Below are 109,424 nucleotides of genomic sequence, written 5' to 3'. Positions count from 1 at the left end.
ACAATCGGCATGCAGGCAAATCTGCCTCAAAATTCCAAACGGAATTGCAGATTTTCCGCCTGGAAAAAACTCAGTGTGAACCCAGAGTTCCTACGCATACCTGTGTGTCTCCATAGTAACAGACTACAAATAAACCCTGTGTAGGGTCATATTCCCTTCCGTCTGCTTCCTACTAAGAGCCGTAAAATTGGTTCTATTTTTAAATGCATTGGGATAATAAAAATAAATTCTGCAAAAGTGGACTTAAGCTTTACCCTCAAGGAGTCATGTTAAAAAAAAATACCCAACAAAAATAACTAATTAAAATCTACCTACATTATACAGAATTGCCTTGAGCCAGTGTTTTAAGATGGAAAGAAAATAGAGGGGTTGCCCGGGCATCATAACTGCAATCCCAGGCACAGCCACTACAGAACTGTACGGCGCTGTGCCTGTAAACTGGGAAAAGGCCACGGCGAGGGACGTCACGGCCCCATCAATCAACTGATCGTGGATTCGGACCCCCACCGATCTGATATTGATGACCTATCCTAATGATAGGCCATCAATATAAAACGCCCAGATAACCCCTTTAAAAGGGTATTCCCATCACTTAACGTTATGGCATTTCGCTATACAGATGAGTGACACCAGTGGAATATATTGTTGCCAAGATGACCATATATTTTGCAGCTAAACATGCATCTTTCTCGGGTACATTTATAGAAATTGACACACGTTATTTTATAGCATAGCTAAAACTGTTTGCAGTGTTGTATTGATTGTTGTATTGTATTGTAGTCTGGCAATGATTGTTAGATAGGATAAAATATTCAATGTGCTAATAGAGAACAATAAAGCAGCAATGTAAAGAGCCATGTAGCCATTTGTTTTATCCAGGCTTGGAGAGATTCATTCTTCCTTCCAACCTAACGTGATAGAAAATCAAACACAAATTTTGACAACCTGGAACATTGACCCTGTAGTCAATTTTTAGCCAGGCACTGACGAGGAGCGCAACAGAATTATAAATGAATCCCGGAAAGAGGGACAAAAATAAATATTTCCAAAACCTCCCTTTATTTTTCCTTGTTCCCTTTTCTTGAATCAATTCACATTTTAGGTTAATAAATAAATGAAAGGCGAGTACATGTTTTTGAAGCTGTTCAGAATATAGCATCGATTAGTGTTGTGAATACTGGGAATAAAATGCCAGCTGAATTGGACAGTAGATCACCAGAAGCCACATAAATGCATTCAGATGTTCTAGATCAGGGGTCTCAAACTCAGCCGAGTAAGTGGGCCACGTATAGAAAAAATGGGAAGTTGACAGCGGCATTACTTTCAAATTTGATACAATACAAAATGATTGTTAATCAATTAGTTATTTGAACTACTATTACACTATATTACTATAATAATAATACTACATTACTATAATAATAGCGCTAGGTTTAAAATTTGAGAGAATTCTCCACGTGCTTATTTCAACAATCCAGTTTTCCAGTTTAAGTGTCGCTAAATGCAGTCCGGCGGCTCAGTTGGCAGTGTTAGGCAGACACACATGTCAAGATTGGGCAGCCCCTTTTTAGATAATGCCACAGTGCCCTCTGCAGATAATGCCACAGTGCCCTCTGTAGATAATGCAACACACCCCTAGATAATGCCACAGTATCCTCTGTAGATACTGCCACACACCCACTTGTAGATGATGCCACTGTGCCCTCTGTAGATGCTGCCATAGTACCCTCTGTAGATGCTTCCACAGTGCCCTCTGTAGATGCTGCCACAGTGCCCTCTGTAGATGCTGCCAGTGCCCTCCGTAGATGCTTCCACAGTGCCCTCCGTAGATGCTGCCACAGTGCCCTCCGTAGATGCTACCACAGTGCCCTCCGTAGATGCTGCCACAGTGCCCTCCGTAGATGCTGCCACATTACCCTCCGCAGATGCTGCCACATTGCCCCCCGCAGATGCTGCCACATTGCCCTCCGCAGATGCTGCCACAGTGCCCTCCGCAGATGCTGCCACAGTGCACTCCGCAGATGCTGCCACAGTGCCCACTGCAGATGCTGTCACAGTGCCCTCTGAAAATGCTGCCACAGTGCCCTCTGCAGATAATGCCACACACACCCCAAGTAGATAGCCCCATTGGGGCTCCCTCTAGGAGTGGAATCCCCAGCCAGAGCGTTGCCGACGCTTTGGCTGGGGATTCCTCTACTGTTGGAGCCCCTGACGTCACTGTCCATACACAGTGACATCAGGGGATCCTCTTGGACCGGAATGTCATATCAGGGGCAACCCCAGAGCCGGTGTCCTGGAGCAGAGCACTAGTATAGGCTCTGTGCCGGTTCTCTGGTGAAGCCACTGACATCAGTGTCCATATATGAACAGTGATGTCAGGGGTTTGCCCAGAGCTGGAGTCCTGGAGCAGAGCCGCTTCTAGCACTGGGATTCCAGCTCTGCTCCTGACATCACTGGGACTCCTGCTCTGGGGAAGCCCCTGACATCACTGTCGATGTATGGACAGCGATGTCAGAGGCTTCCCCAGAGTCCAGAAGCAGAGCCGATACTAGCGCTCTGCCTTGGACTCCGCTCTGGGGAAGACCCTGACACTTTCGATATATGGACAGCAATGTCAGGGAATTCCACAGAGTCCCGGAGCAGAGCCGATACTAGCACTCTGCCCGGGACTCCTCTCTGGGGAAGACCCTGACAACACTGTCCATATATGGACAGCGATGTCAGGGGATTCCACAGAGTCCCGGAGCAGAGCCTATACTAGCGCTCTGCCTGGGACTCTGCTCTGGGGAAGAACCTGACAACACTTTCCCTATATGGACAGCGATGTCAGGGAATTCAACAGAGTCCCGGAGCAGAACCGATGCTAGAACTGTACGCGGGACTCCGCTCTGGGGAAGACCCTGACAACACTGTCCATATATGGACAGCGATGTCAGGGAATTCCACAGAGTCCCGGAGCAGAGCCTAAACTAGCGCTCTGCCCGGGACTCCGGCTCTGGGGAAGCCCCAGACATTGCTGTCCATATGTGGACAGCGATGTCAGCGGATTCTACAGTGTCCCGGAGCAGAGCCTATACTAGCGCTCTGCCCGGGACTCCTCTCTGGGGAAGACCCTGACAAAACTGTCCATATACGGACAGCGATGTCAGGGAATTCCGCAGAGTCCCGGAGCAGAGCCGATACTAGCGCTCTGCCCTGGACTCCGCTCTGGGGAAGACCCTGACAACACTGTCCATATATGGACAGCGATGTCAGGGAATTCCACAGAGTCCCGGAGAAGAGCCTGTACTAGCGGCTCTGTGTCCCACGGGCCGTAGATGACAGCCCCAGGGGCCGCATGCGGGCCACGGGCCGTGTGCTTGAAACCTCTGTCCTAGACCTTCTTACAGACTAGACAATTCTGTCCTATTGATTTAGCATGTATTTTTTAAAGGGTAACTGAATGTTTAATGAAATTTTGACATATCATAGTAACATGTCAGAAGTTTTGATGAGTGGGGGTCCGAGCACTGAGATCCCCCACCGATCGCTAAAACAAGGCCGCAGAAGTGCTCAGGTGAACGCTGTGCCGCTTTATTTCTGAGCAGCCTTCCTCGGAAAGCCAAGCGAGCGATGTACGGACTCATAGACTTTCTATTGAGACTGTACACCACTCCAAAGAAAGTTGAGGAAAGGCAATCAGAAACGAACTGGCACAGCGCTCACCTGAGCACTTCTGCTGCTTTGTTTCAGCGATCAGTTTATGACATGCCAAAAGTTTTTGAAAAGTTTAGTTGCTTTTTTAGCCAAAACCAGGAACGGAACCGAAATAGAAGTAGTATACAAATGGATCCAATTCTTGTTTTGCCTAAACAAAAATGCATTCAAAATCTGCAGTAGATCTGCACTGTGTGAACAAGGCCTTAGTGTTCTGTGTTTCTCTATTGTCTGTTTCACAAACAAGGAAGATTATATCAAAGCTAGGGGTGCACAAATATAGTACAATTGTACAGCTTTTGTCCACCCCTGAAACATGATTGCACAGTTTATACATAGAAATCTCAACAGATTTTGATTGATTATTTTGGTACAATGAATCGCGCTATAATTCTCATTACATGAATATTCATCAAGTGAATTGGGCTGTTCTGTAGTTCCCTGTACAGCGGGTGGCAGGGAGTGCCGCTGTGCAGGGAAAAACTTTGAAGGGGCCACAGCACTCAGACCAAATACTTTCTAATAATACTGTATCTAATATGGAAAAAAAATATACATAACTGTTGTTGCAAATCTTGAGAGCTGCGTGCCAAATTTCAGATGAGCAAAGGGTTTGAGGAATAAAATTCTGCTATTGAAGAATTCTTACAACAATAGCCACATTATCTCTTGGGATATTTAGAATGTCTTCATATTCAGAGATTGCATAAAAGGACTTTATTGTGATTTCTGTGTTCCAACACACAATGACCTTGCTGCAGAATCTAGTTGTGAATTCATGCAAAGCTGAAAATTAAATGGGGATCTTAAATAAGAATAGACTAAAACCCTTCAGCAATGTTATGAGAACGAAATTAGTGTTCACCTTTCAATTAGCTTCTCAGTAAAGGCCCTTTTACACCGGTCGATAAGCGGCCGGTGCGGCGAGCGCTAATCAGCGAGACATCGTTGATCGGCACTCTTTTGCTCCTGTCAAATGAACGCGTCTATGAACGCTCGTCTGCCCGATAGTCGCCCAGTGTAATACTCCCTAAAGGCTGTTCATACACGTAGCGGTTGTGCGCGCTAAGCACTCTGCGGCCGAGAACCACACGGCAAAAACTGCACATGGCTTATCACGAATTGCAGTGGTTTCGCTGCAAGTACAGTTAAAGCACATAGAAACCATGTGCTCTGCCTGTAATTTCCCCCGCAACCAGGGCCGCCATCAGGAATTTCAGGGCCCCCTACAGCTAAATTTTCTGGGCCCCCCTACCGTGGCACCGCCTGTTAACGGTACTCCGTCCAGCACTATATGATGGTACCTAGGGCCGCCATCAGGGGGGGTATTAGGGGTACTGATGTGAGAGGCCCGGCCAAACCTAATTGAAAGGGGGGCCCGGCAACTGTCGCGACTTGCCTTTGGTAGAAAAAAAACAGGCCCCTGCAATGGGGCCCGTTTTTTTCACCAAAAGAATGTCGTGAGCTGCGGGCCCCCCTTTCAATTAGGTTTGGCCGGGCCTCTCACATCAGTACCCCTAATACCCCCCCTGATGGCGGCCCTGGGTAGCATGGGGGTCGTCATGGGGGCCGTCAAACACCGCCGCCCGTGCGACCAATCGCGCGCACCCGCAAACTCCCGCGCATGCGCACCCGCGACCCCCTGGAACCGCGCACCGAATTTTGAGGCAGATTTTGACCTGCCCACACTATCTTGCCGCGTTTTTTGCCCGCGGCGATTGAGGACAGCAGACAAAAAACGCAGCGAAAAATGAATTTTCTGCCTCCCATTGATTTCGATGGGAGGTCAGAGGCAGAACAACGGCAAGAAAGGACGTGCTGCTTTTTCTTTTTTCCGCGACTGGCTCCCATTGATTTCAGATTAAATCAATGGGAGGCAGTTTTGGAAGTTGTTTGGTGCTGATTCTGACGCAGTGTCCGAGTCAATATCAAGGCCCAAAAACTCTGTGAACTGGGCCTTATTGTTAGGGCTTATTCAGACAAACGTGTAATACATCCGTGCAACGTGCGTGATTTTCACGCGCCTCGCACGGACCTATGTTACTCTATGGGGCCGTGCAGACTGTCAGTGATTTTCACGCAGCGTGTGTCCGTGTGTGGAGGAGGAGGAGGTGGAGGTGGAGGAGGCGGAGGAGGCGGAGGCGGGCCAGCAGGTAACTAGTCTGTGCGCCGCTCTCCCTGTGTGGCTGTCCTTGCCAGTCTTGTGGTGCGGGCGCACCGCTTCCCTCTTGCTGGCGGGCACGAGCAGGTTGCGCGCCGGCACGCCCGGTCGTTCGCGCCTGCGGTCCTTTGTTTGCGGTCGAGAGTGCGCACAAGCGGGCGGTGTTTCACGGCGGTGTTTTACGAGAGGGGGGCCCGCAGCTCACGGCGGTGTTTGACGAGAGGGGGGCCCGCAGCTTACGACATTGTTTTGGTGAAAAGAACAGGCACCATTGCAGGGGCCTGTTTTTTTCTACCAAAGGCAAGTCACGGCAGTTGCCGGGCCCCCCTTTCAATTAAGTTTGGCCGGGCCCCCTACAGTAGTACCCCTAATACCCCCCTGATGGCGGCCCTGCCCGCAACCACTGTAAAGCGATTGCGGGTTTCCCCACACTGTTCTCGGCTGCGCAGCAATCACCGCAGTGCACGAGCAGCCTAACAAGCAAAAATTTTCTGGTAGTTTACAGAATTCATGGTTCTTCCCGTAATGTAAAGTTTCCAGGTCCTGGCGCAGCATAGCATCCTAGACCATCACTTTGTAACTACTATGCCTGCCAGGTAATGTAATGCTATTATGTTAATCAGGTTCCAGATAGCAGTGGTTTTCCATTAATTCCATTTTTACTAAGGCTGCATTCACACGACAGTGAAAAAAAAACATAGCCATTAAAAACTGATCAACTGTCAGCCCTTATTCACACGACAGGGTTTCATAAATCGTCCGTCACCCGGCTGCATTAGGAACAATAGACCCCTAATGGGGCTATTCACACGACCGATTTTTTGACGGCCCGGGAAACCTGGCCGTCAAAAAATGGGACATGTCCTATTTTCAGCCGTTTACCCGTCCGCTCGGCTCCCATAGAAGTCTATGGGGCCGGGTAATACACGGCCATCACCGGAATGTGTCCCGAGTGATGGCCATGTATTCCGTCGCTCGCGCTCTCTCTCCTCCTCCTCACAGTGCAGAGTGTATGTGAGGAGGAGGAGGGTCTTTTTTTGCTCCCTGTAGAAGTCGGAATCTCCAATCCCCGGCCGGGGATTGGGGATTCCGCTGCAAAAGTGAGTGACTACAGGGTCGGGGATTCCGCTTCAGAAGTGAGTGACGTCGCTGTGTCCATATATGGACAGTGTAGTCACTCACTTCTCCTGTAGCGGAATTCCCTGCCACAGGGAATCGCACCATAAATTTAATCGCACCATACACTGTACCCATGAATATAATAGCGCCATACACTGTGTCCCCAGACACACACATACAGTGCCCCCTGTAAATAGGGCCCCTCTAGCAATACAGGCCTGGTCTCTAATGAGTAGGTCTGCTGGAGCTGAACGACGCAAGCGGAGCGATGACGTCATCACGCCTCCTGCGTCATTGAAAAGTGCTGAATGGCTGGGCAAGAAACTAATGTACAGTACATACATACATTACACGCTACACATACACTATACACATACAGTTCATACATACATTACACACTACACATACAGTACATACATACATTACACACACTTACCTTTTGTGCAGGCTGCTGCCTATATGGATCTTCTCTTGCTATGCAGGGAGACTCCAGAAAACATCAGTAGAAGAGGTGGTGAGTTCATGGCCAGATTTGCCCTCAGCCTCTTCATGCTGGCAGCAGTGCAGTGCAGACATCCTGCTCGCCTCCCTCTCCGTCCCGACACTGAGCAGGAACATATTACATTAGCGACAGCAGAGTGGAGAGCAGGGGGGTTATTAAGGTGGCCCAGGAGAGATGAAGCAGCACATCTTGCAGCTGATAAGTGGAGGGAACCTCGGCCAGCAGCTCTGTAATGCTGCCCCATCTGAAACTCTGCAGGGTGCCGCCTGAGGCCAGAGGCTCAACTCGTCTCATGGTAGATGCGACCCTGGAGCCAGGGTTTCCCCTTTCTCCAAGGGCACCATAACAGCTGCATAGGCTGCCTCTATGGTATGTATACCCTTGGGACAGATACCTTCTAGTGACATTGTATATGCTATGAAAAATAATTATACATAACTGTTGTTGCAAATCCTGAGAGCTGTGTGTCAAATTTCAGATGAGCAAAGAGTTTGAGGAGTAAAATTCTGCTATTGAAGAATTCTTCCAACAATAGCCTCATTATCTCTTGGGACATTTAAAATGTCTTCATTTTCAGAGATTGCATAAAAGGACTTTATTGTGATTTCTGTGTTCCAACACACAATGACCTTGCTGCAGAATCTAGTTGTGAATTCATGCAAAGCTGAAATTTAAATGGGGATCTGAAAGCTCACAAGGTAAAATACTTGCTATAGTTTATGTAATACTTGAAGATGTAAAGAAGGTTATTTATTCTGTAAATATGCTTTTAAAATTAGATGTTAAGGTTGTATTAACAGGAACCTTTAAAGGGGTTGTCCAGGAAAAAAAAAAATTCTAAAAAATGTCCCCCAGCCTTGATTTGCCTTCCCTAATACCCCCTATTAAACTTCTAACCAGTTTCTGTTTGATTTCCATCGTCACTGCTGCTTTTTCTGTTTGTTTACATCCCTTGCTGTTTGTTTACATCCCTTACTGGCTGTTTCCTGTCTTGTAACCCACTATACCCATGATCCCCGGCTGCATCTGAGGAGACAGTTGCATCCTCCCCCTTCCTCCAAAGCACCTCAGCTATTTGCATACTGCCACTCCCCTCTATGGTCACATGGTCCTTCCCTGCTCTAATTACAGATTACAGGCAGACGCTCCTCCCTCCCTGCACACAGTCTGAGGCCGGATTACACCAGCGTGTGCCTTTTGCTTGCGCAAAAAACACATCGTTTTGTGCGCGCAAAAGGTACATAACAGCTCCGTGTGTCAGCAGCGTATGATGCGTGGCTGCGTGATTTTCGCGCAGCCGCCATCATTATGACACTGTTTATATGTTTGTAAACAGAAAAGCACGTGGTGCTTTTCTGTTTTCATTCATACTTTTTACTGCTGTTGCGCGAATCACGCGCGTACCACGGAAGTGCTTCCGTGTGCTGCGATTGATTTTCACGCACCCATTGACTTCAATGGGTGCGTGATGCGCGAAAACACAAATATCGGACATGTCGTGAGTTTTACGCAGCGGACACACGCTGCATGAAACTCACTGACAGTCTGCACGGCCCCATAGACTAATATAGGTCCGTGCGAGGCGCGTGAAAATCACACGCGTTGCACGGACGTATTACACGTTCGTCTGAATAAGCCCTAACACAGTAATAATCATCATTATCCTTTGTGTCTCCATCTATCCCTGATCTAAGTACAGGCACCCGTCTCCCTCACCCGCCCCTTCCACAGCCTGATAAATGTCATGGTATGTTCACGTTCCGGGCCATGCTTTCACTTTTAACCCGTTTTGTACCCATTTTTTTCCTTGTCCGTTTTAAAAACGGATGAATTTCATTTGTCAATTTCCTGCCACACACTGCCCCCTGTAGATAATGCCACACACTACCTTCTATAGATACTGCCACAGCCCCCTGTAGGTAATGCCACACATCCCCGCTGTAGGTAATGCCACACATCCCCGCTGTAGGTAATGCCACACATCCCCGCTGTAGGTAATGCCACACATCCCCGCTGTAGGTAATGCCACACAGCCCCCCTGTAGGTAATGCCACACAGCCCCCCTGTAGGTAATGCCACACAGCCCCCCTGTAGGTAATGCCACACAGCCCCTCTGTAGGCAATGCCACACATCCCCCTTGTAGGCAGTGCCACACAGCCCCCTGTAAGTAATGCCACACAGCCCCCTGTAAGTAATGCCACACAGCCCCCTGTAAGTAATGCCACATAGCCCCCCCTGTAGGTAATGCCACATAGCCCCCCCTGTAGGTAATGCCACATAGCCCCCCCTGTAGGTAATGCCACATAGCCCCCCCTGTAGGTAATGCCACATAGCCCCCCCTGTAGGTAATGCCACATAGCCCCCCCTGTAGGCAATGCCACCCCCCTACTTTCCTGTAGGGGACGGCTCTGGAGAAATCTCTCACTTCACTGTCCATATATGAACAGTGAAGTGAGGTACTTCTCCTGGAGCGGAATCCCCGGCCACATCGGCGGGGATTCCGCTTCAGAAGTCACTGACGTCACTGTCCATATATGGACACAGTGAAGTCAGTGACTTCTCCTGGAGCGGAATCCCCGGCCACATCGGCAGGGATTCCGCTTCATTAGTCCCTGACGTCACTGTCCATATATGGACACAGTGAAGTCTGTGACTTCTCTTGGAGCGGAATCCCCGGCCACATCGTCGGGGATTCCGCTTCATTAGTCTCTGACGTCACTGTCCATATATGGACACAGTGAAGTCTGTGACTTCTCTTGGAGCGGAATCCCCGGCCAATTCGCCGGTGATTACGCTTCAGAAGTCACTGTGTCCATATATGGACACAGTGAAGTCTGTGACTTCTCCTGGAGCGGAATCCTCAAACCCGGGCTTGGGGATTACGCTCCTACAGTGACCAAATAAACACCCTCCTCCTCCTCCTCCTCACATGCGCTTCGGACTGTGAGGAGGAGAAGGAGAGAGCGAGCTACAGTAGACACGGCCATCACAGTGCACACCGATACCACATACTAAAACTTGCGCATGCGCAATGAAACTGCTGCTGAAGACGCAGCCATACCATTTAACAGAGCATGCGTGGTAGACACAACCACGCATGCTCTAAGCAGATGGGGAAAACACGTGGTACAGTTATGACGTACCCGTACACTGAAAACCGGAAACCGCAAACCGGAAGTTAGGCGCGAATGGACGGGTATGCACAGGAAGTGCAAATTTTACATGGACAAGCGGTCACGTGACGGAAGAGGGGATACGACGATACAGCCAGCTAATCAAACGTAAGTACATTACAAAGTTAAATGTTTTTTATTGTTTCGTTTAATTAAAAGTAATTTTTTACTTCTGGAATACCCCTTTAAGTTTGGTATCCAAGCAGAATAGTCAAAGTTATTTTAAAGGGGAGGTTTAACTATTTATGGCAAGACATGAATGTGAACTGGATGATCATATTGCCAATACCCTATGACATAATTGGAAATGGTCAGAGATGTGCAGCAATAAAATGGAGTAAGCAATAAATATTAGCAACTGAGATATCCCTTTAAACTTAAAGGGGTATTCCCATCTCAGACATGAATGGCATATCCACCATAAATATCTTAATGATATAGGTCCCTCCCTAGAATGGGGCTCCCTAAACCCCATCCTGCCTTCTGCCGCTTTCGCTGTGTTCCAGCCACTGTGTTATGAGGTGGCCATGTTTTCCGGAAACAGCTGAGTGTGTTTTGCTACACTGTATCCGGAACTCCCATAGAGGGGAATGGGAGGTACAGAAACAGTGTAGTTTTGCAAGCTTAGGTGTTTTCATTCTCCCAGAGCCCAGCGACAGAAGTGGGGGTCAAGGGGCTCCGTTCTAGAGATAGGCATGGCTCCCAGAAGTAGACATATATCGGACATATATTCCATATCCTGTGGATATGCCATAAATGTCCGAGATTGGAATACCCCTTTAACCTGGCAATAGACAATTTTTTTCACATATACAGTATACAGTATAGCCAGTGTGATAACAATGTAGCTTGCAAACCTAACCCCATTTCAAACAAGTCTCTATGATTCTGTAAGACAGTTCTGGAGGCTAATAATAATCTTTATTTATATGGTGCCAAAATATTCCTGAACGTTTTACAATTGGGGAAGTAACAAACAAACAGGTCCCTGCCCATAAGAACTTACAATCTAAATGGAATAAGGGGAGTGACACAATAGGTAAATGGTGGCAATTTTGACCAGGGCACCAGCCTCTTGTGTCGACAAGGGGATATAAATAAAGCTGCATGAATCCATCACCCAATCCAGTATATGAGCCAACATGGATATAAAGTGCAAAGTGACAAGGATAGCTAGGAGTGGAGTAGAGATATTTGTGACCAGGTCAGGTTGTATACGGGCACAACAATGGGGATAGCTGTAAGGTGCCACGACTGTTTTGTACAATGTTGTCCAATTGTGGGCACAGTCTGCTGAGAATATTATTATTTGGGACAATTTAGTGCATCATTTACATCGTTTTGGTGGTGTGGCCTGGATAATAAAGGGATGGGTTATGTGTGTTCAATTATTCTGCAATTGCTATTCTCATATAAAGCACATCTTTTATCAATACTTATCTGTCCTGAGAACTCGACTTGTTTTATCCCAGTGTACTGTGATTTTTCAGATGTAAGCCATGTACTCTAATGACTCTGACCTCTTCCATATCCTTTCTTAGCAAACACCAGGAGGTAGCTCAGTTGTAACCTTTGGAGCTATTTAGTCTCAGATTCACACAGGCTTTATAGACATGATTGCTCTCTTCTCCCTTCTTCCAACACCAATTCTGTGGCTTCTCCTGTTATATTTTACACCAAATTCGTTGATCGATAGCTGTCTGGAAGTGAAAAGCTAGAATAATCAAGTAAGATGTAAGTGGGTTTTTTTTATGACAAATCGTAATACTGAATCCTGACATGACAGAGAATCGATTAAATTGTTTAGTAATTGTGCACACTGAAACGGTGAAACGTTACTGCATTAGTCCACTGTTCTGCCTGCCTGGTGTCAACTATATAAAAGGTTTTTTTCTGGATGCTTAAAAAAGAAGTCACATTAGGAACATCCACTGTCACGATGCGGGGTGTGGACCCACTGGACCGTACCGCGTAGCGGAACGGCAGCTGACCAAACAGGTAAGTACAGAGTCTATAGTCCAGATAGGATATCCAGTGGCAACTTGGACAGCAGCAAGGCAGGCTTGGCCGGGACCAGGCGGCAGGTGGATGTCAGGCGTGGCGGAACAGAACAGGGTGGGATGCAGCACAACACGACAACAATTCAGCACGGTACTAGACCTGGATAGCACGGGAAACAGGATACAGGAACAGGGAACACTTGGGAAGTGGAAGACACTAGGGGACCATTAGCAAGACAAACTTTGGGTAACGAACAACGCTCAAGCAAAGAACAAGAGGGCAGGGCACTTTTTATAGCCCAGTAGCATTCTGGGCTTGATTGCAGACTTCCTGTAATTATGCGCGCACTGGCCCTTTAAGACCGTGCATGCGCGGTCGGGCGCGCCCTCCGGGAGACAGTCTCAATACCAGGAAGTGAGTGCCGGCGCCTCACTGGGGGACAACGCAGCAGAGAGCACTCATGTCCGTGGCCACGGCTGTCGAGGGGTAAGCCAGGACGACAGGCCGTGGCCATAGACGTAACAGTGTCCCCCCTCTTACTCCCCCTCTTTTTGGGACCAAAGCGGGAGAGAAACTTCCTCACGAGGACAGGGACATCGATGTACTCCTCTGGCTCCAAAGACCTCTCTTCCGGACCGAACCCCCTCCAATCCACTTAAAAAAACGTCCTTCCTCCCCCCTTCTTGGTGGCCAGAATCTCCCTTACTTCGAAAGTCCCGGACAAGCTGCCAGGAGCCACTGCGGAACTAGGAGTCCTGGAGTAGCGGTTCAGAACCAGGGAGACATGGAAGGAGTTAGGGATCTTGAGGGTAGGAGGCAACCACAGCTTGTTAGACACCGGTTTAATCTAGCAGGATTTCGATGGGTCCGAGGAACCTAGGGGCAAATTTTCAGGACGGCACCCTCAGCCGGAAATTCTTAGAAGACAACCAGACCTTCGTACCTGGAAGAAACTGAGGAGCCCGTTTTCTTGTATCTGCCTTTCTCTTCATGCAGTCCATCGCCAGCAGGATAGAAGATCGGGTCTGTTGTCATATTTGCAAAAATTCCCTGAAGGTAGCATCAGCTGCAGGTACCTGGGACATAGTAGAGACAGGAAGAGGTATACGAGGACGTTGGCCGTAGACAATGAAGAATGGACTGGACGTGGTGGACTCACTAGTGTGGTTATTATAGGAGAACTCTGCCCACGGGAGCAGCTGCACCCAGTCATCATGCCATCTGGAAACAAAGTGACGCACATAGTTCTCCATAATCTGGTTAACCCTCTCGACTTGCCCATTGGATTGGGGATGATAGGCCGAAGAGAAGTCTAACTTTACACTGAGGAGACCGCAGAGTGCTCTCCAAAACTGTGAGGTGAATTGGACCGCTCGGTCCGAGACAATATGCCGGGGCAAGCCGTGCAGACGAAAGATGTGTTGAATGAAGAGGTAGGCCTATCACGCAGCAGAAGATAGACCAGTCAAAGGGACACAATGAGCCAAATTAGAAAATCGCTCCACCACCACCCAGATCACACTGCAAACCGCAGAGGGAGGGAGATCCGTGACAAAGTCCATTGTGACATGCTGCCAGGGAGCAACTGGGCACAGGCAGGTGCTAGAGCACCTTTATTTTCTGCGCATATTGTACATGAAGAGACAAAGTCCATGACGTCTTTGGGCAGCGTGGGCCACCAGAACTGGCGGGCGATTAGATCTTGGGTCTTACGAGCACCCGCGTGACCTGCCAGCTTGGAACAGTGACCCCAGCGAAGGATTCTTCCTCTGTCTGCCGGACGCACAAAAGTCTTTCCCGGAGGATTGTCTCTAACTTGCAGAGGGTTCACAGAGAAGATGCAGGAATGATCAATAATATTCTGTGGGGACTCCACAGTGTCCTCTGTTTCAAATGACCTAGACAAGGCATCGGCCCTCACATTCTTGTCGGCAGGTCGGTAGTGGAGTTCGAACTGGAACCGAGCAAAGAACGACCACCTGGCTTGACGAGGATTTGACAGCTGGGCCGTCTGTAGGTAGGTCAGGTTCTTGTGATCCGTGAAGACCAGGATAGGATGGACTGCGGCCTCCAATAGGTGTCTCCACTCCTGCAGAGCCAGTTTGATGGCCAGTAACTCCCGATCCCCAATCGAGTAGTTGCGCTCTGCGGAAGAAAACAGCTTGGAATATTAGCCACATATTACAGTCTTGCCCTTCGAACCTTTTTGGAACAACAGTGCACCAGCACCAACCGAGGAAGTGTCCACCTCTAAAGAAAATTGTAGGGATAAATCAGGGTGGTGAAGAATAGAGGCTGACGTGAAGGCTTTTTTTAAGGATTCAAATGCGGCTTCTGCCTCCGGAGTCCACACTTTGACATTCATGCCCTTCTTAGTGAGGGTAGAGATGGGAGCTGTCAAAGATGAGAAGTTGGGAATGAACAGCCGGTAGAAGTTGGCGAATCCCAGGAAGCGTTGTATGGCCCTTAAGCCTTGGGGGCGTGGCAACTCCAGGACAGTCTTTACCTTCTCAGGGTCCATCTTGAGGCCCTGATCGGAGATGATATAGCCAAGGAAGGGAAGAGACTTTTTTTCAAACACACACTTCTCCAGCTTAGCATAAAGATGATTCTCTCTTAAACGAAGCAGCACCTGGCGGACATGACTCTGATGAGTTACTGGATCTGGGGAAAAAATCTAAATGTCATCGAGATACACCACAACACAAACATAAAGGAGATCACGAAAAATTTCATTGACAAATTCTTGAAACACCACAGGGGCGTTACACAGGCCGAAGGGCATAACTAGATATTCATAGTGCCCATCACGAGTATTAAAAGCAGTCTTCCACTCGTCACCTTGACGAATCTGGATCAGATTGTAGGCCCCCTGCAGGTCCAGTTTAGAAAAAAAATTTGCCCCCCGTATGCGATCAAACAGTTCGGAAATCAAAGGCAGTGGGTACCTGTTCTTCACTGTGATCTGGTTGAGACCTCGGTAGTCAATGCAGGGTCGTAGGGATCCATCTTTCTTCTTGACAAAGAAGAACCCAGCTCCGGCCGGGGGTCGGGGATTTACGAATGAAGCCCCTCTCCAGATTCTCTTTAATGTCGGACGACATAGACTGGGTCTCCGGCAGGGAGAGAGGGTACACTCTACCGCGAGGAGGAGACGACTCAGGAACCAAGTCGATCGGACAATCATATGCTCGATGTGGCGGCAAGGTCTCAGCTTCCTTCTTATCGAAGACATCAGAGAACATAGAATAACAAGAAGGCAACCCTGCCAATGACTAAGGCCTCATTTACACGAGCGTGTGCGTTTTGCGCGCGCAAAAAACGCTGCGTTTTGCGCGCGCAAAAGGCACATGGCAGCTCCGTGTGTCATCCGTGTATGATGCGCGGCTGCGTGATTTTCGCGCAGCCGCCATCATAGAGATGAGGCTAGTCGACGCCCGTCACTGTCCAAGGTGCTGAAAGAGCTAACTGATCGGCAGTAACTCTTTCAGCACCCTCGACAGTGAATGCCGAACACAATATACACCAACCTGTGAATAAAAAAAGACTTTCATACTTACCAAGAACTTCCTGCTTCCCCCAGTCCGGGCTCCCGGCCGTTGCCTTGGTGACGCGTCCCTCTCTTGTCATCCGGCCCCACCTCCCAGGATGACGCCGCAGTCCATGAGACCGCTGCAGCCTGTGATTGGCTGCAGCCTGTGCTTGGCCTGTGATTGGCTGCAGCTGTCACTTGGACTGAACTGTCATCCCGGGAGGTCGGACCGGAGTTATCGGTAAGTCAGAACGTCTTTTTTTTTTTACAGGTTCATGGATTTTCGGAGCGGAAGTCACTGTCCATGGTGCTGAACCAGTTTAACGCTTTCAGCACCGTGGACAGTGACTGTCTCCTGACGTCGCGTACCCGAAATTTTTTTACCGGTTTCGGTCAAAACGAGTTTGGCCGAACCCGGTGAAGTTCGGTGCGCTCATCTCGAATTTGACACTCCGTTTGGATGTTTGTAAACAGAAAAGCATGTGGTGCTTTTCTGTTTACATTCAGGAGTTTGACAGCTCTTGCGCGAATCACGCAGTTCGCACGGAAGTGCTTCCGTGCGGCATGCGTGGTTTTCACGCACCCATTGACTTCAATGGGTGCGTGAGTGCGCGAAAAACGCACGATTATAGAACATGTCGTGAGTTTTTTTCTGCGCACACGCGCTGAGCGCAATTCACGCATCGTCTAAACTGCCCCATTGACTAATATAGGTGCGTACGACATGCGTGCAAAGCACGCGCGTCGCACGCGCGTATATTACGTTCGTGTAAATGAGGCCTAAAACGGAGGAGGCCGTGCTGGCTGGATATGACCCAGTCACTTGGGACCCCACGGGAGAACCTCTCCAGAGTTCCAATCCAGGACTGGGGCGTGCAAACGGAGCCAAGGCAAACCCAGCAGCACTGGGCTGACAGCCTTGGACAGGACAAACAGGGAGATGTGCTCAGAATGAAGAGCTCCCACTTGAAGTCTTAATGACTTGGTCACAGACACAACTGGGTCAGGCAATGGCAGTCCATCTACCGAGGCAACGATCTACGGCCTTTCCAGCAGGACAGTGGGCAACTGAAGAAGATCCACAAGGTCTTGGCAGATGAAATTGTATGCAGAGCCAGAATCCAGGTAGGCAGAGACTGGATGGGGCCTCTCGCCAGCAATGATTGTTACGGGAATGAACAGTTTGGAGGAGAGTTCTCGATTAAATGCAGTAGCGCCCAGGGTTGTCTCTCCAACCAAACCTAGGCGCTGGGATTTTTTGGCTTCTGAGGACACAGACGCACGACATGGCCAGCGAGGCTGCAATACAAACAGAGTCCAGAGGTGCGCCTGCGCTGTTTCTCCTGGACGGACAATTTTAGCCGATCCACTTGCATCGGAACCTCGGGCAAAGCAGTAGAAGGAGGCAAGAGGGGTTGCTGGAAGTTGGGCGCCAGTCTAGGAAGCCGTCTCTCCTGACAAACCTCATGAGATCTCTCCCTCAGCCTTATGTCCACCCGAGTGGCTAGCAGAATCAGGTCGTCCAAGGCAGGTGGCAGATCTCAAGTGGCAAGTTCGTCCTTGATCTCAGGCGAAAGGCCATACCAGAAGGATGCCACCAAGGCCTCATTGTTCCAGGATAGTTCTCCTGCCAGGGTCCAGAACGGGATGGTGTATTCGCCCACGGAGGTGTCCTCCTGGCGAAGGTTAAAGAAAGCAGTAGCTGCCGATGAGACACGTCCTGGCTCCTCGAAAACAGTCTGGAATAACCGCACAAACCCATGGAAGTCTTAGGTCTTGGATCCCTGATGTTCCCAGATACGGTTTGCCCATGCCAGAGCCTTGCCGGCAAGTAGAGACATGATGAAGGCGATCTTTGTTCCGTCCGACGGAAATGCTCGGGCGTGCAGTGTAAAATGGATATATCATTGGTTCATAAACCCCCGGAACGTACTTGCTTCTCCATAGAACCGAGAAGGTAATGGCAGCGAGAACCGAGGATCCGAGCCGGAACTGCCAGGAGGTGTAGCAGGAGTGTCGATCTGAGGAGCTTGCATAGAGGCAGGAAGGGAAGCAGCTGGTGTCCCTAGCTGCTGTGCCATGGAGTCCACTGCCACAAGAAGTAGATCCTGTCTTGCTCGGAGATCCTGCAGGTCCGCCTTCATAGCTTGGGAGGGTGACATGCCCTTGAATTGGCCAGTGGAGTCCATGGCCTGAGCATAATGACACGATGCGGGGTGTGGACCCACTGGACCGTACCGCATAGCGGAAACGGCAGCTGACCAAACAGGTAAGTACAGAGTCTATAGTCCAGAGAGGGTACCTGTGGCAACTTGGACAGCAGCAAGGCAGGCTCGGCTGGGACCAGGCCGCAGGTGGACATCAGGCGTGGCGTAGCAGAACAGGCGTGGTATGCAGCACAACACGACAACAGCTCAGCACGGTACTAGATCTGGATAGCACGGGAAACAGGATACAGGATACAGGAACAGGGAGCACTTGGAAACTGGAAGACACTAGGGGACCATTGGCAAGACAAACTTAAGGTAACGAGCAATGCTCAGGCAAAGAACAAGAGGGCAGGGCCCAATTTATAGCCCAGTAGCATTCTGGGCTTGATTGCAGACTTCCTGCAATTATGTGCGCACTGGCCCTTTAAGACCGTGAGCGCGCTTTCCGGGAGACAGTCTTGATACCAGGAAGTGAGTGCCGGTGCCTCACTGGGGGACGAGGCAGCAGAGAGCACACATGTCCGTGGCCACGGCCGTCGAGGGGTAAGTCAAAACGACGGGCCGTGGCCATAGACGTAACATCCACAATTTTCTTTAGTATTTCTGATTATTTTGAACAAACATTTGTAGTCCACTACGAACTGTAACATATACAGTACATGATAGTAACAAGATAACAAGCAAAAGTCTCGCCCTATTTAGTGAGCCAAAAATGGAGAAAGCCAAGGTGTGCAAGGCCATTGCTCTAGAAGACCTGTTAGAAGCAAACTGACAAACAGGAAAGTAAATGTTTTCTGTGTTTACTTTGTCTCCCGACGTACAGTATGCGCCGAATGTAAAGACCGGATATATGCAACTGTATACCATACAGTTGCATATATCATCCACAGGCCACCATTGTAAAAAAAAAAACACTGGGAAAAAATCCAATGTGACTTTCAGTCTTTTGTCAGTCATCGTATAATTCTAAAATTATGATCAGCTGAAATGGTCAAAATCACTAATTTTGGCCGACTTTCATCTAATGTGTTCGGGCAGCTTTAGTGTTCCTCTAAGGGCTTGTCCACACGTAACGGAATTGTTGCAGAAAACTTCTGCAGCATTTCCTCATAAACTAGCAGACAATCTGCGGACAATCTGCGGATTTTGCTGCATTTGGCTGTGTGATAGTGATATTTCTTCAGAAAAACGGAGGAAATTAGTCCACTTTCTGCAGCGATAATTGACATGCTGCAGAACGAAAATTATGCTCCGCAGGTGAGTTTCTGGACTGAATTTTTCCGGAGCGTGTGGATGACATTTGTTCAATCTCACCAACTTTGCTGCTACTGTATTTCGCTGCATATTTTCCGTCCTCAATTCTGGACAGAAAATACGCAGCAATTCCGTTACGTGTGGACAAGCCCTAAGGCTGGGTTCACACGACCTATTTTCAGACGTAAACGAGGCGTATTATGCCTCGTTTTACGTCTGAAAATAGGTCTACAATACGTCGGCAAACATCTGCCCATTCATTTGAATGGGTTTGCCGACGTACTGTGCAGACGACCTGTTATTTACGCGTCGTCGTTTGACAGCTGTCAAACGACGACGCGTAAAAATACAGCCTCGTCAAAAGAAGTGCAGGACACTTCTTTGGACGTTTTTGGAGCTGTTTTCTCATAGACTCCAATGAAAACAGCTCCAAAAACGGATGTAAAAAACGCCGCGAAAACGGCGCGAAAAACGCCGCGAAAAATGCGAGTTGGTCAAAAAACGTCTGAAAAGCAGGGTCTGTTTTCCCTTGAAAACAGCTCTGGATTTTCAGACGTTTTTGTTGACTACGTGTGAACATACCCTTACACTACATAGGCACTTAGTTGTCTGCTTTGAGTGTTCATGTGCCCACTAGAGCCACAATCTCTTATTTTTTGATGAACAACTATGAAACATCTTATAGTAGTCTAATTTTTAAAGCCCCCTTACATCAAATACCCATGAACTGTCCTCCTAGAGAAGACATTCATCATACCATTGTAGTAGTCAACTGTTAATTGCTGTAATGTGGCCTATCGGGTAACTGCACTATTCTCATCAATCTACTGCAGCTCCTTTTGTCAAGAAGTAATTTTGCTTAAAAGACTGCCACTTGTTGGACAGTTTATGATTCCAGACACAAATGTCTGGCTCCAGTTTGCCTCTAATGCCTTCTTACAACAAGAAGAAGTATTAAGTTACTTTGCAGTTGATCAATGGCCTCAAATTTTTAGGGTCCACACACAGATGTTAAAACATGTGTCATGTCCGTGGCTGCGGGCTGTCAGCACCAATCCTCCCCTTGACAGCCGCAGCCACGAGTCGGCAAGCGCTGGCCCCAGCCTCCTCCTCAGGAGACGCCAGCACTCGCTACCACTCCCATAGGGTGCGCGCGCTCACTCGTGCAAGCTGTTAAAGGGGCAGCGCGCGCACCGGACTTTGATGTACATCAGGCTGTGAGTACCCTGGACTATAAGACCCAGCCCCCTGCTTTGATGCCTGAGCGTTGTTGTTGTTTCCTAAGTTTGTCTATGTGATGGCCTCCTAGTATGTTCCTGTTCCTCTTTCCTGCATTCCGTACTATCCTGGTCAAGTACTGTGCTGAGCCAAAGTCGTGCCGTGCTGTATACCACGCCTGTCCTGCTTCACCACGCATGACGTCTGACTGCTGCCTAGTTCCAGCCGAGCCTGTCTTGCTACTGTCCGAGCTGCCACAGGTACCCTATACGAACTGTAGACATTGACCTGTGCCCTGTTGGCCAGCTGCCATACCGTCAAGGCGGTACGGCCCAGTGGATCCACAGACCCTTCGCGACAACATGTAGGTAACATGTGAGAATTGGAAAGCATTGGTTCAGCATAGGGAAGCATAAGAAACACATTTTAAGGTTTTTTAGAAGCACTGAAGATGGTCCGGAGATTACCTGTGTTGGACTTCCATGTAGGGTGTGATCCATTACTGCATAAAATTCACTAGCCTTGCCCCTTGATAGCATGTACACACACTTTTAAAAGGTGTTGTTTTTTTTAATGGTCCGGTATGTCTTTGTTCAATTACATTTTTGACAGTTATATGAGGTTAGGAGTGCACAGAAATAAACTGCTTGGCCACTTTTCTGGAAACTCCAAGAGAAAGTTGCAGTTCTCCATGTAAGGAAGTACTTCTGGGCATAGTACACAGTCTGAGATCTGTGTGTTTTTTATCTAAACTGATGATTTATAGTGATATTAAGACAAATAATGCTATTTTAAGTAAATAATTAGAAATTGTAATTGAGGAATCCATCCATCATAGGGATTTGTCAGAACAGGCAATCTTATCGTGTAAGTCTTATCATAAGACTGTAGACTATAAAGATTTGTGCATGTTTTTTAACCACATTTTACGATAGTATCAGACTTAATATTATTAATAATATTGTATAAGGTTTCAGAGGTAGATAGTGTGCTGGGTAGGAAAATGGAAAATTCTTGTTTTGTGACAAATACTAGTAAGATAGAATGTGTAGACCTGATAAGGTGAGACATATGTAAGAAAAATACATGGCATGGACAAGTGGACAGAACATGTAGAAGAAAAAGGTGGAACCATATGAAATCATGAAGGAAACCAAGTTGACATAAGTTCAGATAAACCGCTGCCCATGGACATTAGATTTTTTTGGTAGAATCTGCAAACAATCTAATGTCTGGTATTTGCCAGACAGTCCCCAGAAGACTGCTGTTGGGGGGAATGTGAATTGTGCAAGTTGATTTTCACCTTCCCTGAATGTCAGACACTCACCTCTCCCCCGCCCCAATTTATTGATATGGCATTCATTTTCGGCCAACCCAAACTTACTTATCACAAGGGATTTTGAGATTTTGTGATAACAGGATACCTGTAAGGTAAACCATCAGTCCCAATTCCCCTATTTTGTGTTGAAGCCTTTAGACACAAGCAACATAGTATACAATACAGTGGAAATTGTTTAGTGGAAGAAACATCTGGAGGCAATGTAAGGATTTTTTATAAAATTTCCATGCAAAATGAAAAATATTGTTTTGGGCTTGAGTTCAATAATAAAGTAAAAAACGGATTATCCTTGTTTTACATAGAGTAACAACTGCATGTCATGTTACTATTTCATTATGTGTTGTAACATGCTAGGTCTTCTTGCTACCAGGATCAAATCCCTGTGATAATTGAGCAGGAAATAAGAAACTAAGCCGCCTAATTTTTATTTCTCCCACGATGACAATTGTAGAACAGGGCAATATATATTTGCAATGTTGAGGATAGGATTGAGACAGCGAGTGTTATCTGCATTTATGCTCTACTAGATGTTGCACTCCCTCCGGTCTGCACTTCAGGATACCATTTAAAGGGGGATTTCCCACAAATCATATTGATCGGATAGGTAAAAAATATATCGGACCACATGGGAGAGGGGATTCATTGTGTTAGTCTGTTTCCATATAACCTATAGTCTTGCATGGAGTTGTCATGTAGCCACTCACCACCCACCTGTTCGATTGAATATACTCTATACACAGGGCCACCATCAGAAATTTCTTGGCCTCATACAGTCAAGGCATCTGCCCTCCCCCTCGTTACCGTTGGATGACTACGGAAAGTTGTGGGAAGGGGGCGACATGGGACCCGTGGATAGTGAGACTGTATAGTGTGAACCCACTGTTTCAAAAAGGGATTTGATGTGGGGCTAAATCGGGATGCAGAGTCTAAGGGAACCCCAGGTATTCAACCTTTAACCCCTATATAAAGATCTGAACTTCTAGGGAACCCCACGTCACTACCCCGGAAGTAGTCTCCCATGGCGACGGCTGCCGTAAACAGGTCTGGTACAAAAACAGCCGACGGTATGCAATGTCAGGTATAGAAAAAGTAAGGGCAGGTGGCAGACGGGCACTCACGGTTGGTCGAGCAAAAGGTCATTGCAGGCAGCAGTGGTTTGTCACGGGTCACAAGCAAAAGGTCAGGGCAGGCGGCAGGCAAGGCGAGGTCAATCAAAGGAAATTCATCAAAGTATAACGCACAGTATCACTAGTAAACTAGGATGGTCACCTGTGTGGAAGCCGTTTATAGCCTGAAAAAGCTGGGTAATTTGTCGTGTGCTGGCCCTTTAAGGGAGAAAGAGAAAGGGTCAGCATGCACGAGCACTAGGGAGAGGCCGATATGCAGGTGGAGAGAGTTGCTATGATGGAGACTGCAACCAGACTGGAGAAAGGGAGGGACGCGGCAACGACCAGGAGCTAGAAGTCGCAGTGGAGAGGTAACTATGTGGTGGTGTATATGCAAACTGGCGGTTCTGTAGATAGAGACAGTAGGTAGGCAGTGGCTCTGTCAGGGGACATGGGGAAAGACTAGGTGGGCAGGGGCTCTGCGAGGGGAGGTTAGAACTAAATACCACTGGGGATAACTTTTATGGGATGCAGCGGTAGACAGGCCCATGTTTTTTATTTTTGTGGCTGGGCCCCTGAAAAACCAGCAGTACTGCCCTGATGGCAACCCTGTCTATATATGTTTGGACAACATACAGTATATGCTAATGGAGGATTAAAGAGGACCTGTCACCTCTCCTGACATGGCTGTTTTGGTAAATTATTGTAATCCCCATAAAATAAAAATTCTGGAGCATCTTTACTTAGAACGCTGCGTTGTACCGTTCCCGTTAATCTGCTCCTAATTATGAATAAATTGACAACTGAATATTACCAGTTGGGGGGTGGCCCTACACAGACTGCCAATGTCCAACCAGTGCTGACAAAGGGAGACTTTGTAAGGGTACGCCCTTTTGACAAGTGGAATGGTAACACCCAGTTGTCAATTTATTTATACATTTCTAGGAACAGCACAACACAGAGTTCTAAGAAAAGATGCTCCATAATTGAGATTTTATGGGGAATACAATTATTTACGAAAACAGACATGTCAGGAGAGCTGACAGGTCCTTTAACCCCTTAAGGACACAGCCTATTTTGGCCTTGTGGACACAGCCTATTTTTGCAAATCTGACATGTGTCACTTTATGTGGTAATAACTCCAGAATGCTTTTGCCTATCCAAGCGATTCTGAGACTGTTTTCTCGTGACATGTTGTACTTTATGATACTGAAAAAATTTCGTCGTTAAATTCAATATTTATTTGTAAAAAACACCAAAATTTAGAGAAAATTTGCAAAAATCTGCATTTTTCTAAATTGTAATGTATCTGCTTGTAAAACAGATCGTAATACCACACAAAATATTTACTAGTTAACATTTCCCATATGTCTACTTTATGTTTGCATCGTTTTTTCAACGTGCTTTTATTTTTCTATGACCTCACAAGGCTTAGAACTTTAGCTGCAATTTCTCGCATTTTCAAGAAAATTTCAAAAGGCTATTTTTTCAGGGACCAGTTCAGTTCTGAAGTGGCTTTGAGGGCCTTATATATTAGAAACCCCCTATAAAACACCCCATTTTAAAAACTGCACCCCTCAAATTATTCAAAACCACATTCAGAAATTATTTTAACCCTTTAGGCATTTCACAGGAAATAAAGCAAAGTAGAGGTGAAATTTACAAATTTCAATTTTTTTTACGAAATTCATTTGTAATACAGTTTTTTCTGTAACACAGAAGGTTTTACCAGAGAAATGCAACTCAATATTTATTGCCCAGGTTCTGCAGTTTTTAGAAATATCCGATATGTGGCCCTAGTGTGGTAATGGACTGAAATACCGGCCTCAGAAGCAAAGGAGCACCTGGTGGATTTTGGGGCCTCTATTTTATTAGAATATATTTTAGGCACCATGTCAGGTTTGAAGAGGTCTTGTGTGCCAAAACAGTGGAAACCCCCCAAAAGTGACCCCATTTTGGAAACTACACCCCTCAAGGAATTTTTTAAGAGGTATAGTTAGCATTTTTAGCCCACAGGTTTTTTGCTAAATTTATTGGAACTGGTCTGTGAAAAGGAAAATCTACTTTTTTTCTGAAAAAACATACGATGTTTTAGATTTTACAAGGAATAAAGGAGAAAAAGCACCCCAACATTTGTAAAGCAATGCCTCCCGATTACGGCAATACTCCATATGTGGTAATAAACTGCTGTTTGGACCCACGGCAGGACTCAGAAGGGAACGAGGGCCATTTGGATTTTGGAGCGCAGATTTTGCTGCATTGGTTTTCGGTGCCATGTCGTGTTTGCAAAGCCCTGGAGGGACCATAACAATGGAAACTCCCCAAAAGTGACCCCATTTTGGAAACTACACCCCTCAAGGAATTTTTCTAGGGGTATAGTGTGCATTTTGACCCTACACGGTTTTTGCTGAGTTTATGGGAATTATGCCGTGAAATTGAAAATCTAAATTTTTTCTAATAAAATTTAGTTTTAGCTCTGATTTTTTCATTTTTACAACAGATAAAGGAGAAAAAACACCCCAATATTTGTAAAGCAAACTCTTCTGAGCATAGCAATACCCCATATGTGGTAATAAACTGCTGTTTGGACACATGGCGGAAGTTAGAAAGGACAGAGCGCCATTTGACGTTTGGAGCTCAAGTTTTGCTGGAATGGTTTGCGGCCCCATGTGACATTTGCAAAGCCACTGAGGGCCAAAATAGTGTAAACCCGGCAAAAGTGACCCCATTTGGGAAACTATACCCCTCGTGGAATTTATCTAGCGGTATAGTGAGCATTTTGACCCCACAATTTTTTTGCTGAATTATTGGGATTATGCAGTGAAAATGAAAATCTACATTCTTTCCACTAAAATGTTGAATTGTTTTCATTTTCACAAGGAATAAAGGAGAAAAAGCGCCCCAACAATTAGAAAGCAATTTCTCCCGAGTAAGGTAATACCCCACATGTGGTCATAAACTGCTGCTTGGATACACCGCAGGGCTCAGAATGGCAGGAGTGCTACTTGGCATGTAGATTTTGGTTGATTGTTTTTTGGGCGCCATGTCGCATTTGCAGAGCCCCTGAGGTACCCGTAAAGTAGAAAACCCTGAGAAGTGACTCCATTTTGGAAACTTTACCCCTCAGGGTAATCATCTAGGGGTGTACTGAGCATTTTGATCCCACAGGTGTTTCATAGATTGTATTAGAATGAGGCAGTGAAAATGAAAAATAATTTTTTTTCCCAAAAATATGTAGTTTTGCAACAAATTTTTTTCCCACAGGGAGTAATAGGAGAAAAAACAACACATAATTTGTTACCCAATTTCTCCCGAGTACGGCAATACCCCATGTGTGGCCCTAAACTGCTGTTTGGGTACATGGCAGAGCTCAAAATGGAAGGAGTGCCATGTGGCTTTTAGAGCACAGATTTTGCTGGACTGGTGTACGGGCGCCATGTCGCATTTGCAGAGTGTTCTTAGATACCAGAGTAGAGTGTAAAACCATGAGAAGTGACCCCATTTGGTAAACTACACCCCTCAAGGCATTTATCATTTGCCTGGACATATTACAGGGCTTAGGAGTGAAAGGCGCATGTGAGACCTATTTTGGTGATTTTCGCAGCATTAGCCCACAACGGCAGGGCTCTGAGGTCAAATAGTAAAACAAACCCCCAAGTAGTGACCCCCATTTTGGAAACTGCACCCCTCAAGGCATTTTGACCACACAGGTTGTTTTTTTTCTATTAGAAATGAATGCTCAGTGAATGGTGCAAAGTGAAAATTGCAAATTTCCACAGGTATGTGCCCTTTTAGTGCACAATATTTTGTGCCCAGTTCGTGCCACTAAAGACAAATACCTCAAACTGTTAAGCGGGTTCTCCCGGGTATGGTGATGCCATATATGTGGACGTACACTGCTGCTTGGGCACGCTGCAGGGCGCACCATTTGGCTTTTGGAGCGTGGATTTTGCTCGCTAGTTGTTTTGTTTGGGGTTTTGCTGGTATTTCAGTTATGATGTGGGGGCGTATGTAAGCTGTGCGGAGAACATCAGGGGTATAATAAGAGAGTATAATAATTGGGTAAATAAATAATTATCCACAGATGTGTGGCCAGTGTCGCACTGATAAATGGTGCCCGATCTTATCCGCTTTTGGACACTTTGCACATTTTGCATCGCCATATTCTGAAAGCCAAAACATCTTTATTTTTTCTCCACCGGAGCTGGGTGAGGGCTTATTTGTTGCGGGACAATCTGTAGATTTCATTGGTACCATTTTGGGGTACATGCGATTTTTTGATCACTTTGTTTTTCATTTTTTTGCCAAGAAAGGTGACCAAAAACCTGCAATTCTGATGTTTTTTATTATTTATTTTTTTACGCCGTTCGCCATGCGCTATGAATGACAATTTTACGTTATTCTGCGGGTCGGTACGATTACGGTGATACCAGATGTATATAGTTTTTCTTATGCTTTGAAGCGTCTGCACGATAAAATCACTTTTGTTTCAAATAATTTATTTTTGGTGTCACCGTATTCTGAGAGCCATAACTTTTTTATTTTTCCGTCAAAAAAGCGGTGGGAGAGCTTGTTTTTTGCGGGACAGGCTGCGTTTTTTAATGGTATAATTTTGGGGTACATTCAACTTTTAGATCCCTTTTTTTATTCTGTTTTGCGAGGGGTAGTGACTAACAAACAGCGATTCTGGAATAGTTTTTTATTAAAAATTTTTATGGTGTTCACCGTACGGGTAAAATAGCGTGATATTTTTATAGTTTGGGTCGTTACGGACGCGGGGATACCACATATGTGTACTTTTTTTTATGTTTTTTGGTTTTTCCTATAATAAAAGACTTATTATAGGAAAAAAGGCTGTTATAGTGTTTTTTAACATGAAACTTATTTTTTTTAACTTTTTTACAACGTTTTTATTAACTTGTTTTAACTTTTTTTTTTGTCCCACTAGGGAACTTGAAGGCATGAAGCCCTGATCGCTATTCTAATACACTGCACTACCTACATAGTGCAGTGTATTAGAGCTGTCAGCTATTCACTGACAGCAAGCCTATTAGGCTTCACCTCCCGGCGGGGCCTAATAGGCGTCCGTACTAGGAAGCAATTGTTAGGCTATGGTTTCCATAGCAACCATCGGAACACCCGCGGGTGCCGATTGTTGTCATTAGCAACCATAGGGTACGATCTAATCACTTAGATGCAGCGATAGCTTCATCCAAGGGGTTAATCGGCCGGATCGGAGCCTTGCTCCAGTCCTGGCCGTTAGGGCACGATGTCAGCTGTGACAAACAGCTGACACCCGCGCCCGTGGCAACCATCGTGGTTGCCGACAGGCTACAAGACACTTCGATGCATCGATCACGTTGATCGATGCATCAAAGGGGTTAATCGGCCGGATCGGAGCCTAGCTCCAGTCCTGGCCATTGCAGAGGGGCGTCGGACAGCTGATTCCCGGCGGTGATAGCGCTGGCTCAGCTTCTGAGCCAGCACCATCACATACACACGTCATGGAGCTGTGATTGGTCCGTCTGCTTTGACTGACCAATCACAGCGATCGCCGGCAGGAGACCGCTGTGAATGGTCCCCTGCCGTCTTACTGTGCCGGTCAACTGTCATAAACAGTTGACGGCACAGTTCTGTCACCTTGTCCTTTGACAGGGTGACAGTTTTTAGCCAGGACGCGCCGGTACGTCCCTGTGCCTTAAAGCACTTCAATGCAGGACGTACCGGTGCGTCCTGGTGCGCTAAGGGGTTAAAGGCCTCATGCACACGACCGTAGCCATGTGCACGGCCGTGATTTTCCGGTCATCCGGCAGCAGACTGTCAGCCGCTAGCCGCCCGCAAATCGCAGGCCATGAATATGGTCGCGCCCATTATTTTCAATGAGCCCGACCCGCAGAACACGGCCGTAATAAGGCATGTCCGTTCTTTCTGCGGTGCGGGCTCCCGGGCCATGCACGGACCGTAAAAACTACGGTCGTGTGCATGGCCCCATAGGAATGAATGGGGCCGCAATTCTCCCGTGGATTTTCGGGGGAATTGCAGCCGCAAAAGCACGTTCGTGTGCATGAGGCCTAAGTCATGGTCAAATCATCGTTTGGACAGTTATGCCTATCTGTCAAAACTTTTAGATATAAGCAAAGAGAGTCAGAAGGTCATAAGGACTTGTGGTATGTGACTTCTTTTTCCTGATGAGGACAACAGGATTTTTCCGGTTTTATGTAAATAAAGTTAAATTAGTAATCGATAAAAATGTATGCAACTTTCTAATATACTATGTATTTCAGTTCTTTTAAGTTCTCTCCATTTGTAAGATCTGAGTTTGCTGTTCATGGATGAATACATGCTTGTTTGCATCCAGAAGTTAAAAACCTGTGCAAACTCTAAACAGCCTGGACTCCCGATGTTATGATTTTCACTGGAAAGCAGATTCTTTAACAGTAATTTGTTTGATGATAGCAAAACTAAGGTGCGGAGTCTAAGGAATCTCTCCGTTCTTCACCCTAGAACCCCCACAAGGGGGTATGGTGTGTCCCAGTTTTATTCCCAAGTCAAGCCAAGGGTTGCCACCATGAAAGAAATCAGGATGGGACAACCCAGAGAAGCAGACGAACATGTAACCAGACGATGCGCCAAGAGTCAAAATCAGGAGTTCATACAAGTACCCGGCGACAAATCCAAAGGAGTAAAACCTATCGCAGCCTGATTGAACGATTAAAATGTGTTCCTTTATTAAATTGATTATTATTAAAACATAACAGGCTCATTAGCCAATAATAATGCTCTGAGCACCTGCCGCAAAAGTGATATCCCTATGCGTTCCAAATGTATTGGCTGCCAACACATTAGAATCGTGCACATGCGAGGAGACTATTAAGCACGAAAATAGTGCTGACCAGCTAAATGGTGATTGAATATTGTGACCCCCAATGATGTATCCCATAGTACAGGGGGCGCTGAAACGCGTAGGGATATCAATTTTGCGGCAGGTGCTCAAAGCATTATTATATAAAAAAGAAGAGACTGTATGTCTGCGGGTGGATGTTTACATAATATACCCTAAGACTTACCTCCCCTATCTGATCTCCTGCCAAAGCCTGTTTAGGTTTTTGGCTAATGAGCCTGTTATGTTTTATTAATAATCAATTTAATAAAGGAACAAATTGTAATTGTTCAATCAGGCTGTGATGGGTTCTGTTACATCATAATTATGAAAGAAACAGATGTGAAATCGATTCATTTTATCCAACTTGGGAACATACTTGAAACACTATATCAATATGTCCTAAACAATCGATGTACATTAAATAAGTGTCTTAATACATTAAACTATGCACAGGTGTAATTTAAGTGTGACCATTATAAAAATTAATAACATATTTAATCAATCTCACCCCCCTGGTTATTGGCGTCCACACCATTGTATAAATCATATAATGCCAAAACTTATCGGCGCATTCGCAGATCCACACGGGCAGACAATAGCTGCCATATTAGTTAAGGGCAACTAGCCTACCTGTCAAACTTGCACCAAACATAGTTGCTTTTTGGAATAGAAATAGCGTGGATGAATTGTCAAAATAGCACTCTGAGAGAATGCCTTTACACCAAATTGGATATATTAGTTGTATGGTGTAAGTTTCTTAAAGTTTGTACTGGCTCTATATTAAGTGGCGCAGAGTTATAAGAGCATTAATGGTAAACAGATAGGAGACAAAATGCCAAATATATATAGGGTGTCTACTACAAGGGATATTTTTATAGACAGTCAAGAGTATTATACACACAAAATTAGCTTTTATCCCCAATCCCACAACCCAATCCCCCAGGAGTTATACATCTTACCAACGTATATAATAAAGAAGTAAATGTCCCCATGGAAGTATCTCAGCTGAAAGACCCATTAACCCAGGACTGGTCATGCTTGATAACGGGGTGGTTCTTTGACGATTCACAGGGGAGGCGCAAATTCATTCAGACAGCGCTCAGCCATGACTGTAACCTGGCTGTCTCCATGTACGTAATTGAAAAAGATTATCAAGAGCTCCACATATAAACATTATTCAGAGGTACAGAATAACATTCAACGCATTTATTACTATATAATGCAGCGCTGAAGCAGTGGTATATAACTACCGTATTTTTCGGACTATAAGACGCACCTGACTATGACGCACCCAGGTTTTAGACAACAGAAAATAGAAAAAAATGTCATATTCTACTACTTTTACAAAGAAAAAACTATTGGTTAAAAAATAATAATTTGTTCGATTTCACATTATTCTGAGAGCCGTAACTTTTATATTTTTTTCATCACTTGAGCGGTGTGAGCGCTTATTCTTTGCGGGACAAGCTGTAGCTTTTATTAGCACCATGTTTTGGTACATACGATTTTTTTATCGCTTCTTATTTCATTCTTTTTAGCTTTATGGTGACCAAAAAAGAAGGATCTTTGGCGTCATTTTTTTTTATGCCGTTCACAGTGCAAATCAAATAATGCTATATTGTCATAGTTTCAGACTTATATGGACGCAGCGATGTACATTTTTTTTATCTTTATATTGTGCTTGGGGAATAATAGGAAAAGTAACACTTTTAATATTTTTTTACATATTTTGTTAGTTCCCCTAGGGGACTTGAACCAGCGGTCATTAGATCGCTGGTACGATACACTGCAATACATAGATGAGTTACAAAAACAGCGTAACTCGCTAAGCTACGTTGTTTCCGTAACTCCCATAGTAGTGAATGGCAGTTACAGAAGCAGCGTAGCATGCTTCGCTGTTTCCGTAACTACTATTCAGTTCTATGGGAGTTACGGAAACAGCGTAGCTCAGCGAATTACACTGTTTCCGTAACTCGAGAATGTACGCTGTTTTCGTAGTAACCGAGTTCCGGAAACAGCGTAGCTCAGTGAGAACTCGGCTGTTTCCGTAACTCCCGGCCATCTAACCAGGAAGTGGCCGGGAGACAGCGGAACCGGGTAAGATAGAATGGGCATTAGGGGGCCCCGTTCTAGAGATAGGTGCGGGTCCCAGAGGTGGGACCCGCATCTATCTGACATTTGTGACATATCCTGTTGATATGTCATAAATGTTCTTCATGGGAAGACCCCTATAAATGCAGAGGTCGCCATTGACCGCGGCATTCAACTAGTTAAACGGCCAGGAACAGCGCCATCGCTGTTCCTGGCCGTTAGAGCAGAGTGTCAGCCGTAAAACACAGCTGACACCTGCAGTGTATGGACCGGGACTCAACGCGTGAGCCCGCTCCAAGCATCATCCCCTGCCCCCTCCATGATGTGCCGGCACATCATGGGTCGGGAAGGGGTTAAGTAAGAAGCGGTGGGGGGGGCCGACACTGCCAGATCCCTTGACTGCCGACTATAAGAAGCAGGGACTTTTTAGCAAGATTTATTCTTATAGTCTGAAAAATACGGTATATAGCAAAAACAGGCAACAAAATTTAGGAGGAAGGCCAACAAATCAGGTGGGGAAGGAAGATCTTGTATGATCCATGTATGGAATATCTGTAGAAAGTGAAAAAATAAATGTATATAATAAATTAGAATATGCTTAAAGTTATATCAACCTATAGAAAGCAGTGATGCATTGTAAGTGTCATCATACTAGCCAAAAAATAATGGAATAGAATCAAGCAGGGACTGGCAAGTGTCAAATCCGAATTAATACTCTGGGACACAACTATCTACTGATCGTAGGCTCAATTTTAAAGTCAATATTCAAAAGTGTGTTTAGCTTAAATATCCATTCAAGTTCCCTAAATACAAGATACACCTGTCTAGATAAATATATATTGGTGCTCAATAATTGGCATGCTACCCCTGTCTTAATTGTGGTCATTTTAACAACCTTGTGAAAGGGGATTATTTTTTACATCCACAGACTGGTGAAAGATTTAAAATAAAACATTACTTGACGTGTCAGTCAGATCATTTGATATATATACTATATAACACTATGTCCCTGTAAAATATTATATGTAGGTGAAACTACATTAGAATGTCGTACTCCAATAAATAAACATAAATCGACAATTTGTGCTCAGAGACCTCATCCCAACACATAGACGTGGTGGAGACCGAAGTGGCAAACTAAAACATAGGGAACTTGAATGAATATTTAAGTTACACACGCTTTTGTTGAACGGTTTGAATATTGACGTTAAAATTGGGCCCACCATCAGTAAATAGTTATGTCTCAGAGGGTTATTATTAAAGAGGATCTGTCACTAGTTTATTAATGCCCTATCTCCTAACTAATCTAATAGGCGCTATGATGCTGATAACTACAGTGTCATTTTTTTTTCAAAACCGTTTATTATTTGCAAAGTTATGAGCATTTTTCTAAATATACTAATTTGGCTATACTTGCCAAATAGGAGGCAACTCTTTCTTTTCATTCTGGGCGGTGTCACGATCTATGGGTATGTGGACCCACACGGCCGTACCGGGATAGCAGCTGGCCAAACAGTGTACCAAGTGTACCAAGTAAAGTCTATATTCCAAGCAAGGGTACCTGTGGTAGTACGGTGGCTAGGCTCAGATGGGACCTTGGAAGCAGACACCAAGCGTGGTGTAACACACCATGACTCTAACTCTTTTAAGACACAGGAACAAGGTAGCACGGGATACAGGATACAAGTAGCAGGAACAGGAAAACACTAAGGGACCATTTGCACGGTAAAACACAACAACACTCAGGCAATGAGTGAAGGGGCAGGGCCAGGGCCGGCTCCAGGTTTATTTGGGCCCTTGGGCGACACAGACTTAGTGGGCCTCTTTGCGGGGGAACTCACGGCGGCAGTAAAATGCCATATAGACGTTAGGCCCTGTTTATGTCCCCATATAGAAGATAAGCCCCCAGTTTGTACCCCCACAAATTTAGTACCCTCTCTAGATAGTGCCACACAGTCCCCCCTCCCAGGTAGTGCCACAAAGCCCCCTCCTCCCAGGTAGTGCCACACAGCCCCTGACGTCACTGTCTTTATATGGACAGTGTTGTCAGGGGCAACCCCAGAGCCATAGTCCTGGGCAGAGCACTAGTAGCACTCTGCCTGGGAGTGGTGTAGCTAAAGGCTCATGGGCCCTGGTGCAAGAATACAGCTTAGGCCCCCTGCCCCTCCCCAACACCACCAGAACCCTGCGCACGCCTATGCCCAGCTGCCTTGCACGACACACCCCATGATTGCCCCCACAGTATAATGCCCCCATAGCTGCCCCCACAGTATAATGACCCCCCCCCATAGCTGCCCCATACACAGTATAATGCCCTCCATAGCTGCCCCCCACACAGTATAATGCCCCCCATGGCTGATCACCACAGTATAATGCTCCCCAGAGCTGCCCCCACACAGTATAATGCCCCCATAGCTGCCCCAATACAGTATAATGCCCTCCATAGCTCACCAACACAGAATAACGCCCCCCATAGCTGCTCCCACAGTATAAATCTGCCACAGTATAATTCCCCCATAGCTGCCCCCACAGGTTAATGCCCCTATAGCTGCCACACACAGTATAATGCCCCCACACAGTATAATGCCCCTATAGCTGCCCCCACAGTACAATGCCCTCCATAGCTGCCCCCACAGTATAATGCCCCCATAGCTGCCCCATACAGTATAATGCCCTCATAGCTGCCCCATACAGTATAATGCTCCCCATAGCTGCCACATACAGTATAATGCCCCCATAGCTGCCTCCCTCACAGTATATTGCCCCCATAGCTGCTCCCACACAGTATAATGCCCGCATAGCTGCCCCCCACAGTATAATGCCCCCATAGCTGCCCCCCACAGTATAATGCCCCTATAGCTGCCACAAACAGTATAATGCCCCACGCAGTATAATGCCCCCATAGCTGCCCCATACAGTATAATGCCCCCCATAGATGTCCCATACAGTATAATGCCCCCCATACAGTATAATGCCTCCTCAGCAGCAAGAATATGACCCCCCTCCCATACCTAGTATAATCCCCCCATATGTATTTCTTACCTACCCACATTCCCACAACGAGGGGAGGATCCTTTTCCTCCTCTGCACTGTCCCGTCAGTGACTCATCGCAGACAGGCGCGATGTCTGGGTGCTGACGCCGGCCCTGGGCAGGGCCCTTCTTATAGTCCAGGGTGATTAGACAATTCTAAACATGTGTGTGCGCTGGCCCATTAAGGCTGGGACTGAGCTCGCGCGAGTGCACCCTAGTTGTCACTGCAGGCCAGGCATGTGCTGGAATCTCCGGGAAGGAAATCGTCGGCAGGATGAGAGGAGTCTGCGGACATTACAAGCGGTGTAATGTTTTCTGTATGACGCTGTCCAACCAGAGTAATACAGTTCTCCTCTTCCCAGCCCAGCAACACAGTGTGATCATTTAGTATACAGCTTCCATTCCAGACTGTGTTTTCAACTGGTGATATCTCCGATTTTCCACAGTTAGAAATGCGATTCTGGTGGTATACACAAGATCAGACTCCCCCTTCCCTCCAGCGTCAGTCTCTTAGGGCTCATTCAGACAAGCGTATATGTAGTCAGTGTGACAGCCGTTAAAACAACGGCCGTCACACGGACTCATGTACTTCAATGGGGCCGTTCACACGACCGTTGTTTCACCAGAGCGTGTAAAGGGTCCGTGAAAAAATTTCCTATTTTACTGCGTCACGCATCCCTCCATAGACTCTAGTCTATGGGGGATCCGTGACAACGCGCCCCGCACGGGTGCACCTCGGACGTGAAATACTGCAGTTTTTCACGTCCGAGGTTAGCTACGCTCGTCTGATTGTAGCTTTAGACTGTGTGTGAAGCAGCTTCATGCTGATAGGACAGCGTCAGAGGCTGTGGGGTAGCTCCACCTCAGGAGAATCGCTGGTGTTGACGCCCATTTGTCAAGTATAGTCTAATTTGCATATTTAGAAAAAAGATCATAACTTTTAAAATAATAAAGATTTTGGGGCACAATTTTCACTAGCATTATCAGTGTGACAGCGCCTATTAGACTAGCTAGGAGATCCGGGCACGACTAAACTAGTGAGAGATCCCCTTTAATTCTTCACCATACCAAGACATTTTGGAAAATTGTGGGAACAGTTTGGGGAAGGCCCTTTTCTGTTCCAGGATGACTGTGCCCCAGTGCACAAAGCAAAGTCCATAAAGGCATGGTTGGGTGAGTATGATGTGGAAGAACTTGACTGGCACACACAGAGCTCTGAAACCCAATCGAACACCCATATGAACTAGAATAGAGATTGTGAGCCAGGTCCCCTGATCCAACATCCGTCTGACCACACAAATGCTCTTCTGGATAAATGGGCAAAAATTCCCACAGGTACACTCCAAAATATTATAGAAAGCCTTCCCAGAAGATTGGAAGCTGTTTTAGCTGAAGAGGAGGGACCAACCCCATATTAATGCCGATGGATTTAGATTGAGATGTCATGAAAGCTTCAGTAGGTTTTGCTTAGGTGTCTCAATACCTTTGTCCATAAAGTGTATGGTAGATATGTGTCCACATTGCACACTTACCTATTGGCCAGAGCACAAAGTAGGTCTCTGTGGTGGACCCAGTATGTCTGTACATTAGGCTGTATTCACACTGCTGTCAGAGGCTCCGTTTTAAACCTGCTGACAGCCCTATTCCACCTGTGAAAACAACAGAAACTTCACCACCATGTAAGTCAATGGGGTCTGTAAGGTGCCGATGGTATCCGTCGTACAATGGATCCGGGAGAACGTTGTGGCTTCTGTTATGAACGAAAGCCACAATGCAGATGTAAACATAGTCTTAGGCCTCACGCACACGAACGTAAAAACGCCCGTAATTACGGTCCCATAGACTTCTATTGGCTACGGGTACCTCCCCGTATGCTTACGGGAAGGTGTCCGTGCCGTTGAAAAATATAGAACATGTCCTATTTGAGGTCGTAATAACGGCACGGGCAGGCCCATAGAAGTCTATAGGGCTCCCGTAATTACGGGTGTCTACGTGTGTGCACCCGTAATTACGGGAGCGTTGCTAGGCGATGTCAGGGGATAATCACTGTCCAGGGTGCTGAAAGAGCTAAATGATCGGCAGTAACTCAGCACCCGGGACAGTGACTACCGATCACAATATAGATCAACCTGTAAAAAAAAAAAAAAGACATTCATACTTACCCAGAACTCCCTGCTTCTTCCTCCAGTTTGGCCTCCTGGGATGACGTTACAGTCCATGTGACCGCTGCAGCCAATCACAGGCTGCAGCGGTCACATAGACTGACACATCATCCAGGGAGGTCGGGCTGGATGTCGAAAGAGGGACGCGTCACCAAGACAACGGCTGGTAAGTATGAATTTCTTTTACTGCGGAAAGGGCTTCCCCTTCTCTCTATCCTGCCCTGCTGGAGAGAAGGGGCTGCCGATTAGTGCAGTGCAATTTTGCAGCGAAAACTTGACCGTAAATACGGGTGGAATACTGGTGACACCGGACCCGTATTTACGGTCACGGGTCCGTAAATACTGGTGCAATACGGGTCGAATACGTGTGACAAAGGACCCGTATTTACGCCAGTATTTACCGGAGGAAAAAAAAAGGTTTGTGTGCATGAGGCCTAAGGCTGGGTTCACACGAGCACATTAACGTCCGTAATGGACGGATGTATTTCGGCCGGAAGTCCCGGACCGAACACAGTGCAGGGAGCCGGGCTCCTAGCATCATAGTTATGTACGATGCTAGGAGTCCCTGCCTCTCTGCAGGACAACTGTTCCATACTATAATCATGTTTTCAGTACGGGACAGTTGTCCTGCAGAGAGGCAGGGACTCCTAGCATAGTACATAACTATGATGCTAGGAGCCCGGCTCCCTGCACTGAGTTCGGTCCGGGACTTCCGGCCGAAATACGTCCGTCCATTACGGACGTTAATGTGCTCGTGTGAACCCAGCCTTACACAGACAGCACTGTTTACTGCTACAACAGCCCTGCGGAGGCACTGCAGTTCCCCCCACAGATTACCGCTAAAAGCCGGGGGTTCCAGATATAGGATATCCTGTGATCAGCTTATCATAGAGGGACTTTTCAAATAAAAAGGGACTATTCAAAATGGAAACCCTCTAAGGCTCTGTTAGGCATTGACTGCGCTATTAATTCCTTCAAAACAATGGAACCCTTACACAACGGTGACAAACGGAAACCATCTGCACCGCATCCATCACCACTGAAATCAATGACGGAAAGGCCCGACGGACCCATGAACGGAGTCCCGACGCAGATTTGAATGAAGCCTTAACAATAAAGGAGTAGTTGTGTTTTGATAATGTTTTATAACAGATCCTAATGGATCTCCTCGTCCTATGATAGGGTCGTCAGGTTTGTTTTTTTACAGTATAAAACAACAGAAAATGATTCCATGAAACTTTGCATTGTTTTTTTTCTTGCAGCAAGGTATTATGCAAGCCTGTTAACCCTTTGTGCTACTGAACCTGACTTTCTGATAAAGGTGTACCCATTATTATCTAATAGTTTGAGCAGTGTGGTAATGTAATACGAGACACTAGTATCAATAGACTGGGCGCAATCCTCTGTCCTCAGAGCTTTTTGCTGCCAACTAGCGGCCACAGGCATAAACGTCAGTTCAGTACGTGTCGCTGAGCTCCAGAAGGAAGGGCTGTTAATTGAATCCAGCTAAATAATTCAGTACCAGGCTTGTGGAGGACAACATGCCCGCTGTGGATAAACTGCTGTTGGAGGAGGCTTTGCTAGACAGCCCCCAGGTAAGAGCGCCTTGCTTCCTGGTGTGGGGGCAGCGAGTGGCACAGATTGCAGGGTGACGCTTTGTGCGCATATTCGTTCGTCACGCAGCTCCTTATAGTACTCCGGTGTCAGGAGACAAAGTCCGTCAGATGTAGTAATAAGGGGCATGAGGGCGGGATGACGGGAGTATAGGCTGCGGGTCTGTAGAGCAGAAAGGAGCACTCACACCCGGAGACTTTGCTTTGTGAGCTTGTCATACCAGTGCGGTCCCCTATAGACACATGAGGGGGGTCACATGACTGCCATGTCTGTGGGGTGTCGGCGAGTTAATAATGAAGTGCTGCTGTGTAATGTTAACCCTGGCGCTGCTGGAGTGCACAGTGTGGCAGGCTGCTGTGAGGCCTGTGGGGAGGAGGCGATACCGGGTGAGCTTGCTGTGGGAGGAGGTGTGTGACTAGAAGACAAATACACTGTAATGGAAGAAAAGTCCAGTATCAGTCACTGAACTAAGTACTCTCTCCCTAAAGACGTGCCACCAGTTTTTTCCAGTATTACGGAAGCCACCTTGAATACCTCAAATCCCGTATAAATACCTCTTCACGACGCGTTTTGGTTTTCCGTTGGAAGTATACGTCGGGAGGATCCCAGAAGTATACGTATGCCGGAAGACTGCAACGTATGGAATACATTGCCTGGGGACTCTGGGCTTGGGGAAGCTCCTGATGTTACTTTCCATATATGAACTGTGACGTCAGGCACTTCCCCAGGGCCGGAGTCCCCGGGCAGAGCTGGAGTCCCCGGGCAGAGCTGGAGTCCCCGGGCAGAGCTGGAGTCCCCGGGCAGAGCTGCTGTGCAGGAAGCTCCAATGACATTACATATATGGACCGTTATGTCACTGGCACATCCCGACTTATGTGTTTAACATATACCTGTGAGGAATGCCTAACAGTGGTATCCATCACCCATAGGCTCCCATGTTAAAAAAAACAAAAAGTATACCGTGTGGTATAAAAAAAAGTGGGATCCCTCAGGCTGGAATAGTGTAATCTACTGCGCTATTCCATCCTTAAAAAAAACAAAAAAAAACACCTGACATATACCAGACCGGCGGAGGTGAAAAGGTTATTCTTTCGGTCTCTGTCAGGCTAATAGAGCCCTTTGGACATGTTTATTGGGTACATCTGGAGCTTTTCTGATGTACACAATAAATGTAGTTCATAAATGCAATGTGAAGAGGGCCTAATAATAATGTGACAGGCATCTAGCGGGTTATAATATCCTCAGTAGCCAGTACCCAAGGTATCTAGTGGGTTAATAATAGAACTGTGTCTATTGCTAATAATACCTCTGGGGTCAAAGTGCGCTGTGTTTTGTCGGAAAAAACAAACAAACGCATTTTGACCACACCAGGTGAACCCAGTCTTATAGTATCTCTGCTATCCAGTGTGTTATGGGTCTGTTCACACCTGAATCGGTGTTTCCGTTCTACTCCATCAAAGGAGAAGAATAAGGAAAATTCTGGAAGCGCCAGTTTTGCATAACAGACACGATCGGCACCCAATGCAACCCATTGACTTTAATGGGTTCCATTGGGTTTCCGTCATGGTGTCAGTGGTTTTACCGGATACAATAGCGCAGAATGCTGTGGTATTATTTTCGGGCGGAGCTGTGTGACGGAGGCCCCAACCAGAGGCGTATCTAGGCTCTCCAGCATCCGGGGCAAAGATTCAGTTTGGTGCCCCCCCCCCCCCCCAACCTCTTTCCCGACATCTCCTTCCCCCTCGCCATGTTTGTTTTCTCTACCAATCGATGTGTCATTTCTTTTCCACATTTCTTTTGATGTAACTCGAGCATAAAAACATTAGTACATTTTACAAGCAATATAGTTCTATACACAACACCAGAATAGTGCTCAGTACATAAATACACCAGAACCAAGCTCAGTACATATATACAGCGAAAAAATAGAACAAATATTACTTCATGTTCGCTCACCGCGTTTCCCCTGCGTTAATTCGTGCAGTTGATTGTTTCCACGTCCAAATGTTGAAGGTGCTTGGAGATACTCCCAAGATAATCTTAACTCGACAGCAGGTATACAAGGTAATTTAAGTGAACAATAAATGGTGTATCCAGCACTCAGTATAAAATATTTTGGCTTTATTCGGTCATTTTAAAACAGAAAGATTAAAATAAAAATCCAGAGACCACGCGGTCCCTGGATTTTTATTTAATCTTTCTGTTTTAAAATGACCGAATAAAGCCAAAATATTTTATACTGAGTGCTGGATACACCATTTATTGTTCACATATATACAGCACCAGCACAAATACAGCTCAATTTAGTGCAACCCCTGCCGTATAGGTTTGCACTAAATTGTTTCCAGCTCCCAGCATGGCCCGAACAATGGTAAAGATATGCTGGGAGTTGCTGTTTCACAAAAAAAATCATCATAATCACACCACCCATCATCTCGCTGCAGATCATACAGTGACTACAGTACTGATTAGAGGCAGAATAAACATGTACATTAAGTGACTCACTGGTGACGTCTCAGATTCTAGTTCTTTTTCTCCATCCAGACCTCTATGATGACTTCTCCCGGTCATAGCCTATTTCTGCAGTTTGCCACTCAGATGTCTTCAGCTTCTCACATTTCCAACATTTCTACACCTATAAATAAAGATAAAGCTCTCATTATACCACACACTACGCCCCTAAATATAATAGCGCCATACACTGCACCTCTAATTATAATAGCACCATACACTGTGTCACACACACACACACACACACACACACCGTGCCCCCTGTAGATGGTGCCTGCCATAGAGCCCCCTGTAGATAGTGCCTGACATAGAGCCCCCTGTAGATAGTTCCTGCCATAGAGCCCCCTGTAGATAGTTCCTGTCATAGAGCCCCCTGTAGATAGAGCCCCCTGTAGATAGTGCCCCCATACAGCCCACACCTGTATATAGTGTCCCACATATAGCATCCCCTACAGTGCTCCACAGATAGCCCCCTGTAGATATAGCCCACCCCTGTATATAGTGCCCACATATAGCCTAATCCTGTATATAGACACCCTGTAGATATAGCCCACCCCTGTATATAGTGCTCCACAGATAGCCCACCCCTGTATATAGTCCCCCTGTAGATGTAGCCCACCCCTGTATATAGTACTCCACATATAGTCCCCCTGTAGATAAAGCCCCCCTGTATATAAATCCTCCGCCCTGTAGATAAAGCCCCCCCTGTAGATAATGCCACACACTTTTTTTATTATAATAAAATAACAAACTATTTAAACTCACCTTAATCCTGTTCCCACGCCGCCCGGCAGCAATGGAGACCTGCTCTATTCTGCGGCGGTCTCCTGGGGTTGAACTGGGAATGACTTTCCCTGTCAATCAGCGCCTTTCAACGATGCAAGCGGCGCAAAGTATCGCACCTCTTCACTCGTAGAAAGGCGCTGAATGGCCGGACACGGAACGTACCCGACCAATCATTGCTTATAATTGTACCTGTCTCCTATAGACGCAGGTACAATTATAGTGCAGGAGGGGGTGGCGCTGGCGCCCCCCTCTAAGTTGCACCCGGGGCACATGCTCTGGCTGCCCCCCCTAGCTACGGCCTTGGCCCCAACGCAGATGTGAACAGTCCCTAATAGTATCCTCCGTATCTTAATATCACTGGTATCTAATAAAAACATTGTCTTTAGTGGAATGGGGATGAGCTGCAATGTCAGACACAACCCATAGACAAGAGTGGTACTGTTTGCGGAAAAAACAGACCTTTTTTTTTTAATCCCCCAAAAGACCCTACAGCCAGGTTCAACGCATTTCTTCACACTGATTTCAAAGCTCTTTCAGCATCGGTATCAGCTTGGAAAATGCCTCTCGTTCGGTTCCCATTGCTTTGAACTACAGCGCTGATTTTTCAGCTTGCTGAAACTAAATCAGTGGTGCTGGGAAAAAAAAAAGAAACCAGCTGACCTATCTTGGTGCTAAAACTACAAATTACCATTGAAAAATAATGGGAAGTTGAAAAAACAGCGCTGAATTCCTTAGGGTATGTGCACACACAAAATGAAAACATCTGAAAATACGGAGCTGTTTTCAAGGGAAAACAGCAAATGTTTTTTAGAAGTTTTTTTTAAGCAACTCGCGATTTTCGCTGCGTTTTTTTACTGTGTTTTTTACGGCCGCTTTTGGACGTGTTTTTCTATAGTGTCTATGAAAAACGGCTCCAAAAACGGCTAAAGAAGTGACATGCACTTCTTTACGCGGCCGTTTTTCAAAACGGCCCGTCGGAACAGAACGCCGTTTTCCCATTGAAATCAATGGGCAGATGTTTGAAGGTGTTCTGCTTCCGATTTTTCGGCCGTTTACGCCCTGAAAATAAGCCGTGTGAACATACCCTTAAACTTTTTTTCAGTGCGCAGAAAAGCACCAAAAACAGCGTACAAAACAGCTTGCATTCTAAAATCTGCATCCAAAATTATTTTGTGATCAGACTGATTTCGGAGTCAGATTCAGCGACTCCAAAAACTGAACGCCTGAAAATCAGAGGCTGTTTTCTCGTATTTAACGTATTTTCAGACGTTTTTTATTAAGGGTGTGAACATACCCTAACACCTGTTGCAGACCGAGTTCGGCCGGTGAAAAATGGTCCGTGTGTCGGCCACATTTCCCAGTCCGACCACGGTACAGGTTTATGGGACTCCTGGCATCATAGACATTTTATTATGCTAGGAGTCTCTACCAACCCACGGAACTGCTGTTCCGTACTGAACAAAATTATGCCGACTGACCTGTTAACAAAGCAGCGGTTACAGGTCCGTAAACAGGTGTCCCCTACATTGCACAGAAAGTGGATGCCGAGGATAAGCATGTACAGACCTGAGTGCCACTGCAATGTTTACATGCAGCGGCTCTCTGGCCATGGGATGCCTTAAAGAGGCTCTGTCACCAGATTTTCAAACCCCTATCTCCTATTGCAGCAGATCGGCGCTGCAATGTAGATAACAATAACGTGTTTTTATTTTTCAAAAACGAGCATTTTTGGCCAAGTTATGACCATTTTTATATTTATGCAAATGAGCCTTTCTTAAGTATAACTGGGCGTGTTTAAAGTTAAGTACAACTGGGCGTGTATTGTGTGTATGTACATCTGGGTGTTTTTACTTCTTTTACTAGCTGGGCGTTGTGAATAGAAGTGTATGATGCTGACGAATCAGCATCATCCACTTCTCTTCGTTAACACCCAGCTTCTGGCAGTGCACAGACACACAGCGTGTTCTCGAGAGATCACGCTGTGACGTCACTTCCTGCCCCAGGTCCTGCATCGTGTCGGACGAGCGAGGACACATCGGCACCAGGCGACAGAGGCTACATCGACTTACCTGCAAACGCCGATGCTGCTGCATAATCAACTGTAGCCTCTGTCGCCTGGTGCCGATGTGTCCTCGCTCGTCCGACACGATGCAGGACCTGGGGCAGGAAGTGAGTGACGTCACAGCGTGATCTCTCGAGAACACGCTGTGTCTGCACTGCCAGAAGCTGGGTGGTAACGAAGAGAAGTGGATGATTCTGATTCGTCAACATCATACACTTCTATTCACAACGCCCAGCTAGTAAAAGAAGTAAAAACGCCCCGATGTACGCACATAATACACGCCCACTTGTAAATATAAAAATGGTCATAACTTGGCCAAAAATGCTCGTTTTTGAAAAAAAAAAAACGTTACTGTAATCAACATTGCAGCGCCAATCTGCTGCAATACGAGATAGGGGTTTGAAAATCTGGTGACAGAGCGTCTTTAAAGAGGAAAGGGGGGAGATTTTTTAAAAACATGTATTTGCTCTATAACGTTTTTATCTTCCCTACCAATACCCCCATAGTTCAATATATTGTAAACTGGGAGGGAAACCTGCACAGTTTTTGCTCAAACAGTTTTACAGGATATATCTTTTTGCTCATGGATCCTCAGTTTCGTGCAGAACAGAAAAGGCAGATTTCAAGCTTCTTTCCTGGTGGTACAGTATGTTTTCTAGATTTCACACTTATGCCATCCAAGGCCCCTACTACGAATCTAATGGGAATGTCCCATGTCATTCTGGGCAAGAGTTAGATGCATTTACCTCTAAATTCACAAACTATCCAATACCAGCCTCACCAGCCCTGCGTCTCCTTCACCGCTGTGATATACCGATCTCCTTTTACAAAAAAAATCTGTGGTGCTGCATTTCTTTAATGTGGCGCGTGCTTTCATCCCTGTTTTATGGTGTCAGATAGAAGTACTGACCATAGGACAATGGTTCACCAGAATACAAGAAGTGATGTGGAAGTAGGATCTTATGCAACCAAACACAACACACAGAATAGGCTCAATAGAACCTTGTACTACTAGATATACTGTCAAGTCTCCGCAGAATATAACGAGATCATGGAGATAGCGCACTACTTAGTTGACTCCATTTGCTCATCCTGCACCCTCCGACTGCGCTAGTGATTCCATCCAAACAACGGAACCATTACTTAACGGAGACAAACGGAAACCATTAGCAACGGAAGCATTACCATTGAAATCAATGGTAATGCAAACGGAAGCTATGGTTTCTGTTTGCCTTTCCATTGATGGGTTCCCCCGACAGAAAGCTCCGACTGAACCCATCAACGGAAAGCGAACGCTGATGTGAACACACTCTTAGTAGCATGATGCAACTCTATCTTATGTCGGACAGCTTACGGGGAACAAAAAATAAGATTTGCCTTCAAGGTTTTATGTGTCATTCTGACAGATTTCTATTTGCTAGAGTGCCTTACAGTTAGACGTAGTTCACACAGTGAAGATTTTGCATGTATTTTTTAAGCAAAAACCAGTAACGAATCCTAAACAGAAGAAATATATAAAGCAAGGCCTTATAGTTTTGCTCTTTTGGATCAAATTCTGGTTTGGGCTTAAAAAATGCATGAAAATCTGCACTATGTGGACAAAGCCTTAAAGAGGCTCTGTCACCAGATTATAAGTGCCCTATCTCTTACATAATCTGATAGGCGCTGTAATGTACAGGGTGGGCCATTTATATGGATACACCTAAATAAAATGGGAATGGTTGGTGATATTAACTTCCTGTTTGTGGCACATTAGTATATGGGAGGGGGGAAACTTTTCAAGCTGTGTGTTGACCATGGCGGCCATTTTGAAGTCGGCCATTTTGTATCCAACTTTAGTTTTTTCAATGGGAAGAGGGTCTTTTGACACATCAAACTTATCGAGAATTTCACAAGAAAAACAATGGTGTGCTTGGTTTTAACGTTACTTTATTCTTTCATGAGTTATTTACAAGTTTCTGACCACTTATAAAATGCGTTCAAAGTGCTGCCCATTGTGTTGGATTGTCAATGCAACCCTCTTCTCCCACTCTTCACACACTGATAACACTGATAACAACACCGCAGAAGAAATTCTAGCACAGGCTTCCAGTATCCGTAGTTTCAGTTGCTGCACATCTCGTATCTTCACAGCATAGACAATTGCCTTCAGATGACCCCAAAGATAAAAGTCTAAGGGGGTCAGATCGGGAGATCTAGGGGGCCATTCAACTGGCCCACGACGACCAATCCACTTTCCAGGAAACTGTTCATCTAGGAATGCTCGGACCTGACACCCATAATGTGGTGGTGCACCATCTTGCTGGAAAAACTCCGGGAACGTGCCAGCTTCAGTGCTTAGAGAGGGAAACACATCATCATGTAGCAATTTCAGATATCCCGTGGCCTTGAGGTTTCCATTGATGAAGAATGGCCCCACTATCTTTCTACCCCATATACCACACCATACCATCAATTTTTGTGTTCCAACAGTCTTGGAGGGATCTATCCAATGTGGGTTAGTGTCAGACCAATAGCGGTGGTTTTGTTTGTTAACTTCACCATTCACATAAAAGTTTGCCTCATCACTGAACAAAATGTTCTGTGTAAACTGAGGGTCCTGTTCCAAATTTTGTTTTGCAAATTCGGTGCGCCGATCTGGGTCATCCTCGTTGAGATGCTGCAGCAGCTGGAGTTTGTAAGGGTGCCATTTGTGAGTAGCTAATATCCGCCGAAGGGATGTTCGACTGATGCCACTCTCCAGTGACATACGGCGAGTGCTACGCTATGGGCTCTTGCTGAATGAAGCTAGGACAGCCACTGATGTTTCTTCATTAGTGACAGTTTTCATGCGTCCACATTTGGGCAAATCCAACACTGAACCAGTTTCACGAAACTTGGCAAGCAGTTTGCAAACTGTAGCATGGGAGATGGGTGGTCTCGTAGGGTGTCTTGCATTGAAATCTGCTGCAATGACCCGGGTACTGCGTTCACCAGACATCAACACAATTTCTATCCGCTCCTCACGTGTTAACCTCTGCGACATGTCAATGGCTGTAAACAAAGAGAAGCTTGTAAATAACTCATGAAAGAATAAAGTAACGTTAAAACCAAGCACACCATTGTTTTTCTTGTGAAATTCTCGATAAGTTTGATGTGTCACATGACCCTCTTCCCATTGAAAAAACTAAAGTTGGATACAAAATGGCCGACTTCAAAATGGCTGCCATGGTCAACACCCAGCTTGAAAAGTTTCCCCCCTCCCATATACTAATGTGCCACAAACAGGAAGTTAATATCACCAACCATTCTCATTTTATTTAGGTGTATCCATATAAATGGCCCACCCTGTAGATAACAACAGTGGTTTTTATTTTGAAAAACGATCAATTTTGAGCAAGTTATGAACAATTTTAGATTGATGTTAATTAGTTTCTTAATCGACAACTGGATGTTTTTGGCGTTGTAAAGAGGAGCGTATGACGCTGACCAATCAGTGACCAATCCGCGTCATACACTTCTCTTCATTCATGTTTAGCTGTATTGACAGCACAGCGTGATCTCCAGCCAGGATGCGATGTCTATTCACACTCCCGACACTTTGGTAAAGTTTCTGTGGGACTTACTCACATTACAGCGAGATCACGCTGTGCAGTGGAACAAGCTGGGCTGGAATGAAGAGAAGTGTATGAAGCTGATTGGTCACTGATTGGTCAGCCTCATACACTTCTCTTTACAACGCCCACTTGGTAAAAAGTAAAAAAACGCCCAGTTGGTCATTAAGAAAATCATTAGAATAAATCTGAAATTGTTCATAACTTAATAAAAAATGATCGTTTTTCAAAATAAAAACCACCGCTGTTATCTACATTACAGCGCCGATCAGATTATGTAGGAGATAGGGCACTTATAATCTGGTGACAGAGCCTCTTTAAGGTGGTGTTTACACGTGCAGATTTCTGCCCAGTGACGAGCGCCATTCGTCAAAAACAGCATGTTTGCTTAATATAAACGGAGCAATGAACGGAATGTATTAGGACGAGCGAACTTTATTACAATAGTTCTTTCCCGCATATTTTGCATCTTGTCGCCAGCACATCCTCTTTACACGGAAAGCAGGAAAGGGTGCCCGATCATTGGCCCCTGTTCATAACTTAGATGTGATTGATTACAGATGGATCCTGTGTACACTGAACCCGTCACGTCCGCGGGGCTGACGGATTCAGGTCTTAGCGAATGATACAGCTGCTCTGTACACAGAATACAGAGCAGCTGTATTTAAAAAACTAAAACTAGTTTAATAAAGCTAACTTTTTTTTTTTTTTTAATAAACTATTTATAAAGTTTCACCAAACACACTGATTGACCCTTTTATTAAAAAACAAATAAATACCTTTTAAAGGTGTACATAGACTTTAACTCCCTCTCTTACCCCATCGGGTGTTCGATCGTGGGTATGGTCAAAGGCCACCAGGTCTGCCTTTAGTGAATGCCTGTTAGGCCATGCCAGAGGCATGGCCTAACAGATGCCTGTCAGTTTTGCACTGACATTCAATAATACACTTCAATACAAAAGTATTGCATTGTATTATGAAGTGATCAAATGATCGCCTAGTGAAGTCCCCTAGTGGAATTTAAAAAAAAAAAAGTTTAATAAAGTTAATAAATAAATAAAAATCCCAAGTAAAAAAAAAAACGAAATGTAGAAAAGTTTCACATATTTGGTATCGCTGCGTCTGTAACAACCCCAACTATAAAACGATTACATTATTTAACCTACACGGTGAACCCTGTAAATAAAATGAAAAATATGCCAGAATTGCTGATTTCTGTTCATCCTGCCTTCAAACAAATTTGATAAAAAGCGATCATGAAGTCGTATGTACTCCAAAATGGTACGAATAAAGACTAAAAGTCATCCCGCATAAAAAAACAAAACCCTCATGCAGCAATGCCAGCAGAAAAATAAAAAAGGCTCTTAAAATATGGCGGCACAAAAATAAATAATTTTGAGAAAGAAAAAAGTGTTTTTACTGTGTAAAAGCAGTAAAACCCCCCCCCAAAAAAACAACTATATAAATTTGGTATCGCCGCAATCGTAAAGATCCGCTGAATAAAGTTATGTTATTTATACCACACGGTAAACAGCATAAATTTAGGATGTAAAAAGGAATGGTGAAATTTCGTTGTTTTTTTCCCATTAACCCCCCGAAAAAAATTAGTTCATAAAAGTTAAACAATAAATTATATGTACCCCAAAATGTTGCTATTAAAAAAAACTTGTCCCCCAAAAAACAAGTTTTCATACAACTGTGTAGACGGAAAAATAAAAACGTTATAGCTCTTTGAATGCGACGTTGGAAAAACATACAAAAATTGGTTGGTCATTAAGGTTTAAAATACCTTCCGTATTAAGGGGTTAATGTTAAAATAATGAATGTTTTTTTTTATGACTAATGTTCAAGGGGTTTTGAGTCATGTGATGAAACAGCCATCATTGAAAGTAGTTCTGGCCAAGTTTTCTGGCCCCCAAAGTGAACTTGGTGTTCTAGTTTCAAAGACTCTTCCTTTCCTTTTTTTTAACTATACTTAAAAAAATAAACTTTATTTCTAAGCATACATTTATTAGATCATGCATGCAGAAAAATACTTATTTAGCATAAAATATATTTTATTGCCCATACATTAATTAAAAACAAAAAGTCTACAAATATTAGATATCTACACAAACGTAATAAGCTTAAAACTTTATTTAACAGTTTATTTAGCGTGAATTGTAAACATCATAAAAATTAACAAACAAAATTCACTTTTCTATTACACAGCAATTTATATGTACCCCCAAACTGCGCAGGACAAAAATAAAATTTATCCTTCATAAATCAAGGCCTCATGTAGCCAATGAAAAAAGTTATGGCGGCTGAAAGGCAGAAAGGCAAAAAGTAAAAAATTGAGCTGGTCTTTTCAGGCTCAAAACCAACAATGCCTATAATGGAAATTATGAGACTTCTATACCTGTTGAATATGATTATATGTGTTTGAATGTGAATTTAATTTTGTTTTGAGTAATTTTATTTTCATAACTTTTTATAGAAAATACAGCTTTTCCTTTTGAAAAGATAAATTGATAAATTGATTTTGTGTACAGTGCAGGAATTGCTTGCGATAAAATAACGTGTCTGCATTGTATTTGAGGTGGCTGGTGCTCTATTACAAAATGTAGATAACCTCTAATGCCATTATCCCCTAGGCGCACCACGACGCAACTGTACGTCCTGGTGGCCAGTGTCTTAGCGCACGAGGACGTACAATTACTGCGCGGTTCCCGATGCACACTGACAGCTGACATTCCACTATTGCCGCTGATTTAGGCAATTAACCCCTTAAAGAGGCTCTGTCACCAGATTTTGCAACCCCTATCTCCTATTGCAGCAGGTCGGCGCTGCAATGTAGATAAGAGTAACGTTTTTTTTTTTTAAAAATGAGAATTTTTGGCCAAGTTATGAGCATTTTTATATTTATGCAAATGAGGCTTTCTAAAGTACAACTGGGCGTTTTTACTACTTTTACTAGCTGGGCGTTCTGACGAGAAGTATCATCCATTTCTCTTCAGAACGCCCAGCTTCTGGCAGTGCAGACACAGCCGTGTTCTCGAGAGATCACGCTGTGTCGTCACTCACAGGTCCTGCATCGTGTCGGACGAGCGAGGACACATCGGCACCAGAGGCTACAGTTGATTCTGCAGCAGCATCGGCGTTTGCAGGTAAGTCGATGTAGCTACTTACCTGCAAACGCTGATGCTGCTGCAGAATCATCTGTAGCCTCTGGTGCCGATGTGTCCTCGCTCGTCCGACACGATGCAGGACCTGGGGCAGGAAGTGAGTGACGTCACAGCGTGATCTCTCGAGAACACGCTGTGTCTGTGCACTGCCAGAAGCTGGGTGTTAACGAAGAGAAGTGGATGATGCTGATTCGTCAGCATCATACACTCCCATTCACAACGCCCAGCTAGTAAAAGAAGTAAAAACGCCCAGATGTACGCACATAATACACGCCCACTTGTACTTTTACTTTAAACACGCCCAGTTGTACTTTAGAAAGCCTCATTTGCATAAATATAAAAATGCTCATAACTTGGCCAAAAATGCTCGTTTTTAAAAAAAACAAAACGTTACTCTTATCTACATTGCAGCGCCGATCTGCTGCAATAGGAGATAGGGCTTGCAAAATCTGGTGACAGAGCCTCTTTAAATGCGGCGATCGATTGCAATCGCAGCATTTTAGGGGTTTCTAGCACATCGGCAGACCTAACAATTAAATAACAAGGTTTGCCGATGGTTAGCATGGTGACCGGAGGCCAAACAATGGTCTCCGTGTCTGCCATGTACGGAAGCCTATCAGGACCAGCCTCCTGATAGACTTCCAGTCAGAGTGACAGGAAGTCACTGTGTCGTTCCCGATGCACACTGTCGGTGACAGTGTGCATCGGAAACCCGAAGGTCAGCTGTCCACGCCAGCTGACATTCCACTGTTGCCTATCAGCGGCTCATCGCCGCTGATTTAGTCAATTAACCCCTTAAATGCGGCGATCGATTGCGATCGCCGCATTTAGGGGGATTGTAGCACATCGGCAGCCCCCAAGCAATTTTGGGGGTTGCCAATGGTTGTGATGGCATCCGGAGGCCAGACAACGGCCTCCGAGTCTGCCATGTATGGAAGCCTATGAGTCCTCATAGACTTACTGTCAGAGTGACTGTGACATCACACTGACAATTGGAATACATTAGACTACCTAGGTAGTGTAATGTATTCTGCAGCGATCAGTGTTGCAGGTAAAAAAATAAAGAAATGTAAAAAGAAAAAAAAAAAAAGTTAAAACAAGTTAATAAAAAAGTTTTACAAAAGTGTAAAAATAAAAGTTTTTTTCCCTATAATAAGACTTTTATTATAGCAAAAAAATAAAAACGTTAAAAAACAGTACACATATTTGGTATCACCGCGTTCGTAACGACCCAAACTATAATGTTATTTTTCCCGCACGTTGAACACCGAAAAAAAATAAACGAAAAACATTGCCAGAATCACTATTTTTTTGTCACCACCCCTCCCAAAATATAGAATAAAAAGTGATCAAAAAGTCGAATGTACCCCAAAATAGTACCAATAGAAACTACAACCCGTACCGCAAAAAACAAGCCCTTACACAGCTTTTTTGAGTGAAAAATAAAAAGTTATGGCTCTCAGAATATGGTGACACAGAAAATAACTTATTTTATAAACAAGTGATTTTATTGTGCAAACGCTGCAAAACATAAAAAAAAGATATACATATGTTATCGCCGTAATCGTACCGACCCGTAAAATGTCATTTATAGCACGTAATGAACGCCATAAGAAATAAAGAACTTTAACCCCTTAATGACCGGGCCATTTTGCACGTTAATGACCAAGGATTATTTTTTGCTTTTTCATGGTTGCATTCCAAGAGTCGTAACTTTTTTTTTATTCCGTCGACATAGCCGTATAAGGGCTTGTTGTTTTTTGCGGGACGAGTTGTATTTTGTAATTGCACCATTTTTAGATGCTTATAATATATTGATTAACTTTTATTAACTTTATTTTAGGAGAGTATTGAAAATAAGCAGCTATTCCAGCATTGATTTTCACGTTATAAATTTACGCCGTTTACTATGCAGCGTAAATAACATGTTCACTTTATTCTATGGGTCGGCACGATTACGGGGATACCAAATATGTAAGGGTTTTATATGTTTTTTCTACGTTTGCACAATAAAAAGCCTTTTAGAAAAAAATTACTTGTTTTTCCATCGCCGCATTCCAAGAGCCGTAACGTTTTTATTTTTCCGTCGATGTGGCCGTATGGGGGCTGATTTTTGCGGGCCAATATGTAGTTTTCATTAGTACTATTTTGGGGTACATAGGACTTATAGATTAATTTTTATTTTATTTTTTATGGGAGGAATGGGAGAAAAGAGAATTTTGCCGTTGTTTTTTGCGGTTTTTTTGGACGCCGTTCATCCGGCGGTTTAATTAATGTGTTCATTTTATTGTTCAAGTTGTTACGATCGCGGGGATACCATATATGTGTATGTGTGATTTGTTTTGACACTTTTACTAAATAGAACCACATTCTGGGCAAAAAAAGTCGTTTTATTTGATTTTCACTGTAATTTTTTTTTTTTTTTTCACCAACTTTATTTAACTGATTGACATTTTTTTTTTAGTCCCACCAGGGGACTTCACTATGCGATCTGCTGATCGCATATATAATGCTTTGGTATACTTAGTATACCAAAGCATTATTGCCTGTCAGTGTAAAACTGACAGGCAACCTGTTAGGTCATGCCTCCGACATCGCCTAACAGGCAGATGCTGAAGGCAGACCTGGGGGTCTTTGTTAGACCCCCCGCTGCCATGGAAACCCGACGGCGACCCGCGATTTCTTTGCGGGGGCGCCGATGGGGTGACAGAGGGAGCTTCCTTCCTCTGTCAAACACATTAGATGCCGCTGTCACTATTGACAGCGGCATTTAATGGGTTAAACTGCCGGAATCTGAGCGCGCTTCGATTCCGGCAGTTGCAGCAGGAGCCAGGCTGTGTATAACAGCCGTGCTCCTGCCGCTGATCACGTGGGTACAGTGACAGTACCCGCGCCATCACAGGACGGATATATCCGTTCTCCTGCGCGAACTAGCAGCTGCTGAGGACGGATATATCCGTCCTTCGGCGTTAAGAGGTTAAACACCAAAATCACTGTTTTTTGGTCACCTTCACTCTAAATAAAAAGTTGTAAGTACCAAAAAATGGTACCAATAAAATCTACAGCTCGTCCCACCAAAAATAAGCCCTCACACCGCTCAATCAACCAAAAAATAAATAAGTTATGGCTCTCAGAATGTGTTGATACAAAACAATTTTTTTTTAACAAATAGTTTTTTCTTTGTAAAAGTAGTAAAATATTTAAAAAAGATATACATTTAAGTAAAGTTGTCTAAACGACACCCAAAAAACAATGGAGGAATCACAGTTTTTCCCAATTTCACCCTGCAAGAATTTTATTTTCGGTTTGGAAAAATAAAAAAGTGATGGGGTTTGGAAGACAGGGAGTGAAAAACTAAAATGGAAAAGCAAGAAAGGATCAGTGCTGCAAAGGTTAATTAATTTCGAATAAAAAAAACAATTGTTACCACATGTGGGATATTGTCGTACCCGGGAGAGATTGCGTTACAAATGTTGGGTGGCTTTTTCTCCTTTATCCCTTGTGAAAATGAAAAAATTCAACGTTTTAATGGACAAAAATGTTGATATTCATTTTCACGGCCTAATTCCACTAAATTCTGCAAAAAAAACCTGTGGGGTCAAAATGCTAACTATACCCCTAGAAAAATTCCTTGAGGGGTGTAGTTTCCCAAATGGGGTACCTCCAGTGCATTGCAAGCGCGACATGGCACTGAAAACCAATCCAGCAAAATCTGCGCTTCAAAATCCAAATGGTGTTCCTTCCCTTCTGAGCCTTGCTGTGGGTCCAAACAGCAGTTTATTACCACATATGGGGTATTTCCATAATCGGGAGAAGATGCTTCACAAATGTTGGGGTGTATTTTCTTCTTTATTCCTTGTAAATTTTACACATTTCTATATTTTTTTCAGAAAAAAAGTAGATTTTCATTTTCACAGACTAAGGCCTCATGCACACGACCGTATTTTTGTTAAATACTGGCGTAAAAACGGGTCCTTGGTCACACGTATTCCACCCGTATTCCACCCGTATTTACGGGCACGTTTTTGGCTGCAAAATTGCACTGCACTAATCGGCAGCCCCTTCTCTCTATCAGTGCAGGATAGAGAGAAGGGAGAGCCCTTTCCGTAATAAAAGTAAAAGACATTCATACTTACCCGGCCGTCGTCTTAGTGACTTGTCCCTCTCTTGACATCCAGTCCGACCTCCCTGGATGACGCTGCAGTCCATGTGAACGCTGCAGCCTGTGATTGATCTGTGATTGGCTGCAGCGGTCACATGGGCTGTAACATCATCCCAGGAGGCCGGACTGGAGGAAGAAGCAGGGAGTTCTGAGTAAGTATGAACGTCTTTTTTTTTTTTACAGCTTTATCTATATTGTGATCGGTAGCCACTGTCCAGGGTGCTGAAACAGTTACTGCCGATCGTTTAACTCTTTCAGCACCCTGGACAGTGACTATTTACTGAGGTCGCCTAGCAATGCTCCCGTAATTACGGGTGCACACACGTAGTCACCCGTAATTATGGGAGCCCCATAGACTTCTATGGGCTGCCCGTGCCGTAATTACGGCCTGAAATAGGACATGTTCTATCTTTTTCAACGGCACGGGCACCTTCCCGTAAGCATACGGGTAGGTACCCGTGGCCAATAGAAGTCTATGGGCCCGTAATTACGGGACGTAAGTACGGCCCATAGTTATGGGAGTTTTTACGGTCGTGTGCATGGGGTCTAACTCCAATAAATATAGCAAAATACCTGTGGGGTGAAAATGCTAACTATACCCCTAGATAAATTACTTGAGGGGTGTAGTTTCCAAAATGGAATCACTTTTGGGGGTTTCCACTGTTTTGGCACCACAAGACCTCTTCAAACCTGATGTGGTGCCTAAAATATCTAAAAAAAAAGTAGGCCCCAAAATCCTGTAGGTGCTCCGTTGCTTCTGAGGTCTGTGTTTCGGTCCATTAGGACACTAGGACCGCATATGGGATATTTCTTAAAAACTGCAGAATCTGGGCAATAAATATTGATTGCGTTTCTCTGGTAAAACCTTCTGTGTTACAGAAAAAATGTATTACAAATGAATTTCGGCAAAAAAAAAATTTATTTTGTAAATTTCCCCTCTACTTTGCTGTATTTCCTGTGAAACGCCTAATGGGTTAATAAACTTTCTGAATGCTGTTTTGAATACTTTGAGGGGTGCTGTTTTTAAATTTGGGTGATAAATTGGGGGATTCTAATATATAAGGCCCTCAAAGCCACTTCAGAAATAAACTGGTATCTGTAAAAATAGTCTTTTGAAATTTTCTTGAAAATGTGAGAAATTGCTGCTAAAGTTCTAAACCTTGTAACGTCCTAGAAAAAGAAAAGGACGTTCAAAAAACAATGCAAATATAAAGTACACATATGGGAAATGGTAACTAGTGATTATATTGTGTGGTATTACTATTTGTTTTACAAGCAGATCCATTTATATTTAGAAAAATGCAAATTTGTGAAAAATTTTGGTGTTTTTCACTAATAAATATTGAATTTATCGACCAAATTTTTCCACTAACATATAGTACAATATGTCACGAGAAAACAGTCTCAGAATCGCTTGGCTAGGTAAAAGCATTCCCAAGTTATTACCACATAAAGTGACACGTCAGATTTGTAAAAATCGGCTGTGCCACAGGCCAAAACAGGCTGTGTCCTAAAGGGATTAAAGCCACAGACGTTTTTTTTGTTATTGTATTCTTAGATGTCTTTCCAATGTTAGGCGGGTGAGGAAACGTGTACATATGACCAGTTTTTTTTTTTGGGAAAAACATTTTTTTTTTATTATTTCAAACACAAACAAATACATTTATCAAACAGACATTTTTCAGAAAAGATTCTCTCAGGAGCATACATTGGTTAGCATTGAGTAAAAACAGAAGCAAAGTCCTTTTTAATACAGATCATATCAATAATCCAATGTGCGGTTTCCCTTCTGCCCGAAGCTTTACCTCATCGCTGTGAAACTCTACCTTTCTGGACCAGATTCCTTTGCCTTGTTACCTCTAATTTTCCTCTTTCAAGTGCCAAAACTTAACTTTGCTAAGCCCTTTTTAATTTACCCAAAGTTCCTTTTACTTCTTCAGTGAGATACCACTTTGTGTATTTGAAGCTATTCACTACCGCACCAATATCTGCATCTGGTAGTTGCTCAAGAAAGGGTTTCCATTTCTTAAAAAACCCAGCTGTCTTTTCCCCTTTATGTTTTGCCGCTTCTATCTTATCTGAAAACAGATAAATTCTCATTTGATGTGTTAGCTGCGCTAGAGCCGGTATGTCGGGATCCAGGCAATGCCTCAACAGACTCCTTTTAGCTATGATGAGTATGACATGTACCGGGGGGGGGGGGGGGGTGTGTCAAAAATCCCTCCCCCACCTCGTCAGTCGAGCTCGCTGAGTGAAAGAGAAGTATCATAGGATCTATTGGGAGTGTGGCCCCCCCCATAGCTTCTGTACGTAATCTAACACTATTTTCCAGTATCTCTGGGTCTCCGGGCATGACCATATGCTATGATATAAATCAGTGCGCGGTTGTTTACATTTCGGACATGCCTGCAGTCTGTTGAGATTATCTACGGTAGGTGGTATATTAAAAGCGTAGATGGCCGCATACATGAGTTTAAATTGTGACTCCCTCCACACCTCATTCACCACATGTTTTCGGACTATTTCCCACCCTTTCAAGATGGAAGTATTAATGTCTGGTGTGTTCAGTATGCGTCTCCAGTTAGGAAAATGGTTCCCCGGTCTCATCTTTGTATATAAATCTTTCATTGTTTTATAGAGTTCAGACAACGACTTTCTATGTGTTCCTTCTCCAACGATCACATCAAAAGAATTATCTATAATTTCTGGTTCCAGATTTCTTACTAATTTGGTGCAGAAGTACTTGACTTGCAAATATTGCAAGAAGTGACTCGGTAATATCCCAAACTCTCCCACCAACTCAGGCAAAGTTTTTAATCTAGGTTCTGTGGTATGTAAAACGTGGCCCACTGTCTGTATCCCCTGTTGTTTCCACATGGTAAAGAGGGAGCTAGAGCCCCCGGCCGCAAAATCTATATGGGACCACAGTGGCAGATACTTGGATAGCTGGAATGATAACCCTAACTTTTTTCTCACTTCCTTCCAGCACATGATAGTGTCCCTCAATAGTAAAGAGCCCTTCACATGCCTTGGGAGAGATGCTAATTTGGTGTGTAATAATGCAGTGAGATCATATTTTCCTGCTAGCGCACTTTCCAGTGCCCAATTGGAATAATGATCGGAGTGATGCATCCAGTCCACGACGTGCCGAAAGAGACTGGCCACATTATATCCCCTCAGGTGCGGAATGTTCAAACCCCCCTGCCAATGGTAGCCGTGTAACTTAGCTAAGGAGATTCGAGGACGTTTATTCCGCCATATAAACTTTGAGATAGCGGTATTAAAATTTTTGACATCTTTATGCTTCAAAAGAATGGGTAAAGTCTGTAGTGGGTATAATAACCTTGCAAAAGATATCATTTTAACCAAATGACATCTACCAAACATTGAGAGCGGTAATTTCGCCCATCTTTCCAGTTCTCATTTTATTTTATAAAACAACGGTTCAAAATGTAATTTATACAGGGATCCCGGTGATTTCCCTATCTGAATCCCTAAGTATGTGATGTGAGTCTTCGCAACCTTAATGCCCATTTCCTGTATTTCCAAGTCCTTAGAGAGATTATATGCCGATAAACTCAGTACTTCACATTTATTCGGGTTTATCTTGAATCCCGTAAAGGATCTGTAGTGTTGAAACAATTCAAAGACTCTGTAGATGTTGTGTTGGATGCGAGAGAAAGAGTAGAATGTCATCCGCGAAAACTGCAGTTTTCACTTCTTTTTTCCCTACTGCTATATCAGTAAACAAATCATCACGTTCTAACTCATGTATCAACGGTTCCAACGCCAAATCAAAAAACAAGGATGACAAAGGGCATCCCTGACGCGTTCCCTTGTGTAGTGTGAAAGTCTGGGATCGAAATCCCGGAGTGCACACCGCTGCTGTGGGAGTATTATACAGTGCTTTTAAATACATTCGAAAACTACCTTTTACATTAAATTTATCTAGTACCTTGTTCAGCCATCGCCACTCAACATTATCAAATGCCTTTTCTGCGTCTAGCAGCACTAATGCTGGATGGTTGGATGGCGATGGCCAAGCCTTAATCTCGTCCATGACCCCCAAAACTTTCCTAATGTTTGTCAACGCAGCTCTTCACTTGATGAATCCCACCTGGGATGGTCCCACCAACTGGGGCATCAAAACTGCCATGATCTTCGATACCAGCTTCAGATCTTGATTTATTAGCGAAATTGGCCTATACGATCCTGGCTGTGAGAGATCTTTCTCTACCTTGGGCAAGACTTTTATGTACGCAGTGTTCGCCGCTATTGGTATGTCAGTACCCTGTAATAGTGAATTGAAGTAGGCCAATAGTGTTGGGGTTAATTGCTCTAATAATATCTTATAAAATTCTGCCGGGTATCCATCAGGCCCCGGGGCCTTCCCATTTGATAAGCCTTTTATAGTACTTTGCAGCTCTTCTAACGTTATCAGAGCGTTTAGACTTTCCAATTGTTCTGATGTCACAGTGGGCAATTCTAAATTTAAGAGGAACTGGCTCCCCCCTGTGTCATCCGTTGACAGATCTGTTTCGTATAATTTCTGATAAAAAGATTTTAAAGTGTCATTTATTTTTCTAGGGTCAGTGTGTGATTGCCCTGTGTGGTCTGTCAACTTTGTTATATGTGTCCTTGGGCGATATCCTCTGGAGAGCCCTGCCAGCAGCCTCCCTGCCTTATTTCCAAAGCGGAACAATTCGGCCTCATAAATTGATCTACCAAATCTTTCTTTCTTGTCTAACCATTCTTCGAAATTTCGTTTGGCTTCTACCCATTTATGTTTGTTGTCCAACTACGGATCTGTCAGGAAGAGAGAGTACGCCCTTCTAAGCCCATCGCCATATTCCCGGTATTTCTGATGTGTCTGTTTTTTTTTAAATGAAACATAACCGATGAGCCTCCCCCGCAGGACCGCTTTAGCTGTTTCCCAATACAAGACCTGGTCTGTTTTGTGGGCCGCATTTTCACTTTCATACTCTAGCCACCAACCTTTTAAGATGTCTTTAAAACCATCATCAGTTGTTAGAAAGGTCGGAAATCTCCAGATAAAATCTCCTCCTTTTGGGTACGTATCTGCCAACAGTAGACACACAGGGGCATGATCAGATATGATCAAGTCCGCAATGTCAGCCTGTTCCAGATTTTGCAATAAATGCGAGCTTAGAAAGATATAATCCAGTCTGGACCAAGATTTGTGACATGCTGAATAATATGTATATTCCCTGCCATCAGGATGTGTATGCCTCCAGCTATCTCGCAGTTGCGTGGCCCGTAACAGGTCAGATAAAATTCCGTCTGTGGCCAGTGTTTGTGTAGGTATATTACGCAGCCTATCTTCATCTACTTGTACGACCGAGTTGAAATCTCCCCCCACTATTTTCTTCGCATTTGTGTCCGCCAAAATGGTACATTGAAGAGCTTGGAAAAACTGACGATTGCTTGAATTTGGCGCATAGATATTGTAAATACTCAGTTCTCCCATCTGTGTGTCTAATAAGATCTGTATAAGGCGTCCCTCAGAGTCCACCTGTTTTGAGCGTAGCGTGGATGCCAAATTCTTATGTATCAGAATCATTACCCCATTTTTCCTGTGACTAGCTGATGATCCATATATCTCTCCCACCCAATATTTCCGCATGCGAAAGAAATCTGTTTCTTCCAGGTGCGTTTCCTGAAGTAAGGCTATATCTGCCCTCAACTTTGTTAGATGTCTCAGTACCATAGATCTCTTGTGAGGGGACAGTAGCCCTTTAACATTCCAAGACACTATTTTCATAAAAGACTCATGTGTAGGAAATTATGATAGTTTGCTTTGTTTCCAATCTTGTACCTTAATAATATATTGATATATTTCTGCTGCCCCAATGACTCAATGTTAGGTTTCCTTATATGTCTGTTTTTTAACATTAAACCAAAACTGTTAACAACAGTGTAACCATCCCTTATGTCTTCCAGGGATCCCACCTCATCGTATTCCTGTACTTCACTTTCTTCTGACATGTGACTTTCACTAGTCTACCTTAAGATATAAGTCGCCAAACACACATGACCTCACACAAGTCGATATGTTGTTTCAGTATCCCTCAATACCTGCCCCCTCCACAAAATGCACGTATTCAGGATATATTATCCTATTAAGTCTCAGGAAGTCCCGCATACCATGCTATTAAGTATTGCAAACATGCATAAACAGAGTAAAATTGTTATTCTTCCCCTTTTTTTTTTTTTCTTACCCGTTACCCTTGCATATGGTAGAATAAAGATTTTCAGCTTGCAATAGTCCCACTGTTTCTTGGTCTTGTCACACGCGTTGTGCTGTTGACCGTGGAGTTTGCATTTGTCTCTTTTCCTTTGGTGCTTGATCCCCTGCCGAGAGTGTCTTCAACCTTTGATCTTTGTCTGCGTTTCCTCCTGTATCGACTTGGGCATTCTCCCGAAACAGGTCCCGAAACACCTCTTCTGCTTCTTGATGGTCACTATAGGTCTGTAGGGTTCCCCCCGGGGTAGTGACTCGCAATATCGCCGGGTATTGTAGCTGGAATTTCAGTCCCTTTTTATGAAACTTGACCTGTTTTCTAGATCATCAATTTTAATAGCCAGCCTTTGTTTCTCATTTAGCAGCTCTTGTAATTTCCCATGTGTGTCTGCCGCCTCATCTTCCAGCATGGACACGCGCTGCTCCACCTCATCTAGCCTTGTGCCATGCTGGGCAATATCCGCTTGTAATTTTTGCAGGGAAGTCGCTATCGCGGTTGCCAGGGTGTCCTGAATGTCCGGCGTTATGCGCTTCGCCACCTCGGTTGCCAGTTTTTTGTAATCTATCAGCGTCGCCATGCCTGATGTTGGTTCTGATTCTACCCCCTCCTCATACGATGGTTGATCCTCCAGGTCTGATGAAGGACGACTTAACGTCTGCTTCTCTTTACGGGTTACCGGCGGCATATTCGGCCGTAGAGACTCGGCTGGTTTATATCTCCCTTGTATATGATTTTGTGTTGGTTGAAAAGAAAAACCTCCGCCGACCAGTGCAGTAACAATGTAGGATTTACCGCGTGTACAAGATGGCGCCCGTCGCTAGCAGGAGGGGGGGAGAACACGTGGTAATGGTGCCGTGAGGAAGGGTGTCGGCGTCACCGTTTGGGTTATATGTGGTGAGCTGTATCTCTCTTGTCTTGTTTGTTTGTTTTTCCTAAGGGTCTGTTCTCCCTCTCGAAGGTCTGCTTGTCTCGTGTAGTCTCCCCTAACCGCTTCCGTTCTGCAGTGCGAGCCGAAAATGTTACTCACTGCGCTCTTGTTTATGGGGTGTTCTTCCCCTCGAGACCGCTCTGTATTCCCTCTCGGTGTGTTCTCAGCCACCTCCGTTAATGATGGTGTGTCCTCTCGGTCCTGTGAGATACTGTAGTCGGTCAGTCTTGACGGGTAGATCAGGAGAGCTCTCCGCTGCGTCCTCACATCAGCACCGGAACCGGAAGTTCAATATGACCAGTTTTAATAAATAGATGTAGTCCTGCATCAAAATAGGCCCTCAGGCTTAATATGAGGTTGTCGCTACCTTTGTATGAGGTCTCTGAGGAAGCTGGGATATAATTTGCCATTTCCACCATTGGTAATTTCCACTACAAACTATAACCCTACAGTATGTTTACCTACATTTGTGTCGCCCCCCTGCTGGGTTCACAGGCAGGCGGAAAATCTACCTCAAAATTCTGTTTGGAAGTTTGAGGCAGATTTTCCTCTGCCTGCACGCCGATTTTCGCTGCGTTTTTCGCCCGTGGCCATTGAGGCCGCGGGCATAAAACGCCACGAAATGCGCTTTTTTTTGCCTCCCACTGATGTCAATGGGAGGTCAGAGGCGTAGACGTCCGAAGATAGGGCATGTCCCTTCTTTCTCCCGCGAGACGGTTTTACCGCTCGCGGGATAAAGACGCCTCCCATTGAAATCAATGGGAGGCATTTTCGGCTGTTTTTTGACAAGTTTTGCGTCACGGTTTCCGCGTCAAAAAACTAGTCAAAAAACTCAATGTGAACATACCCTTTTACAATTTTTTTGTTTTTTTTACAATGGTAATTGTTTGTTTGTTTTTGTTGTTTCTTTTAATAAACATCACCTACCTGAAACATTGATTAAATTTGAGCATTTACAGAGCAAAGCTACAGTCACAATTCTTCCATTTTTTGTGCTTTTTTTTATTGCAATCGCTCAACAGACTTATCCCCTAGCAGTAGGGGTGGCATGGCTTAAAAACACAGTTTCATAAATAGACATGATATTTGAAAAAATGTTATTCACATTTTACATTTCCAAAGTTATAGGTTTTTAGAGTTTGCTGTCTTGTGTGTTTTGTTTTTTTAACCACTGCATGCCCTAAACTTTCCTAGAACTGCTTGTTCTGCTGCCGATCATAGTAAAACCACATATATGCTTTCTGTTCATAAAATAATGCCTCATTTTTATTATATGTAAAACATTTAACATTTTTATATGTATATATATTTTTCCTGGATATTTTAATAGACCCGCTCCCTCCTGAGTGTTTTTGAGGAAGATGCCGGAACGCTAACAGAGTATACAAATCAGCTACTTCAGGCTATGCAGAGAGTCTATGGGGCCCAGGTGAGTCTCCTAGAAAATAATATGCTTTTTACCTGCAAAAATCCTACAGACATTAACAATCATTTGAAAACCACAATGATTTGTGGTAAAACCGCATGTTGGCACCGTTATCAGACACGTCACGGCCTGTCAATATTACCTCTAGAATAAGTTTCATGGTATGCACTATGATGATGCCAGCTACTATAATTCTACATGTTGCTCCACTTTGGGGAAGGTGCCCACATAAAAAAAACAGGTCATGGGAGGTGACTTAAAATGGACATCACGTCATTGCTTACAGTTTCTGAACTATAAACTTGTAAAGGGCCAAATCGAGAAGGTAAGTATATTACAATTTTTGGGGGGTTTCACATTTCAAGCATAATAAGTCTTATTTATAACTTCTGGAAAACTGTTTTAACCCCTTGGCTGCATTTGCCATACATTTACAATGCTGGCTCTATGTAGTTAGGACAAATTGCTGTAAATCTGATTTGCCCGCAACATCCCCATACATTTACCCCATGTGGCAGTGCACATAAATACCGTTATTCTCCTTTTCACTATCAATACATATATATGCATGTTGCCAATGCATATAACCACTTCTATTATTTTTTAAACTATTTTCCATGTATTTTTTTTCTTATTTTATTAATTATACATTTTTATCAGTATTCATTACAAATTTCACCCTTTCTCGTTTTATCATAACCATGAGGAACATAATATGTGATCTTGCCAAAGTAAGGCTTTTTTCACAAATTGATTTGACTATTTACTTATAAAAACCTTTACAACAAGTTTTTACCACACCTCGTTTTATTCCAACCACTAGGAACGAATTATGTGCTTTTTACTTAGAGGCTCTGTCACCACATTATAAGTGCCGTATCTCCTACATAAGGAAATCGGCGCTATAATGTAGGTGACAGCAGTGCTTTTTATTTTAAAAAACGATCTGTTTTCACCACTTTATTAGCGATTTTAGATTTATGCTAATGAGTTGCTTAATGCCCAAGTGGGCGTGTTTTACTTTAGATCAAGTGGGCGTTGTACAGAGGAGTGTATGATGCTGACCAATCAGCGTCATTAATATATTTTGGAAGTAGGGAGAAAGGAAAAGAGTTGTGGTTCCTATTGAAAATTGAAAAAAATAATAAATTTTATTAATATATTTAATTTAAAATATTCCTAAAATGTTTATTTCTCAATGTAGGTCAATTATTCAGCAGTGCAGAGGACCCCTTGTCCTGCACTTAAAGAACAGAATTTGTCTTTTATGCTACTATCATACAACAATATAGTTAGACTTGGTTAATAGCTGAGGTAAGTATAAATTCGATCCCATAGGCATATTGTATGCTCTGTGTGAATCAGTGTTAGCTGTCAATCATTAAACATTGTATCAGTTTTGTATGCACTGACATTTGTAATGTTTTCTATTTGTAAATAGACTTTGTATCAATTCAATTGCTGTGCAACACGTACTTTATCTATTTCTTTTGTGCTTTGCACTGATTGTTATAAACCTGCTATTGCTGTCTGCTTTTTGTAAACCAGCAAACAGCAGCAGATTGCAATTTGTTGCATATATCAGTGTTAGCTGTTGATTCGTATTTTTTAGGATAATTTGCAACAGTCAATGTTGGTATTGAATTTTAATTGTAATATTTATTTTAAAGGTATTGTTGTCTATCATACAATTTTTCAGCAGTCCACATTTTGTTATAACACGCTGGCTTCCTCTGACAGAAGTAGTATCAGTGCGGTAGCTTGTATGAGTGAGCACTATAGAGAATGCTATGATTGTAGTGTGCTCTAATTTAGTTCCCTCCTTGAATTTGTAAGAGGCTATTCACAGTGGCACTATGCAGTATTTGAGCTGGTTAGCTTGTGTGTTATATAGAGCTTGCAACAACGATCCTCTGTATTGGGATCAGCAGCAAATTTAGCCGCTTGTTTCTCTTTTATTATGGACTGATTGCTGTCTGTTTTCTGTGAAAAGCAGCAAATAGCAGCAGATTACAATTATATAACAGGCTGCTTGTATATATCGACGTGCTATGTTCTGACCAGGCCACTTTTATATATCCTCATGTTTTATAAGCATTGTATTTTCAGTTAGGATTACGCTTAATAGTGTGCTTTCTTAGAAAGCTATTTGCTTCTTTATTTCCTTATATCTCAGTTTTTACAGAAAAGGCCGTCAGTGGCAGCATTACTGGTGGTCTGATTAACTTGCTCTGCAAGTCAGCTGTCTTTGTACGCGCTGTCAGGGATTCAACCTGCAGCGCTTGTCAAAATTCAAAAATTCTTAATTCACGTCCCGCTCTCCTACAGGGAGCAGTGCTTTTATAAGTGAGTCTTTGCAGACTTATAGTTCTTGAATTGTTGTTGGTAGCAGCATTGAATTAGGCTTAGACCTTATGCATTGAGTTCATTAATATGACTGGACACCCGACGCGCGTTTCGCCGGCATTCCAAGAGGAAGCCGGAATGCCGGCGAAACGCGCGTCGGGTGTCCAGTCATATTAATGAACTCAATGCATAAGGTCTTAGCCTAATTCAATGCTGCTACCAACAACAATTCAAGAACTATAAGTCTGCAAAGACTCACTTATAAAAGCACTGCTCCCTGTAGGAGAGCGGGACGTGAATTAAGAATTTTTGAATTTTGACAAGCGCTGCAGGTTGAATCCCTGACAGCGCGTACAAAGACAGCTGACTTGCAGAGCAAGTTAATCAGACCACCAGTAATGCTGCCACTGACGGCCTTTTCTGTAAAAACTGAGATATAAGGAAATAAAGAAGCAAATAGCTTTCTAAGAAAGCACACTATTAAGCGTAATCCTAACTGAAAATACAATGCTTATAAAACATGAGGATATATAAAAGTGGCCTGGTCAGAACATAGCACGTCGATATATACAAGCAGCCTGTTATATAATTGTAATCTGCTGCTATTTGCTGCTTTTCACAGAAAACAGACAGCAATCAGTCCATAATAAAAGAGAAACAAGCGGCTAAATTTGCTGCTGATCCCAATACAGAGGATCGTTGTTGCAAGCTCTATATAACACACAAGCTAACCAGCTCAAATACTGCATAGTGCCACTGTGAATAGCCTCTTACAAATTCAAGGAGGGAACTAAATTAGAGCACACTACAATCATAGCATTCTCTATAGTGCTCACTCATACAAGCTACCGCACTGATACTACTTCTGTCAGAGGAAGCCAGCGTGTTATAACAAAATGTGGACTGCTGAAAAATTGTATGATAGACAACAATACCTTTAAAATAAATATTACAATTAAAATTCAATACCAACATTGACTGTTGCAAATTATCCTAAAAAATACGAATCAACAGCTAACACTGATATATGCAACAAATTGCAATCTGCTGCTGTTTGCTGGTTTACAAAAAGCAGACAGCAATAGCAGGTTTATAACAATCAGTGCAAAGCACAAAAGAAATAGATAAAGTACGTGTTGCACAGCAATTGAATTGATACAAAGTCTATTTACAAATAGAAAACATTACAAATGTCAGTGCATACAAAACTGATACAATGTTTAATGATTGACAGCTAACACTGATTCACACAGAGCATACAATATGCCTATGGGATCGAATTTATACTTACCTCAGCTATTAACCAAGTCTAACTATATTGTTGTATGATAGTAGCATAAAAGACAAATTCTGTTCTTTAAGTGCAGGACAAGGGGTCCTCTGCACTGCTGAATAATTGACCTACATTGAGAAATAAACATTTTAGGAATATTTTAAATTAAATATATTAATAAAATTTATTATTTTTTTCAATTTTCAATAGGAACCACAACTCTTTTCCTTTCTCCCTACTTCCAAAATATATTAATTACATTATTTGGTGGTGTACACCTTGTGGTTCCCCATAACTCACTTTGTATATATATAAATAAGTGAGGGTATCAGCAAAATCTATATTTTGCCAATCAGCGTCATGCACTCCTCTCCATTAATTTAGTCAGCGCATAGGGATCTTTTTGGATCAGTATGTGCTGTCTTATATGAACACATTAACGATACTGAAGTGTTTAGACAGTGAATAGACATTCCACGGGATGTCTATTCACAATCTCTGCACTTCGTTACTGTTTCTGTGGTAGTTACAGCAGAGGAAGCGTAATCTCGCGAGATTACGCTGTAGATGACAGGTTACAACGAGATTACGCTTGCTCTGCTGTAACTACCATAGAAACAGTAACGAAGTGCACAGATTGTGAATAGACATCCCGTGGAATGTCTATTCACTGTCTAAACACTTCAGTATCGTTAATGTGTTCGTATAAGACAGCACATACTGATATAAAAGGATCCCTATGTGCTGAGGAAATGAATGCAGAGATTGGTCAGCGTCACACACTCCTCTGTACAACGCCCACTTGGTCTAAAGTAAAAACACGCCCACTTGGGAATTAAGCAACTCATTAGCATAAATCTAAAATCGCTAATAAAGTCGTGAAAACGGATCGTTTTTTTTAAATAAAAAGCACTGCTGTCACCTACATTATAGTGCCGATCTCCTTATATAGGAGATAGGGCACTTATAATGTGGTGACAGAGCCTCTTTAAAAAAATACACTACACAAAAAATCCTGACAATTCAAAAGAGCCTTGTTTGACAGCCGGCAATTCTCTAATAATTAATGTGCCGACATTAGCTAAATATGAGCTATAACTAATATGCTATAATATAAACATACTTGATGTCGATCCCCACTGTCTACAATATATGTATATATAAAATATATCAATATAATTTACTACTTCATGCATTCGAATTGCTATGCCGTTATCTATTTACTATTACGTTTCTCCATTGAACCACAAAGCATAATTTTTTAAATATACTTCAATATGTCTAATCTAGAGGAAACAAAAAAACATGATTTTACTGCAAAGAAACAAGAAAGAAGTTGTAATTTAACATAAGCTGCTTTTATGATAGTCGGCAAATCTTTATTTATGTATCATCATCCTACTTATGAGTATGTATTTTTTTCTAATGCTTACTGTTTTAATCAAATAGGTGAAAACTGTAATTTTCAATCACCAGATCGTATAGAATAAGTGTTAAACATATGTTCCCCCTCCCTCCTCCCTTCCCGTATTTTTTCAAAATATGTGGAACTAAGCTTTTTCCCGGTCTTTTCCATTATATAACTTAGCAATGTACACGTGCAAACATCTATAACAGACCTGATGAAGGGACCGGTACGATCCAGAAACGTGTCGTCCACTGAATAAAGAAAAAAATTCCTTTTAAAGATAAAACCATCTGTCATCATCATTATTTCCTACCTGCCCGGCCCCGATACCGTAAATACTGAAACTTTTTCTTCTACCTTTCATACCTAGCTGACACTCACCAATCCTAGGCCGTTTATCCCCTCAGATTCTACGGTCAAAAGCAACCGTGGCATCTAAGTGGTTAGACCGAGGGAGAGGGCTCTATGTATCAACCCATCAGACAGGGCCTAATAGGGTGCCTTACAGTTTTTCACTATACACCATACAATATGATACACAATATAATATGTGTTAAGGATCTGCCAGGCACAGCTTCTGTATCCACGCCCATAGGTAATCAGTCTGCACCTGCTTCTATGTCTGTGAGACTGACTCCATCTTCCACCACTCAGGATGGCAGGCTTAGGAGTGGGAGAGCCTATCACAGCCTGGCCAGACGGAGCTAGCTCCCGCCCTCTGTCTATTTATACCTGCCTTTCCTGTTCCTCCTTGCTTGTGATTCTTCTCTGTTAGTTTCCTGGCCCTGCTGCAGCTTCTGAACTATTTGACCCTGCTTCGTATTGACCCTGGCTTACTGACTACTCTTCTGCTCTGCGTTTGGTCCCTCGTACACTCCTGGTTTGACTCGGCTTGTTCACTACTCTCCTGCTCTACGTTTGGCACCTCGTACTCTCCTGGTTTGACTCGGCTCGTTTACTACTCTCGTTGCTCACGGTGTTGCCGTGGGCAACTGCCCCGTTTCCCTTTGTTCTGTGTTTCCTTGTCTGTTGTCTGTCGTGCACTTATTGAGTGTAGGGACCGTCGCCCAGTTGTACCCTGTCGCCTAGGGCGAGTCGTTGCAAGTAGGCAGGGACTGAGTGGCGGGTAGATTAGGGCTCACTTGTCTGTTTCCCTATCCCTGTCATTACATAATCACAAGCCCATATACCTACTCTACCCTGGTCCCTCACACCACTATGGACCCCCTTGAGACCCTGGTTCAGCAAATGCAGGGTCTCTCCCTACAGGTCCAGGCCCTGGCTCAGAGGGTCAACCAGCCTGATGCTACCATGGTAGTACCCCTCACCTCTTGAACCCCACCTCAAGTTGCCTGACCGGTTCTCAGGGGACCGGAAGACTTTTCTCTCCTTTCGGGAGAGTTTTAGGCTCTATTTTCGTTTAAAGCCCCACTCCTCGGGTTCTGAGAGCCAGCGGGTAGGTATAATTATGTCCCGGCTCCAGGAAGGGCCCCAAGAATGGGCCTTCTCCTTGGCTCCTGACGTCCCTGAACTTTCCTCCGTTGATCTTTTCTTTTTTGCTCTCGGACTCATTTATGACGAGACTGATAGGGCTGCCTTTGCCGAGAGTCAGCTGGTGACCTTACGTCAGGGTAAGAGACCTGTTGAGGAGTATTGCTCTGACTTTAGGAAGTGGTGCGTAGCTTCTCGGTGGAATGACCCTGCCTTAAGTTGCCAGTTTAGGTTGGGTCTGTCGAACGCCCTGAAAGACCTGCTAGTTAGCTATCCCTCTTCTGACTCCCTAGACCAGGTTATGGCTTTAGCGATACGACTTGACCGACGTCTCAGGGAACGACAACGTGAACGTTTATGTGTTTTCTCCTCTGACTCCCCCATGATGCCTCCCGAGGTTCCGTTGCTTCGTTCTTCCACGGAAGACTCTGAGGTACCTATGCAACTCAGGGCCTCCGTGTCCCCCCAACAACGTAGAGAGTTCCGCAGGAAGAATGGTCTCTGCTTCTATTGTGGGGATGACAAGCATCAAGTGAACACCTGTCCTAGGCGTAAGAATAAGCAGCCGGAAAACTTCCGCGCCTAAGTGATCATCGGGGAGGTCACTTGGGCGCACAGGTATTTCCCGTAAATATGAAACGTAATAAAATCTTGCTTCCCTTTCAGGTCTCTTTTGGTGGTAGGTCTGCTACCGGCAGTGCCTTCGTCTGCTAATATCATGTCTGTGGAATTTGCTATGTCTCTAGCTATGCCTTTGATTGATTTGCCTAAACCTGTCCCGGTAGTGGGTATCGACTCCACTCCTCTTGCTAATGGTTATTTTACACAGCATAGTCACACAACAATGAAAAACGGGTGTCACACGAGCGATGTCCGAACTATAAAGTTCTATAGGTGTATACGCACGTCTGTTTGTTTTTTTGTTTTTTTAAACGGCACATAAATACTGGCCATTAATAAATAGAACATGTTCTATTTTTGGCTGTTTTCACGGCCCAATGACCCCCTTAGAAGTCAATGGATCAGTTTGGTTTTTTAACGGACGTTCTTCATAAATCAATTCTTGTGACGGGCATTAAAAACTGATCCTGGCCCTCACGGGGACTCCCAGGGCACAGCACTACTTGAAAGTGTAGCTAAACGTTCAACAAACTTCTGATATGTCATAGAAACATGTCAGAAGTTTGGATTGGTGGGGGTCCGAGCACTGAGACCCCCACCAATCGCTAGAACGGAGCAGCTGAAGTGCTCGTGTTAGCGCTCAGCTGCTTCGTTTCTGTTCGGCTTTTTCCGGAAAGCCGATGTATCGGTGTATGGGCTCATAGACTTTCTATTGAGTCCGTACACCGATACATTTATTTCCGGAAATAACCAAACAGACACGAAGCAGCTGAGCCCTAACACGAGCACTTCAGCTGCTTCGTTCTAGAGATTGGTGGGGGTCTCCGTGCTCGGTTCCCCACCAATCCAAAGTTTGTCGAACGTTTAGCTACACTTTAAGCGCTGAGCCCGGGGAAGCTTCTGTCGTCACTGTCCATATATGGACCGTGATGTCAGGGCTTTCAACTATGGAGTAGAGCCAGATCATCGCAAGCTTTCTTGGGAAATGCCTAGACGTCACTGTCCACATATGGACAGTGATATTATTGGCTTTGTAATGCGAGAATCCCCGGTCAGAGTGTCCGCAATGCTTTGACCGGCGATTCCGCTTCTAGAAGGAGCCCCTGACAACACTTAATATGTGGGCACTATGGCACTTTATATGTGGGCACTATCTACAGTGGGCATTGCGGCACTAACTACATGGGCACTGGTCTTTTCAGAAGGTTTGTTTGTTTTTGTAACGGTCATAAAAAAACGGATGGCAAATGAATGACAAACAACCGTTAAAAAGGGTCAGACGGCTGTGAAACAGATGAAAATTTGGAGTCTCACTGATGCAAAATCGCCATCAAAAACGAACAATTGACCCGTATTTATTTATTTTTTTCTCAATGTCGTGTGAATATAGCCTTAAAGGGGTTGACTGGGACATTTAAAAAACAGGCTACAGGCAGGGGTTGTGCTAAAATAAGAAAATAAGTAATACGGCATTATTTCACTACACTATTTCTTCTCGCTCGACTATTTACTTTTACAGGAAGTGATGACGTCTCGTTCCATCCATTTGACCACTCCAGCCATCACTACGCTGTTCTTGCCAGCTTCACCACTGAAGCAAGTGATTGGCTGCGGCGGTCACATGGATGAAATGGGACGTCATCACGGGGGATTTACCAGGGGAGTATTACTTTTTTTTTAGTTATTATTGCACATCCCTTGCTTGCAACCAACCTCTCAAAATGTCCCATGAAAGCCTCTTTAGGCCTCCTTCACACAGAATTTTTCTGGAAAATATGTTTTTGAAGTCGTTTTTAGTAGCCTTTTTCATTTTGTGCATGCTTTTTTTTCTGGAGTTTTTGAAGTCATATAGTGAAGCCTATGTGAAAAACGTCATACCCAGAGCACACTGTGTTTGGATAAAAACACCATTAACCACAAAATTGCCTCAAAAACGCCACAAAGCAAACACAATTCTATGTAGTGCATTTTATATTTTACTATAGACTTTTTAACGTAACATCTTGCAGTACTAAAAAAATGCTGCAAAAAAAATGCAGCAAACCGCTTTGTCTAAATCCAGCCGTAAGGGGTTAAAAGAAATATAGTTGGTCGCTGTTTGTTTGGTCAGTGGTAGGTGTCGTGGTTTGGGGAACTTCATAACGTGTTAAAATAATATTCAATACATAGATATTGTAGAACAAGAAATAGGACTTATCCCGTTTACTGTTATTAGAATTGTTTTAATTGCAGGTATAAGTGGTTGAATAAATGGAAGACACTCGGGTAGTGCCTTTCTTTTAGATCCAAAGTATGCTTCCTCAATAATTAATTTCCTCTTATCTAATACTCTGACTACTATAAAGACCATAATATTAGTGGAGGTGAGATGTATGGTTAAAAAAAACAACATAACTACGTGTTATTTTAGCTTACGTTTATGGAAATCTTGTTAGATGTCTATAAGGCCAGGATCTTACATGCACAGTTTTTTTTATGCAGTTTTAGGCTTTGTTTTTTAGCCAAATATGAGTGGACACAAAAGAAAGGGAGATGCATCAGTCTTTGCTTTCTTCCTTTCGTTCCTTTTGGATCCACTTCTGGCTTTGGCTCAAAGAAATTGGGGTGTTTTGCGCCTTAATGCCCAGAGCAAAATCTGCCCCCTGTAGATAGTGACTCCCATAGAGCCCCCTGTAGATAGTGCCCTACATAGATCCCCCTGTAGATAGTGGAACGTGTAGATAGTGCACCACATATAGCCCCCCTTGTAGATAATGAGACTTTATAAGAGAAAAAAAAACCTTTACATACTCACCTGATCCTATTCCCGCACTGTTCTGTGGCAATGCAGGCCTGTTCTCTTCTGAACAGGTCTGCTGGGCTGAACAACGTCCGAGCCTGCCAATCAGCGCCTTTCAACGGCGCAAGCGGCGCGTTGACGTCATGCATGTAATTGTAACTGCGTTCTTTAGACACAGGTACAATTAGAGTGCAGGAGGGGGTGGCTGGTTTCGGTGTCGCCGCCAACCCTCAGGGAGGCAGCAGGCCGCCGCCTGAGGCGAGAAGCTCATCTCGCCTCATGGATGGTGCGGCCCTGTGTGTTACAGCAGCGTATTAATGTCTGAGCACCACACAAATGCATTTGTTTCACGCAGGATGTCTGATATTGGGGTTTGTGGATTCAGAGAGCTGTGTGTTTTTTTGAGGGAGGGGAGCTATTTAATATGCACTCAATTTTTATTGATTTTCAGACAATCACAGACAATCACCGCAACGACCAATAAGGTTGCCCAGTTTGGCAATAGAAACCAAACAAAAAAAAAATTATACAATGATACAGTGTTGATGCATCATTTTAGAGTCCATAAATTGGTCACGTTTCATACAGATTAATAATGGGGCTTTTTTTCCTTATTAATTAATTTTTTACATGCCTCCCAACACCCTCTGCATAGGGGTTAATTAATGATGTCTTGGGGTCTTGTAGCTAACGCTTAAGTGCCAAAGCAGCATTTGGGGACACCGTTCCAATATGGGAGCTGCAGCGCTGTGTTTACAGGTTTTTATTGACATGGAAATGGTTATTTAGTTTCCCTGTCACGGCATAGGATCGAGCTGCCAGTATGACAGACAGATCCTGCCGATGGTACTGCAGACTAGTGTCGTAAAAGCCAGAAAGTAAATTAACAGGCTTTTGGCACCGGGACCTTGCCGTTAGCCCACTAATTATGTGGTGAGGGCGGGGAGGGGTTAATATTGACATCATGAGATAATGTAAAATGAATGTATTTGTTCTTAAAAATGTTCAGTGTGTTAACACAAGTTTTTTTCCTTTTTTTGTTTGAAGAATGAAATGTGTTTGGCAACCCAGCAACTGTCCAGCCAACTGTTTGCATATGAAAAACAGGTACTGTACAGATTCCTAATGCAGTCATTTGATAATACTGATTGAAATAAAAATAACTTTACTTTGAATACCCCTTTAAATGTACGTTTAGTGCTCCAATAACCATGTACCTACAAGGCAAAGGTCCATTAATCTATATGTAGTATTTCATATCCCTGTCTTTCTTGTGCTACCCATCACATTCCTGGCTTCAGATGTTTGTTGTCTGCTTTTACTTCTAGAATTTTGCCCTTGGGAAAGGAGATGAAGAAGTCGTATCAACTCTACAATATTTTGCGAATGTAGTAAATGAGGTTAGTGCTTTTTTCTTTCCTTCTGTGATTATTTCATGATTTTTAAGAGGGAGTTTTACACTGATTTACAAAATACACACGGAGTAAACGTCCATACTAGGGCTAGAGCTGCTGCAACACACCTTTTATTTGCACGTCACCACTTCATGCTTCATCTCATCAGCAAATAACTTCTTTCCGTAATTTATAAATGTTCTTTTTGGCCGGTTCACCTAGTGGGCAGGGGTATCTACTTCATCACTACTTCAACCCATTATTTGAAGTTGTATTGCGATTCCAGACATGAAACCCCTTTTGATTCTAGAAGGGTCATCCTAGACCCCTAAAGTTTATGAACCCCCTAACAAGCCGAGCTATAGTGGTAAAGGACGAATAGTGGGATAGCAGTTGTCAAGCTATTGATAGGCTTTTATATCACATCATTGTTGAGCATATCCATAATATATTGCCTGTTGTCATACTTTGTGTTTCATTTTATTAACTGATAATTGTGGTTTGTAGGAAAACCGGTATGTTAATAAATGTTTGCAGCAAAACGATTCATGACAAATAGATGTGAAAATGCTTTTTGCACCTCAGCTGGAGATGAAAAGCTCAAAAGTTGCTTGATTCAGATTTTAGTAAGAAGTGTCTGATTTCAAGAAAATCTATGAGTGGAATAAATGAACAGTTTTGTTTGTATAACAGCCAGGTATCATACATGCTAGGATTACTCTAGATACAGTGGCTCAGCAGATAGTATCACACTTGATAGGCTTAGATACAGGGCCTTCAACAGACAGTATTACACTTGGTAGGCTTACATGGAGGGCCCCAGCAGACAGTAGAACACGAGAGGCTTTGATACAGCGGATGAGTAGAGTGTATCTAACGTAACCATGTACTTACCCTCATCGCTCGGGTCCTCTACAGCTCTGGGTGCTGTTAAACCGCCCCTCCCCCCACTTCACACAATAGTCATGTATGTCAAATTGTATTTAATGGCAATTTTCTATCAGTAAATCTTTTCCAGACTAATCAAATCGTTCATAACTGCAACCTTTATTCTTCTGCTAGTTTAGAATCACAGACTATAATAGGGATCTTACTATCATTTGACATGTCTTTTGTCTTTAAACTGTACAACCAATGGATGAGTCTCTGCGCTAGCAAATGTGGTCAATATTATAGGTTAGTAAATTGCATGTATGGTGGGTAGCCCATTTTGCAATTACACTCCCATTGTGTTATGTCACTTGATCAATTATTTCACGCTTACTACACTGAGAATTGTACTTAAGGTGAAAATTGCTGTCAAACCAAGCAAATGCCTTATAATAAACTTTTTGTTTGGTTCTTTTCTTGTAAGTGAAAATGCTGTGACAATAAGGCCAGTTCCTTAGTTGCCCTATAGATATGTCATTGCTTCATATTGAAATTGGTGCAGAAAACATATACAGATTTAGCAAACTTTGTACACCGTGGCAGCTTTGTCTGCTTACACCCATTCTGCCAAAGCACCCATCATGGATTCCCTTAAGACAACATGGTCTCCCTTTGCATTGCAGGGGGCTTTTTAGAGTCCCTCAATGAAATATCCCCTCTATCAACCTGCTTTATAATGAAAGACCACAATGCATTATTTCAGTACTTCTGCTCTAGATTCTGTGACACAGCCTGATGTTACAGGGAGATGAAGATTAAGTTGTGCCACGTATTTACTGTGGCTACGCAAATGCTTAAACTTATACTGGGGCTGCCTAGAAAGCACATTACTTTCAGAAAGTTATGTGTTAAGGGGCCTAACTCCCTAATGGAAAATTGTAATGGCAAGCTATTGTTTTCTCTGGATCATTCATTTAACCCCTTTGCGAACCCAAAGGATATTTGAAAAAGATGGTTATAGAATTAAAAGGGAAAAAATGATTAACACTTTGGTATAATTTCTTACCCATTATGCATTTATGAACACTGTGTCACACATTTTTTTTTCCTGGTGAAAGTATTCTACATTTGAAATTAACTTTACAGATCATTGATAAAGAAGTCCTAAATCTAATGTGGATGCTGGCCTCTTGACTATCCTCCAATGATATGTTTCGATATGGCTGTACGGAGTTCTCTACAAAAAAGTAAATAAATAAATAATGTAGAATGCTAGAATCAGGGAGATTATAAGGAAAATTACAGAACCAGGTGTTAAATGCATAATGGGTAAGGCATAACAAAGTGTTAATCATTTTTATTTTCTCTGTGCACAAGATAAGGCCTAGTTCACACACCGTTTTTATTTTGAGGCAGATTCTGAACAGCCAGCGTTGTTTGCTTGCGGCTTTTGAATCTAATCCTAGAACTGCAGGCAAAAAACACCCAAAAAATGCTCAGAAACGAGTGCTGCAGGTTTTTTCTGCCTCTATTTGATTTCAATAGGAGGTCAGAGGTGGAAACCACTTGAAGAAAGAGAGCATGCCGCTTTTTTTTTTTTATTCTCTGTTTGAAATAAATATGTTTCTTGTTTTTCTAGCTCAATGTACTTCATACAGAGCTAGCAAAGCAGCTGGCAGACAGCATGGTACTGCCCTTGATTCAGTTCCGTGAAAAGGACCTCACGGGTAAGTGATCATTGTTCCTTATCATAGTTTCTATACAACGTAATACAAACTGTTATTAGCCCTTTACTTAATGGTGTTCCTAATAACGCTAAACTAAAGAAAACTCATTCAATTTAGTTTACATACCCTTAAAGGTTTTTTTTGTAGTATTTTATTTTGCTATTAGTGCTTTGGTTGCAAGCTTATATGAATTGGAGCATTAGTACATCTTATTTACATATACCATTTCTGTATTTTGTTCAAACATATCTTTGCCACAGGTTTAAGTGAATAGGACTAAGCTGCAATATCTGACACAGGCCCCTATTTCTAATCCTGGACAAACCCTTTAAGCCAATTGGTTTATTGAATATAACTTGGCAAGTTCATATATTTTCTTGACTGCAATGTTCTCAAAAGGAAAAAATCAATTCTGTCAATGAAAATATTAGTTACATGAGGAATATATGTACACAGTGTGGAAGTGAAGCGCCTTCATTTTATTTATATAGTGTTTACCTAAACCTTCATAAAATACCAATAAATACAATGTGTTTTATCACTTAGGTTTTTTTTAAATTAATTTTTCTTTTGTATTATTTTGTTTTACAGAAGTAAGCACACTAAAAGATCTTTTTCTTCTTGCTAGCAATGGTATGTCTGTTTTCAAATACAGATATTCTTTCATATAATTGTCTCATGACAATCTTATGCTAAACACTACTATTTATTCATTGAATGTTGTACTTGGTTCTTTTTAGAGCACGACTTGTCAATGGCAAAGTACAGCAGGCTGCCCAAAAAGAGAGGGAATGAAAAAGTAAGCAGTAAACTAATAAACTAGACAATGATGATACAATGTATGGAAAAACAAGTGTACTAGTTGTAAAGCCTCACTCACATCAAGAATGACCTTATGTTGTCCAAATGTACGGTCTACACGCTTAGAAAGTGTAGTCATCAAGTTGGAGATGCTGCTATTTTCTAGATTCTTAAAATATATGGCCAAAAGTAGACACCTGACCATCTCAACTATATGAGTGTGTTGTACATCCAATTCTAAAACCGTGGGTGTTAATATGGAGTAGGGCCCCTTTTGAGGCTGTAATAGTCTCCACTCTGCTTGGAAGGCTTTCCAAGAGATTTTGTCTATTTATCAAGCTTGCTTTGTGCACAGGGACACAGTCATTCCGGAACAGGAAAACGACATCCCTAAACTGTTACCACAAGTTTGTAGCATACAATTTGTCTACAATGTCTTTATACTATAGCATTAACAACCCCTAGAACATTATTCCTCCTCCACCAAACTTTACAGTAGGCACTATGCATTCCAGTAGATAGAGTTCTCCTGGTATGCGCCAAACCCTTATTAGTCCATCAAACTGTCAAATAGTGAAATGTGATTGATCACTCCAAAGAACACTTTTCCATAGGTCCAGACTCCAGTGGCACCGTGCATTACAGCACAACAGCCGACGCTAGGCATTGCACATGGTGATCTTAGGTTTGTGTACAGCTACTCATCCATGGAAACCCATTTCGTGAAGCTCCCAATGCATAGTTCTTGTGCTGATGTCTCAGAGGCATTTTGGAACTCTGTAGTGAGTAATGCAACAGAGGATAGGCGATTTTTACATGCTGCACTATTCAGCACTCTGCAGCCAAACTGTAAATTTGCACGGTCTACCTCTTCCTGGCTGAGCTGCAGTTACTTCTGGACATTCCACTTTACAATAATAGCACTTACAGATGCTCGGGGCTGATCTAGCAGATCACAAATTTTACAAACGGACTTGTGGCATCCTATGAAAGTGCCACATTTACAGTCACTGAACTCTTCAGTACGACCCATACTATTACCAATGTTTGTCTATGGAGTTTGCATGGCTGTGTGCTTGATTTTATGCACCTTTTTGCAATGGGTGTGGCTGAAACACCTGAACACAATAATTAGCATTTAGTGTCTCCTTTTGGTCGTATAGTGTTTTGATGCCTAGTAGGTAATTTTTTTGGTTTTTAACCCATAGACAACACTGTAAGCTACATTGTTAGCAATTTCCTTTATGATGTAGTTTATATTACTTTAACCTCCTAACATACTAATGTACTAAACATTCAGCCCTGTTCCAGCATTATAGCGGATAGTCTGAGGCAGCAAAAAAAGGCAATGAGGGAGCCCCAAATTCACATTCCTAGATGACAAATGATGGGACTGTGTTGCTTCCTCCATTTCCTGCAGATGTAGTATCTCCCGAAACCAGTCAGTAATCGTAGGAAGGCTAACTGTCTTCCAAAGACGTGGGATAACAGTACGAGCTGCAATTAATAGGAAACTAATCAAGGTTTTCATATATTTGTTAATCGCACCAGGGAGCATAGAGAGAAGCAAAATCTCTGGAGTATTGGGAAGCACCTGGCCTGTCATCTTGTGAATCAGGTCCACTACTGTAGACCAGAATGTGTGTATTAATGGGCACCCCCACCAAACATGTAACATAGTGCCCTTTGTACGTTTGCACCGCCAACATTCATCCGGGAAAGCTGGATAAAAGGAGTGGAGCAATGTCGGAACCCTATACCACCTAGATAATATCTTATATTTAGTTTCCTGGGCTTTACAAGAAATAGAGAATTTATGACACCAGATAAACGCTTTCGACCAGTCGGCCATTGACGGAAGCGAAGTAAGTTCCCTCTCCCACCCCTTCACAAAGGACGGAAGAGTATCATTACCCAAATCCTGCAACAAATTGTAAATGAGAGAGATAGTTTTAACTGGAGGAATAGATGCATCACACAATTGCTCCAGTGGTGTCAGGGCCCTATGCAGACGCAGCTATGTCTTGTTATCATTATAAAAGTGTTGTACCCGAAGAAAGTCCCAGCGTCTAATTATCGATCTCTCCAATTCTGGGACAAGTACATCAAAAGAGTTAAGACCCTGAGTCGTTAATTACTGACACTTTTGCTTACTTGAGAATATTTCAATATGTTTTATGCATATGGCACACCATGATCATAGCTGGATAATAAGGAGGTCAAAAAGAACATTTGCAAAGAAGCTTCCACCGCACAGTTGTCCACCTCTTCCCGGACTCTCCCTGCTGAAAGACATAGGTGTTTGAAAAGATTACCCCCCCCAACTACATTAAAGTTTTTATATGAAGGGGTGATGACACAGCTCTTACTAATAAATATTATGGTTGGCGCTCCGATGCCCTATCTGCCAGTGCTGCAAAATAGAGGACGTAGAGCTAGAGGGTATAAGCAGCTGAAATACATCTCATGTTAAAATCCAACATGTCAACTTTGTTTTTCCCTATAGTAGGGTCTTGTTGACATTGTCGGATCTGCAGACAGCTATGTTATGTTTAGCTTATTTTAAAAAAACTTTTACTGGGAAATTCTTTGCCCAAGGACCTCCACCAACCTGATAATGACCAACATTTTATTGGGAGTTCCAGCACAAGATAAAGACTGAATGATGACAGTTCCTAACACATTTTATACATTAGCCCCATTCTCCCCCATAAGCCAGTCTATAACAAGCTTTAACATTCATGGCATATAAACCTTTTGGCTGAAGTTGCTCATTGCTTAAATTGCAGTTCACTAATATACACTTATCACATCTGGTTCCTAAGGGTTCACAACTGTTTCTCGCAATACATGTAGCACAGACCAACCCTCCCAGGAAGATTACATATTTATAAGAACTTCTATTTTCTGTAAGGAATGGGAATGACTAAGTAACTTTATAATACAACATTGTAATAACTTTTAATACATTTATTTTATAAAGCTAAAAGCTGAGATCGCAAAGGAAGTTGCTGGAGCTAGAAGAAAGCAGCACCTCTCATCATTGCAGTACTACTGTGCCTTAAATGCCCTTCAGTATAGGAAGAGAACAGCAATGCTGGATCCTATTCTTGGGTACACACAAGGACAGGTGATGATTTGAGCTCTTAACTCTTTAATGAAATATATTATGTTTTAATTCCATGTAACACAATTTTGTTATTTTGCAGATTGCCTTTTTGAAAAAAGGATATGATATGTTTTCCAAAAAAATGGATGGCTTTCTAGCTTCTGTGTCCAGCATGATTCAAAGGTAAGCAGGTACAAGTTTTGTAGCATTGTATTGGTGAACTGGCAAGGTTGAAAGTAGTTTTTTTTTTAAAGCTTTTTGGCAACTTACAACGTAGTAATATGTTGTTGTTGCCAAGGTCTTAAGGCAACACAATGTAACTGTACTCAGAAGCTGAACCCGCACAATCGCCAGCGGGTGTTGGCTGTATATTACAGCCGACACCCTGCTGCATGGCCAGGAGCGGAGCTAGCCTCCGATTTGGCCAATTAACCCCATAAATGCAGCACTCAAATGCGAGCGCTGCATCTATTGGGTTTACTAGCAGATCGGAATCCTGCAATGCTAATAGCGGGGTTCCGATGGCTGCTCTGGCAGAACAGAGGCCTAACAATGGCCTCCTGCCTGTCAAGTACGGAAGGCTATTAGGTCCCGCTCGGAGGCAGGGCCTAAAAGACTTCCGTCCCCAGAAACAAGATGGCGCAGGCTCAGAAGCGGAGCCTGCGACATCAGCCGCAGGTGTCAGCTGTATGTTACAGCTGACACCATGCTTTAACTACCGGGAACGGAGCTAGCTCCGATCCCTGCTATTAACCCCTTAGATGCCACGATCAAAAGTGATAGAGGCATTTTAGTGGTTTGAACCCGATTGGCTTGCTGTCAGTGAATAATGTCGGTAGTGCAATGTATTAGAGTAAAGATCAGAAGTGCAGGCCTTCAAGTCCCCTAGTGGGACGAAATAAAAACTTTATAAAAATGTTGAATAAAAGTGTAAAAATAAAAGCTTCAAGTGAATAAAAACATACACTGCCATTTTACCTATAATATTTGGTATCGCCGCGTCCGTAACTAACCAAATTATAAAACTATAATGTTATATTTAACGCACGGTGAACACCGCAAAAAGAAATAATAAAAAATGATGACAGAATCGCTATTTTTTTGGTCACCACCCCTCACAAAACATAGAATAAAAAGTGATCAAAAAGTCGCATGTATCCCAAAATAGTACCAATAAAAACTACAACCCGTCCCGCAAAAAACAAGCCCTTACACAGCTTTTTTGATGAAAAATAAAATATATGTTTTAAAAAAGTGATTTTATAGTGCAAACGCTTCAAAACATAAAAAAAAAACTATATACTTCTGGTATAGCCGTAATCGTATCGACCCGCAGAATAAAGTAAAATGTCATTTGGAGCCCATGGTGAACACTGTAAAAAGAATAAAAAACATTGTCAGAATTACTTGTTTTTGGTCACCTTGCTTGCCAAAAAATGGATCAAAAAATCGCATGTACCCCAAAATGGTACCAATGAAAACGACAGCTTGTCCCGCAACAAATAAACCCTCACACAGCTCCGGTGGAGAAAAAAGAAGGAAGTTCTGGCTCTCAGAATATGGCGATGCAAAATGTGCAGAGTGTTCCAAAAGCGGATAAGGTCAGTGCGACACCGGCCACATATCTGCGGATTATTATTTATTTACAGCATTATTATACCCTCTTATTTTGCCCTGATGTATTCCGCACAGATTACATATGCCCCCACATTATAAACTGAAATACCAGCAATACCCCAAACAGAAAAACTATCAAGCAAAGTCTACGCTCCAAAAGCCAAATAGCGCTCCCTCCCTTCTGAGCCTTACAGTGTGCCCAAACAGCAGTTTACGTCCAGATATATGGCGTCGCTATACCCAGGAGAACCCGCTTAACATTTTATGAGGTATTTGTCTTCAGTGGCACTAACTGGGCACGACATATTGTGCACTAAACTGGCATAGCAGTGCAAAATTGCAACTTTTACTTTGCATCATCCGCTACGCATTCACTTCTAATGAAAAAACACGTGGGGTCAAAATACTCACTACACCTCTTAATATGCTCTACGGGGTGTAGTTTCTAAGATAGGGGTCACTACTTGGGGGTTTGTTTTACTATTTGACCTCGGAGCCCTGCAACTGTGGGCCAGTGCTGTGAAAATACCAAAATAGACCTCAAATGCGCATGTTGCTCTTCAATTCTGAGCCATGTCATTTGTCCAGGCAAATGATAAATGCCTTGAGGGGTGTAGTTTCTAAAATGGGGTGACTTCTTGGAGGCTTCCACTGTAGTCTGGTACCTCAGGGTTTTGCAAATCGACATGGCGCCCAAAAATCAAATAAGCAAGATCTGCATCCCAAATAGCTCTCCTGCCTTTCTAAGCTCTCCCGTGTGTCCATACAGCAGTTTATGACCACATGTGGGGTATTTCCATACTAGGGAGAAATTGCTTTACAAATGTTGGGGTGCTTTTTCTCCTTTATCCCTTGTGGAAATGAGAAAATGCAACATTTTAGTGTAAAAAATTTTGATATTCATTTTCACTGCCTAATTACACAAAATTCAGCAGAAAACCTGTGGGGTCTAAATGCTCACTATACCCCTCGATAAATTCTTTGAGAGCTTTAGTTTCGAAAATGGGGTCACTTTTGCGGGATTTCCACTGTTTTGGTCCCTCAGGGGCTTTGCAAATGCGACATGACACCCATAAACCATTCCAGCAAAACTTGAGCTTCAAAAGCCAAATAGCACTCCAGGTTTTCTGAGCCTGCCGTGTGTCCAAACAGCAGTTTATTACCACATATGGGGCACTGCCTTACAAGCAGATACATTTAAATTTAGAAAAATGCCAATTTTTCAAAATGTTCTAAAAATTTTGGTGTTTTTCACAAATAAATATTGAATTTATCGATCACATTTTTTCACTAACATAAAGTACAATATGTCACGAGAAAACAATCTCAGAATCGCTTGGATAAGTAAAAACATTCCAAAGTTATTACCACATAAAGTGACACATGCCAGATTTGAAAAAATCATCTCTGTCCACAAGACCAAAACTGGCTGTGTCTCCAAGGGGTTAATCCTCTTGCATCATCTATTTGTACCTGTACTATTCTATTACTGGAATTCTGTCCGCTATCAGCTATTTAGGACTGCCATCTGTACTTTCAGGATACAAGGAGAGTTGGATGCTGAAGCAGAGTCTATGAGGATTACGCAACAGGAGCTACTTTCTGGTAGCGATGACATATATACACCAGATAATGATGTGTCTTCCCCAGTTATTAACCGAAACCTGATTCAAAAGGCTGGCTATCTAAATATGAGAAGGTAAAATATGTGTTGCTTATAGGTAACCATTTAAATCTTTATCCTGTGGTCCTAACCAACACAAGCTTATACTTCGTTCCATGTTTGATGGCAGTTTATACTCTGCATGTGCTGCAAGTGCTAGCCCAGTTTTAGTAGAGTGAAAGGAATCTGATAGAATTAATAACGTTTGAAAGTATTATTGGATCATTGGATTTTTGTATTTGCAAATACAGAACTCTGGCTTCCAAATCTGCAGGTTGCCAGGGTCATGGAAATCTGAGACATCACATCACAAAATCATAGGATTGTCTGTGTCAGTGCCAGTGCCAGGTTTGGTGTGAAGGGAAGACAAGATCTTCCGTAAATATACGGGAAGGTGTCCGTGGGCCATAGAAATGAATGGATTAGTATTTTGATCCACAATTGCAGAATTACGGTTGTGTGCACGCTACCTAATGGCATGGGTACCATATTTAAAACAAACATGGGGGCCTTTATTTTTGGTTATTATACACTATATAAAGTGTGTATGTGTGTATATATATATGTATGTATGTATGTATATATATATTAATATATATATATTTCTTAAGCCATTATTTCTATTCTCTTTAGCAAAACCGGTTTGGTTACCACAGTATGGGAGAGACTGTATTTCTTTACACAAGGGGGTAACCTAATGTGTCAGCACCGTGGTGAAGTGGCTGGCGGTCTTATTCAGGACCTAGACAATTGTTCGGTCATGGCAGTGGACTGTGAGGACAGACGATACTGCTTTCAAATCACCTCTCCCAATGGCAAATCGTAAGTGTTTAAGTTGTTTTATTTACCCATTGGCCGTTTATGTAATTTTTGTGATATGACCTGTATATTAGACATTACAGAATTAACAATATCTGTATCTATTAAGTGAGCATGTACTGCTGACTAAATATGGGCATCATGTTCTTTACTTATATTATCCGTTATTTAGGCTTTTATTCAGCTATATTTTTATCTTTTGTGGACATACATTCAGCATTGATTCCTATTCAGGAGTAATACCTTTAATACAAATAACTGATTTAATATAAGATTTATTTCTGTTGTGCATTGAATTTTCATTACACTGAGAAAAGCATTTTGCTATACTCAGGGTTAAAGTCAGAATTCTACCTTACAACCATGTATATATCTCCACAAAATTTGGGATAACTGCATTTTTGTGTGGCTTAAAAACAATTACAGTAAAATTCTCTCCAAAGCAACACCTCTTTGTGAAGACCACCCTTCATTTAGACTAGATTATCCTGTGATAGATTTTTAGTGCACTTATATCCAATGTATGTTGGCCCTCTTCTTTTAGCGGACCACCCCTCTAGAAGAACATTTTTCACTACAATTTTGAGTGGTCACCTCAAAGAGGTTTCACTGTATGTATTTTAAAGTTACAACTACACTGATGTTATACTGAAAGAACAGATATTTAATGGTCAGGGACAAATGTAAACATGTAAACCAGTAGTCCCCGTTCTCCACTTTTGTTTGTCCTGGCATTGGAACCATTAGCCATCAAAATTTAGAGCTGAGAATAGTATAAAAGGTTTTAGGGTTTTTTTTTATGGAGGAGAAGAAAATATTTCACTTTATGCGGCATACATGCTTCTATTTTTAAGGGACTTTGGATCAGTGGAACATGTCGTCCACATCTATGAAGAGTTTGGCGAATTCTCGGGGTTGAGAATTAACTGGGCAAAATCTAGTTTATTGCCACTTGGGTCATCTGCTATTCCATCTCTTATCCATAAATGTGAAGTTGGTATAGTAGCAGAAATTGTTTACAAAGGGATTCAAATCTCCAGTACTATAAATGATTTTATAGTATTAAATATAAAACCAATAATAGAGGATCCGAGAAGTAGGATTAAGATCTGGAATAAACTCCCTTTAAACAAAGCTTCCTTAAATCGCCTTGGTGAAAATGGTGCTTTTACCAAAAATCTAACGCTCCCAGTTTGGATTCCTCATAAAATATTTCAATCTTTTGAATCTTTATCGAACAATCTTATTTGGAATGCGAAAAGGGTTAGGATTGCGTTAAATGCATTGACTTTTGATACACAAGAATGGGGCTTCTCTGTTCCCGACTTTAGACTTCATTGTTATACATGCCAGCTTCAGCACTTAGTGAGCTGAGATGAGCATGCAAGAAACCGGCACATGTTAAAAATTTTGGGTGAGGGGAAGGTTAAGGAAGATTATGCTCTTTTGGAGTCAGGACTGATGTTTTTTGGAGTCTCAAGGAATATGGGTATTTATAGAATCCGACACAAAATTTGGCACATAATTAAAAAAAATGGAGGGTTTACAATTCTCCCTAGATATTGCCCCACTATCTTTCAAACTTTAAATATGATGTAAATCTTAAGCTTTGGATTCACTTGAATGTTATACAATTAGGCCACTTATTTATTGATGCGAAGATTAAAACATTCAATAGCCTCTTATGGAACAATTTCTTAAGGGGGTTTTACACTGGGCTATTATCGGGCAAACGATCGTTCATAGAATGCTCGTTGCCGATAATTGCAAACAGGGCAGCGATCAGCAGATGAATGAGCAAACATAACGACCGCTCGTCCCCATACATAGCTCCTTGTGACAGGAGCAAACGAGCTCACTGCATCGACCACAATCGGCCGGTGTAATAGGGCCTTTAGACGTACAGATTTTTTGCTTTATGTACAGCTCTTTCAGATTGTAGTCCAGATGGAAAATAAAACCAGATTATATACACAAAAATCAAATCTTTATTCACTTTTAATGCGACAATTGAATAGGAAAGGCCTCATCTCCAGGCTATATGCATTGTAACAAGGGTTTAAAAGCAATAAACGCTTTTTCAAGAATAAACTGAACTCTGAAAAGGATTTGGGAGAAATGGTGGATACTGACTGGAAGAGAATATTTAGAACTGTTAACTGGGTCTCCGTGAATCATGCGCATCGGTTTTCTCAGTTGAATCATAGGCTTTATCTCTCTCCTAAGATGTTATTTCGATTTGGGGTTATTGAAACCTCCAAGTGTTGGAAATGTTCAATGCCAAACGCAGACCTCACTTCAATATTTTCTATTTATAATTCCTGACAATCCTGTCTTATGGATACTTGGCAATGATTTGATCTTGAAAGGGATAGGTAGGGGTAAAAATCTCAAGTTGATATTACAAATGCTTTACTTAGTCCGGCTATTAATTCTCTGTCTTTTGGAGTTCAAATGTAACACCTAACTTTGGGGAGTGGGAAAGGGAGGTGAACAGGGTCATGTTATTTGAGAAAACATACTTTCTGAGAAAAACTCCTCTGCGTAGTTTATATGAGAAATGGAATCCTTGGCTTTAGGCTACGTTCACACGGGGTATTTTGCCGACTTTTTTGACGCGGAAACCGCATCGCAAAAACGGCCCGAGAACGCCTCCCATTGATTTCAATGGGAGGCGTCGGCGTCTTTTTCCCGCGAGCAGTAAAACTGCCTCGCGGGAAAAAGAAGCGACATGCCCTATCTTCGGGCGCTTCCGCCTCTGACCTCCCATTGACTTCAATGGGAGGCAGGAGAAAGCGTACTTCTCGCTGTTTTATGCCCGCGGCGCTCAATGGCCGCGGGCGAAAAACGGCGCGATAATTGCCGCGAAAATCGCCGTGCAGGGAGAGGAATATCTGCCTCAAAGTTCCAAACGGAATTTTGAGGCAGATATTCCTCCCCCAAAATACTCAGTGTGAACATAGCCTTACTGTCCTTAATGGCTTGGTTTAAGAAATAATTGATGTGTTTTTTGGGGGGGTTTTTCTCCCTCTTTTTCTCTGTCTCTAGGGCGGGGTGTGGGTTAGGTTTCTTTGATGATTAATGCATTTTTCTTTTATTGTACTTATTACATTTGTTAAAAAAAATTATATTGACAAATTTAAAAAAAAAAAAAAAGTTCGGTGTTTGACCTGTACACAATTGGTGTTAGGCCGAATATCTGCTGTCATTTCATCTCAATCTCATACTTAATCTTTCTAAAACTGAGCTTTTTCTGTTTCCTCCATCACCTTTACCTAAACCTGATGTCTCATCTGTAACACCACAATCCGGGCCTTATGTCCAGGGAGAAGTCTTGATTTTGATCTGTCCTTTTTAATCAGTCAATCCTTCAATTCATACCACCTTCACCTAAAAAAACATATCCCATATCCCTATATGATCCGGAGAAATAATATTGGGAAGAAAATGGAGCAATCTAAAAGAAATTATTTTGGCATAAATCTTAATATTTGAATTCAAAAGGGAGTAAGGCCTCATACGACCGTATTTTTGTCCACCCGTAAATATTGGCGTAAATACGGGTCCGGTGTCACCCGTATTCCACCCGTATTTACGGGCACGTTTTTGGCTGAAAAATTGCACTGCACCACTAATCGGCAGCCCTTCTCTCTATCAGTGCAGGATAGAGAGAAGTGATAGCCCTTTCCGTAATAAAAGTAAAAGAAATTCATACTTACCCGGCCGTTGTCTTGGTGACGCGTCCCTCTCTTGACATCCAGTCCGACCTCCCTGGATGACGCGGCAGTCCATGTGACCGCTGCAGCCAGTGATTGGCCTGTGATTGGCTGCAGCGGTCACATGGGCTGTAACGTCACCCCAGGAGGCCGGACTGGAGGAAGAAGCAGGGAGCTCTGGGTAAGTATGAACGTCTTTTTTTTTTTTTTTTTTTACAGCTTTATCTATATTGTGATCGGTAGTTTCTGTCCAGGGTGCTGAAAGAGTTACTGCCGATCGTTTAACTCTTTCAGCACCCTGGACAGTGACTATTTACTGACGTCGCCTAGCAACGCTCCCGTAATTACGGGTACACACACGTAGCCACCCGTAATTACGGGAGCCCCATAGACTTCTATGGGCTGCCCGTGCCGTAATTCCGGCCTGAAATAGGACATGTTCTATCTTTTTCAACGGCACGGGCACCTTCCCGTAAGCATAAGGAGAGGTACCCGTGGCCAATAGAAGTCTATAGGCCCGTAATTACGGGAGTTTTTACGGTCGTGTGCATGGGGCATTAATCCGTCTGGGCCCGGGCTTTTAAATAGTTTAAGAAATGTAATGGCCTTGAGGACCTCCAATGATGACACAGGCTCCGACAAAATCCTCAGTTTTTTTTGGTAGATTCACCGAGGTCAAAAAGGAGTCTATTTCTTGTTGAGAGGTTGATGTGTGGAGGAATCCGAGGCTAAATTATATAAGGATTCATAAGAGAGACGGAAATGATCTGCAATCTGTCTTGGATCCATTCATTTTTCCCCCCAATCACCTTTTAGGTAGGCTATCCTAGGGGTCGTCATAATACGCTTAAATTTACGAGCCATGAGCGCACCCGCCCAGTTATTATGAACATAGGAGTTCAATTGATACTTCTTCAGGACATGGTCAAACTTAGAAGTTAGCAAACTTTTAAGTGTTAGACCAGGGGTCTCAAACTCGGCCGGGTAAATGGACCACATATAGAAAAAATGGGAAGTTGACGGGCCGCATTACTTTCAAATTTGATACAATACAAAATTATTGTTAATCAATTAGTTATTTGGTCTACTATAACACTATAATAATAAAACTACATTACTATAATAATACCGCTAGGTTTAAAATTTGTGAGTTCTCCCAGTGCTTATTTCAACAATCCAGTTTTCCAGTTTAAGTGTCGCTAAATGCAGTCCGGCGGCTCAATTAGCAGTGTTTGGCAGACACGCATGTCAAGATTAGGCAGCCCCTTTTTAGATAGTACCACAGAGCCCTCTGTAGATAATGCCACAGTGCCCTCTGTAGATAATGCCACAATGTCCTCTGTAGATGCTGCCACAGTGCCCTCTGTGGATGCTGCCACAGTGCCCTCTGTAGATGCTGCCACAGTGCCCTCTGTAGATGCTGCCACAGTGCCCTCTGTAGATGCTGCCACAGTGCCCTCTGTAGATGCTGCCACAGAGTCCTCTGTAGATGCTGCCACGGTGCCCTCTGTAGATGCTGCCACGGTGCCCTCTGTAGATGCTGCCACGGTGCCCTCTGTAGATGCTGCCACGGTGCCCTCTGTAGATTCTGCCACGGTGCCCTCTGCAGATGCTGCCACGGTGCCCTCTGCAGATGCTGCCACGGTGCCCTCTGCAGATTTTGCCACGGTGCCCTCTGCAGATTTTGCCACGGTGCCCTCTGCAGATTTTGCCACGGTGCCCTCTGCAGATTTTGCCACGGTGCCCTCTGCAGATTTTGCCACGGTGCCCTCTGCAGATGCTGCCACGGTGCCCTCTGCAGATGCTGCCACGGTGCCCTCTGCAGATGCTGCCACGGTGCCCTCTGCAGATGCTGCCACGGTGCCCTCTGCAGATGCTGCCACGGTGCCCTCCGCAGATGCTGCCACGGTGCCCTCCGCAGATGCTGCCACGGTGCCCTCCGCAGATGCCGCCACAGTGCCCTCCGCAGATGCTGCCACAGTGCCATCCGCAGATAATGCCACACACACCCCAAGTAGATAGATCCGTTGGGGCTCCCTCTAGGAGTGGAATCTCCAGCCAGAGCATTGCCGATGGGGATTCCTCTACTGTCGGAGCCTCTGACGTCACGGTTCATACACATTGACATCAGGGGATCCTCCTGGACCTGAATGTGATATCAGGGGCAAATCCAGAGCTGGAGTTCCGGAGCAGAGCACTAGTATAGGCTCTGGAACTCTGGGGAAGCCATCAACATCAGTGTCCATATATGGACAGTGATGTGAGTGGCTTACCCAGTGCTGGAGTCCCGGAGCAGAGCCGCTTCTAGCACTCTGATTGGGATTCCAGCTCTGCTCCTGACATCACTGTCCATATATGGACATGGATGTCAGGGGCAACCCCAGAGCTGGAGTCCTGGGCAGAGCGCTAGTAGGCTCTTCCTGGGACTCCAGCTGTGCTCCTGACATCACTGGGACTCCTGTTCTGGGGAAGCCCCTGACATCTCTGTCGATGTATGGACAGCGGTGTAAGAGGCTTCCCCAGAGTCCCAGAGCAGAGCCTATACTAGCGCTCTGCCCGGGACTCCAGCTCTGGGGAAGCCCCAGACATTGCTGTCCATATGTGAACAGAGATGTCAGAAGATTCCCCAGAGTCCCGGAGCAGAGCCGATACTAGCGCTCTGCCCAGGACTCCGCACGGAACTCTGGCTCTGGGGAAGCCCCAGACATCGCTGTCCATCTGTGGTCAGCAATGTCAGGGAATTCCAGAGTCCTGGAGCAGAGTCTGTACTAGCGGCTCTGTGTCCCGCGGGCCGCAGATGACAGCCCCAGGGGCCGAATGCGGCCCGCGTGCTTGAGACCCCTGGGTTAGATGCTACTGTCTGAGATTTTGCAAGCGATCAAGTGAGAGAGACCCTTTATTTAAGGATTCAAGGTTAAATATTTTCCGCAGGGTATCAGATCTCCTTCTCTCTAGCACGCTTCGCCTGTTCACTCGCCTGTATAAGAATTCCTCTCATAAATGCCTTATGGGCATTCCACAAAGACTCCTGTTCTGGGGAAGCCCCTGACATTTCTGTCGATGTATGGACAGCGATGTCAGAGGCTTCCCCAAAGTCCCAGAGCAGAGCCTATACTAGCGCTCTGCCCGGGACTCCAGCTCTGGGGAAGCCCCAGACATTGCTGTCCATATGTGAACAGAGATGTCAGAAGATTCCACAGAGTCCCGGAGCAGAGCCGATACTAGCGCTCTGCCCAGGACTCCGCTCTGGGGAAGACCCTGACACACTGTCCATATATGGACAGTGATGTCAGGGAATTCCACAGAGTCCCGGAGCAGTGCCTATACTAGTGCTCTGCACGGAACTCCGGCCCTGGGGAAGCCCCAGACATCGCTGTCCATCTGTGGTCAGCAATGTCAGGGAATTCCAGAGTCCTGGAGCAGAGTCTGCACTAGCGGCTCTGTGTCCCGCGGGCCGCAGATGACAGCCCCAGGGGCCGAATGCGGCCCGCGGGCCGCGTGCTTGAGACCCCTGGGTTAGATGCTACTGTCGGAGATTTTGCGAGCGATCAAGTGAGAGAGACCCTTTATTTAAGGATTCAAGGTTAGATATTTTCCGCAGGGTATCAGATCTCCTTCTCTCTAGCACGCTTCGCCTGTTCACTCGCCTGTATAAGAATTCCTCTCATAAATGCCTTATGGGCATTCCACAAAGAGTAGGGGTTAGATACGGAGGGAAAGTTAATTTCGAAGTACGATGTAAGGGCTTCCTTAAGACGCACGTGATGGTTAGGATGTGATAGAATGTAATCATTAAGGCGCCATTGGGATGGAGGAGGAGCACTATAACAATCTTTCACTATTAGAGATACCGTATCATGGTCCGACCATGTAATAACCCCTATTGTGGAGGATACTGTAAGAGAAATTACATTCCCATCTGTCAGAAATAAATCTATTCGAGAATAAGACTGTCATACAGCTTTATTTTTATCACCCTTGCCAGCAGCACAAGGAGATGGTCAGCTGGACAAACTAATCACCTTGTACCTATTGTATACTCCTCCGATTCCATGTAGATTGTAAGCTCATATGAGCAGAGACCGCTTTCCTTTTGTCTCTTGTTTTTGTTTAATTTTTTTTACTTTGTTTTTTTTACCTCCCCAATTGTATAGAGCTGCAGAATATGTTGGTACTGTATAAATAAATATTATTATTAGTGGAGCAGATGCTACATGATGCTCTATAAAAATAAAACAGATTACTCCTTTAATGGACGTTTAATCCATAAAAAAATCTGTATTGCTTCTCAAAATGAAGAAGCCCACTACCATCCTCAATGTCTGCATAAAATATAAAAAAATGTATATGTCTGTATTTTCTCATGAACAGTATAGATTTTAAGATTTCTGAATCATTGGAATGCTTTTATCTGTAAAGCGATCCATTCTAAGAATATTATATAAGAGAGTTGTTATTTAAATTAAGTCCCGGATATATTCTTGTAAGTTCATCAAAGATAAATTCCATCAAGGTTTTATCGGTTTACGAAATGGTGTCCACGGCGCTCTAAATGTTTAGTGCCTTTGTAATGTTATGTATATAAAAGTTTGATATGTTGGGGGCCACTTTAGTGTGTTTTGTTTTACATACACCCCTGACAGTGTACATAGCTTGTACGTAGAATTATCTGTACAGTCCGCATTTATAAAACAATATACACTACCCATAGAGAAACTTTCCCCAAGATGTCATAATAAATTTAAAAAAAACCTGCACAATTTACTGCAGGATAAGGATGGACTTTTCCACATTTTTTATTCTTTGTTTAAAAGGTCAAAACTGATTTTTGGATTAAGTTATTAATATAGCTTTAAAAATAAATAAATAAAGAGCTGCAAATCACCTTCACACAGCTATAAAGTTAAATGCTAGCTTTTTTTGTCCACTAGTGGAAGCTTTATACAGCTCCCTTAGAATTTAAAAATAAATCTGTCTTCATTAGGGTCCCCCTTGTGGTGACTTAGTGAAAAAACAAAACAGAGCTTTAGATATTTTGATACCCGCCTCCCCCTGTAAACAAAAAAAAAACAACCCAAAAATTAATAGGTAAACTTTATTCAGCTTGATATAGATGCAAAGAAGTAGAAACTGAGCGTCGATACTTTGTTATGCTATTATTTAGACCTGGTTCACTTGTTTTGTTTTATTGTTATTATTTTTCATGGTCTTTTTTTTTTTGTTTGGGGTGAAATAATGTTTATACATTGCTGCATTCTCTAGGAGTCTCATTCTCCAAGCAGAAGGAAAACGAGAATATGAAGAGGTAATTATTTTCTATAACAATAGTGTTTTCTTAATATTGTTGCTCATATAATATATGTATTCATTAGGGACAATGAAATACTCCCTAATGGATTATTACAAGGGGATAATGTTTTTTTACTGAGGTTTCTCTCTAAGGCCTCATGCACACGACCATAACCATGTGCATGGCCGTGATTTTCGGGTCGGCCGGCCACGGAGTGATACCCGCGAGCCGCCTGCAAATTGCGGGCCGTGCAAATGGTTGCATGCGTTATTTCCTATGGGCCTGGACCAGGCTCCTGGGCAATGCACGGACTGTGAAAACCATGGTCGTGTGCATGGGCCCATAGGAATGAATGGGGCCGCAATTCTCCCGTGGATTTTTCGGGGGGGAATTGCGGCCACAAAAGCACGTTCGTGTGCATGGGGCCTAAGGCTGAGGCTACACAGAGTCTTTGTGGCATGTAAGCTGTGATAGCTACTATGTTGTGATTGTTGCAGTCAATAGGAATAAATTTATATAATTGATATATCAAGAAAACCATAAAGTGAAAGGTGTTTTATACAAGTTGCAATTAAAGCTCACACGTTTCTGACCCCAGCCTTAGATGAAAGTTGTCCGAGCCCGTCCCCAGGCAGTATATATTATGTCAGGGAAATGAATGATTAGGTATGTTGGATTTCACCATGTTCCGATTCTTTGTTCCACAGGAGACAGGATTATTCCCATCCCCATTGACAAAAGCATGCTGAGTTGGTCGAACTTGCATGTTTATGGGGAAGTTGGGAGAAATAACTGTTGCAAAAGTTATTATGTTTATTATGTATACTATATTCAAGCTTTATTATTATTTTTAGTTTAAGGGTAGATAATGTCTTTATTCTCAATTTCAGTGGATTTCTGCAATCAACAATATTTCGAGACAAATCTACCTATCGGATAACCCTGAGGTACTTTTTTATTGAATTAATTTTAATTCCCAGTAGTTTGTGGTTTTATTGTGAAATAAGTCTGTCCTTTTTCTACTCCCAATAGGCTGTAGCCATAAGACTTAATCAGACGGCTCAGCAGGCAGTAACTCCCATCACCAGTTTTGATAGAAAACTTGAAAGCACACCACAAAGGTACTTACAAGGTCCAGTTTTATTAAACCTAATACTAATGCCAGTTTTAGTTCTAAAAGAACTTCATGTTATTATATGTCTGAGCAAGTACACATTTGTGAATTCTATCTGTACAGTGAAAGCGTTATGCAGACTGCATCACAATATGATTCATTGCCTGAGCAAGCAACCAAGGAACCAGAGCTGGAACAGTTAATAGCTCCTGGAACCCCCATACAGTTTGACATTGTTCTACCAGCCACTGAATTCCAGGACCAAAATAGAGGCAGCAGGTAGGTTGTACAAATGTCCTACAACGATTACTGGTTGTAAAGTGACTTGAATTTCGAATCCTTTGTTCAATATTGTTCTTTTCAGACGTACAAATCCATTCGGGGAATCTGATGATAAACTTGACAACCCTCCTGATGAAGGTAACACTTAGATGATTAATTATTATTCTAATTTATGGAGACATTGATATCATTGAGGTTGTGGGTTGCCCATCCTGGGGATTCTATGATCGTTAACACTAGCAACAAAAACTGCTGTGCAGATTTCAGAATCCAAGAGAGATGTGAGTGGTAGAAGCATCAGATGAGCTGCCAGGTGATGATCCCTCTACAGATCACATTCCTTGCACAGTTCCTGTACACAACAACTTTTAGGGGGAGTTCACCCTGAGTATTTTTATGCGGAAACCGCGTCGGAAAACGCGCCAAAAAACGTCAGAAAATGTCTCCCATTGGTTTCAATAGGAGGCAGAGAAAACGTATTTCGCTGCGTTTTTTGCCCGCAGCGCTCAATGGCCGCGGGCGAAAAACGCAGTGAAAATCGGCGTGCAGGCAGAGCAAAATCTGTCTCAAAATTCCGAACTGAATTTTAAGTCAGATTTTCCGCCTGCAAAAAAACTCTGTGTGAACCCAGCCTTACTGCTTCAGTCCGCCACCAATTACAGATTCAGAAAAGTGTCTGTTGCCAACAAATATAAGAGTACTCAAGGGTATGAATGCTTTTAGAAAAATACATTATGGTCTATGTTGGTCAATGCTTATTAGCTAATGTTAAATGCTAAATATGAATAGTTCAAGCCCCCCCCCCCCCTCCAAAAATTGATCTTTTTTATTTAGTTTTCTTGTTCTATTTATTTCAGGTTTACTTTTGCAGCAGATGTTTGTAGTTCGCTTTTTAGGCTCAATGGAAGTAAAAACTGACCACACCAACCAGGTCATTTTCGAAGCAATGAGACAGGTCTTGGCTGCCAGGGCCATTCATAATATATTTCGAATGACAGAATCCCACTTAATGGTAACCAGCAAAAGCTTAAGGTACATTTTACGGCTTTCTATAACATAAATATCTACAGAAACACAAAAGTGCCTTCTATTGGATATGGTATGGTATCGGTCTAAGGTTCTAATTCAAACTGGCGGGATTGCCAGTCCATCAGGGTTTCCAGTACTTTTGATAACAAGAATAGCGCAGATTGCAGCGCTATTCTTGCCATAAAAAAATACCAGAACCCTGACGGATCTGCAACTCTGCTAGTGTAATACATAAATAACATTAAAAAGGGTTGTCCGGTGTAATAAAATTGATGGCCTATCCTCAGGATCGGCTATCAAGATCTAATTGGTGGGGGTCTGATTCTCTGGCGAGTGCTGCTGCCCTTCATTTCTTAGAGCTCCATACTGTAAAACGCTGATGCATTCGTAGGAGCACAGCACAGAATTACAGCTTCCACCCATTCAAAGCCGTGGCCCCTTCAAACAGCCGATAGGCTTGGTTGTCGAGAGTTGGATCCCCACTGATCAGATATTGATTTTGTATTTTTATTTTTTTTCAATGGACAATCCCTTTTAAATATATGAACCTTTTTTAAAATGCCCTGCAAGATGGAACTGCTCCAAATAGGGGCTGATCAATATAAATTTTGATGTATATAATAGTTATTATATAATAAGTTATGACATTGTGTGCAAGAAATATTGTCTATGTGTGTGTATATATAATATACAGTATATATATTTAACACTGCACAAAATCTGTCATTTCATGTGTTACAACTACTGTAAATAAAAATGTTCTTTATTTTAATCTTTGGATTTAACATTTCAGATTAATAGATCCACAAACACAAGTTATAAGAATAAGTGTAAGTACATTTATTTATTTTTTTATTTTAAAAAAAAGTGAGACTTCTCATGCCATGACAATGTATGTAGTTATTTTTGTATAGTGGACTGGTCATCTGCACAGTGTAGAATTTTGTGTATTTTGTATTAATTTTCTGTTTAACTATTGTTCAGTTCATTCTTCATTGTATGTTTTAGAATATCGTACAACTTCATGCTAATAATTTAAAGACAACCTGTCACCTTTTTACCCTCTTTCTTTAAATAGTATTTAGAAGTATGTTTACACCCATTGCATGTTTGGAATAGGCAATAGTCATTTTGAATACATCAATGCTGAGCAGGCTCTCCAGCAAAAATACAATAGCAACAGGAGGAAAAATTGAGCTCCGAATTTATTTGAATAGAGCGTATTTTCAGAACTGTTGACAATCTGTTTATCCAAATCGCCTTATCGCTGCTGAAGGTTACAGTCCTACATTGTCTAAAGTTTCCTAGCAGGTGCCCCTCATACATAGCAATAAACGTCCGTCGTACTATCTCTGAGAACTTGCCATTGGATAATTAATAGTCAAGTTGGAATTTACTCGCTTGGCATTATTGCTACTAAAGCTGGCCAAAGGCATTTGTTTTGTCTGCAGATCCTGACAACCTTGACAGGGTTCACCAACAACTGCATTTTTCTTTTGGGTATGTAAGACAGTCTCTAGATGCCAGGGAATCAAGCATCCAAATATTTGGATCTTTACCTATGATTCCCAGAGATAAGTGATGACAGATGTGTCTGGCAACCACTTATCCTCATTTTTTAAAATAACATGTATGCTCAGCTAAACATGGGAATGGATCAATTGACCGATATCTAATATTTATTTGACTTTTAAGAGGTTGTCCGACCATAACAACATATCATTTATCCACAGAATAGCTGATATGTGTTGGTTTGCTGGGGGATCCCCAGCGATCAAATGCTTATCACCTATCCTGTGAATAGGTTTTAAGTTGTTATGGTTGGAGAACCCCTTTTAAAAAGAGTTGTCAGCTGAAGTCTGAATGTTTATTTGACTTTAAAAGGACCTGTCAAATCTCCTGATATATCTGATTTCTGTTGTAGTAAATTTAGCATTCCCCATAAACTATCCTCTGATATACCTTCTAGAAATTGATGAATAAATTAATAACTGGTTGTTATAATTTCCCTTGTTAGAAAGGCACATCCCTACACAGTCTGACACTGTCCATTCAGTTCAGTGGCAGACTGTGTAAGGATCCGCCCTATTGAGACAAGGAGAATGGGAACACCCAGTTGTCAATTTATACATAGATTTCCTGGAGGAATAATAGAACTCTGCGTTGTGCTGATCCTCTAAGAACAGGCGCTCTAGAATTGTTTTTTTTTGGGAATACAAGGCTCTGTGGACACTACGTTTTGGCCCTACGTTTTGTGTGTATGTCAGGAAAGCTCCCAATGTACACGCTAAAAGTGTCCAAAGGGACATGCTCGGGATTAGCTCGATGGACGTCAAGAGTGTCTTTTTGGCCTCCAACGGACTAGTATTAGTCAGTACACTTTTATTTTGGAGGATGGAATGGAGTTGTAGACTATGCTTTTTCATCCCGAGGGATTCCGTAAAAATGTGTGTGCGTGTGTATATGACCCTATGGGTGACGCATGCCCCTGTATGGCATACATTACAGGTGTACGTTTAACGTATACCTCATGGGCTTTTCAATAACCTTTCATGACATATATGCTAAACAGATACCATAATAGTCTACGGGTGACTTATGTGTTAAACAAATGCCTAACTGGCATCCGTCACCCATAGACTACTATGATATTCGTTTAATATATATGTCATGAACAGGGTCATAAGTTCATGGCGTATGTGTTTAATGTATACCATTAAACTCTATGGTGACAGATGTCACTGTGATGGCATCCATCACAGCCTACGTTTAACGTATACGTTGGGAGCTTTTCCCGCCATATATATTAAAATTGGCACTGAGCCTAAAACAGATCTGTATGGAGAACTAACAGGTCTTCTTTATATGGTAAAAGTAATAATACATTGTGTTTAGTAATAAGTTTATTTGTTTTTAGTTGTTTTTTTCATGCTTTTAAAAGGTTTCTAGGTTAAAATGATGAGGATGATTATAATTGTTAATATGATTATTATTATTATTATTATTATTTTATTATCATTTTTTACATAAAGGAGTGCTAAAAACAAACTAAAATGTAAACATAATTTATGTTTCTTTTCTTCTGTTTTACCAGTTTGACCTTGAAAACATAACACAATTTGCTGCCCATCTAGAGAACAAACGTTTGGTAGGATTTATTGTTTGTACCCCTGAAGCATCTGGAGATGAATCTTTGAGCGCCTATGTCCTAGAAAGTAACACCGAGGGTGAAAAGGTCTCTACATGCATGCTATTCTTTATATTATCATATTATATATTCATTATATTCTCCTCTGTGTTCTTTTTCACTCAATTATTTAAGTTTTATTAATTTTATTTCAGTGGGAATGCAGTAATAATCTTTTTATAGATCTATTGTATGATGATTCCAACTATAATGTAAATTACATTGGTCCCTCAAGCTACAATATGAATTGAAACTGGGGCAATCACTAAGTTGAAAATATTGTTACTTGACACCATAGCTCTATACGCCAAAAAGTAATTGGTTACAAAGCCCCCAATACGTTGAGCAAAAACCCAAAAAAAGATTAGAGGGGTTTCCCTGTGATATCAATCTCTTTTCATTAAATAGTTAATCTATTTACTAATATAATGTTTCCCTACGCTCTAAAGGGTATTTTACACCTGGCAATTATCGGGCAGACAAGCTCGTTGCTGACAATTGCCCTGTGTAAACAGGGCCGCCATCCGCAGATGAACGACAAAACGCTTGTTCATCTGCTGATCGTATCGTATTAAAAATGGAAATATTATCGTTGTCAGCAGCACATCTCCCTGTGTAAACAGGGAGACGCGCTGCCGACATGATAATAATGTATGGGGACGAGCGCTCGTCCCCATACGTAGCTCCTTGTGACGGGAAAACATGCGCCGATCAATGAGCTGTCTCGTTAATCGGCACCGGCCAAATTTGGGCGGTGTAATAGGGCCTTAACCCAGTTGCTTTTCTCAGCCTTGGTCAGTGACTAATCATATTTTGATCAAGTGCTGAGTCCGTGCACCTCAAAAACTATTGTATTATCATGTTACTGGTAGATTGCACAGGTACTGTACCTCACGTCATTTAGAAATATTAGAATACATTGTCATGTATCAGTAAAGTCAAAATCATGAAGGGCAAGCAAATTCACTGTTTTCCAGGTACCAAATATTACTAATATTTGTTCATCATCCATATTATAAATATTAATAAGACCAGTATAATTATTTTAGATGTTCAGTGCACAGAATGTACCACAAGCACCGTAGTTTATTACTTTCAGGCTGTATACACATGTTGCGGAAAATCCTAAGTTAATTCTGCAGGTAAAATCGGCACTTAATATTGCTGGTTTTTTTAATGCATTTTAGATGCAAACTCAAACAGAATCTCAATGTTTGGGAGCTCACGGGTTGGGCCATTTGCCACTTATCATTGGGGTTTAGAGGAGGAGATGTGGACAATTTTCTATTGAGAGAAGAGAGTAGATGGATCTATAGGATCAAATCTGTGAGTCCAAATGGATTAAACAAGTCATTAAATTTTGGATGCTTTTTGTAACTCTATGACAATGCATTGAATATTAGTGCATAGTTTTATATATATATCTCAACATACGGGTGTATACAACTGTCCATTTTACGTAGGACCTTTTGACCCACAAGTTCAAATTCCACTATAACTGTATAAAGTAACATATTTTTTGAGAGAAAAATCTCCACTGTTCTCCTGAATGGGAACTATAAATGGTATATTAACCTTGTCTTACCACTACGGTTTGGAATAATCGATTGGCATAGGTAACTTTCAGATAACAATGAATATAAATATAAATAAATTGCTTGGTGTAGGTAACACAAATTCAATAAAACAAAACTAAATATAAAAATGAATAAAATTACATAATTGTTATGATATAATAATAACATAAGATAAAAAAATACTAGTAAAATTCAAATAAAAATTCACATCCAAATAAAAATTATTGAATTTGCAAACTAAGTAAAAACTTGTAATAGCTATATATTTTTGGATATTCAGTTATTATAAATCTTTAGAAGTGGGTAGGTCTTTATGCCCTAGGGTAATAACCCTTATTTGTCCATTAATCTAGACACTATTAGTTCTAACCTTGTAGGAGCTTTTTATCAATTAAACATTGTTCTTAAATAGAGAATTGAGATTGGCTATGACAGCTGTGAATCACAATTTGGCACATAAAGGACGTGAGAAACTGAGCGCTCACGCCACTAGAAGAAGCTGACTAACGTCAGCGAAACGCGCGTCGGAACGAATCCGGTCTTAGATCAGGGATTATCAATTTGAGGGAAAGATTACCTTGGTGCAAATACTTGCTGGGAGCCATCACCAGGCAGGGCAATACATCCTTGTAGTGGCACTGCTGGACGCCGTTCGTGCCGATGCTTATATGCACACGAGTGGTACAAACTCATAGCTGAATATCAGCTCATCTGTTCACAGCGCTTGAATAGCGCGTGTGCAGTGGATCGAACAGCGGACTTGCTGTTTTGGTTCTTCGGCGTCTGGCCTGGTGCTGGGCAACGTGCTCTCCGCAATTACTGGAGGGAGGGGCAGCGTTCTCCAAGGTGCTCTCATTGTTACTTATGTTGCCAGATCTTCATAACAAATAATACAAATGTTACTGGTACTAATTTTAACATAAGTATCTGCTCGTGTTGCCTTGTGTTTCATTTTGCCAGACTGCTACACACAATAAGCCCTTATTCACACGACAGAGTTTCCCGGCCGGGTGACGGCCGTTCATAAAACGGCCATCACCCGGCTGCAGTAGGAACAATAGACCCCTAATGGGGCTATTCACACGACCGATTTTTTGACGGCCCGGGAAACCTGGCCGTCAAAAAATGGGACATGTCCTATTTTCGGCCGTTTACCCGGCCGCACGGCTCCCATAGAAGTTTATGGGGCCGGTTAATACACGGCCATCACCGGAATGTGTCCCGAGCGATGGCCATGTATTCCGTCGCTCGCTCCCTCCTCACAGCGCAGAGTGCATGTGAGGAGGAGGAGTTTATGCCATTCGGACGAATGGCTATGCTGGAGGTAAGTTTATGCACTGTGTGGCAGGGCCGAGGTGTACAGCAGGTGGAAGGGAGCACTGCGCTGGCTCCCTTCCCCTGCTTGTTTTAAAAGTGCCCTGGCCCGGCGACACCTTCCATGGCCGATGGCGCCGCTAGCAGCTGCTGCGGCTGCTACTATTGTAGCGACGCCACTATAGCAGAGCAGGGAGGTATCTCCCTGCTCTGCTATGTGCTAGCCCCACTTTAGCTCCCTGAAGGAGCGGAATCCCCGTGTGTTCTGGGATTCCGCTCCTGGACAGAGCGCTTGATGTCTCTGTCCATATCTGGGCAGTGACATCAGTGGAAACTCCTGAAGCAGAATCCCCGCACACATGGGGATTCCCCTTCAGGAGTTGTCACTGTCCAGATATGCCCGGCCCGGAACTGATGCAAAACGAATGCATACCGGCCGGGAAAAACTGCCGATTTTATCGGCCGACACTCGGGCGGGACCCTGTCGTGTGAATAAGGCATTAGGCTGCTGCCAATAAAATAAAATAGAATGCACCCATTTGTATCCAGCACTGATAATTGAATTTGTCTGTTGTCCACAGACAAGATTCACTTTGTTACACTGGCGCGTGCAGTTGGTTGTGTAACATCTAGTGAGACGCACCCAATGCATCACCCAGCACAAGTCTGCGCAACGCAGTCTGATACAGACTGATTCCAAGAGCAAATCCAATATCAGAAAGCAATATAGCGTTGCGCTCCAGGGAGACAAACGTTACAACATAGTTTGGCCTCTGGATGCACCCTAATGTTGATACTTGATTCATGCACCTTTCCCTCTTCATTCCCATTCAACTACTCTAATTGTATACATGCTGAATGGAATTCGTAAATTCAATGGGGTGTTCTTAAATGAGGGACCGTTCACCCTATCCCTGTTAGGTACACCATACCTCTCTAAGCGGGTTTTTTTTATTTTTTTAAAGCTCTTTTGATCCTGATGCTTCTTGCCCATCTCTCCCTTACATTTCCCCTTTCCCTTTTCATTTGTGCTTAATTAAAAAGTTACACCAAACACACTGACTGACCTGTTTATAAAAATTAAAAAAATGCCCATCAAAGATAGCCTTTAAGTATCCAACATTGTGGGCTGTGATGTAATAGTTCAGGGATAACAGGTTGTCTATACCTATTAGTTTGGTTATGTGTACACAGATATATATTTATTGCCGCTTTTGTATGCCTAATGCTTGTTCAGCTGACAGCTTTCTACCCTGACCTACCCATAAACATGCATACTCTGTTTGGCATCTTTATTTCAGTGGGTATTGGCAGAGACAACTCTGGCAGCAGATTATCTCCTGGTAGGACCAGGCTTGTTGAAACCCAAAACTTGACTTGAGGACTCGAAAAGATTGTTTAGTCTGATAAATCCCACTTTGTTGTATATTACGTTAATAGAAGGTTCAGAATTTGGACCAAGGACCAATCCTGTGTGATGTCAATATTTTTAGCTAGTGGTGGTTGTTGTTTAACTGCGTAGGAAATGTACAATTAAAATTGCTCCACGAACCCAATTAGGATACCTATGAAGAGCACAGGTTGTCTATGTATTGTTAATGAAAAAGTTTATTCCTTTATGGCTTCATGCATCTGTGAGGACTTTTAGTAGGACAGTACATTATGTAACAAGGGTTGTGTCATCATGCTATTATTCCAGGAAGATGACATCAGCTTAACTGGTTTCTGACCGCTGACTATTTTTACGGCCAGCGGTCAGGGTCCTTAAAACCCGAGCCATAGACTTTTTACGGCTCAGGTTTTAACTTGCTGCCCGCGCGATCGGGCAGCTGAATGTCGGGTCTCCGGCTGTCAGTGACTGCCGGGGACCCTGAGGAGAGGATAGAAGCAGCTTTCGTTGCTTCTGTCTTCTCCGATGTCTTACACAGCGCTCAATGAACGCTGTGTATAGGAATAGAGGCAGCAGCAGCGGCACTGTCTCTATTCCTCCCGGTGATCATGTGACTGGTCACATGATCGCCGGGTGCCGTTACTGAGAGACTGCTGCTGGGTCTTACTAGACCCAGCACAGCCCAGTTAGTGACAATCGTCACTATGAGAGGGCTGATTTCCCCTGTAACTGGGGCTGCTGTGCAGCTCCAGTTACAGTGGAAAAACATGGTGTAAAAGAAAGAAAAAAAATATATATAAAGTTCCCCAAAGGTCTTTTTTGACCTTTGAGGGACAGACCATAGTAATAAAAAAATAGTAAAGTAAAGTGCAAAAAAAAATTAATAAATACACATAAAATACCCACCCCCAAAAAAAACGTTCCCCCCCCCCCCGCCAATCATTGTTGTAACGCTAGCGCTGACCCAATTACCCTAATATAGACATGTAATATATTCAAATTTATGGTAGACAATGGCGATCACAAATAAAAGGTCTATTTTAGGGTAAAACTATGTTATTACCCCAAAAAATTGCTGAAACGTAAAAAAGCTTATTTTTTTACTATTATTTTCAAACTTTATGAATAAAAATTCTAAAATAGCAAAAAAGGTGTGTATAAAAACGATACAAAAAGAAACCTGCATTGTCTACGGAAAAAACTTCGCAAAAATCACGTCGTAAGCCCAACAAATAAAAAAGTTATAGCCATTTAACTAACACGTGCTAAAAATGGCTAAACGGTGTCTGGTCCTGAAGGCGCAAAATAGCCCGGTCCTGAACTGGTTAAATATGTTTCTGTTGTCTGCATGGTCCTCCTACCTCATCTCCATAGAGCAGTGGTGGCCAAATGTTAGATCATGATCTACTAGTAGACCTCAGAGCGGGGACCAGTAAGTCTTGATGTTGCACTACCAGGCCGTTTTCTTGGTAGCTTCAACACAGAAATGGGTAACTGCCTACTCATGGGTTTGTGTATCAGTGTACCCTTTTATTGTTTGTGTATTAGAGTACCATTTTTTGATTGCTTTTCCAATCGTATGGCCATTCCTGCCATAGAACATTGTTGAGATTAAACCAATTTATACTATTGTAATAGCATCGCTTCTGCTATTTTAGACCCACTGTAGAATCCATGCCATGCTGCATTGGGCCAGTAAACTGCTAGTGGGTAGGTACATCTATTTACTTTTTGTTGGAATTGTTACAATTTACATTCAAGCCTACAAAAATGTACCTTCTAAATACGAAAGCGCTGTTTTTCGCTTGTATCTCTAAACATAACCTACTGACAGAAAAAAGTAGATGTGTGCATCTGATTTCATGGACATCTGCGATTAAATATTCATTATAATAAAGTACAGTGTAAACTAGCATAATGATTGTTCTGAGATATAAACTTGTCTTCAACATTTGTGAATCATTTCCTTTTACAGCAAAGCTGCAATTTTAACTAGTCAACCCCATTGTGGTGCTCTGACAACCCTCCATTTTTTCTTTTCACAGATATGTTTTGCCATCAGCTTAGGAAAAGAAATAGCCGCTGCGGAGAAGGTTCGTACTACATAGTTTGCGAGAACATCCACATTCATCCATCACCACTAATGTTCTGTGCTTCTAGTGGTGACATTATAGTCAATTGGCTGAGCTAGTGGAGTCGTGGTATTTAGTGTCACTTTCCCTAAACTTCTTTGTGTAACACAGTAGAGGTAGACGGGATGTAAAAATCAGGGGTTTTTGCCATAGCTTATTTTGACCAGATAATAGAGAAACCTTTTTCAACACAACCTGCTTCATTCCTTGGCTGGAAAATTGCTCGGAATGCAGTACGTTTTGGAATTTGAGGATAAAATGTGTGAGAAAAAGGGTGCCTCTCCTGAGGATGTCCAATAAGTAAGATTAAACACCCTAAACTTCTTCAAATGAATGTTAAGGGCTTTACTAGGCTGAGTAAAATAATATATAGATTTAGTATTTTGAGCATGGTAAATCTATGGAGAACCTGATGGCATGAAGGTGAACGAAATCGTGTTTAGGAAGGATGCTGAATAGCAACAAGTATCCTGAATCATGAAGTAGTTCGAAAATTCACAGATGCATGGGATAAAGTACTGCTTCTGTTATGTGTTTGCAGTTTAAAGTTTGTTTCCTCTGAATTTTAAAACGACAGAACTTGCATCATTTTGAATCATTTTTGGCCTTTCCTTAGGATAGGTTATCAATGTATAATCAATGTACTGTATAATTAGCGGGGGGACCAGGGATCAACATGGCCTCTTTATTGCCCATGTGAACATGGCTTAACCGCAGTACCAGGTACAGCCACACATGTGTACAGTGTGTGTCTGGGTAAACAAGGTAGGGGCCGCAGCGCTCCATTCTGCTGAACGGTGTGGGTGTTGTGGGGGCAGACCCCTCATCCATCATATATTGAAGCCCTGGACAACCCATTTAAGCCTTATCAACTAATAAAAATCTAATTGTAAAATCATAACTGGTTTTCTTTCCCTTATACGTTGTGTAGAATCAAAAGTAAGAAAAAAAAGTTCAAAAGTAGCCACCAAACTGAACATCTTGGTGCTTATGATTTCCTAGTGATCACGGTTATATGTAACAACAAGTGTATCAAAGCCACAGTGTATATGTACCATACAGCAAGTGCTCATCAAATTCACCACATTCAGATGTACTTATTTTATACAGTTACCCGCACTGCACTTACCACACAGACACTGAGATCACGAACATCTGTGATCAGAGCTGCCCACCTGCTTAATATACCCTTTTGGGCTGTGTCTGCCTTGAGAATTTGTCTTTCTAATGCTATAATATTTTCCCTTGCAGGATCCAGAAGCACTGGCACAACTCATGTCATCAGTTCCACTATCAAATGATGGCAAGTTTGTCCTTCTGAATGTCCAGCCAGAGGATGAGGATGGTCATGATCGTGTGTCATGCACTGAAGGACTGGAATCTGAAGCGTAACAGAACTGACCTTTTTATGTTTGCACACTTGCAAGTACTTTAAATTCAATGCCTGGTTGGTGAAATGTTGAGGTTGTTCTATAGGTGGTTGTTTTCATACAATGTAATGATGTGCACTAATGCGGCCCTCCGGGCTCAGGCCAAAGTTATAAATGTGATGGGGTAAATGGAGTAATATTACCTGGTGCCCTCCAGTTGCGCCCCTCTGCCGTGGATCTACCGTTTTAGGATCCCTTCTGTGTTGTCTCAAAATGGTCACCGTGCCTCTCAGACTGAGTCTAACACCCTCCCCCTCTTCACGAATTGGAAAGAACTGCTCACGTGAGCAGCTCTGGCCAATCCGAGAATGGTGGGAGTGTCTCAGACTCAGTCTAAGAAGCGCGGCAGGCATTTTATGAGACCTCAGAGGGGATCCTAAAATGGTGGATCCACGGCATAGGGGGGCAACTGGAGGGCATCAGTTATTCCTCCATGTACAGCATCATATTTAAAATGTTGTCCCGGAACCAAAGGGGTTGCTTTAAGATTAAGGCAGACTGTACTAAAAATGTCTACAAAATGTTTACTGCAGTAAAGTTCTGATAATCGGGCACCTAGGGGTTCAATGAAGAACTAGATTAAAGTAATCTCTGAATATCACATATGTATTATTCTAGTGTATGATATCTGCAAGCAAATATTCGCTGGTTGGAGGATAATTAGGACTTAATGTTTCACACAAATTGAAGAAAACAATGAATAGAAATTAAACTACAACTCAATAAAATAGTCGTCCCCTCAAAGTTTCATCTTCTGCATCATACAAATGCCTAGAATATGCTGCCCTTACCAACATGATTTCTTTATGGGGGGGGACTATATTGCTGCAACCACAAATTCTAGCACTATTTCTCCATATTGGAGACAGTTGAGAGCCCCTTCCTAAAGGAGGCCATAGCCATGACATGGAAATCAATTTGTCCATTAGCCAATGACCTTACAAATATATGGCATGCACAGATCAATAAACACCCCTGAGGATTTTCTTCTATAACACTCGGCATTGTTTTGAAGCATTAAACTTCAGGTTGTGACCAAACAACATGACTTGT

General features: G+C 43.0%; 1 protein-coding gene across 1 annotated transcript; it reads left to right on the top strand.

Moving 5' to 3' along the window:
• Window positions 1–38,914: 38,914 nt before the first annotated feature.
• Window positions 38,915–108,639, top strand: APPL2 (adaptor protein, phosphotyrosine interacting with PH domain and leucine zipper 2). The gene is made up of 21 exons (XM_075856760.1): window positions 38,915–39,075; window positions 63,897–63,995; window positions 74,958–75,017; window positions 75,239–75,310; window positions 77,814–77,901; window positions 78,493–78,534; window positions 78,642–78,700; window positions 81,686–81,832; window positions 81,912–81,994; window positions 84,969–85,127; window positions 85,725–85,913; window positions 94,889–94,931; window positions 95,807–95,863; window positions 95,949–96,037; window positions 96,154–96,309; window positions 96,395–96,450; window positions 97,170–97,344; window positions 98,135–98,171; window positions 100,436–100,576; window positions 106,855–106,902; window positions 108,193–108,639. The coding sequence occupies exons 1-21, from the start codon at window positions 39,022–39,024 to the stop codon at window positions 108,331–108,333; spliced, it is 1,995 nt and encodes a 664-aa protein (XP_075712875.1). The 5' UTR covers window positions 38,915–39,021; the 3' UTR covers window positions 108,334–108,639.
• The last annotated feature ends 785 nt before the right edge of the window (window positions 108,640–109,424 follow it).

Source organism: Rhinoderma darwinii, chromosome 3 (assembly GCF_050947455.1).
Source record: "Rhinoderma darwinii isolate aRhiDar2 chromosome 3, aRhiDar2.hap1, whole genome shotgun sequence".
NCBI classification, from domain to species: Eukaryota; Metazoa; Chordata; class Amphibia; order Anura; family Rhinodermatidae; genus Rhinoderma; species Rhinoderma darwinii.
Note: the sequence above shows the minus strand (reverse complement) of the source record. Positions and strands in the feature narration are given on the sequence as shown.

Bases quoted from the DNA above. Each gene is read 5' to 3' on its own strand.
- APPL2 (XM_075856760.1), top strand. From the start codon at position 39,022: ATGCCCGCTGTGGATAAACTGCTGTTGGAGGAGGCTTTGCTAGACAGC. The intron at 85,128-85,724 runs GTAAAATATGTG...TATTCTCTTTAG, and splicing joins GGCTATCTAAATATGAGAAG to CAAAACCGGTTTGGTTACCA. The intron at 85,914-94,888 runs GTAAGTGTTTAA...TGCATTCTCTAG, and splicing joins ACCTCTCCCAATGGCAAATC to GAGTCTCATTCTCCAAGCAG.